We start from the raw sequence: 144,179 nt of genomic DNA, 5'->3' as shown, positions 1-144,179 counted from the left end.
ATACTCTATAGAGACATTGACTCAACAGCCATCTGCTGACATTGAACTACCTACATTTACTATACACTTTAAAGTCATGGATGAAAAGGATGATAAAATTTGAACATAAGTAGATGTTGGATGCATTAAGATCCAGAAGCATAAACAGAAGGTGCATAAACAAGGCACATGCTTAAGGTAGACAAAATTAGGTAACAGCAGGTAAGTCTTCCTTGCCTGCTCACTTGTTCTCAAAATGCAGGTTAATGAGGCTATGATAAAGCTGGAAAAACCCCAACCTTAAGGTTGCTAATAAAGACAGATACTTTAGGGATGTTCAGTTCCTCAAACAGACCCAGACTTGTTGCTCTGATTCATCTCAATTTCAAATTCCTGCTTTTTAACTATTTATTTTTCTCATCTATGGCACTCATTTTTAGATATTTTTTACACTCATTTATGGACATCATTTTTAGAGCTGATATATCATTTTAAGCATACCTCAACACCTATATACAGTAGATATATTCTATAATGTGTATATGTCGTGGTTTCACCCGGCTGAGGGCCAAGATCCACGCAGCTGCCTGCTCCTTAAAGGAAAAGAGCAGGTTAAAGGGAAGAGGGGGGGAATGAGAAGTAAGGGAAGGGAAAAGGAAGAGAAAGGGGCAAATAGTATAATAAATACTACAACATATCTAAGAGGAATATGATAATGTACATTTATGCAGAATATATGATATGCTTCCCTTTTTAAGCTATTAATTTCCATGTTTTAATATAGTGTACATAACACATGTTCAGTGTTAGATCCAGTGTAGACTTGAGCATGGCGGGCTGCACAGCTAGCCCTGTGTCACATTTGCTAGACTAATCTTATATCTTCAGTCCCTCAACAGAGAGAATAGCCCTGACACCAACAAACAGCAACAATGCTTCTGTTAAATAAAAACCACCAAAAAACCCCAATCCCAGAAAGCACCAAGCATTTCCTCACAGGAAGTCAGAAGCGCGTAGCAGTGTTATCTCAAAAGCTAGGCATGAAATTAAACATCCTCTACATAGGGACACAGAACGAAGAAAAGGGCCATAAAGGGTGAGGTCAAAGTTCTACCAAAGCGAGTGCTTTCTCCCCAGCACTGACAAAATCTGTTCCCTGGCAGAGAGTGTTAGAAAAGAACAGGGTAAGTAAATATGAAACTTCCTTTAGATATTCACCTAATCTTTGAACATTTGTAGCTCAGAGACTTCCTGAGCTAGGGAGTCTCTGTTGAGCAATCTCAATTGATTGCTCTCCCTTGACTTCTTTGTGTAAACTTTTAGCACTCCCAGAGTCTTGTAACAAGAAGTTCTGTGGGCGGAATTGCAAAAGAAAACCCCCTTTTTGTTTGAAATGTTAGGTCTAACTTAAAAATTAAAAATCTGTTCCTCTGACAACTAGTTTTACAAGTTCACACTTCAACAGCAACCATAAATAATGTAATATTGCTCTTGGCTTCCGATAAAATGGGATGTTCCTATCATCCCTATCGTTCTTTTTAACATGCATTCAAAGAGCAATTGCTTGATTTTATTTAGCTTTTCAACAGCCCATAGAGTGATTCGCAAATTACTGCCAGTGAAAAAATACATCCTGTTTTTACTGTCAAGGAATATAAATCCCACAAAACCCGAGATATCAATGTCATTACATTTTAAAAGGTTATTGTATATATTCCTTGCTATAAAGCTATATAAGACCAATGCTAGAGCATTTGCTTAAATTAGCATCTTGTCTGTTAATAACACAGTTACAGAATTAAAAGTAATTTACTGAAAAATGCACATTTTATCACATATTTGCTACCATAATTTTTATATTTTTAGGACAGAACCTTAAATGTGTTTTGTTCATTAGAGTAAAAAAAAGTCTCTCAGACGTCTGCTCTACAGAAAGCAGATGATGATAATAGATATGATATTCTTTCTATATATAGCTTTCACGCTGCCTTACTTGTTATTTATTGCTGGAGTGCAATAATGGAAAATCAATCTACTTTATCCTTGCCATTACTGGATTCAGTGCAACCAATTTTGGTTTGTTTTGGAATTATAAATCAAGGATGTGAGTTCATTTTCCTGTTCCACAAACACTTCAAAATTTTACACACAACCTCAGCGAGTAACACAGATAATTACATCAAAGTCACCTTCTTTCAGATGCCTGAATAGCTTACGCAGTCAGCACTGAACTGCACGACTTGGATCAACCCTTTGCAAGAATACTTTATTCACTCACTTCCAGCCCAGTTTGAAAACCAAACCAAAATAAAACCAAAACCAAAACCCCCCAATCTCTCACTCTGTTTCAAATTCTGTTTCCTTAGATATTTTTCTGAGGATATTCAGAATGTGCATGCAAAATACACCTACCCACAATACACCCAGCTTTCAGCCTTTTAAAAAAATGTTTAATTCAGCTCTACACACGTACCTTTGCCTAAAGCCTTGACCTCCAGATTCTTCTCCCCTCAAGCCTTTCCAATAGCAATAAAACTTAAGGCAAACCCTTAGTTAGACTCCTTAAACTCATATCTGGATGTGCAGCCTGAACACTCGACCTGTGAACATCCAGACCACGTGTTAGCTGACTTCCCAGCAGACTTGGCCTGTGTCAACTAGCACACTTCAGGGATACTGCACACCAAGCACTGTTTCCAGTGGGCTCTATGGACAACGCTGCTCCAGGTCTGGTCTCCTACCTACACACTCCCTCAGTGCAATCTCAGCAGGTGTTGCACCCTCAAACACTGTATTTATGCATTCAGTGATGTGCCTTAATTTTACTTTTCTTGAAAAACTGTGGGGAAGAAAACTGCAGAGTAAAAACCTGTATACAAAAGGCAATAAACAGTCACTTTCAAACACAATGAAGTGGAAATAAATGTCATAGATGTGAATAAGCATTATGTCTGAAAGGCCACAGGATGTTGAACAGCGCAGACGAGCTCCATGGCCAAGAGCTGTTGTGTCATTTGGTCAGTCTGATCTTAAGGGAAGCACAGCCCTAAATAACACAGCATGTGAGCCAGGCTACGCCTCTAGGCTTCAGGCCCAGAGGCTGCATCTTGGCCATCTACTAATTAGTAGAGGTGCAGCCAAATATGTCTCCTATTGCTGTGTGAATGAGAACCTGAATCAGCTGTACATAAGTTTGCAAGGACAATGCTTTAAAGCTCCTTAGAAAGTGCCTAATTTCTTCTCAAATGCATTCCAGGACAATTCAAGTCCAAGTCTGCATTGAACAATTAGATCCTAGATGAAGTCCCACCTTCTCACATAAAGCTATTTTAGAAGCTCGCTGAAATCACTGAGACTGCAGCAGCACAATGCTTTATTTTGAAATACTGAGGAACCTCCACCCTTCTGGGAATTGCCAGTTCCCAGAATGCTGCACGTGTATTGCTACTTCATTTACTGCTCTAAAATTTAAATGAAGGGAAATGGACAATATAAAATCTTGCATCACATTATAACCAAACATCTGACTTGCTGAAACCTTTGTTTGGCAGAATGAGCACACTTACCCAGATCACATATTATAGATCGCTAATTATAGCAAGAAAGGCAACAAAATGACAATAGTTAGACTAAATCCTACCAGCAGGAAATGGTTATCAAGCTGTGATAAAATGTTTATCAGGAAATGCTGTTACACTATCCAAAACATTTCCTGTCTGTACCCTTTTTTTGTGGGAAAGGGAATGTTTGTGGTGCTAGAAATAGAATCTTTGCAAGGAATTAAATAACAGTACTTATAGAAAATGGTAATAGTCACAGCTCTAGTTTGTGTCCTGTCTTCTTCTTTGTACGTACTATGAAGTAACTTTAAAGGAAAGCTGGTTTCAGAATTTAAATGGGCATTCATTAAAGTTCGAAATTCAAACATTACAAAAAAAAAAATCAAGCAAATTTTTCATACATAGTATCAAAGCAATATAATCATGCAGGTGGTGATACCCTGCTCCTTCTCTTCCTGAGACTGATAGTAAAACATTATTTCTGGTAGTATATTTTGAAAAGATCAGAAAAGATGAATTAGACTGAAAAGCAGTACTATTTAAGACATCAAAAGAGCAATACTCAAAGGAAAGAGAAGCCATGGATAACATGTTGAAATGGTGAAATTATGAAGGATTATATTTCCATAGCTATGACTTTTCAAAGCCAGGAAAAAAAAAAAGACTTGCTGTAAATGTAACGACTAGTATCACAAAATCACAACAAAGCTGACATTTTGATATGAACAAAGAATTGCCAGGACCAACCCATTGCTGAATTACTCAGTACAGAAGGAAAATACGTGACTCGTTTGAGACGAACTTGTAGCCTGTTATTCTTAAAACATTCCATCCAAAAAAAGAATAGTGAACTTCAATTTATTTTTAAAGGGAATTCAGCCATTAAAACTGTTTGAGTCTTTTGAATAACTGGGTTTTTGTGAAGTAACCTTTTTATTAATGATCATTTATAGGAAAGACATTTTGCTTTGTTTAAAAGCAGCTATTTGTTCCTATTTTAACTACAGGTTGTATCACTTTTATTGCAAATATTTTGTAATTTCTTGCACAGCAAATGAAACTAATTGTAGAACCCTAAAAGTGGAAAGGACCTCAACAGGTCATCTGGTCGACTTCCACAACCTGAACTAGGACTGGCAAAAGGTATTTTACTTCTGAAATATATTCTCTACTGGAGGAAAGTACAACCTCACAGAGCAATCTACTCCCAACTGCAGCGCTCCCCACTGCCAAAGCTGAATCTCCTTCACTTTCAATTTTCCCTGAGGGAAAAATTCCCTTTCCTCTTTGCAATCACATTTTCCATTCTTCAAAATGTTCTTTTCCCTCAGTTCTTCTTCATGTAAGAAGCCCTATTCCTCAGTCCTTCCCTAGCGCTTACTAAGTTCACCTTTCCTTGAACTACTTAGTTGTTTTGCAACTTTCTTGGAACACAACACCACAACTTTTTGACAACTTTCTGGAGCTTCTATCCTTATAAGCTTCTATTATTTGAGAAAGAGCCACAGCTGTGAGTGTCTATAATGAAAGATGTTTTGTTGTGAAATGTCCTACATATTGTCAGAAGCTATGGAAATACCTCCTTTCCTCTGCATTTGACTAGTGTTGCCAGATAATCATATATAACTGTCAATGAGAAAGTCAGAAGCAAAACAACTGAAGAAAGGCTAGCACTACTAATTTTACACCATTGATTTTTGTTGTAATTTTAGTTTACAGTAGCAGGCTATTACTAGATCATAGATTAACATGGCAACTGGCAAGGAACAAAGCAGGCAACAGACAATAAGATAATGAAATTGGAATTTTAAGGATTGCTTGGACCTTGCCAACTTGAGAAGAAAAAACATGTTAAAAAGCAAAAGTCAAGACAAAGTTACTTAACCACAATAAACCATTTTGCTTCAGCAAAATGACTTGAAGTATTGATCCACAGTGACTACAAAGTACTTCATGCCCAGGTCTTCCCTTGAAATGAAGCAGGGATGTGGTCAGAAAACAAAAACAGACTTCAGGAGTTTGCAAATCCACCAGCATAACAGCGGATCCTTATCCCTTCTTTGCTAAGATGCTTTTTACTGTCAGGAATGTAAACAACCCCAAAGCACATTAACATGTTTAATCGCTTCTTTGAACCTTTGTCCCTCAGAAGAAGACAAGTCTTGTTAAGTATCTGCTTATGAGTTCTTACAAATCCTTATGCTTATCTGTCCTTTTGAGGACAGGCTGAGGGAGATGTGTCTCTTTAGACTGGAGAAGAGGAAACTGAGGGGTGACCTCATCCATGTCTGTAAGTATTTAAAGGGAGAGTATCAGGAAGATGGAGCCAGGCTCTTCTCAGTGATGGCCAATGACAGGACAAGGGGCAATGGGTACAAGCTGGAGCATAGGAGGTTCCATGTGGACGTAAGGAGGAACTTTCTCACTGTGAGGGTGACGAAGCACTGGCACAGGCTGCCCAGAGAGGTTGTGGAGTCTCCATCTCTGGAGACATTCAAAACCCACCTGGATGCATTCCTGTGTGATTTAGTCTGGGTGATCCTGCTCTGGCAGGGGTGTTGGACTAGATGATCTTTCAAGGTCCCTTCCAACCCCTAACGTTCTGTGATTCAGCAATTCTTGGCAACTTTCCCCTTCTTTAACTTGCTCTGTCTGTTTCAGTTCTAACAACCTTATACAAGCCCAGCCTTAAATCTCCTAAACATCCTCCCATTTTGCATCTGCTGACAGAACTTATCAGCCTGGAGTTGCCTTCTGCTTACATTATTCTGCTTCCACATAGGTTAAAATGGTCCTCCAAATGAAAGGAAGAAAATGAGGCAGGTGTAGAACAACTGGCACATTACAAAAGGTCCCAGACCCAGAAATACAGAATATACAGAAATAACAGAATCATTTTTTAACTTGATGGCATAAAAAATGGAGACCACTTTCCATTGTCACTGTCAGAAATGTGCGCTCCATTTCTGATTTGAATTCCTGTGGCTTTAATCTCTCTCCATTGCTTCTTGTTATGGATTTTTCTTTCAATTAAAATTCCACTCAGTATCTAATATTTTTTCGCTGTAAGGAACCTATAAACTGTAGCTACCTTTAACCCTTTTCTAATAAACTAAACAATCTCTTTAAGTATCTTTAATTTTCGAACCATTGATCATCTTCATGCAGTCTACCCCATTTTCAACTTCTCTTTCAAAATGCATAGTAGCATAATACGTGGTGTCCAACTAGTTGGCTTAAAATACTAATTACCAGAGGCAAATTACCTTTTAATCACTGTTGCTTCCTCTCTTTATACATTCAGGAATGACATAAGCTTTTTTCACTTCTACATCCTCTGGCATTACACTTCCAGTTGTTTTTCACCAACCTCAATCCTTTAGCTAAACGTTCTAGAACACAGTTCTCCTTGCAGATCTACATCTATGACTTCTAGACTTAAGGACTTTGCTGTATTAAACTGCACTTCATTTCAATGGGTCAAATACACCATCTGTCCCACTGACGGTAAGTGTGACTGACCTTCAGCCTAACACAGCACACAGCACTTCCTTGAGTTAAACAGAGCTTAACTTTCAGAAGAATATTCAATGTTTGTTGTTTTAAAATGTGCACTGAAGAATCAATAAACGGCTAACAGCCCAAGATGAAACTTGTTTTAGGGAACAATTACTTTTTGCTTTACTGCCAATCTGAAAATTAATGGCTTCAACTTCCACTGGGTCTTGTTACTACTGTCTGCTTGATTGAAATAAGGTGTATTGCCATATTTACACATGCAACTGAGATCCAGCAAGTTTTCCCCCTGAACTGTGTTCAAAAAAACAGTAAATTGAGAAAGGAACATGGTAACAGACAGCAAGATTTTTTTTTGTGTGTTGTAATAATTTTATTCTTCTAAAGAAAAAACAAAACTATCAGGCACTACATACAGTCCTTATCGCGCCCTGTGCCTGCAAATTCACTATCTTCCCACCCACACTCTACAGAAATGATTATGTATATCACTTTCAATTGAAGAAACCACTCCTAGAAAAAAATACTCTCAATTTTATCTTGGAAGGACTAAAGTGATGGAGCCAACAAAACAGAAAGCATATACACTTTTCAGATTAGAATGAATTAAGGACGCGTGAGTAAGAAGTCGAATGCATTCTGACGTGTAAAAAATAATTGACAAACTAGGAAGCTAGTGCCTCCACAGAACACTACAGTCAGTGGCAGAGGACATGCATGCAATTAGGGAAGTACATTAGGAAGGAGCACTGGTAGCAAAACAGGCACTTCATGCATTATATATGTGAGGAACAGGATGCAAGTCACGTGTCACTGATCACATGAGACTTGTCATACAACGCAGCAAGTATGAAGAACATAGTGTCTCTACTTCTTTGGTAACTACAAGGATAAGTTTTTACCACATTAGGTTCTTATAGAAACCTCCATTTTGGGCATCCAAAGTCTTGTATCCAAGTACCTTGATCTTTAAAATACCAAAACGTCCTTAGGAGGATGTGATTCCCACAAGAAAAATTCAGAGCTCCCCTAGGAGCTCTGGTTTTGATAGAAAGTTCATTCCTTAGCTCCAGAGCAAACTGGGATAAGGATTCCACAGCAATATCCTAACAATACCATGGAACACCACAAAGAAGGTCTGTGAACGTGTACCATAGCAAGATAGCAAGGCATTACCACACACAAGGTAAGAAACATAACCAGGAAAAATAGCCAAGCTGTTGCTTTTAGGAAAACTTGTCAAGTCTATCCTCTTTGCAGTGCTTGATTTTAAAAACGTATCTTAGAAGAAATAGAAAAATCCCTGTATCCTCTCACTTCCCTTGGGAAAACAATAAATGATTGCACATTGGAACAGCCTAGCAGTATGTGACATTCCTTTAACAGCTGTCTTTGACCATGGGCCTCTATGTGCTGTCATCACCTGTACTTAGGCCCAGACAACAGCTCTGGCCTCGGTGGAAGGCGGTGTTAGCACCCTCAGTGCCGTGCTCTTTCCCAGCATCTAAGGCTTTTCTCAAGGCTCAGGCACCGAAAAAGCCGGGCTTTGGCAGAGAGGACAGATAAGGGGTGCTCCTGGCCTCTCTCCGCCTCGGCTCAGCAGCAAAGGACTCTGGATCCAAAGAAAGCCCCGCGGCAGTCAAGGCCAACCCCCACGGGACAGCCTCTTCAGCAGCCCTCAGCTACGCTGGGCTCGGGGGACGCAGGCCGCCGCTTTCCAGGCGTCTGCTGCTGCTGCGGTAGGTGGATCCCTGGGAGGTGCTACCCCCTTTCTCTCCTCCCTCCACGGCTGAGGAGGCGCCTGAGCGCGGCGGCATCTTCCCTTGCCTCAGTGGCAGGAGGAGGAGCCGCCACCGCCGCTTGCGGGGAAGGTAAGCTACGGAGGAAGGGGGTCGCCGCCGCCTGCCCCCCCTTCCCCTTCCCCTTCCCTTCCGCGGGCAGATCCCCGCTGAGAAGAGCGGAGGCGACGCCGCTGCTCCCGGCCGAGCGCCGCCGTTACGCTCCCGCCCCGCCCCGCGCCAGCCGCCGGCGGGGGGAGGGGACGGCAGGGGCGGGCGGGCGGCGCGCCCCAGCGCTTCCCGCCCAGCGGCCGCCCCCGCCGGCAGGCCTCTCGGGTGTGCCGGGCCCGAGGCCTGCCCCAGGCGCAGCGCGAAGCTCTGCTCTGCGGGGACGAGGTGGCTCTCCTTGCCGGTGCTGCCGTACAGCCACCCCAGGTCGTGGGCGTCGGTGGGGATGGAGGGTCGGGGAAAGGTGCTGTCGCCTGTTGTGGGCACGCTGGGCCCCTGCAGTGTTGGGTTCCCTTGGGTTATGTTTCCCAGGCACCCGGTTTATAAATGGCTGATAACAAGGGGTTTGCAGCTTTTGGCAGGGGTTAGATTCATGTGGTGTCAGGGAGCTGTGTCTGCCAGAGCGCAGAGAAGGTGTGAAGCCCGAGGTACCTTCGGCAGGCTTAGCTCGATGGCCAGTTAACCAACGCAAAGAGTACTTGGGAACCCAAGGGCCGTTCCCTGTGTGGAAGACGAGCGGATTGCATCGTGTTTCTTTGTAGAGGTGAAATTCTTGCTATCAGTGGATGAAAAGAGAGGGTACGATTAGCAAAGAGATTTTACTCCAGCTTTTGAACTGAGTAAGGGCTGTAGGCGGTTTTGTTCGTGCACCGTCAGAAACTGTTTGAGCTGAACTCCTGTTGAAGGATATGAAAGCGGGCGTGGGCTAAGGGAACACAGAGAAATAATGATCCTGCTGAGTGTGGCTTAGCAGAGCGAGTACTGTCCAGGTATGGGAAATGAAAGTGACAGAATGACGTGGGATATGACAGCTGTAAAGTAACAGGAAGAGATTGTGTGGGTAAAAAAGAGCGAGCCAAGCATATCATTGCTTTGAGAAAAGAGAATTATAAGGCCTTCTGGTGGCGCCTGCCAACAAGAGTTGGATTTAGATAAGGATATTGCTTGCTGAGAGATACTCTCAGAAATTATGTCCAAGGTGGATTTCTTTCTTAGATACAGGTAACAGCATCATTTTGGAAGGGCATATGGTGACCTAGTTGTTCTTACATACAACTGCTGTAAGCTTACCAGATAAGTGCTGAATCGTTTTAGACTTGCTCACGGTAACTAGTGTGAAAAAATCCAAGAAGAGATGACTTATTACTCAGTTTGTGATCTTGGATCACATTTTTAATTAGATCAAATAAGTAGAAATAGAAGACTAAACAGAGACAGGTTTGAAATTCTCGGTTTTAGAAGGGCAAACTTTGAAAAATCAAGAGGATTAATTAGTGATGTTAGCTGTACTCAAGTCCTGAGGGCCCTAGAAGCAAAGAAGGTATGAAGCCATTATATGCCAAAGGTAGAATCTATTTGGAATTTATATCTAAAAAATGAGAAAAGGTCTGTTGAAAAGAGCTTTTACCCGTCTCAAAGGGGATTTTAGGAATAAAGACTAGAAAAAGGATGGTTAAGCAAAGAAAAATATAGGAGATAAAGTGCAGTTCAGAAGTGAGTGTTGACAAAAGTAATTCTGAGTTAGTTATAGCTAGTTGTTTTTTTAAAGCTTTGTCCTGATTTTCAGCTGTGATGGACTTAATTTTCACAAGAAGCTGGGCAGGGACACAGCCAGTACAGCTGACCCAAACTAGCCAAAGTGATATTCTGTATCATATGATGTCATGTTCAGTATATAACAGAGGGATCTGGCCAGGGAGGAGTTGCTGGTCATGGATGGGATGCTCATTGGGTTACAGGCAGTAGGCAATTGCATTATGCATCACACACTCTTGTTAGCATTGTTGTTATTTCCCTCTCCCTCTGCTGTCCCAGTAAACTGTCCTTACTCCAACTCACGAGTTTTACCTTTTTCTCCTCCCCATCCCACTGCGGGGAGAGGAGGGTGATGTGGGTGCCAGCTGTGGCTAAACCACAACAGTCCTTTTTGGTGCTCAGTCTGGGGCTCAGAGGGTTGAGATAATGACAGATCTGACCAGAACAAGTTAAAACAAGTCTGTTGTGTGTGCATTTATTACATTAGTTAAATGGTTGCTGGTCACAGTGGTGTTTTCTATGTTCACATGTTTCTGGTATATAAATCCTTACTTGCAGGATGTATTCCCCATTGGCAAGCATCTGGGATCCCTGTCTAGGGATGGAGGCATTGACAAGGCAATTGGGGAAAATGACACAAGCCCTCAGCCTCTGGAGGTGACTTCTGTCAGGCATGAGGGAAAGGTGTCCTTTCAGTGAAGGTAATGTAAGTCATCCAGGCAGGTGGACCACCTTGGAGAGAGGTATCCAGTACCTGAGGGAATTAGCTGTTCAGGAGGTGGTTTTTTAGAACCTGGACAATCTGCAGTTAGCCACAGATCATGATGAAGCCTCTTGCACAGAACCCACATGGCAGAAGCTTGTACAAGAATGTGTCAGCATCATTGTGGAATAATTACTGGAGGTGACTTAAAATGACAACTTACATTCACATTTTAAAGAAAGGTTCAGCATTCAAGAAACTTCCAAGGTGGAGAGCAGCTGATATGCTAAAAGTCCTTTTTGCAATAATTGGGAAACCTCTACGTGTTATGTCTAACACAATGTCATTTACTCATAAAGGAAGTAGGCTAACTTTCATTTACACATTCTATTTGTTATTGTGTCTCTCTTCTATAACATACAGTATCTTTTTATGCAGGCAGCTGTAACTATAAAAGTTTAAACTATCAAAATTTTCAGCTCCAGGTATGCAATGCTTGGTGTGTGTGTGTTTGTATTCTTATATGGGGTTTTGTTTGTTATTTTTTAAGATACACATCTGTATATATGTTTTATGTATATACCCAAGCAAATTCTGGCTTTGTGTCAGGGAAGGATTGCCCGTGAGGGTGTCACATTCTGGGTCATGGGAGGTGCTCTGGCAAGTGCCCTGTGTTACAGGAATGCATAGCTACAGCCAGACTCGTGCCGGAACTGTGCTAGGTACTGTTATGAAAAAGCATCTCTTGGTAACCCCAGCTGAGGCCATTTTAGATGTAGGCTGCAGCCCTCATCATGGAGCAAGGCTCTGATGTGCAGAAAGACTCTGCTAAAGCAAAGTAAGCAAAGGATGAAGAAAGTCAGGTGAGGTTTAGTATTGCTTATGGGCTTTTTGTTAAGGCTTAGCAGGTTTAAGAATATCTATTTTATAAATTAAAGCTTTTAGTGTAAATGAGGCTAGAATGACCTTCCTTGGGTGTGTGAGGAAGTGATTCAAGGTTAGAACTGCAAAAACTATTAGTATTTTGCCTGTAGCAGCCAGGAGCGGACCTTGAGGTCAAAGATCCAACAGCTAGATCTGACATAGCTTATCACTTGATGTTAGGCTGAATCACGTGCCTGGCAAAAATTTTGGCTAGGTCAGATCTGCTTAGAGGGAGCATAACAAAATGGGTGCATTTGCATCCTGGTTCTTTGCTAGTGCAGTATAGTATTTGTGATTACATCATAACAGAAGAGTTCTTCCCAGACATGCTGTTCCCGTGGCATTGAACTGATGTCAGACTCCCACATGTGTGTGCAATGCCACCTAACATATGAAGCTTGTACATGTTTATCCTAAACAACATGATAACCTGTTAAGTGTTTCTTAAAGCTTCAACGTCTTCTGTACTAAGATTCTTTCAGTTTATAAAAGTATAATAGCTGCTTCTTTCACATTTTATTGGTTTGATTTGATTTTGCTCCATATGGTTAACATTTTAAGTAAAGTACTTTTAAAAGCAAGTCTTTGTAATACATTTGTTTACCTAAAGAAGGTTCCTTGAACTCCCATGTCAGAAGGTCAAAAGAAAGAATCAGTATCTTTTGGTTCTACCAAACCAATTTTATGGTAACATATATTTTATGTAATGTTCAAAACAGACAAGAACTAACAGTTGGATCAGTTGTATTTTATTATGTTTGTATGTATGGTTTACAAGAACTGAAGTGTGTTTAGCGTTTGACTAACAATTCAGCAAGGAGAGAAGGAGCTTGTCAAGTTAATGTTCCTAAAATGTTGGATCAGCCACCTTAAAAAATGCAAACAAGTGATTTTATTCAGCATCTGTGGTTAGCTTTCGGTTGCATTAGACTACATTAAGTTAGACTTAGATACAGGAATTACAGCCTTTTCCCAAGATACTCTCTAACAAAATGTTTTATTATTTTAATACACTTCAAGGTCTGGAGATAATCCTCATCAGATTCTCTTTTTCTTTTACTGCAGAAGTAAGCCACTAATTATATGAAAATTACTCCAGCATCCATCTATAACGCCTTTCAGCACTGAAGTTAGTTCTTGCATTGTTTCCATAACCTGAAATACCTGATGGCCTTCAAAAGGTATTTTTTTTGCACTTGTAGAAAGAAATGTAAATATTCTAAGTGGAAATATTTTTGATTGATGCCTTCTTAAGTTTTTTTTTAACTATTGGCATTTCAGTAAGTCTTACTAAAAGCATAATTTTAGTATAAACTTCATTGCTGTTTTCTAATCTGTGTGTCTCTGGCTTTTATTAGTTTGTTGTGTAGTTTCTTATTAGTTGTTAGTTGCATTATTTGAATTTTCTTTATTTTTTTCTGTTCAGTAGATGATTAGCCAATTATTTTTTCAGACTGTAGGATTTGTAGAATGAGAAAAGAATTTGAGATGTTTGAGATTATTTTTCATCTTTCATTCCTCTGGTGGATGATGATGCATTTTTTTCAGTCATTTCCATTCTTGTTGCTTGCTGGCAAACAGTACTGCATTGTATATCAATGATGATAATAGACAGAAGTTCTAATGAGAAAAAATTAATTGGAATAGGAATGGGGGAAATAAAGAAACTGAATATGAGCTATGAGTCTTACCATCATATAGGGCTTTTAAAAATCCCAGATGGTTTTATAAGAATCAAATTAGTCAGATTGTCTTTGCTAGCCCAAAACTGCAAGGTGGTGGGTTTTGGAGGTGAAGGAAAATTGTCCTAGGAACCTACATATGATTTTTCAAAGCAATTTTGCCACTAAGGGCAGAAATTTCACACCAGACCTTAACACTTATTTTTAAACCATTGGAGAGTTGAAAAATCATGCCCTCTGTTTTCTTTCCTGTCTTGTCACGTCTTCTGAAGGACTTTTCCTTGATGTATTTACTCTTTGTCTTTACCATCTCTTTATCACAGCAGTATTGAACCTGTATTGAAGGATGGTGCTGAGCATGGGTAACAGTGTTCCCACTATCTCCCTTGCTTTTCTTGTACCTGTGTTTTCTCTGTGGTGTTTGCATCTTATCCTTTACTTTCATTCTTAGCAACCAGTCTCTTTTTTGGGGTTACTGAACAAAAGGTCTTTGTGAATAGCTTTTAAGTGCCTAGCTCCAATACAGCATACTACATGTAGATGTAACTGAATACTTCAGGGGGGTTGTGCTGGAGGTCCATCCCTGAAGCCAGCAGGTGGAACTATATGTCATGCCAAAAGACAGGTAGTGTCTGACAAGATGCTTTTGGCTGAAGTTTTTTCCTCTGCAGATTGAGACAATAAAGCTGTCTTAGATCATTTCAATTAGAAATTACCTTGCAAAGTCAAGGATGTCAGTCTTTCACACTAAGTACTCCAGTTTTTCAGAGTTTTTTGAATCTAGCCTTGAAACTGCATGTAGATTTGCTCTTGCAGAAAAAAAAGAGTAGGAAAAAAATAAGGCTGCAAATGGAGCTTGCATCAGGAACAGAGAAGTCACAGAATGGTGTCAAGAAGCAAGAAGGGAGAAGACTGCTTTCATTGGAGATATTTTTTTCAAACAATCACTTACTGTTTCTCAAGGTCTGCAAGTTCTTGGTAGTGGAAAACGCTGCATCAATTAAAGAATGAATGACAAGCTTGAGTTTTGTCAGTTTATTGTCAGCACTGGAGGGAGTAGTGACATTTTATTGCTTGTACATGAAGAAGGAAGACAGTTTTGAAATTAGACTCACATCTTAGAAAGGGCATGTAACCTATTCAGTAGGTATAACTGCCAGTATTACTCACCTGTCCTCTCCTGCAGGATCACTCGGACAAGGTAGCATCATTTCCTGACTACTCTGGTAGAAAACTGCTGAGAAATCATGAATGTCAGAGAACGTTGCATTCCCTTTCTAAAGGTGTCAGCAAGTCCCTTTTTTTTCTGTGGCTTTTTCCTCCTAATTTTTCCTAAGCCTGTGGTTAGAGTCCTTGGGGAAGAAGCTCCAGACAGACCTTTGATTCAGCAGTTGAGATTTATAAATGTTCAAGTTAAGTGGGAGGAAATACTAAGTGGAGTTCTGAAAATTTTTGTTTGCTTGCCAAGTTCCTAGAGAAAGAGTCTACAAGAATGTTTACATTCAACTGAGTCAGTGAACCTGTTTAAATATTTAGTGCTAAGTGGTCTTAGACTGCTCACAGAACTCAGCTATTAGAACTAGTATTTGTGTTCTTACATCAGTCTTACCTGTACAACTGAAGCATATGGACTGGAACCAGGGTCAGAACTTTGATGTTCCAAGACCTTAATTCAGACTGCCAGAGTTTGCTGTCCAAATTCTTAAATTTTAGTTGGACTCCAGATAAGAGATTTGTGGAAGTTTAATAGAAATATTTCTTTATATTAAGATTTGCTCTTAAAAAATGTCTGTTTACAGCAATGATTTTTTCTCCTTTAGATCTGCACTTTTTTTAAAACAAAGTGAAAATATATATAAAATTTTAATACATGAGAAATATTTCTTGCTTACCTTTTTACTTGTAAGTATAGACTTTTTTATATATGTATTGGATAGCTATGTTCAAGTTGGAGCACAGGAAGTTCCACACCAATCTGCGGAAGAACTTTTTCCCAGTGAGGGTGACAGAGCCCTGGGACAGGCTGCCCAGGGGGTTGTGGAGTCTCCTTCTCTGGAGATATTCAGGACCTGTCTGGATACCTACCCGTGTAATCTGGCCTGAGGAATCTGCTTTGGCTGGGGGGTTGGACTTGACGATCTCAAGGTCCCTTCCAACCTCTATGATTCTGTGATTTTAAGTAAGATTCCTTAGCAATTATGCTCGTAAGATTTATTAGATGAACAGCCCTAATAACTTGCCTGAAGTAGGTACAGTATATTTCTCTTTTCTATATGAAGTATTCAAATACACAGTATTTTATCTTGTAATTTTGATGAAAATACTGTTTTTTTTCTGTTTCAGTCTATATATGCAATGGTTGTTTTTCTGGAGGGAAAATCCCTATGAGTGGGCAAATATGAATCATCACTAGTATTTAAAGGTATACAGATAAGAATCATTCTTAGACAGGCTTAATAATTCTTAGACAAGTTTAATTTTTTTGGTGTGTCTTAATTTTCAGGATTCCAGGGTGAATATGTACTCTTAAATCAATTACAGGTTTTTAGAAAGAACACCTTTGCAGATGCAGATATGTCATAGTCAGTATGTTCTTTTATTAGAATGCATGAACGTGCATAAACTGCTGTAATTTAATCCCACGTACGGCTGTGGGGGTGCTCAAAAATGAGGTGTCTATGTCTGCAGAATAACTTGCAGAATCGAGTTAGAGGGTAATTTTATCTTAGCTATATAGAAAAGATACTGTAACTTTTGACTTGAGAGGACATGTAAGTGATCTTTGTCTTTGAAAGGTTAGTGCAAGACTATCAGCATGTTTCTGCAACTTTGAAAAGTCCCAATCATGGGAGGAGGAGAACCACCTCCTGCGACCAGCAGGTCAAGGGAGGTGATTCTGCCTCTCCATTGTGGTGAGACCCCACGTGGGGGTCTCCATCTCTGGGATCCCCAGTACAAAAAAGACATGGAATTGAGTTGAGGTTGATCAGCCTGGAGAAGTGAAGTCTCCAGGGAGACCTTATAGCGGCCTTCCAGTAACTGAAGGCCCTACAGGAAAGCTGGAGAGGGCCTGTTTACAAAGGCATGTAGGGATAGAACAAGGGGTAATGGCCTCAAAACTACAAGAGGGTGCACTACATTAGATAAGAGGAAGACATTCTTCCCTGTGAGGGTGGTGAGGCCCTGACACAGGTTGCAGCTGTGGCTGCCCTCTCCCTAGCAGTGTTCAAGGCCAGGTTGAATGAGGCTTTGGGCAGCTGTCCCTGCCTTTGATGGGAGGTTTGGAACTAGATGATCTTTAAGTCCCCTTCCAACCCAAACTATTCTATAATTCTGTGATCCTGTGAAAAATTAGTGGGATGGAGAACCTTCTGTTAGTAACTGAAATGTCCATCCTATTGTGTATTTCTTTATACTAACAAATACACTTCTTATAAAATCAACCTATGCTTTTGTCTAAACAGATTCAATCGAAATATTAGAATTGAAAGAACTGTAAATATTGATTTTGTATCAAAAGGCTCGAGGAAGGAAATACAGAATTCTGCATTTATTTCAATTAGAAAATTCGTAGTTAATAGTTATTCTGTTGGGGAACATATCAGCCCCATGGGCTGAGTGTAGGCTAAGGATGGCCAAGAAGTGAGTCAGATATATTAGCATTGTTAGGGAGTGCTGGGAGTTGATGCTGCAAAATATTGGATAGCCTTTATACTCAGTGTCACAGTAGGACTACTCACATACTGAAATCAAATGCTTCAGAGTTGCAGTTCAGTAATACAGTCCTGCTGAGGCTGTGGTCATGCCAAAGGCCTTAATTAGGCGAGTTGCTTCTAGTTTGAATAGAGATAATGTACACAAAATCAGGTGTTTGCGTTCTTCTTCTTTGAAGAAGTGTGTTGAAGGAAATAAGCAAATAAATCACCTAACAGCAAGAGCTTAGCAAATTACCCTGTATCCATTAAGCTGTAAAGCTTGGTAAATGACCACATGTGCTTCTCCAGGGCTCTGATCAGTTGTACCCACATAACTCTCTAGTTCTCCTCCGTTCTTCACTGCTGCCCCAGCGGGGCATGGATACCCTATAGGTCCTGAGTTATATCTGCAGCCCCATTCGGTGTCGGCATCCCCAAGGTCATCTCAGATAGCAGGAAGTGGTAAGGAGAGGGCTACTAACTCAGCCATTTAGTTTTTCCTAGTATAAAGGGAATATGACTTTGGTTCAAGTTACTTCAGTTTGGTTGTGCATTTGAACCTCAGGATTACAGTCAACATGGACAAGAAAGGAGCCAGATTTTCACACGAGCTGAATTTATCATTCAATATCTCAAATTAAATGTATAAAAAATACTGTGTGTATGTAGATTTGTGGGTTTTATTAAAGCATAAACTTCACAATGTGTATATTCACAGTAGTTGAGCTGCAGCAATTGTTCAGATTTTATTTGTTTTATGAAAGTATTTTTCTTCAGCAAACATTTCTAATATTTAAATCATACAAATTCTGTGTGTTCTGTGTCCTTGGCCTAGGTCTTAGGGCATCGAGGTTTATGTAAGAGGCATGTTTAGTAGTAAGGTAGTGTTGTGGTTTTGCCCCAGATGAGAGCTGGGCACCACGCAGCCACTTGTTCTTTAAGGTGTGGGGAGGTGGTGGTGGTGGGGAAATTGAGGGAGGGGGGAAGGGAGGGAGGAGAAAACCAAAGGAACCAAAACCTCAGGGTTGGGATAAGGATAGTTTACTGGGATAGCAGAAAAATGGATATAATAACGGAACTTTATAGCACAATATATGAACCTGGTGATACAGAATGCAGTTTCTCACCAAACCGCATAAACTCAGGCTGTACAGCTCAGACCTGTCCCGAAATGGACGGTCCCCAAAACCACTTGTCCTGGAGCTGCCTGCTCCTCGCCCACCAGCCCCCCGTTTTGTGCTGAGCATGATGTAATTGGCATGGAATACCCCCTTTGGCCAGTTCGGGTCACCTGTCCTGGCTGTGTCCCCTCCCTTCTCATTAGGGGGGAAATACAAACAATTCAAAAGTCCTTGACTGCTTGGCAACACCTAGAAACATCTGTGTGTTACCAGCACTGCTCCCAAACACGGCATTCCATCCCCTGCTAGAAAGAAATTAACTCTGTCTTAGCTGAAACCAAGACACTCAGGAAGTTTTATAAAGCTACATTTGATGTCTTTTAAAGTGTGGTGTGCTGCTGAAAAGTATCTAAGTAAAATTTTAACTTTTTGCATGTTGGATGTTATTCTGCCTGTAGTCAGAGTTTTGCAGGCATTGAATTTTCAGTGAAAAGTAAACGGATGTTTAGTGTTGGATGAGCCAGTGTACCTCAGAGAAAATGATGTGTTCTGCTTGCTCGGTTGTTCACTAGAAGATGCTTGCACAGCTTCAGAGCTGCTTACTCATTTTTGCAATTTTACTGAAAATTGAGTTGCATGGCTTTATGTTAGGGAATAATTTGAGGATAGTAGAGTTGTGCATGTTTATTTGGGAAGAAAGAGCTGATCTGAAAATCTGTTTCTATTGATAATACACGTCATAGAAATTAGACAAGTCATTTACAGGGCTGGCAGTATTTTCTGAAATGGTGAATATGTTAACCTTTCTCAGTAAACCTGAAACCCTTGGTTTTCAGAACGGAAATGGAATATATGAAGGTTTAAACCAGAAGTGAAAAGCATGGCTGAGTGTACTTTTTCTTTGCTGAAAGAAATGTCTTGGAAAATTACTTCTGCAAGGTCCTAATTTTATTTATACTGCAATAAAAAGATATTGGAGGATTGCATTCAACAGAAATTCTTCTTTTCGAATTGTAGTCTGATTGATTTTAATACTTGTTGACCAAAAAATGTTTTGTCTGAATTACTTGTTCAGGTAAGAATGCAGAAGAATAGAGTCTTGTCTAACCAATCACTTTACAGTTGAATGTAAAATCAAAAGGGAGCAAGATTCATGTTTATTGTTTTCTTTCCCCAAAAAAAGCAAATAGTTCTGGCTTAATATGAAGTGTGTGTTGTTCCATAAAGTATTGCTGCAGCATTATGATTCGGTGATTATAACCACAGTTCTCTCTCTGCAGGGGGACACAAGCACGATTCCATATGGAGCATGTATCTCGTCCTTCCCAAGGAGTTGGTGTCAAGGTCAGAGTGTGAATTTGTATTGAGAATTCTGTGCTGCTCTACTCAAAAGGAAGAATCTTGGTTCCATTTAGCAGTAGCTTAATACGTGCTAGCTTAATACATAGCTTTCAGGACAAACAGAAACCCAAAATTATGGGTAGGAAAAGTATGCCAGCTAAAGAAATGTTGCTTATGTGGTCCATAAACTATTAGAAGAACAACATATTTGTATTCAACCACATACTCAATTGGGTTGAATCGCTCCTTTGGCTTACAAGGCTGGTTTAATTTGGTATTGTCTAAAGTTGTATGCTCTAGCCTAATGTTTCAACAACATAAACTTGTTAGAGTTAACTTTTGTTGCATAATTTGATGTAAAAGCTTCCTGCCTTTTTTCTCTTTTCTTTTCTTTGAACACTCTGCATTTAAAACTTGGCGAAACATTCAGATTTTGTTCTTAATGATGATAACAAACAAAACTGAATAACCACCTTTCAGACCAATTGCTGAGGTCAAATGAAGTGTAGAAGTTTTAGGAGTTCCTGAGGTGTAACTGATAGAACTTTGGGATAGGTGGGCTGACCATATGAAATCTCCAGTTCCAGTCTAACTCTGTCTTTCATGACTTTGTACAGTGTAATGAGGGAACTGATCATTTATGGGGCGTAGATATTGACAGATTGATAGCACAAACTGTCTTTTGTATTTTTGGGACAAAATATAATGGAGAAGTGTGGGAGGGGAGAAAATCTTGAAAGGTGAGAGAATATCTCTTACTTAGTTGAATGCAATAATTCCAAAGACAGGTTTTAGGTTATGTATATTTTTAGTCTGATAGTGTTTGTTATTTCTTTTGTTTTTAAAAATATAAATATCATAAGTGTTTCCTTGCATACTTTTTATAATAGCAGATATTTTTTTCCCTTTTTTGTATTATTTAGTGTTAAGAAATGCTACAGTTTGGGTTTTTAACCTGTTAGTTATGAAGGTAGAATATGAGTGTTTTGGAAAGGAGGTTACAGAAAATAAATATTCTATTTAAGATGAATGCATTCTGACCCACTGTGCACTTGGAATTTAGAGCCCATGTTTTAAGGAAACCAAGATGTTGTTTCATTACAGAAATCTGTACAATTGAAGGACACCCTGAGTGTCCTTTTGAATCTCAGGCTTCATCAGTCTTGAGCAAGAGTAGGATGCAGATTTGTTTGTGCAGTTGGAAGACTTGTCTGCGATGCTTTCAGTATTCCTTACCATATTTTAGAAAGCACCTAAAATTCTCCATAGAGTTCATGCTAACTTCTTGACATATATCACATTGTTCCATGAATGAAGCCTGTTTCTGCATGGATTCATGTCCTTCATCTCTTATGATCCTGCTGTGTGTCAGGGAGGACAGCATTTGCTAGGACTAGCTTGGACCTACTTGCTAACATACACATCTGATTGTCCAGCTGCCTACTGCCAGATAGATTGTGTCAGCACAATCTCACTTCCCTTTCACTTGCCAATTTGGCTGAAATTGGTCATTTATTTTGTGGGAAGGGATAGGGGAAGAACTGGTGTGATCAAAACCACAGCTTGCTTTTAGGGAAGATGACCAACTCTCCCTTCCTCAGAAGTACGCTGTAAAGAAATGTGTAATTAATTGCTATTTTTTAAAAAGACTTGTGACAGGCAAAATCTTGCTTACCTTGTGATGTGGCAAGTAATGCTGCTTTTCTTTCGTGTCCAGAGCCTGTTTTAGTTTCAGTAAAGAAAATTTAATGCATGCTCCATGAAAAATTCCCTATTAAATTTTGATACTGCAACATTTTTCTGATTTATGCTATGCTAGTGCAGTAGAAATACTTGTGAGCTTCATACATGAGCTTGACTAGCGTTAATGTCTAAAGAGATTTTAGCTAGTCATTTGTCCTCAGTCAGCAAATTGTTGTTTTCTGTTCTGTTCTGTGTATCTACTTACATAAAATGCACATATTCTCAGAAAATTCCCAAAGATTCAGTAATTTTTGAACCACAGAAGAAAATAGAAAAGGAAAGAGTTTCTCAAGTTTTCTCAGGTTTCTGTTGTCGATGCATGAAAACAAATGTGTATATTTTTCAAAGATAAGTGTATTTTCTGTGGTTTCCTCTTTTAAAAGTAATTTTAGCACCAGAGGGAAAAACACAAATTATATCAAGTTTTGAATGTAAACTTTACACTTTAATTTGGAATTCTCTACATGGAATTCAATAAGCTAGCAGTTATATTATATGAATATAGTGGAAATATGGCCTCACCATTTAACCTCTTGTATGATATTTTTCTCCATGCCTATATATTCTTTCTTTCTGGATCACAATATAGATTTTTAATTTATTTTCATTGTTTCCTTTCACATGTTGTTATAGAATTAAAATACTGGTTTGTGGTTGAGAAAGGAGATTGTAGTGTTTCTATAAATTTATCCTTTTTACTGCACAAAGGTCAACATTGCTCTCTGTCTAGGTATTTGATATATTTTTTTTATAATATCAGGTCTTGGAGGCAACGTTATTGTCAGCTCTGAAGATGCTGGATGTTGGGAAATGGCCAATTTTTTCTCTCTGTTCCCAAGAAGAGCTCAAGTTAATTCGTCAAGCATGTGTATTTGGCAGTGCTGGTAATGAAGTGCTGTATGCAACTGAAAATGATGAGGTAATTGTCTAAGAGTGTCTGTGAACCTGACATATTTAGCCATTTATGTATCAGGTTATTCTGAAAGTCACTACTATGATTGTATACACAGAGCATGCACAAATGCCTGATCATTTTGATTGTTACTAAAACATTTTCAATTCTAATCAGTGGCTTCCTACCACAATCAAGGAAAAGATGGAATTTTAAGGAGAAGATTGAATTCTTGAAGGCGTGTAGTGACAGGCTGAGTGACAATGGACACAAGCTGGAAGATGGAAAATTCTGATTCAGTATTAGGAAAAAAAATTACTATGAGAGTGGTAACTCTTGGCATTGGTGAGACCACACCTCAAGTACTGTGTCCAGTTCTGGGCTCCTCAACATAAGAAGGATATTGAGGTCCTTAAATGAATCCAGAGAAGGGCGACCAGGCTGGTGAAAGGGCTGGAGGGCAAATGATGTGAGGAACGGCTGAGGGAGCTGGGGGTGTTTAGCCTTGAGAAGAGGAGGCTGAGGGGAGACCTTTTCACCACCTACAAATATGTGACAGGAGGTTGTAGAGAGGTGGGGATAGTCTCTTCAGCCAGGTGACAGGAGATAGAACAAGGGGAAATGGCACAAAGCTGCACCAGGGCAGGTTCAGATTAGATGTTAGGAAAAAACTTTTTACTGATAGAGTTGTCAGGGCCTGGAACAGGCTGCCCAGGGAGGGGGTTGAGTCACCTTCCCTGGATGCATTTAAAAAAGGGTTGATGATGTACTTAGGGATATGGTTTAGCTTAGGATGGGAATGGTTGGACTTGATGTTCTTAAAGGTCTTTTCAAGCCTTGTGATTCTGTGATTAAATCCTGGAGGGATTGTGAGATCTTTTCCTTGACAGTATTCAAGACTTGACCAACATGGCCTTGAGTCAACCATTTATACCTTTGTTGAGCAGGAGTCTGGACTAGTTGACCTTTGGAGGTACTCCATTCCAACCTAAATTGCAATTCTGTGATTCTCTCATAACAGGTTTTTGTGCTTGGCATGAACTGCAGTGGGTGTTTGGGAACAGGTGACATGCAAAGCACTATTGAACCAAGGAGGTTAGATTCTCTGTGTGGAAAAAAGATAGCCTGTCTGAGTTATGGAAGTGGCCCTCATGTTGTTCTTGCTACAGAAGGTAAAGTATGATCTGAATGTTGTCTTTTCAGATAGGTTCACTTTAATTCATCCAGCAGGTGTGAAAGGTCTGTGCTGGTAAAGTAAAAGAGGAGTTGGGATAGACATTCTGGGCCATCAAGTCCAACATATTTTCGTAGGTGAACATGACGTGTCTGCTGGCTCTGTCCATAGCTGTTTCTTTTCAGAAGTTTTTCAAGTTCTGCTTTGGTCTTGTTACTACTTTTAGAAGTTTAGGGAATTTTTTTTTTTTTTTTACTTTGCAGCTAACTTTGGAATTTCTGATTTGCTTTTGAAATGCTTTGCTTTTGAAATGCTTTGTTGGCTACATTATGCCCATATGTTTTTGTGCCAACATTGTCCTTTAGCTAAAATGCATTTTTCCCTGCTGTACCTACTTTTTGGTGTGTTTTAAGGCCAGCTATATTGCCTTTCAGCTTCTTTTTTTTTCTTCTTGTCTCTCTGACACTATTATCCATTTCATGCTAGTGGCCCTTCTGTTCTTAATCAATTCTCAAAGACAAATGACTGATACCATGTTCCCAGTGAGGTTCTGTCAGAGCCTGACTTAAATGTGTCTCTCTCCATTAATGAGAAGGCGTATGATCTCTTGAGGTCCCTTCCAACCCCTAAGATTCTCTGATTCTGTGATTTTTGAGTAGTCTAGATTACTACCCACTATTAAAGGTAGGTGAGGGGAATTATGTTGTAAATGTGGACTTCCTTATGTTCAGTTACATTCCACCATTTTCTCCAGTCTTCAGGGTAAGCCATTCTGGATGCTTTTTTAATGCATCTGTATTCTTCTGAGCTTTGCTGCTGGCAGATCTCACTCACGCAGTCATACTCCTTACCCAGATGATGAAGTATTGCAAAAGAATGTCCAGAACTGACCCTTGATGACTTTTACTCATCACTCTTCACATGAATAACTTTCATTCAGCACAGCCTCTTTTAACTGACCTTTCAGACATTTCGTATAAGCCTTATGTATTTCACAATTCATATGTTAATTACTGTCATTTCCAGTTTGTGTTGTATGTTTCTATGTGTCTGTTTCACCTGGTTTTGCTGAAATTTGCATTCTCTTGTTGGTGAAAGGAAAAGAGGGCTGTGTGCCTTTGGCAGGATAAGGTAATTGGATTTAACCTGTTACTGTAGGGAAGTGCTAGTTTAGTATGGCACATTTTGCCTTCTTAAGGATAAGGAGTTTGATGATCCCTGTGGAAATCCAGTGGAGTTGCATGTCAAACCTAGCTCTCCTGCAGAAGCAGCGTAATTTAGGTATTGAAAATTGTGATGATGATAGACAAGACAGCTGTTCTTCAAGGCCTGCACTGCTGTAACTGCAGAGCACTTGATTCAAAACAGATGAAGGAAAACCTGTGCAAAAAGGTGTTAGCTTTGTGGGTAACAGGCCAGTAGAGGTACATTAAAGAAAATCAGAAATACCTGGTGATGTCTGTATTCTAGTGATTGTGAATGCTTGGGAACTGCAAAAAGTGACCATCCCCACGTTTCCCTTAAACAGCAGCATTTTTCTATTGCCAGTGGGAGACAGAAATTTGCACTAGTTCGACCATCGATCTAACCCAGTCAGACATTTGTTGAATTCTTAATTTTACTGGCATGTTTCTCAAAATACAGACATGAATAGTGTGTTTAAGTAGTAATAATAGTAAGGGTTTTCTTACAAGCATCTTCATGTATATTATAAAGGAACAAAAGCTTGTTATTTGAATTTTCCAAAGTGGGAAATAGCTCCAGCACATAGACAAGAAATTTTGATTGTCAGTAACGAAGAAATAGAAATGGGGACTCCTAACTCTGATTTCATCATTTTGTCGTCTGTATTGCACCATCTCCTTTCTTTTAGCTATATGGTTTCCTTTACTAAGAATATGGTGGTACTATCCTTTCGGATTTGTGGTCAAACAGTGTTAATGTGGCATTGGTATGTCCAGGGGGTTTAAGAGCCACAAAGGCTGTTGTGTCTGTCTGTTCCCCAGCAAAATATGTATATAATTACTGAACCTGACTCTTCAGTTTATAATTTTGTGTTTTTAAACCAGCTTTTTACTTTTTTGTTATAGAAGGAGAAGTGTATACATGGGGCCATAATGCTTACAGTCAGTTGGGCAATGGTACGACAAACCATGGCTTCGTTCCCTGTCAAGTCTCTACTAACTTGGTGAACAAGAAAGTCATTGAAGTTGCCTGTGGCTCTCATCATTCTATGGTGTTAACATCTGATGGAGAGGTGAGAATAGCTGGGTTAAATCTCTGTTTTCTCTGAATGAAATGCACGTATATGAGAAACAGGAAAATATTCTGTACCTGGAGAATTAAGACATTACTTCTTGCTATCCCCAGTGCTGATGCACCACAAATATTTGATAAAAATGGAAATGTAAAACATTGATTTTTGTGCCACAACTGCTTGCAATAAGAAATTATAATTTCTTTGCAGAGGGCAGCAAGTTCCTTCCTCTGCTATACTCTACTGTAAATGCTTAATGGTGTTAAAGCTGACATTAATATAAATCATGTTTATGTAAGGAGTTCTACCCACACAAGTGAAAGGTTTTCTGGCATTTACTTTGAGGAGCCATTTGGGTCCAGTTAGCCATTTGACTTTGGGTTCTGAAAAACTCACAATGAATTCTTCCAGCATTAGTGCAGCTGTCATATTGTCTCTTACCTTTGATTGGAGAAGCATGAAAGAATGGATTTTAATAATGTTATGAGTGGCATATTTTTGATAGAAACAGTGAAATTATAGATCTACGTGTTTGCCTAGATCTTGAAAAAGATTACATCCACTTGAACTCAAAATACATGCATATGACATATTTTTCTTGGTTGACTATGTACTTTGAACTGTATGTTATGTAGCCTTCTTGTTTATAACCATTTTCTTACAATAGGTCTACACATGGGGTTATAATAACTCAGGCCAAGTTGGATCTGGTTCAACAGCTAATCAACCCATCCCTCGAAGAGTTACCAGTTGCCTACAAAATAAAGTAGTAGTTAATATTGCTTGTGGACAGATGTGCTCTATGGCTGTGGTGGAAAATGGAGAGGTAAGAAACTTTAAGTGAATTTTCTGACTGAAATTTATTTTTTGTAGTATCACAGAACGTAGATCATTTCAAACCTATCAGTGATGAGCTACTACTACTCAGAAAGCAAGTGTACCTTTCCACACTCCCTCAAAGCTACCTGCTTATACTGCTGATAAAACCCTTTGTCAGAAATTGTTCTGCACATTTTGACATACTTAGCATATCTTCCTATCCATGCTGATTATTTTTTTCATTAGAAAGGAGATAGGAAATTTTTCACTAACATTTGTTTTATGGCCTTTTGGTTTATGAGATTACTCATCAAATTTAGCAGCTATTACTTTTTATCAGCTATTGAAGTTGGATTTTAATCGAAGGAATTAAAGTACCAAATTTCAAATTTCAAATTTACCTGAAAATACAGTTCTGAAGTAAAAATAGCATTGTGAAGATCAGGAGATTTTTACAAATGTGGGGATTAAATCATATGGAATCCAGATATATATACTTTACATTTCATGCTAGCTTCATTTTCTCTATGTAAAATTAAGTTTCTATCACTGATGTACTGATTTTTAGAGCTGGTATTATATTCTAGCAAAAAAGAAAGTGCTGATTAATACATTACCCACAGCTGTTTTTAGCATTCAGAAAAAAATTAACTATTGTCTATACTATAGTCTTGAGCATCAAGAATGTGATATTAATAAGTGATGGCTGTTTTAATCATCACTATTCCTATATGCACGCTTCATCTCCAGAGAAAACAGAGGAAATAAAATTGCATTGCATATATTTCTTCTAATGCAGTGTATCTTGAATCCCTCTCATATTTTTTTTCATCCTCATTACAGAGGTACAAAGAGGCTGCAGTGTTCTTGTTGGTTTAGTTATGTGAGCTGAAGATTTTGGGCAGCCTACATCCTCCCTATCTCCATCATTCCAAGTATTTCAGTTTAGACCAAAGTAGCTATTGACTGAAGTAGAACATATGTCACTGAAATTATTAGAGCTTAGTATTTTCCCTTTTTCTGATGTTCAGCATAAAGCTGTTAACAGCCTACTCAAACTGTTGTGCATAGCTTCCACTTTATACTTGATTCAGTGTGTTTTCTTTTCTGTTAGAGGAGTTTTGAATAAGAAACTAGCTCTGTGGAAAAGGGAGCAATTCACGCTGAATTGGCTCTGTGCTGGGAAACGGTGAAATGAATCACTTATTTTCTACTCCTCATATTAAAATATCGTATCCTTACATCATCTCACTCTTAAGGAGAAGCATGAATATGGAGGCTTAGAATTTTAGATGAGCATGCAGTTGGGGTTTTAAACAGAAGCAGCATCCAAAGTTTCTGATGCAGAAAAACATTGTAATGTGTGTGCATGTATATATATATATTTATGTATCCTAAGGTGTGGGGTCAGGAAATACTGAAGAAAATTATTATTGTACCTCTTTCAAAAGAAGTAGATAGTAGCAAACAGTTAAAATCCCTGTCCCTGTTTTTAAGGTCTATGTCTGGGGTTACAATGGTAATGGCCAGCTCGGGCTGGGCAGCAGCGGCAACCAGCCGACACCATGCCGATTAGCAGCTTTGCAGGGCCTTCGTGTACAGCGGGTAAGTGTGGGATGCTCCATGTCAAACCCTTTATGAACCACTGAAAATATGTCAAGCAATATTCTACATTTATAAGAGATAATCCATTATATCTTTGTTTAAAGTGCCATTTATCAGAATAGAAACACGTATCTTAAAATGAACCTCTGTCAGTAGGGGAGAAAATGTGACCTTGTGGAGTTCAGAGGGAATTTTGCCATTGACTTAAGTGAGGTCAGGATTTTATGCAGAGGACTAGAAGTCTTTTCTTCTGTTTTGTTTTTCCCTGTGAATCTTAATTTTTAAAAACTCCTGTCATTTTAGTAATTAAGCAGGTCTTCTTAGGCAACCCCTTGCTTCATTAACCCCTGTCTTCTTTCCTGGGAAAATGCTGCTGTTTAGCATTTTGTCTTCCTGGCAGACTGAGTATTACTTTTAGGATTGCACTCCAGCCATAGTGACTGACTGGTGTTTGGAATCTGAACGAATTGTCACCAACTGCTTTTGGTCAACAGTCGGTATGATTCCGTGGTTGGTATTTGATCTTGGGTGGTTGTTATACCAAATAATTGGGCTGCCCTTAGTGTAGCTAGCAAACTTTTGACCGCTGAGAAATAGTAACTGTAGAACTGGTACTGAAAATTTTTAATTGATGAATCCAACATAGAGGACACTGTCAGGAAAATGAGGCATTCTGCTAGAAAACATTGGTTTTGTAAAGTAGCAAAATTTTACAAGAGTGTTTTGAACTTTGTAGCCCATTTATTTACCTTTACTTAAGGAAATTACAGATTTTTTAAAATATTTTAAAATAAACTAATTTAATTACATACTTTTACATTCAGTTCCTAGGATGTAGACAATAGCTTGACTGGTAGAAATTGCTGTTGGAGAATAATGTAATAAAGTTAATGTTATTTTTCCTTGTATTTATTCTCCTATTTCAACAATATGAGACTTAGATCCTATTTCCATCTACTTCAGTTGCTTGACGTCAGTTAATACCAAGTTGTAGGCCTCCAATCAGTAAGTAACTTAAGGTTTTAGTTCATTTAAAGCACACCACGTGCTTCATGGATGGCAATGGACTACCTGCACTTACGGCTTTGCAGATTATAGAAAGATACATGAGCTAGATTTGAATAATGTCAGTTGGTTACAAATAAGCCATCAAGCTGTAATAGCTTACTTTAACCTCACACAGAGCAAAACTATTGCTGGTAATTTTGCCACTGTGTAGGTGGGGCATGTACTGCATATGTAGATTGTAAAGTGTATATTCAAGCAACTTTATGCAGATTACCTGAGGAGACAGCTAAGCAGGACCAAGTGGGTTTCCACAAGATAGTATGAGCTGACACAGTTGTGCACTGCTATCAAGATAGAGAGTTTCATCTATTCCCTCTCTTTCCTGGCTGGCCACTCCTGTTGGCTACCTCGTGTGGGTAGTGGTGGTCCTCAGCCCCAGCTCTGGCGAGTTTCCTTCCAGTGATGTAAGTTACCGCAGCAGAGGGTCCAGTGAGCACTAGACCTGGTACAGAGAGGGGGCAATTTTATATGGCTGGCAGGCAGGGAGGAGAGGAGCAGATAAGGAGATCTCGCCTCTGGTAAGCTGTTCATGTTGGAGCAGTTGCCCACAGAGCAGGGCCACTAGATGATCTGCCTTTTTCTGCATCTTTTCTGCACACTGTTTGTATTTGTCATACAGCTTTCCTTCTTTCTCAATTACTAGCTATTCTTTCACTGTACACTTGAGATTATCCGGCAGGATTCCTCACTGATACATGTAGTTTTTTCCCCTCAAAGTCACCTGTTTGCTTCCCTTTTTAATAGGCTTATCTGTATTGGTATTTTTTGTAATTTTTAGACTGGTATAGAATCAATAATATTAATAGATAGCATAATATGTATTTATCTGTATTAACTGCCTATTACATTAAAATGAGATTTCTTTTTTAATTATTTTCTATAGGTTGCCTGTGGCTATGCACATACATTAGTGCTAACAGATGAAGGTCTGGTTTATGCCTGGGGGGCCAATTCATATGGCCAGCTAGGTAATGGGAATAAGAGCAACCTGTCTTACCCTACAACAGTTTGTCTGCATAAGGAAAGGTAATACTTACAGCCTTGCAGTCAGATGCTAGTTGGCATACGCTTGGAAGAGCTACAGAAAATTATGGCTTTTTTAATCTATTTTTTGAAGAAATAGCCTATATTTTTTTGCAGTGCTTCTTCTCCTAAATGTGACCAGAATTTTCTCTGAAAGTGCTTGAATCTGCCCCAAAAACCATTCTTGTGAAAGAGAAACTAAACATTCTGAGCCTGGATGTGCTATTTTCTGCTTCAGCTCACACTGTACTTTATAGGCCTTAATTGCAGTTTCTCTTAAGTGGCATACTTCCATTGTTTGAAGTCAACACTAAAAGCTTTTTATTGTCTCTGAATATAAATTGTATTTTAATATGCTACTTTTGACAAGAAGTACACTCAGAAAATGTGAGGAGTGTGGACATCTGCAATTTGTGTTATTTCAGCTATTAAATTTGGCTCATAACCCAGGAGAGAGAGAAAGGGAGGAGTATTACTATTGTTGCCTGAAAATTAAGCTTAGATTTTTACAAATTAAATATTTTCCCATAAGTCCTTGGTGGACAGTAGGGCAGTTTTTTCTTTTTCTCATGTAAAGCTATATGTTTATATAGATGTGTGTGTATATATCTATATATATGGCCAGAAATTTCAATCAGTTCCTTACTACTGCGGTCTTGATTTTGGCATCCTGTTGTGAATAATAAGAAAAGTGAGATGTCCCTCTTAAACTTGTTTTCTGTGTACAGTATTGGAAGAAAGGGGCAACTCCTCTTTGGTGATGAGACATGACCTGGTTTTGATTGTTGCTCTTTCCCTCTGTGTGCTTGTGCTTTTGCTTAGAATGCAACTGGGTGGGTTTTTTTTCTCCAGGCACTTTGGCTGCAGTTAAAGTGCTAGCACATTTCACTGCAAGTTTGAATGTTGTATGTAATCTTTCCCTTTTGTGGGACAGAATATGCATTCCTGGTGTCAGAGAGAATATTGCCTCACTAAAGTCTGCAAGATTTGTACATACAGCTTTAAAAAGTTGTTTCCCAGGAGTTTTCCCCAGGCAGCTGGGAAAGCAAGTAAACAAGCAGTAGCTCAGACTGCAGAACAGAGTTGTGTAATGTTGTACACAGTGGGAGTTTCGAAGTCCTAAATCAATGTTAGGATTACTGAGGTAGTGTAACCTAACTAAAATATACTTAGAAACAGCTTTTAGTGCTGTTTGCTTCTGATTTTTAAGTTTCAGAAGGAAAGTCCGTTAAACATAAATAATAATAATCATATGAGTAATGACACTTCAGTATTTTTAATTAAAGAAATATGTTTAAATTGTTGGTTTATAACTGTTACCAATGAGCAAACAGGCAGAAGTTTTTCATTAATTTTCAATTATAAGCCAAAATGGAAATTCCTTTTTTTTAAAAAAACTTTTTTTGAGACTCCTCATTTCCTCCTTCGTCTTCTCCAAGTGCCTGTTCTTCACAGCTTAATGCAGCCACTCACCTCACTGCCAAGCACTGCTGAGGACATTCAGAGACTTGAAACTCATGGTAGCTTTGTTTGAGGGAGCTGAGGGGATTGGTAATGTATGTGCTGCAGCAGTTGTACTGCTGCAGTGGTGTCTCCTTAATCCCAAGATGCTTATTCACTGAGAAGCTTTCTGAGTGCCTGCTCTTAGAAGAAACATTGACAGCCCTTCTAGTTTCACTCTAGATGATCAGAAAAACATTCTTGTAATTGGAAATGTGTGCATGCTTACAAGTGTGTTTTGTACCGGAGAGAGACAGGAGGCAGCGAGCTGCTTCACCGCGCTTTGATCTTGAGAGAGTGACTTGCTTTTATTTTCTTTGTTTGCTTGTGAATTCAGAGCTATAGAGATTGCAGCCTGCCACTCTGCTCACACCTCAGCTGCCAAGACCCAGAGCGGCCAGGTGTACATGTGGGGCCAGTGCCGGGGGCAGTCGGTGATCCTTCCCCACCTCACCCACTTTGCCTGCACCGATGACGTGTTTGCTTGCTTTGCCACACCCGCCGTCATGTGGCGCCTCCTCTCCGTCGGTGAGCGAAAACATTTGCTGCTTTGACATCTAAATCAAATCATGAGTACATAAACCAGCTGCATGTGTTTTAAGCCTAAACTTGGTTTCTTGCAAAAAATTATACTGGGAAGCATAATCGTAGTCGTATATTACATACATGTAAACGGTAATACGGAATTGTTAAGGTTGCTAAGGCTTGATGGTAGTGCAAAAGGATTGTTTTATTGATGTAATTTATTTCTCTGGAGACATGCCTTGGGTTTGGGTAGGGTTTCTGTTGTGTAACCACTGAATGTTACTGTACAAAGATCACGGGTAGAGAAGTTGAATTTGAATTTGGAGACCTGAGGGAGCCATACAGGATGTTCAGGAACTTTGAAACTTTCTTTGATGTCCTCAAGTAGACTACTAAGAATGGACAGAACCAAATCCCTGTGTTCAGAATTGGCCAGAGGCACTTTGAGTCTCATCACAAGTGATGATGACTTGGTCTTCTGAAGAGACAAATTGCTGGATCTCAGCTACTTGACTAACATAAGGTCTGTCTTGCTGGCCTTGACTAGAAAGAGTTAAGTATATAGCACTGCCTAACAGAGATCTCGTTCTTCAGCTACAAATTCAATTCAACGTTAGTTGCTGATAAAGTTACTGGCTTTGCTGACCTAATCAAAGATGAGACTCTTGGGGTTGTCTGTAGGTGTCATCTGGGAGTTTAAGCTAAAAGCTAGAGTGCAGCAACTTGTTAATTTGTAATTTGAACTGTACTGAGTCCATCATGTTTCCATTCCACTTCCATGCTGCCTTTGTAATTGCTTTTGTGTTGATGTATGCTTTTGTCTGACAATTGTGGAACACTTGCTTCTCCCTCAGAGCCTGCTGGATGCCAAAGTAAGGCAATCCTGTTAATAGTACTCATATTTCAGCTTTGAGAGCCTAGAACATTAAATGGAGAATCCTGTTCTCAGGAATCTGCTTTGCCAAAATTCATGTTTTAGGACACAGTCCAAGGACACCCATTTTCTCTCAGTTGAGGCAGTTGTGCTTTCTAGGAGTCATTTGTTCAGAACTGTAAGATATATGCTTTATTACTGTGGAAATTCGTAATATTCCTAATAATTGCCTACTCTTAATTAGATGCAAAATGTGCTACTGCTCAAAAATCCCAGGCAGTGGGGTGCTTTATTCCATGGAAATACGGGTTTGTCAATTCAAAGTTCTACATAGAACTGTCTGTAGTATGTCCAGGTTTTTCTTCCATAAGAATTAGTTATTTTATAGAGGAAATAGGGCATTATTAGTGTATATATAGCGTAATCATATATTCTGTTATATATATCGTCTTATGTACTTTAGCAGGGTTCTGGAGATCTTCAGCTTCCTTTTCTTCTTGCCCAGTTAAAATATTACTTCATACTATGAGAATTGCTCTTCTTTTTCTCTGGTCTTTTCTCCTCAGTTGAGTGCAGAGTATCGAGGAACTTTTCAAAGAAGAGTGGAAGAAGGTGGGAAGCAAAATCTGCCTCTTTCCTTCCTTCGTTCCCCACAGAAAAGACAACTGTTCAGACTGAGTCTCTCAGTTACAGTTTTCTCAGTGCCTCTCTCTGCAAATTCACCATTTCTTACCTTCTTTTACAGATGCTGTTTAGGTCAGAATTGCTGGTTTAGGTCAGTTAAAGGAGTCGCGAGTGGAATTATATGTGATAATTCCTGTAATTATCACCTTTGTGCTGAAGACTTCCAAGTAACCCATTTATTAATATGCATATTGCTCATTAATACTCATAGGTATTTATTCTCTTTAACACAGCACGGTTAAGACTATATTCATAACTATTTCCCAAATAGATCTTTTATCCCAACCTTTAATGTCACCATGAACAGTGATCCAGCCTCTTTGCAGAGCTTCTCACCTTGGGAATCATTTCTAAATATAGCAGCTCCTTTTATTTTTGTGTTTTGACCTTGACTTCTGGGTCCCTTTAGAAATAATGTTGCAACACTGTAGCAACATTGTACCAAAGCAGGAGGCAAAAACCTCAGGGGAGAAAAAGGTTATTTTATTTTTAAACAGAAACAATTTCAGATGCACTTTCAAACCCACATTCTTGTATGTGCCAAGTGGTCTGTCCAGCATCCTGGTGCTGTTTATTCAGGTGGTCTGAGCAGGGTTCTTTGTGATGACACTGGATAAAGGATGCTGGCTGTCAGGCCCTCGTGTCTTCTGGATTCCTTTAGTTAGGTGGCCCTGTGCTAGTTTTGGATGTGCTTTTTTGCACACTGCAGGAGCTGAGAGTGACCGGTCTTTTCATCCTGTCCCACCTTGGCGAGTGAGTCATCAGGACAGACTAGCTGTTGTTTGTCTTCTGATCTGCCTGTGGTGAGGATTGTCAGGCAGCTGTGTCCTAGGCTGTAAACATCTTCCGAGCTAGGTGCCATGGACATCTGCCGTGCCTACAGCCGCTCTCTGGCTGTTGTATTCTGATGCTTCCACACCCGGGTATCCCCATTCATTCCCTGTTTGTAGCAGTTGTAACATAGCTATGGCAATTCTAAGCAATGACTGCTAAGGAATTTTCTTGGGTTTGTGCCTTGTCAGTCTGAACTGCCTCTTCATTTCCTTCCTCTAGTTGCCCCTTCACTGCTTTAACAAAGACACCTATTTTCCCTCTAAGAATTTCATAACTGGACCCCAATATATTCAGTTTACATCTGCTGGCATTAGAAGTCAGCTGGACATGTGTATTGGTGGACATCTGAGCTACCAGTTAACTTTCAAGAAGAGCTTCAAACACATTGTACAAAATAAGAGCTAACAAAGTATTTAACAGTGTTATTTCAGAAGGATTTTTTATTATCAGTTGTGTTGGCCTCCCCAATCCCATTACCTGTAGTCGATCGTGCTTTGATAATTATTGCCTTGATTGAATATACCTGAATATAAGTGGCATCCTCTAAATTAAATGAAAAATTAATGTACTAACAAAAGGCTGTAGTGGTTTGGCCCTGGCTGGAGGCCAGATGACCACCAAAGCTGCTCTCTCACGGCCCTTTGCAGCTGGACAGGGGAGAGAATATGTATTGACAGGCTCAGGAGTCGAGATAAGGACAGGGAGAGACCATTCTGTAATGAGCATCACAGGCAAAACAGACTTAACATGGAATAAAGGAAAGAAACTCTCTGATTTATTACACTGCACTGCACACCCAGTGAGACCAGAGTTGGGCAATGAGAAGTGCAACCAGATCTTAGAGCACCTTCCCCCACCCCTCCCTTCTGAGCAGACTTCACTTTAGTTGTTATTTTGCTCCCTTCTTCCTCCCATTGTGGCATGAGGAGGGGCAGGGACTGGGGGAGTGGGGGTTTCGGTCAGTTCCTCACGAGTTGTTTCCCTTCCTAGCTGAGGGGGGCATTCCTCACACCCTTCCCCTGCTCCATCATGGGTTTCTCCACGGGCTGCAGGGGCATCTTTCTCTCCGGCACCTGGGGGACTCCCCTGCTTTCCCTGGCCTTGGTGCCTGCACAGTTGGTGCCTGCACAGTTTCTTAGATCTTCTCACTCCCTTCTCTGGTGGCAAAAAGCGGCGGCTTGTGGTTTCTTTTATCCTAAAAGTGATTCCCAGAGGTGCTGTGACCATCGTTGATGGGCTCGGCAATGACTCCGGCCTTGAGCCGGATGATGTTTCTCTGTTGGGCCTGCAGAGAGCTTCTGGCTGCTGCTTGCAGGAACCACCCCTGCAGCCCCCCTCCTCCACCAGAACCCAGCCACACAGAACTACAGAAAAGTTTAACAGTATCAAAGAGAGAGAGAGAGTACACAAACACACACACACACTCTCTCTCTCTCCCTCTCTCTCTCCCCCTCCCTCCCCCTGCTTCTTGTTCCTATCTTGGTAGGTTGCAGGACCTAGCATTTACCTCACTTTCTGTAGAGGACAGCTTATTACTGACTCTCAAAATTTCTATAAACCCATAATATGTATTTATATGGTAAGAAGACAAAATGTTTTCTGGGTTAAGAGTGGAGAGGGTTAATTTTTTAATAGTATGAAAGACGATAATTCTCTAAAGCTAGCAAGTATTAAGGAGACTTGGAACAGTTCAGGAAGCAAAAATTTGTATGCAGGCAATGGATGACTTATCAAGGCTGTCTGGTACCATTTATGTGTCATGTGCACAGTGGGATATTTGATTGGAGTAGGAATTAGGACTGAAGAAAGGACTGAAGAAAGCTGCCCTTTATTTGCTTTTCTGTGTGTTCATTGTTAAGACATAGTCTGTTGGGTTTTCTTAAAGAGATACTTTATTAGTAGTATTTATGAAGTGTTAATTGCTGACAGGTGCCCAGAATGCTATCATGAGAGATACTTGTATTGCTTTCTAGTTACTATTAAATCCCCCTATTATTCCAGAGCCAGATGACCATCTAACAGTAGCCCAATCACTGAAGAAGGAATTTGACAACCCTGAAACTGCAGACCTGAAGTTTCTAGTGGATGGAAAATACATTCATGTTCATAAAGTTCTTCTCAAAATTAGGTAAGGCACAAAACTAAACTGTATAGTGTACTGTAGTGAGTAATTACTGCTTAAAATTCTTTACTTAATTTTATAAATTCCATTTTCCCTCAGCCATGGGATTCACCAGCTATTCTTCAGTGTTAACTCTATTTCCTCATTTCCTCACTGCTTGGAATTACCAAACATGCTGCTTACTACCAACCTTCTCACCAGTTCCATCCTTCTAACCTGTATCCTCCTTCATGTTGCCTAAACACCCTTGATCCTGATTTCTAATAACCCTTTTCTGCTGAGGAAAAGGCTCACTTCTTTCCACTGGCTTCCCAGTAGTTTGAATCAGTTTTTCCTCCTTTACATGCTCGGCTTCCTCCACGGGGATGATTTGAGTGCTTTGTGTTTATTCTTGCTCTTTTCCCTTCCTCTTCCTCTTCCTTTTTCTTCTTGTTTCAGTAACTTCTGTGGTTGCTCTTCAGATAATCTTTTTTTATTCCTTTTCTGTCAGATTTCTTATTCTACTTGTTATAAACCTTCTAATTAGTGAATTTTAATTTCAAGCTGGCTTCTTTTTTTCTTTTTACAGCTTTTTGCAAGTTAACACCACTTTACAGTGAGATTTGACATACACAGATCTACAAAGTAATTGCATTGTTATTAACACCCAGAGATTAGTTTGTTACTGCTGGTGCAGTTACTCCCTGTATATTCTGGCTGCACTGTTTGTAGTGTAGCTAACTTGCTAACTTCTTCCTAACTGCTGCTTCTCCATCCTCCTCATTGTTACAATAGCTTTTCCTCCTTGTTATTTTCTTTCTCAAAGAGCTTGGCTGTCTCATCCTGCTTATCAACTTCTGTTGTCCTACTTTTGCTCCTCAGTCCTGTTAGTGATTTCTTGTACGTTACTGCATAAAATTAAAGTTCCTTCTTAGTCCTTACCTACTTTTTTTTTTCCTGGTCTTTCTGCTCTCCTACTTGTCCAATGACCTGTATTACTGTTTTCTTCCCTGTACTGGTTTCATTACTTTACATCACACACAGTTCTATAGCCCACTGTCATTGTTTGGAATGCCATGTGCCCTTCATCAGTTTCGTCTTCAAATCTTATGTATCTGCAACATGTTTCTGAGGTTCTTTTTCCTGATAATCAGATTGCATGTCATTTTTCCTTATTTAGTTTTTCTTCCTCTACTTCTCTCAGATTATCTGGCATATCTGGGAAGGAAATGTGTCTAATTCTAGAATGGATTTTAATGCATGGCATTACCAAAATAACATGCAGGATCAATGAAGCATCGGGCACGGCCTGTAGAATTAATATTTTCTTTAAGCCTCAGAGTCTCATGGTGTGACTGGGTCAGAGAATGATGTATTTAACATGCCATTTTGCAACATTCAGCCTGTTCCAGAATGTTGTCATGAATGTGGTGCTGGGAAAAGTTCCTTTTCATCATCCAGTCATCTCTTTACTACCTACGAGGACTCGTTTTCTTTGTTTCCTGTGCCTGCTGTTGAAGCAGCTGATACTCTTGGTGGTTATTGGCTTGTGATGGTGGTGAAATGGCAGGGTGATGCCCAGCTCAGGGAGAGGCTGCCCAGGCAACTTAGTGCCACCAGAAACAGATACATTGGAGTGTGCAGGTGGGATTCATCTGCTCTGCATGTAGCCAGCCAAAATGAGGTGTCTGGTCTGTCTCCACTGAGAGAGAGATGGGGAAAGGCACTCCAAAGGATAAGTTATTCCAAGGTATTTTGGAGCCTAAAGGCTTCAAAACCGATATTTAAAGGCACCAACTGATTTTTATTTACTTACTTAATTTAAAGGGCGCAACGTGCACCACTTTCTGCCTGACTTTTTACTTCTTTGTGGTGCCATTGGGGCAGCAGACCGTTCCCAAGGTCTGTTCCACAGCTGGATAGCATTTATTCCATTTAACAGGAGTTTGGTTATCCTCTTGCTTACAGGGGTGGTACAGGATGTGGCAGAAGCTGGGCAATGACTTTTTAATTCTGTGTATGGATTTTGCTTGAGGTTTGGTTATTTTATTTTGAAAAGAAAACACCAAGAAAAAAATACTTAAATAACCAGTAAAATAAAATCTGAAGTTAAATTAAGTGATAAAATAAACAATTATTTTTCACTTGTAGTTAAGTTATGCTGTCTTTATGATGTAGGCTTGCCCCAGAGACATTAAAAGGTAACCAACTTACCTTTGACATAAAGTTTCAGTAAAAGAAAAGCAAATTCTGATGTGCCAGAGTTAGAGAGTAAGTGTTGTCGTATAAAAGACTAATTAAATTGTGGCTGTTTTGGGAATAGTTACTTGAGGTGGTGATGTTCATTTACCTCTGCAAAAATTTTTGAGAACATTTGAAATGCTACAGGTTGTTTTTTAGGGAGCAGTAAGTTACCGTCAATTGTAAGTTACTCTGAACTGTAAGTGGCAGAGTGCAGCTTTCAAAGGTGGTGCTTTTCCTTTGTTTGGGTCTTGTCCATCGTAAAAATATTCAGACTTAGAAGAAAAAGGTGATGAAAGATCTGGGTGAGAGTGTCTTTACTTAATTCCTGGAGTATAATGGCTAAATCTAACGCTAAATTGTGTGTGGACTCTGACACTGAAATAAATGTTATCTAAAACATTCATAGTTTTCCTCCTCCCTACATCATGTTTGAGAAAGCAGGTCGAAATGTGACAATTGTCTAAATTAATTATAAAACTTATCTGTTACAAGCCAGATAATAAAATTCATAGTTACTGTTTAGCGTGTTCAAGACAGTGACATCGAAACCACATGGACCATCCTTAAATGTATCATATGTAGGAATGGAGCCTACCATAAAGTGTTAATTACAGAAGGAAAAGTCTAATTTTTCTATATACATAATATTAATATTTATATATTCTATTTCTATATTTTCTATATTTATATATAAATGAATAGAACAAATCATTAAATCAGCTAGCCAGAGTTTGTGGTTGTGTATTTAGTGTCTTATGATTGTTGAAGGTTTGGGGTTTGTTCCTAGCCTTTCTGCAGCTCATCTTTCAAGGTTAACTCTTTACAGTGTACAACTGTTGTTCCTGTTTTGTAGGTGTGAACATTTTCGTTCCATCCTGAATAATGATGATGAAATTATAGAAATGAGTGAATTTTCTTATCCTGTGTACCGAGCCTTCCTGGAATACCTCTATACAGACAACATCAGGCTCCCTCCTGAAGATGCAATAGGTATTTGCCATAAGTGGAAATAGCTCTGGGTTACTGCTCCTGAAAAATTTCATTTCTATGTCATAAAAGGATGAAGAAAGCAGGGCTTGTTCAGTTTGGTTTTATTAGCCCTTAAATCTTGAGTTTGGCATGTGCCAGGAAGAAGGGGTGCAGCAGGAGGAAACATGGCCAAGGAGAATGTGTGGTGGGGATGCAGTAAGGTCAAAGATGCAAAATGTTCCAAAAGATCCTGTGCCCCTGTACTCGGCACTGGTGAGGCCACACCTCAAGTACTGTGTCCAGTTCTGGGCTCCCCACCATAAAAAGGACATTGAGGTCCTGGAGCAAGTGCAGAGAAGGGCAACCAGGCTGGTGAAGGGGCTGGAGGGCAAATCATATGAGGAAAGGTTGAGGGAGCTGGGGCTGTTTAGCCTGGAGAAGAGGAGGCTGAGGGGAGACCTTATCAACACCTACAACTACCTGAAGGGAGGTTGTAGAGTGGTGGGCGATGGTCTCTTCAGCCAGGTGACAGGAGATAGGACAAGGGGAAATGGCATGGAGCTGTGCCAGGGCAGGGTTAGATTGGACATTAGAAAAAACTTTTTACTGATAGAGTTGTCAGGGCCTGAAACAGGCTGCCCAGGGAGGGGGTTGAGTCACCTTCCCTGGATGTGTTTAAAAAAGGGTAGATGAGGTACTTAGGGGTATGGTTTAGCTTAGGACGGGAATGGTTGGACTTGATGATCTTCAAATATTTCTCTTCCAACCTTGTGATTCTGTGATATCATGGCTACTCAACATTAAGGAATTTATTTTTTCCTTCAAAAGGTACTAATGCCATCCTAAAACTTGTCAGTTTGAGTAACTGTGGTGATTTGATCGTGAATGAAAAAGGATCTGTTCCCCACATAATTTTGGAGGATGCACTGATTGATGCCTTCAGTCAGATACAATACAGTGACCTGCATTGTAATAACAGGGTCCCTTCTTGATAGGTCCTTTGAGGACCTTTAACAATGCACATGTCACCTAGGAGAAAAAAAATAGCACACGTCTTTGATTAATTCAGCCTAAAACAGTAGAGTAATAAATTAATTTGAAAAGAAATGCATATATTTTGCACCAGGATAGTTAAAGCTGTGTGAATTTTCACAGGACTTCTAGATTTGGCCACACTGTATAGAGAAAACAGATTGAAAAAGCTTTGCCAGCAGACGATCAAACAAGGCATTTGTGAGGAGAATGCCATTGCTCTTCTTTCCGCCGCTGTCAAATACGAAGCTCAGGTAAGGAGAACTTCTCTTCTGGCAAGCAGATGTTGTCTGAGAAACCCAACTGTTTAATATAAACACAGTTACCTTTAACTGTTGAGTCACCATTACTGCAGTTGCCTTTTCTGGCCTCCCAGACGTTTGTTTTCCCCTCTTAAGCTATAAAAAAATGCAGCTACTGGTGTTTCCTTCCTGCCCTTGCACCTGTGAGTCGAGTCTTGATCTGCTGCCTGCCTTGTCATCTGGCATGCAAATGTCTCGCTGCCCTTTTACTTCTCCACCTTTGGATTTTGCACTGCCTGTTCACTTCCTGAGTTCTCCAGATGTCTGGTACCACCTTTCACCTGTAAAGTCCCTCCCTATTTACAGTTGGCCTTGTATATAAAAATAAATCCTGCTTTTGTCATGTTGTTTACCACGAATTGTGCTGGCATGCAACAAATTACCTATTGTTGTTCCTCTCCCCTGTCCTGTCACCTGGGCTGCCTTTTGCTCTGGAATGTTCTAGCGTTCAGCCTCTTACCAGCAGTACTGCAAGCCCTTTTCCCATAAACAAATACTTTCAAGGATGTTTTCCTTTTCTGGACTTCTTTGTGCTGTGCTGATTGTGGAAGTAACAGTGTGTGGTGGGTGGGTTTTATTACTCAAGAAGTCCATGTATGTATTTTACTTAGGAGCCGTTGTTGTAACTGAGTGTCGTAGTTGAGAAGTCCTCATCTTTCTGGCCAAGTTTTCTTTCTGCTTCCTGAGCATAAAATTAACACAGCAAAATAGATTGCCTATTCAAAGAGCCAAAATAAGTAGCCTGTAGCAGTGGTTTTTTTAAAAAATATTTGGGTTTTGGTTCTGCCTGGCTGTGAAAACTGGGATGAAGTTTTAAAGGAGGAGAGGCTAGATGTGTAATATGATGGATTGATGAACAGTTCCTGGCATAGGAAGCAAGTAGGAAGAAAGGATGAGCAAAAATTGAGTTTAAAATGTTGTAGTCGTCTGCACCATGTGGCAGCAGCATACTACATGAGATGAGTTCTTGTAGGAGTCACAAAGAAGCCAATGAGTTTTGTCAAGCAAAAGAGGGGATGACATCAGATGAGTAGAGAATGAGACGATCAGCTGCTGGTTACAGGACCTTTGTAACTGAAGCAGCAGCAATGGAAGGCATGAAGAGCTGAGGGAATTATACTTCCAGTGTGGTGGTGGTAGAACCCAGCAGCGTATCGGGGAAGACTGGACAGAAAGGGAGGACTCAGAGACTTGATGGTTCTCCTAACAGCAGAAGTTTTTATTAAAAAATTAGAGTTTCTCCTGTCAGAAGATTTTCATCAGTTTTGAACAACTCCAGAGCGTAAGTACCTTCAGCTGACTGCGTCAGGAGAAGTAGTTAAAGAGTAGTTAAACATATATTTGGGTGTATTGTGAAGTAGTAAAACTAGCCTGGACAAAGTACAAGTTTATAGTGGCTTAAATGCCATAAAAGGGATTGGCTGGGTGACTAAATATGTGTTACCCTCCTCTTCCTGCTGTTTTCTTCCATAGACTTGGTATTCTTTCAAATCATGTAGTATTTTAACATGACTGTGATATGATGAGTAGGCACATCTGTCCCAGGTGCAGCATGTGCTGCACTCAGGAGTGCATCGTTCCTCCTCCCTACATATCAGTGCAGAAAGGGATATAGTGGAGCTGCTTCAGAGCTCAGCAAAGAATTCTTCAGCAAAGACAGATAGTCTCTGTCTAAGTAATCCTGAAGTAAGCCAGGCTCTTGTAGTACGCTGCTTCAATATAGTAACAATTGTTTTGTGAACTGTTTATAAATATCTCATGTGTGGGAGACAGAGGGAAATGGCCAGTCTCTTTTCAGTGGTCTGTGGGGACAGGACAAGGGGCAGTGGCTGCAAGCTGGAGCATAGGAAGTTCCACACCAATATGCAGAAGAACTTCTTCATGGTGAGGGTGACAGAGCCCTGGAACAGGCTGCCCAGGGGAGTTGTGGAGTCTCCTTCTCTGGAGATATTCAAGACCCATCTGGACAACTACCTGTGTGACCTGTCCTAGGGAGCTGCTTTGGCAGGGGGGTTGGACCTGATGATCTCTGGAGGTCCCTTCCAACCCCTACGATTCTGTGATTCTATGTATGTCCTGTCAGCACTGTGGTAGAAGACTCCAAAGAAGCATTATGAAAGAGGTGTGGTATTTTGGAAGTTTGAAAAGGTAGAATCAATTCATTTTTTTTTTGTTTGTTTTTGTCATAAAGTGCAAACACTGAAAGAGAAAGGTTACAGTGCTGTGCAGAGACATAAGGAAGACATTTTTTACAATGAGGGTTGTAGAACACCTGGCACAGGTTGCTCAGAGAGGAGGTAGAGGCCCCGTCCCTGGAGGTGTTCAAGGCCAGGTTGGATGCGGCCCTGGGCAGCCTTGTGTAGATCCAGGCTGGAGGTTGGTGTCCCTGTCTGTGGCAGGGGATTTGGAGCTCTACGATCCTTGGGGTCCCTTCCAACCCAGACCATTCTATGATTCTAAATTTCTTTCACTGTTAAGCCCTGGCTGCAGTGTTTGCATAGTTAATGTAGAATAAGACTGACAGGGATTGAGAGACCTCTTTTTACTGGAACCCTGGAGGAGTTTATGGATCAGGGATCAGGCTACCAAGGTAGACTTGCTGCTGGCTCCAGCTCTGCTGGCTGCAGAAGGTAATTCAGTTTCCTTCAACAGCAAGTTGTTGTGTAGGAACCAGCTGAAGTGGATTAACCCAGTGCAGGGACAGAAGGATCTGTCCTGTAAGACCCTGTTACAGCAAGACCAGAACAAGACAGACTGGCTTTAGCTATCTAGGAATCCCAGTTCCTAGGTAGGGACGCACAATTCCACAGCTGACCACAAAACCCACGTGTATCTTACCATCCAGTTCGTGCTCAGTGAGCGTTATCACACGTTACATCATCATAGTGAGGTTTTATTTTAAGCCAGACTTGTTGTTCACAGGCCCACTGCCAAATTCAGTGCAGGGAGGTAAAGAAGGGCGTTACTGATGCTGTAGTAGCTGTATGTGGGGACAGTTGGTGGCTTTACTTATTGCTAACTCTTCTGAGAAGCTCAGTAAATGTGGAGGAGTTCTGGACACTGCTGCTTTTTTCTTCAGTGGGGTTTTTTGAATACTTTGTCTGAACAAATGGCAGCTGTTGTTCGTTATCTAATCAAACTGATCCCAAAAGGCATCGGTAATGGGAACAATATGGTGTATTCTCTGCTAATTAAGCGGTAGATTTGAAACATAGTAATTAATAGCTTCGTTGTCAGTCATTCATACCATTAATTGCCTCAATTTGTCCCTAGGACTTGGAGGAATTTTGCTTCAGATTTTGCATAAACCATCTGACTGTTGTTACACAAACTCAAGGCTTTGCAGAAATGGACCACGACCTCCTGAAGAACTTCATCAGCAAAGCCAGCAGAGTGGGGGCATTCCGAAATTGAGGTCTGACTGCCAACAAGCTGAAGAGCACGTCCTCTTCCCTCCTGAGAACACTTCTCCTTTGGAGAGCTAACCCAGAATGTGCAAAGGCTTGGAAAGAAAGACTCAGGGTCCCTCAGCTTAGGAGATGCGTGAAAGTCTGCTGACACAAAGGTTTTGTAGAGGTGGCTGCGGCGTAGGTGTACGGTGTTCACGGCCAACAGGCAGAACTGAACAACAAAAATTGAGTGCAGTAACTGCCCTTTCCTGCTCACAGTCAGTCAAATGAAGCTGTTGTTACCTTGTCTGTTGGTTTTGAGTTTGTTCTTTAATATTTTCTTTTACAAACAACCTGTGTTTGATTTTATGGGACAGTGACCTGTTTGCTGCTGAAACTTTCACAGTATACTTGTATCTCCAAACTAAGCTAATATGCCACAGTGGGATTCTTTTTGCCTGGTTTATCATCCAGTGTAGATACAAACTTATTTTTCTGAACATAGGATAAAAGTAATTAATTTTTTTTTAGGATGAGGGGCTTTCTGATTGCTGGGAGGATTGTGTTCCACTAGGTTAGGTGGGGTGTAAATACGTAAGCCGTGAAGAGCTTCAGATGGGTATTATAGTTTTGAGTTCCTGGTGTTTATGGCCATTGTCCTGGACAGAATGAAAAGTATTTTCCTTTCCATCCCACCAGGCACATTCCCTGACACCCCAGTGGGCCAGGAAGCGTCCACAGTGTTTGTCTGGACCTGAGTTACTGTGCTGTGTACTTTGGTACTCAGAAAACCATTGGTTGCTTGTTACCAAGAAAAAGAAACCCAGACACAATTTCAAGGAAAGGGAAGTTCCACTGAGTTTTGTTTGTTCCTGCCTTACTGTCTACCCCCAGACAAATCATCTCAAGAAAACTGGAGGAAAAGAGGGTTTGAAGTGACAAAAATGGGTCTTACAGTTAAATCATAAGAGCGAAACCCGCGTTATTTTCTAGGTGGCAGTAAGGACACCTTGTCCAAATACACTGCTTCAGGCTCTCCTTTGGGCAGTGCTGCCAGGTGCCCGTACCTGCCTGTGGTAGGTGAGAAGGGTTGCCCTCTGGACAGGACTAAGGTAGAGCTTAATTTCTAACCAACCACAGTGAGCTAAGAGGAAACCTCACCCAGTGTTGCACAGAGAGAGATGGTTTGCCCCATTACAGAAGATGCTGAGTTAGTCAAGTGGTTACTTAAATTTTCTGACAGGCAACTGCAAACTAACACCTCAAAAATTATTTCTCTTAAAATTCTGACTAGGTGAAGTGTCTCCATGTGCTGTACCATCTCTAAGGTTTTACTAACTGAGAGACAGAGAAGCTGGGTGACCTGGCTCAGGACACTATTGAGTCACGCAGCCTTTGTGCCCATCCTTGCTGTGCCACAGGCACCTTCCATGAGTTGTTCTAATCTTCAGATGTGGTTTCTAAGAACCTAATTCTCCTAAATGATCACAGCCTCATTTCCTCATCTCTGAAGTAGAACAGTAGAAATAACTGTTCTTTGTTTTATTGGAGGATCATTTCTCAAGCGATCCAGCACTTTGGGGAGGAGGAGGAGAAGGAGAAGCACTTCCTCGGGGAAGATGAGCAGTAGCGAGTAGTGCCTCTCTTCACATCAGTCCTTGTGGGTGTGAGTGGAAGGGTGAGACATGCAGAGTGTGGAGTTTATTTAGGAAGAGGGACATAAGCAAATGATTTGGGGAAATGTGATTAAAAAAATCACTTGTGTTTGAGGAATGTGCCTCACGCGCTCACTAGAAATCTGTTGGATCATCTGCTCACAGGCGTGTTCTGCCACCCCCTCAGTGAGTACTACAACTTCCTCTGGCAGCCTAAGTCCGTGCTTCAGCAGCTGTGTCAGTGTTTTGTGTTCAAACAGAACTGGTCAAAAACTTTCCTGTACCTAATGCAGTTTCATCAAAACCACAACTTCCCTGGGGAAAAAGACCAGTTTTGACGAGTTTGTGTTGAAAAATCACTTGACTCAGGCACACAAGACCTTAAAGCAGACAGTAAAACAAGAGCATTGGAGGGCAGAACTTTCCAGCAAACCTGCTGTGAGCCAGCCCAGCAGTGATCAGGCTGAAGCACAGACACAAGGCAATTCTGTGTAAGCCAAGGCTGGGTAATTCCAGGTGTTTTGGTTAAGCCGGGGTGACCCCTTTGAGTCCTGGGCTCAAGAACTATCACGTTCACGTGCCCAGCATGCGCTTACCTGTAGCAGCCCACAGGAGGAGCGTGTTCTGCCCCCAGCCCAACCTTTGGGTAGCAGCTTGCTCTGGATCTTGCCCCAGGGACCCCCAGCCAGCCTCACTAGGAAATGGAACCAGCTGGGCACTGGTGCCAAGCACGGAGGGCCCTTCGGTCACTATAAACCATCTTTCCCAATGTTTCTGTTGTTTTACTAAATAAACCAAACCTGTAAACGTGAAATGGGGGCTTTTAACTTGGGGTCTGATCAACACCCCTCTCTGCTCAGTGAGGAGCCCGTGTCCCTGGAGCCACCCGTCCTGTGGAGCGATAGCGCTGGAGCGGGCGGCCGCTCTCTTGAGCTGGCTGGAGTTCATCGCCCTGTACTTCAGCAGCACCTGCAGTCAAACCAGCCTGTTTGGCTTTATTTAACCAATAGTGACTCCCACGCCCACCCCTCAATCCCAATTTATTCCCTTCCTGCTCCTAATTCCCCACCAATTGCATGTATTAAATCCTAGCTGCAGTTGCAGAGCAATTGACAAAGCCTGGAATTTTGGGAACAAGCACCTCTGCCCTGAATGAGGGCAAGTCTAAAGATCCAGTGTGCCAGTGTTGGCTGTTAGTCATGCAGTACCTATCCTCTGACCTATATGTGCGAGCGTTACATACACAGAGGCGTTTGTTTATTTAAATTCATAAGCTTTCCTTTGCATGCACTTTCCTTGGCACTTAAAGGTTGATGTGTTAGGAAAACATCCTGGCTGGGGTGGTTAAATGTGGATGCCTCTATCTAAAGGTGTGCCTGAAACCCCCAGCACGGGACGGTTCGGAAGAAATTAGGAGTGTGTGTTAACACCATCTGCAACAGGCTTGATATTTGCAGTTCCAATACCATGTTGAGTGTTTATGTACATCAGAGTTGTCTTCTTTCATGATCCTATGGTCATTGAAGGTTTTTTTTGTTGAGAAGTGAAAATAAGGTCATGCAGAACTTGTACCTGGGGGTTAAATGAGCGGGTGTCAGGCAGGTGACTTTCTGAACCAACTGGGATTTGAACCCAACAGGGCTCGGGGCCCTTGAAATGTCCTCTCAAGTTACTGGAGGAAGGAGCCAGCATTGCACCCTCATCTAGTGCCCCCCTCTGAGTTGTCCCTGATTAGCTATACATAACCTGCTGGTTGTACAGGATGTGAATGGTCCCAGGGGCTTTCTTTGTGAAGCGAAGATTTAGTGACCCCGAAGAGCCAGGGATTGCTGGCTGTGCCCTAACGATGGAGAAGATTTGATTTGTTGTATCTCTGTAAACTTGCCTGGTTTCACTAGCCCATTAATAAAACCGCTGTAATAGTTAAAAAGTGTGAGTGGGATTTCTTTTTTTCCTGCTTTCTTTTCAGTGAAAGTGAAGAAAGTCTGATGCTTGTAAACTCAGCTGATGACATAGCTAGTAGCATGGGGGGGGGAATAAACCATAATATTTCAGAGAGCTATTTTAAAGACTATCTGTCCTTCAGGAAGTAACTGCCACCAGAGAAAGCATTGGTGAGTGGAAGGAAACTGGAGTGCAAAAAAAGGAGCTGGAGAATTTGCGTAAATTTATTTCCACCTTTTAGAGAATTGAATGTCCTAATCACTTAATGGTTAATAAAACTGTCCCCAGTACTTCAGTGCCCTGGAGTTAATGCTTCTTGTAGCCAGCACAGCACTGTGGTTTGGATTTAGGATGAGAACACTGTTGACAACACCCTGCTGCATTTAGCTGTTGGTAGGTAGCTGTAGTGACTACACCAAGCCAAGGACTGTCCAGCTTCCGGGGCAGCTGAGCGAGCACAGCCAGGACAGCTGACCCAGCCCAGCCAAAGGGATGTTCCTGCCATTGAACATCCTGCCCTGGGTGGAACTGGAGAAGCAGTAGGAGGCAGGCTCCCAGCTCAGAAACACTGGGCATCAGGGTATGGGTGGGGTACACAAGAACAGGAGGAAGAGGCCAAACCAGAGGTGATAACCCAATCTCTGTCCCTGAGGGAGCTGCATCATCATCATTACCTGGCTGCTCTGATGCTGGGATAATGGGGGTAATAGCTTGGCATGATGGAGGGTGGGGAGGGCAAGCATCTGGGATCCCTGTCCAGAGAAGGGAGCACTGACAAACAACTGGGAAAAAGTCACGCACCATCAGCCTCTGGAGGTGACTTCTGTTGGGCATGAGGGGAAAGGTGTCCCTTCAAAGATGTTTTTGAGGCAGGGAAGAGCACTGTCCAAACCTGCTGAAAGTCATTTTGTCAGTAAAAAAAAAAGGTCAAGGGACCAGCACAGGAAATCCGGTTTTTAGGAATGAAATGGCAAGATGGACATTGTCACAGCCCAGTAGATGTGACCAGCAAAACAGCAGCTCTGTCACACTGGCTAGCAAAAAGGAAACACAAGCTTTCTGAGGTGTTGTGGGACTCTGGAGGATGTGTGTTCCAAATTATAGTCTGATTACAAATTCTATCACATGACCCAGAAGAAGGAGGCCCAGAGCAATGACAAGACTTTGAACAAATGAAATGAGAAATAGTCTGTGCAGTATCCCTTGGGCCAGTCCGAGCAGGACCAGATGTAGATGTGCTCTGCACCATGGTTGGGAATCTCAGGCAGAAAAGCATCAGGGGAGACTTGAGGCCAAGCCCTGGGGTTTCGGGGTCGGGGCTACAGAGGGTCTGAGGCCCGTTACACTCCAGCTGAAAAGGAGATACTGGCAGTGTACAAAGGGGGCTGGGCTGCTTTGGAAGTGATTGGAACTGAAGCCCAGCTCCTCCTGGCACCCTGACTGCTCATGGTGCACTGGATGCCCTAAGGGAGGGTTCTCTCTACATGTTGTACAACTGATGCTACGTGGAGTAAGGGGGTCACACTGATCACACAGCAGGCTCGAATAGGACTTCCCGTGGTAGTTTCAGAAGCAGAGGCACATTACGAGCAGCTTGTGTGTTTCATTTTAAAAATGTTTTAACTTGTACTTTGTACAGGTATCACCCAGCTGTAATCTTCCTCAGCAGTTTCACATTTGACACAGGTACCTTCTGCAGCCACTCCTGTATTTGAAAACCTGTGGTACCTGCGAGGAGCTTGCCTGTTCCTACAGCCTCGGGACCAGCGCTGCACAGGCACAGAACTGGTCACTCGCAAGCCAGACACTGGAAAACAAGTCCCTGTGACATGCAAGACCAAACAGCTCTCAGGAACAGGGGACAGCAGGGAGAGATTAAGATCTAAAAATGCAAAGAAAGAGGCTGGGAGTCAGCTCATCCCTCTGGAGATGGCTACACAGTCCAGCCAATAGACCCTCAGCACCAATGGAGAGACAGGGGCCTTTGGAGACGCAATTTGCCCACCTCCCTGCACACAGAGGGCTCAGGGTGAGACACGTTTACTCCACATACGTGTGTTCCTCCACAGTGACCGGAGGAAAGTCTGATCAGTGGTACAACCCTCAGCACCAGGTGTCTAAACCACCTGCCACTTTGTCTTCTCACCTTTCTCTGAATCCTAATTTAACTTCTTCCTGTAACAGTTTCAGTAGTCTAAGCCATTCTGAATGCAACAAGGTCTGGCTGTGGGAAAGGTGCTCTCAAACAGTTCGGTTTCCACACCTGGTCAGAACCTGCTACTTTCAATACACGTTTGCATGTGGGTCTGCTTACAAGTAGGACTCTGAAAATCTGTTTCTGGAGGGGGCAGGGACTGGTAAGTCAGCAGTGCACTTTGTGCTCTCAGCGCTGTCATAACGAGTGGTGCAAGTTCAGCAGCGCGAGTCACAGGCACCGATGGACTCTGATAAACACAAGGACAGGGGAGCCTGTGGGGCTGATGGGCCTGCAGCTGGGTACCAGAAAGCCACAGTGGTTTCCTCTGGAATTTTGACATCTTGGGCTTCCGACCTTCCAGTAGCTGATGGGGGCTGGAGAGGAGCTGTTTGCAAAGGAATGGAGTGATAGGACAAGGGGTAACAGCTTTAAACTGAAAGAGGGGGAGATTTAGTCAGATAGGGGGAAGAAATCCTTCCCTGTGAGGGTGGTGAGGCACAGGTTCCCCAGAGAAGCTGTGGCTGCCCCCTCCCTGGCAGTGTTCAAGGCCAGGTTGGATGGGGTTCTGGGCAGCCTGGTCTAGTGGAGGGTGTCCCTGCCCACGGCAGGGGGCTGGAACTAAATGATCTTTGAGGTCCCTCCCAACCCAAACCAGATTGATGCTGACTCTAGCAGTTCTGAGAGTGAAAGAATTAGGAAAGTCAGGGCGGTGAAATGAAGGGAACTCTCTTCTGAACGTGGACACCAGCTTCTCTGAAGGACTGCCTCAGACACCTCTGCAAGGGCCGTGGCAATGACCCAGACCACGGTAGGGGACAGTGTCTGCTAGAAGCATTACCAGAGGTGACCCTGGAACAAAAGGTCTGAGAACACCAACATTTCCAGAATGTCCCATGGAAGACTCTGAAGCCCAACAGTGCAACTGTTTGGACCTCTGCACCTAGAGGGAATCACTGGAGATGGGGTGCCCTCTGCTTCTACCAGCTGTAGAATCACGGTGGAAGTGAGATACAAAAGGACATCATTACCACATGAAGCCACCTTCTCCTCTAACACAAGAAGATTACTGACTATAAATCTTTTAAAAGCTAGTTTATTTACCTTGAAAGGAGAGAAACTGATTAGTTGTATAAAATATTATTGTACATTTGATGTAAAGCCTTCAGACTGTTGAACAAAAAACCCCCCACGTTGTCACAGCAAAGAAATACTGACTCTGTTTAGGTACTGGGCTCTCAGGTCACCCCGCTAGCCAAAGGCTCACTGAGACCTGCAGCTATTTTATCAGAGATTAGGGTCAGCCTACCCCAGTGTTAACACACCTTCTGTCCGTAGAACTCTGCAAACAGCGAGGAAACAAACACTAAGGATCTTCTCTCAATGCTTCTGTCCGTTTTTCAGGAAGAAAGGTGAAGCCAAGTTGAGATGAAAAAAAAATCATTTGGTTTTATTTTAAAATGAAGTCGGTAGCTCAGTGTGCTGCTTGTGGAGTTCTTTTAGTAGCTGTAGGATCAGCTCCCGTTCAGCACAAGAACTGATCTGTCAAAGGTACCGCTGTAAGGATGCTGGGGTCACCTAAACAGCTTCTGAGCAAGCTACTTGGAGGAGATGATGCCTTAAAATGTTTGGGTGATGAACAGTATGCGTCTCCACTGTGACTTTTAAGTCAAGTAGCTGCAAAAGCTAGATTTAATAAAAAATGGATACTTTTAAATTAAGAATTCATTTATTTACTAGTATTTTAATCCCCTGGAAGTAAAACACGTGCTTCCCTCCACTGGCTGTTCTGCAAACACTTTTGTCATCATAAGAAAAACATCCAGAATCTGACTCAGTAACTTACAAAGCCCTCGGACAGAAAAAGGTTTTGGTCTGGTTTGGGGTTTTTTGGAGTGTTTCTTGGTTGGTTTTTTTCTTCCAGTTGTGACAGTTCATAAGTTGAGTATGAAAAAGAATAAGGCAGGCTGGTTGTCCCAGCATGGGCTCATTGAGCGTGGCTTTTGTGCAGACGCCGCAGCGAAGCGACGGGAGACGCCCTGTGCTTTTAGTCACCGGGCTACGCTGACCTGGGACCCCACTGGAGACACGCTGCTTTCAGCTATGGGAACGTACTGGTGCCTGTTTGGCAAGCTGTTTGGTTTGGCTACAGTTAAAATGTGGGGAGATCAAGAAAATTCTACATGGTGAGGATTTCAGAATCTTCTGTGTACCAGGTGGGATTGAGGTTTGGGGCTCTTTTTAATCACGGAGGTTTTCCAAGGTAGGAAATTCCACATCAAGTGCTCTGCAGGTGGGAAGAAGCTTCTGGTTCTGGGAGGATTCTCTGTGGGGATTCATAGTCCGTGAAATTCAAACCAACGGGGCTGCGTAGCCACCCCCTGGATTTACACCGCGGCGAGAGCTGGGGAAGGAAACACCACCCAGCACGAAGCTTTCAGTAGTACGGGTACCTAAGGAGGTCCCTCCGAATTCATGCTGCACCCCCAACGCCAGGTCCGCGGCCGCTGCGTGGTTTGAACGGGAACCTGATGTGCTGGTTGTACAGGGAGACAGAAAGCTGGCTCCTCGCTCTCAAAAGCTGGCAAGTTAGGAAAATCTAATAAAAAAAAAGGAATCTAAAAAACAAAATTAGTGCATTTCATATCGTTCTAGCTAAAATTTTTGTCTTCAGACAGAAAAAATTCAATCCAGGCAGATTGAATCGGCTTGAATCAGTGATGCTGCAATAGGAAACGAAGGCGCCTTCCAAGTCGGCTTTTAAGATGCTCAAAAAAATATATATAAATTAAATTCAGTGGCTTGCATTGTGTACACACTACATCGTAAGGCAAAGCATCGGGAAAGCCATTTGTAAAAAAAGGTAAAAAGTCCAAAAGCTTTAAACTAGCAGTTCAGAATAAAAAGCAACTAAAAAAAGCAACTCAATTAATGGAGGCTGTAAAACAAAAGCCGTGGAAGCGGGACCGCAGCGCGGCCCCCGGTCCTGAGTCTCACTTCTTCTCACTGGCTGAGGTATCATTTCCATCGTTCAGCTTCTGCTTTTGCATCCTTGTTCGAGTAGATGCTTTACAGGAAAGAAAACAAAAAAAGAACAGTGAAATTAAATACTGAATTCAGAATTACTTTGGACGTCATCTCTTGTAAAATTTAGTAATGACACAAGCAATTGAATTGCACTAAATAAAATCAATTACAGGGGTTGGAAAAGACCTCTGGAGATCATCTAGTCCAATCCCCCTCCCAGAACAGGATGCACAGGACAGCGTCCAGGCAGTTTTTGAGCATCTCCAAAGATGGAGACCCCACAACCTCCCTGTGCAGCCTGTTCCAGTGCTCCATCACCCTCACAGTAAAGAGGTTCATCCTCATGTTTAGGTGGAACTTCCTATATTCAGATTTGTTCCCATTGCCTCTTGTCCTGTCACTGGGCACCACTGAAAAAGACTGACCCCATCCTCCTGGCACCCACCCCTCATGTATTTATAAGCATTGATAAGATCTCCTGTCAGTCTTCTCTAGGCTACAAAGTCACAAGTCCCTCAGCCTCTCTTTGTAAGAGAGATGTTCTAGTCCCCTCATCATCTTCGTAGCCCATTTCTGTACCCTCTCCAGTAGTTCCTTGTCCTTACTGAATGGGGAGCCCAACACTGCACACAATATTCCAGGTCATGCCTCACCAGTGCAGAGCAGAGGGGAAAGAGAACCATCTTCTATCTGTTGGCCACACTGTTCTTGATACAGCCCAAGTTGCCATTGGCTTTCTTGGCCATGGGGGCACACTGCTGGCTCATGGTTATTCTGCTGCCCTCCAGGACCCCCAGGCCCTACATCCCACACTTCACTTCAAGAATTGCTGGTCCATCTTGCACATGTCAAATTCCTTCTGCCCCTTCACTGGAGCTCTCATTGCTTCTGCACCCTGGCCTTGTCTGCTTTCATCTTCAAGAGAAGCCGATGGACACCGGGATCTCAGCTCATTTCCAGGCAGACTCAACAGGCTGAGCAGCCTCGCATCCCACACTGGAAAGGCCTTTTCCTCCCAGTGAGACACAAAGTAGCACATCCCTTCTTAACCTCTGCCACAAGTAAATACTAAAACCTTTCCTTACCCTAAAATAAACCAGAGGGGCCTGGATCTGTAGTCAGACCTACCCTGACAACACACAAACTCCCTAGGTGAGAATTTGTAACAGGAAAATCTGCTGAGCTGCAGAGCTCAGATTCCACCAGAGAGGAAGAACAGCCCGGTCAGACCAAGCATGTTGGAGACATTCAAGTTCAGGATCCATGGGGCTCTGAGCAACCTGATCTAGTGAAGGTGTCCCTGCTTACTGCAGGGGGGTTGGACTAGATGGCCTCTAAAGGTCCCTTCCAGCCTAATGCATTCTATGTTCCTTCTCAGGAGGGGAAAAGATAAACATGGACGTGGGGACCAGGATGGTTTTCTTTTCATGAGCTAGGTCTCAAATTTGTTGGAAAAACAGGGAAGTGATCCCATAAAATCAGAATGAAATGCTGATCTGCAGTAGAAGCAACAGCAGTCTCTGGCATTTTAGTATAAAAGACGACAAAATCATGGGCAATTTTCCTGTGTATATAATTTTCCTTTACTATACTGTAATCACCCCAAAAAGTGTTCTGGTCAACTAAAAGCAGCTGCAATTACTGCTACGATTTCTACCTGCAAGCTCTCAGCTAAGGGTCGGTCTCTGGAACAAATGGGAAAGCCTTGGCAAGCATTTAATCCCATTTCAAGAATTCTAGCTTTTAGGGAGAATGTGTCAGGCTTGTTTTCAACATGTAATAGAGCAGCTTCTAAATGGCCATGCCATTTAACGTCAACGTCTTCAAAAAGGCTTTTGAGGGTTTCCATTTTATAACCAGCATTTTCAAGATCAAATGGAGCATGTACAACAATATTAAGCAAGCTGCCTAAATGATATCAGTATTGAGCAATGTTTTTATCCAATGTTTTTGTCTGAAAACAAACTGTTTTATCCAAGCACTCACTGCTGTGCAGTTAACAGGGGGAAAAAAAATAATACTCACTCATTTCTGCAAGCTTTTGTTGGAACTTGGACTCCTGGGGTAGGTGTTTGCTGTAGACAGAAAGCATTTGATTAAGCAGAAGTTAAAACACCCCCATGAAACCTAGCTTTTTATCCCCAAAAACCTAGCTATAAATCAAGGTTAGTTTGTTTTGGTGCTTAATGCCTCCATTTACAGAGATGCAAACACTTTCTTCCTCCTGCTGAAGAGTGGCTTGATTTCTCACACATCAAAAAAACCCACGGGGTTGGTTTTTGAAGAGACTGAGTAAAGACAACTACAGTCTTTATGGATGGTTTAGTGCTCAGCAGTAACCCTGGGATGCTGGGTGTGTAAGTCAATCCTTGCTTCTGACGTCAAAGCACCTATTTGACAAGTACGATGCCTCTCATTTAGCCTATTTACTAAAACTCCCACATTAACAGAGGTTAGAATGTCAGGAAGAAGGTAGCATGGGAAACCCCCAGAACCAAATGCACCTAAAGCTTACTGAAATTCAAGCACAATCTCTCACCTTCCATCGGCTTCGTCTGTCCCTTCTATATCAAAGCGCAGCCTCTTCAGGGGCTTCGGAGCGGCGCTTCCCTCCGCGCTGCGTTTTAGCTGGCACTCACTGTTGCACACCATCTGGTTTATTTTTTGAAACTTCTCAGAAGTCTGAAATTATAAGAAAATAGGGAAAGAATTGCCAAAACTACTCAAATTTTCCAGATTATCCACTAAAAAAAAAATTAAACTAGGAGGTCTAAACTGGCAGTTTAAGAACTCTTCTTAAAGCGCTTTAAAAGCAAGGTCTGGAGATGTGAAAGGAGTTAATGGGACTGTAATCTTTGTGCTCACAAATTCCATAAAATACTATGTTATTTTAGAGATGCTCCCTGGCCAGTTCTACAGGTGTTGGCCAGCTACCCCACTCCTCCACAAGTTACACGCATTTAAGACAAAATATTTAAAAAAAAATTTAAAACTCACCCCAAACGATTCACCAATTGAGACCAAAATTCTGCCAAAAGAAGAACAACAAAGATTAAGCTACATTTAACACTAATTACATGCACGAATTTGCCCAGTTTAGGGTAAGACATTAGCAAAGAGTACAAACCCAGACTCTCTGTCACCATGTTGAATCACAGAATCACAAGGATGGAAAAGACTCTTTAAGATCACCAAGTCCAACCATTCCCACCCTAAGCTAAACCATATTCCTAAGTACCTCATCTACCCTTTTTTTAAACACATCCAAGGAAGGTGACTCAACCACATCCCTGGGAGGGAATTCACACTGGGAGCATTCACATTTCCACTCGGGCCAGGGAATGCTGAATTCCCAAGTCAGCTGTGCCACACAGACAGAAAAGAAACTGTGGCTTGAAAGAACCCGAGGCCCTGCAGCCCGCCCCTTCTCAGCAGGAAGGCACTTTAGTGCCAGGCACCCAGACAACCATCCTTTCCTCAGTACTTTTAGACATTTGCTAATCAAAACCATGCAGGATATCAACCTAAAATATGCAATAATAATTTAGGTTTTGGCACAGAGGGCCAGGTGCAAGGGCCTAGTTGATCCTACTTTGGAAAGTCCAGTGGAAACTGGCACATTTGCCATCATCCTCATCCGCTAAAGAGTGACCACGTTTGAAATGTTCTGCTCAGGCAAATATTCTGAACCGTTTTGCTTCAAAAGCAAAGTATTTTCTCTCTAAACAAGTGTACAAAGCTCATCTGTGTTTTTCAGCAGTGTGATCCAGAGTCAAAGCCAACAATGTTTCAGCAACTCTGTCAGAAACCTCCTCTTGGATGTGCCTAGTCTGGAAAAAAAATTTTTTAGAAGAAAAAAAACCCCACAAAGCTCCTTGAATACACTGGCTAAACTGAAAAGGAGTCCTTAAAGGTGAATAAGGATTCCAAATGCAGGTCACTAACTTTTAACCAATAAAGATACAATAACCACAGGCTATTGACAAACTGGACTATGCGGTTTTCTAGTTTGATACCATTAAAATTCCCCCAAATACCTTGAATTTAGTCAAAGAAATGCTCCTCAATACCTTACCTAGACCTTGGAGTCATTTTTGTGGGTGACTGAAACCCGTCAGAGAATTTGTAAGGGCTCTTCAAGGGCGAGATGTAGATGTTGTTGCCAGCAGGGACACGCCGAGGAGAGTTGGAAAACTGGTAAGGGCTGCGGGGCATGTGTGGGATAGGTGACAGGGTGGGAGGCTATAAAAAAGTTAAATAATCATAAGGTTTTATTGTCTATAGATTCCTGTTCGATTAAACACTGAATAGTGAACACAACTAACAGCTCACCCTGTTGGAGGCATACTGCAAAATGTTGGTTTTCAGCTTCTGCATAAACACCAAGTTGTAGAAGACTATGATGGAGTCGTACTGCTCTTCCCTGATAAGAACACGTTTGAAAGTCTACACAGAGTGAGAAAATCACACACAGATTAAAAAAAAAAGGGGAGGGGTAGCAGAGGGGGCATATGAAAACCTGACATTTGAGAAACCATTTGTAAAGTCTGTGTTAGGTAAGAGCTAAGATGGCACGTGTACGGTACGCAAGCTACTGCTATGTAGTAGTTACTTGCATAGTAACTACAACATAGTAGTTACTTGCATAGTAACTACTATTTATGAACATCAGTAGAAGCATCTGCCTCATTCGCTGGTGCAGCCCCTTAGCAAGGAAGTTCATCAGTGCTTCCACAACATTTTCCAAATTTAAGCTCCCTTTAACTTTCACACATGCAACTGTCAACAAAAGGCTTTGCTACTGTGTGTGCCTTGGAAGGCTGAAATTAACCTGCTACTAACCCATGGGGATAAAAGAGTTCTTTAGGCTTGGAGACAAAAGTCTGTAGTTCAGCCAAGATGCAGGAATACACTATAAGAAATTCTGCTACAAAAAGGATGCCTACAGTTAATTAACTGTTTGATTTTCTCTTGAATTAATTATCCTTTTGTGCAGATTCAAGTGCTGTAAGGCCCTTGCAAAGAAAGAAACTGCTCAGTTGTCAGAATTAAGCCCACAACTTTAATACAGTGTGACACAGAACCATACATATCTGTCCCATATCTTACTTCTTTGAAAGCTTCTACAGAACGTTATCTGCTAATATCCCCCTTAACAAACACTGCTAGGGGGCTCTTTGAAAATCCTTTTAGCAACCTGAATGTTTCATCCCATCTCAAAATAGAATCATAAAACATTATTTAGTGTCTTTAAGTAAAAGTAAGTTTGCTTTCAGAGAAGTTACCAGCTACTTGTGAGAGATGTTTAAAGAGACATTTAGTACTGGAGCCGGTTTCCTCCTCCACAAAGCAGTTTTCTGTTGTATGTTGCAGATCGGGCATTTTTGTTCTAGACAGTGAGAAACAATTAATTTGTAACATTTTTATGAAATTAATGAATTTCCATACCTCTTGATTTGTGTTGGGCAGCTCCTTGTATGCTGAAACTATTATTTTAAATCTGAGATCTATGTTCTTTACTTTGCATATGCCATACATGGAACACATCATGATCTAGTAAAGAAACAAAGCAGGACAACCAGAAATGCAGAAAATTAATGCAGCTCCTTCATTTCAAGTTATGAAATCAATTGATGAGCTTTCTAGTACTGACTGTCCTCTCTAAACCAGCATGCAACTCCACTTCCTAAGAACTTCTAAAATGTAAGTCAATTACTGTTCCCTCCATTTCTGTGTGACAATCAACTAATTAGAGCTGATAGTATCTTCTCAAACTCGTTTTCCACACTGTAATTTTAGGGTAGAAGAGCAAAACATTTATCACCACACATGGTATCTTCCCAATGAAAACCAGTATTTTCTTATGCAAATTGTTAGGAAATTCGGTGTGTCTTCATTACTTTGAAAATAGCTATAAATGGTATTTGAAGATCCCATAGCAAGGAAGTGCCAGTACTTAAAAACCCATGAGATGATAGGCTTCACTCTAATTAATTTCTCATTTGAGTGATCAGTAGAGAAATAAAAACTCAAATTACCATTTCCAATGGCTAAAGACACATCTAATGATGGCAATAAGGAACATTTCATCCAGGAGAGTCCTTCTCAACTTTTACAAAACTTTTTTGTAATGTTACCTGGTCCAAGTGCCTGTCCCTCATGAGTTCATACTCATTTTGCAGCGTATGCTGGAAGAGGGTCCAGATCAAGGGTTCCAGGTCGGGGTGTTCAGAGAGAAGCCGGAAGAACAAGGTATGTAGTCGAAGGTAGGCCAGTAGATACACTTGAAAAAGAGAAAAGAAAAATAAACAGAAATGGTAATAACAGGGGTACAGAAAATACAAGGAGTGTGATGGAGGATGGACCAGTGAAGGTTCACATGAACTACAAGTCAGCAAATGAAGGTGGCAGAAGCCAGGTTCAAAATAAACATAAAAGACTCTTCATACAACAGGTAGTGGACACAGGGAAGCCCACACCAAACAATGCTGCCCATGTGTGTCTGCGTTGATTCAAGAAGAGTCTGAACAAGCATTTGGAACACAAATCTACTGGGACGAAGCTGCCACATCGCAAAGGGCTCAGGAAAACCTTCCAGGCTGGGGCAAGTCAAATCTTAGGAAAGCATTCAGGGGAAGCAGCACAGATGCTTGCTCAGTTCTCAAGCCTCCCCATGACATCTGTTTATGGTCACTGCTGAAGGAAAAAAAAAAACTTGGCTAGAAGTACCCTCCCTCTGAGCCCATAAGGCCATTCTTACAACCAGTAGGTTTCACTTCAAACTTGCAGCGTGCAGACCGCACACATTAATCTGCTGGCATCGTTTTACCATTCCTTCCAGCTGAGGGCTTTGTGAGGTGTGTACTGCAGATTCTACTGCAGATAATTTTTTTTAATGAAATGTTTTGCTCCAAAACCCAATAAGGACAAATGACAAGAGATAACTTTGCAACTTCAGCATGTACAGAAGCAACAAACCTTTTTTGTAGAAGAGCGAGAGGGAGGTAGATTTCTGTGCTTTCTGTGTTTGGGGGGTCACAGCTGGCTGAGCGTCTGGAGTGGAAGCAGCACTTGGAGGAGGTCCAGATGCTTTCTTCTTTGGAGATCTCACAGGAGAAAGGTAGCTGCAGATTCAACATTTATTAAGCACTTCAACATCACAGGATAAAGGAACAATTTTTATATATACCTATATGTAATATCATATCATATAATGTAATATAATATAATACTTGCAGGAAATTCTCCCTCTTCCCCCTCTAAAAGAAATTAGTTGCTACTGTAACCAGCTATTCCCATATCAGGGATTAAAAATTCAAGTTAATGATTAAATACCTAATAAAGGGACCCATTCATTTCTAGACAAGTAAGAAAACACTTTGCAGTCCTAAGTTTGAAAGGGCTTGTAGCAAAATCATGCAGCAAATTTGCTGCATGATAAGCAGCAGCAAATACAACAGCTCAACATAACCTAAGTATCAAGCCTAACAAGCAGGAAAACAGAATACCACTGGAATTAGGTATTAAGGGCAATATTAACTTCTCATTTGACTAGACCACTAGCAGGCATGTCACTTACAGGTCTGCTGCAGTGTGATTATGTTGGAGAGGCATATTGAGAGTAGAAGTGGGCTCTGGCTGATCGGTCTGGCCTTCTCGTTCTTTCGACTGCTTGATAAGATCGAACAGAGGTGACCCCTGGAAAAAGGAGTTACAGTATGTTATACTAAGAACAGACAACCACATTGGATGGATTCTGTTCCTTCTCTAAAACCAACCCCTAAAACATGGCCCTAAACAGCAGATTAATGCCTTGAAATACTTCAGAACACTTGAATTTTGCCAGACAAATTTTAAATAGTTAACTGACAAATTTGAACTATTAAATACAACAAATGCTTTTTCTGTTTCAGGCATCAGTCCATCCAATATAGGCTAACTACAGAATTGTGACACAGTTGTGTTCTAGAGTCTCTTATTATCTCCTATTAAACAGCTACTCCTGAAGAGACGACCAAACAATGCAAGAAATTGCATAAAAAGTCACATTTCCTGGGGGGGGAACCCCAGAAATGCACTGGTGACTAAAAGTTACTGCTCTATCTAGTGTCAATCCGTTTCTGTTCCATCAGCTATTCAATATTTTGCACATAGTATTACATAAAACACGGTTGTATCTCATCTAACTGCACTAGATCTCTATGGTATCATGTTGCAGAGTTACAGTCACTCACATGAAGTCTCTGCCCTCATGCCCAAAAACCATTTCAACTTTAGGTCAATCATCAATACTTTCGGCAAGGCAGCTGGAATACATCTGAACCTACTCAGAGCTTTAGGTAGGAGGTGATGCAGAGAGGACGTAAGTGGAACAGAGAAGATTTGGGATGAAGCAACAACAGTCCAAGTGCTGATGTCAGTAACAAACATCAGTCTCACAGAAACACAATCTCAGGCTTTGCTGCTTGTGTGTCACGCACAGAGCAGAATTACGCCGAAACAGCATGACTGCACATGAAAGTATGTTTGGTACCGTATTTATAACCAATTTTGGAAACACAGGGCTGCTGCCTTCTGGGTTTGGGGTTTTTTTTTAAATTTCCTTGAAACAGGAGACTCAATTTGAGCACAATGTTGACTTCCAACAGTGCAGCATCAGAACCCCAAAGCCACAGAACATCTGATTAGCAAATATCCACCTTCCTGGGAAAAAATGGTGTCTGTAGGACTTGGAGCAGAGAGAGCAAAACCAGGCACTCAGCATTTCCCTCCAAATGAACCCCCAAAAGACAGCAGTAAAATCAGTCAGCTCAATGCTCCGTACATAATGCTTCATCTGATTGTCCAAGGTCTATTTGATCCTACAAATGCAGCCCATTAATATTAAAACACGATGGCACAGATGACAAAATTGTAGCTACAATAACAAACAGGAGCACAGCATGCAGGTAAAGCAGGCTGCATCACCTGGCTAAGGCAGCAAGAAGCAGCCCAGTAAAACTAGACTAGATTTACTAGAACTAAAACTGACATAACCTTTCCTCACACATATTTCTAACAACAGCCACAAAGAAGAATGCTTTGAAGTGCATCAACTGAAAATTGAGAGGAACAAGACAAGAGTGACTAGAGAGTTACAATTTTTCATACCATGTCATTTTTATATTATGATTTTTGGCCATACTGGAGCTGTTCCATCCACAACAGAGAAACAACGGTTACTGACTCATAACCATGTAGTTATTTCTCCATCACTTCTCAACCAGATCAGCTCTTTCAGGCCGGTTTGCATCATCTTTCCCTGTGCTTTGGAACACATGCACTTCTCAGGTGTTTCTGTCAGCCTCAGCCCTTGCTGGAAATGCAGAGACACAACCTCCTCCATTTCTCATTCTTGTGCCCACCTGGTCTTTTCCTTTTTATTATTCCCATCAGTGTTCCACTATGCTCTGAAGAGTCCCACCTTCCTTCCCAGAGCAAGCAATCATTCATTGCTGAATTAAGTTATGGTGCCTTAACTACGTGCAAATCCCACTTGGCTCATTTCACGTTTTAGCTATCAATGACTGGGGAAGTGCTGCTTTTAATGAAGCATCAGTAGGAGGAAAAGGCATTGAATAAATGGGAACTAGGGGCCAAGAAACAAAAGCAAAAGTTACTATTTACGAAAGTAGCACCCGAGACCAGCAATTCCAGTTCCCTCTCAACCCTGCTCCAAATTTTCACTACGCAGAGTAGGACTTCATTTGTAAGGTGTGGGGACGCCACCCCTTGCCACCCATGGAAGGGACCCGTCTCCTTCACAGCACTGTCACTCCTCCTCTTCTTCTCGCCAGCCCTGACAATCAGTCAACCCCCACATAAGATGCACTAAACCAGCAGAAAGTTAACAGAAAAAACAACAGATTTAAGCCAGTCTCGTGGTTTTACCCCAGTCTATTTTGGCGCCCAACGTGGGGCTCGAGGAATTTGAGATAAGGACTAAGTGGTTGAGGGAGTGGGCAGGACAGCCAGCTCTGCAGAGCACCACAAGCAGAGCCAGAGCAAGTGTTAAGACTGGGCAACAGCATCATCAAGGCTGGGAGCAAAGCGGGAAAGGGGAGAAAATGGGGAGTACAAGATGTCCTGCATTTACTGACAACAACCTGTTCAATCAGCTGACTGGCACACAAAACTTCACCCTGTAAGAAACTGTGGAAGCTACTGCTGCTTCCCAGGAGTTAGATAAACTACAGTTAGCAAGAGGACAGTCTCTGTATAGCAGCATTACTTATAGAGGCTGAGTGGCAAGCCACAGGAAATCTAATCTGTCTTTTTTTGGTCCCACGCAAACTAATTGACACCGTGGTTAAAAACATGTCAAGATAAACAAGGTGTTATCACCTGGACAGCCCCCAGCAATGGTAGGATGTGAGAAAGCACTGAATCAACCCGTGCCCTTGAAAGCGTGGTCAAGTTGCCTACCCTGACTGCAGAAACTCTTAGTGCTGCAGCTGCACAAGGGAGGAAAAGGTGAAAATTCCTGGTAAAATTTAAGGTGGGCATTCTGCAAAACACAATTGCTACCTTACAGCAGAGAGGGCTTCAGATGAAGCCCTCTGTGCTCTTTTCCCCAGGAGCCCTACCCACTCTTGCTGGTAGCTTTCTATATGCACAGCCACGTAGTTGGAGAAGTAGGTACTACACTGAAGCTGGTGCCTTAAACATAAAAAAGACTCCCATTTAGGGAATGTGAAGTGTGATCTGCAGCTGGCTGGGAGTTTTCAAGCTTATCAGGGCAAATTCTGTTCAGTTTTAGTCCTGATATTCTGTATTCAACAATCCACCTCCAGCTCAAAGGGGGTGAAGTACCGTCTCATTAACCAGACAATCACCAATCCTTTAAGTAAGTCACCAAAGAACTTTAACCCCTGGGTCCAGCTTTATCAAACAGGAGTGTTTATCAGTAACCTGTTTCTAAAGCAACATTATTCACACTATCTTTTACAAATTTTATATCGCTTTTTAAAGCTTTTAAGCAGCACTTCAGGTCAACAGGTCACCTCCAATGCACTCCCCTTTCACATGAAAGGAGTTTTGCCATGTTTAATTAATGCTCAGTAACCGATTAATGTTACTAGATGCAGCCACAGAATAAATTTTACTAATTAAGTGAAGTTCTGCATTTCATCTGAAACTTCTTCTGCGATTGCTGGAGAGGCCCCATTTGATTAGCACAAAAAGGAAGAAAAGTGATTACAGCCTGAAGTCTGTCAGGGTCAAATGGCTACTGGGACTGGAATGAAGAGTTAAGACTTAGATTTGACTCAGTCCCCTCTCACACTACCCAGTGCAAATTCTGTGAACTGAGCGGGGCTTTGCAGGGTGTTTCACCCATCTGGAAGCTCCTTTTATAGACAAATCAGGCACAATTCCTTGTTAGCTGGTCTTTATTTGGGTATGGTGAAACTACAGAACACACAGGTGCTTCCCAGCTTCCTGATCTTTCCATCAACTCTGTCCCAACAACATGTTTAACCAGACTTTGGTTTCCATTAGAAGATTAAATGAAAGACCTAAATCCTTAAATGAGGGGAAGAACTTATCCAGGGGGTTTGGGTGTACTCCACTGACAACAGAGGGAGTCCCTGAGAAGCAGCTTTACTCTCAGCAGTTCACAATATTTTTAAGACTTTTTATTTTATTTTTTACTTGTTTATATCTCTATACTTCACAATTATTTCCTAATCAATTTTCAGGTTTTAGTTATTTGTCTCCAGTAAGTTTTAATGCAAAGTTTATCACTGAACTATGTATTGTCAGTGCCTAACTACCTCATCAGTGTGCTTCATGTTCATTTTGGGTTTTTTAGTGGGTTTTTTTTTTCCAATATATAATCAACTCTACCCCAAATTATTGAATCAGCCAATACAATAGATGACATTAAGAAATGTTCTTCAATAACATCCTAGAAGGTGGCTGTGATTTGACAAGGCAAAACAAAGCTGATTGAGAACTGACAGCTTTGGAATGGAAGTTGACAGCTTTGGAATGCAAATGCAAGGTCTGGATCCCCATGAGCTACTTCCACTCCTCTTTCCCATGAAGGAACTGCATGCCCAGACAGTAGACACTCGCTTTCAATTTTCTTTTCAGAAGCTTCATGTGAAAATTAGTATTCATTTCTGAAACAATTCAGGTCTGCCAAAACAAAATATATTTCACAGTCTAAATTTAAATAGTATTTACCATGAAAAACCAGTCAGATTAAGGACTGTGTTTTAATTTCATATATATCAGTCACATTATTTAAATTACAATCTTATTAGGGCTTGTTTTTAGGAAATTTATAAAGAAAAACATTCATAACTGCAGTGTTAATCGTTTCATTCATATAGGAATACTGTCAGATCTGCTTTTGAGTCCTTAGAGGAAATATACATTTAATACAACTGTATCCAATACTGTACCCATCTCCAGTGTATTGCCATCAAGCTTTGTGAGGATCTCCCTTTATCTAAACATATAGTACGCAGAGGCAGGGGAAATCTAGTGATTATAGATACTACAGATACTTAATAATCTGAAATCAAGCATCTCTAATGGGAGAAACTGGTTTCCTATCAAGAGCTATCTGAAGTTCTAGCAAAAGAGGAGTTCAGATCTCTTCAGTCAGAGAAGGAAAGCCAAGCCACCACAGCCTGGGTATGCATCTTAAACTTGTGTTGCTTTAAGTGATGCTGCAAGTCCATTCTCTTTGCAGCTCTGCAATAATCTGTTCTTCTTGCAAAGCCTCTGGAGAGGCGAGGCAAACTCAGACATTATTTCAGGAAAATCAAGACTCTGATTTTCAACCCCTCCACTCCCAAACCTGCTCTTCACCAGATGGTTTTACATTAACAGGGTTTCTCAGCAAAGGTCCAAGGAGCTACTTCACTACAAGATAAAAAACCCATCACGATATCCTTCCTAGCAATTGACACAGAGGCACGTGAAGAGACATCAAACTTCTGAGAGGCCCACCACATGTCTTCCCCAGAAATTACAGGAAGGTGTGGGGAGAGATGAAAAATCATGCTCAAGAAGCACATTACAGCAAGAAAAACAGTTGACAGGCATGATAAGCCACTTGTGGTGGTAACTTCTTTTCAAAATAGCAGCAGAGTCAAGCTAAATTAAAAAGTGAAACAAATGTAAAGACAACCCAGGGATTCCAGCAATGTCCATTTTCTTTTTTCCACTTCTTAAATTTTAACCATAAAGGTGAAAGACCTTCTACACTGAGATAGTGACTAATGCTAATGGTATGTTCAAAAATACTACACAGACACTACAGGTAACACTCTGCAAATAGGGAAACTACTGACACAGTTATTGCTTAGTAGCTCTCAAACCAATCACCAGTTGAATACTGAAGAGAGAAAATGAACCATGGTCAGCAGAACTGTTCCTATTTGCCAAGCCTGTCAGATTACTGTTTTTAAATGGCCCCTTTTTTCTTTTTTGTTTTTTTTTTTAATGAATTTTGAAACAGTCTACAAGCAGAACTACATTTTTATTTAGCCATTTTGTTTAAACTACTCAGGATGACCCCATGGAGACTGCTGCTACACAGCTTGCAGTAGGCTCTTGCACCACTTTCTTCAGCAGTTTCTCTGCGCAGGACTCATACATAACAACTTGCAATTCTTTTTGTAATGAAAATGAAAAGCTCTGAGTAACTAAGGAGGTAATACTCAGTACATTAAAGCCTTGACCACACAAATACTCTATGTCACTACAAGCCAGCATTCTACCAAAAGACACTATCCCAAACTTCTTGTTCAACCAGTTCCATCCTCCCTACCGTCCCTAAGTCCTCTTGTGTCAGCAAAGCTGCAGAACTGGTGCAGGAAACTGTGGTCATCTTGTTGTTTAGTTGGGTGGTTTTTTGGTTGTTAAACCCTTTTGGCAGGGGATGCCTTAGTTCTACATTCAGAGCAGCTCCCCTATCTCGTTCACCTTATGGCAATGGAATTGGTTTTGGTTCATCAAATCAAGGACAGAAACGAGCAGCTGGAGGATGACAAGAGACACCATCTTCCAGCAGTGGTTAAATGAAGTCATGCTTCACCTGTTCCCAGGTTTCTCCTCTAAAGTGGTCAACACACTTTTGAATAGGGTGATATTGCAGAAGATCTTCAAGACAGGCCCCTTCAAGTAAGGCTGCCATAGGGCAGATGGGGATGTAGCTACTGGCTGAACAACAGATACTGGAAGTATAAATAAACAGTCCATCTTCACAGCAGGAGAGGTTATCAGTGAAGTCTCATGCTCTCTGCTGGGCCTGCTGCTGTTTAACATTCACAAGTGACAGGGAAATGTGGCAGGCACTGGGAGAAGGAGGCTGCTAGAAGCATAAAATTAGGCAGTTTTAGGAAAAGTAGACTCACTACAAAAAGATCTCATGACTCTCAATGACTGGATGATAAGATAGCTGTAACAGTCAATGGAGATAAAAGGACAAATTACGAACAGGGGAAAAGGATCTTAACATTACGTTTTAAAAAGGGGCTCTAACATTACCATTATTTAAATGTAAGTTATTTAAATTCAAATATATTTTTAGAGTTAGTGTGAGCAATTCTGGAAATATCCACTCAGGTTCAAGAGTGAAAGCTTAAAGAATCATTAGCAAAATAATAAAACAGAGTTGTTATGCCAGTAAAGTAGCCCATGGATTATCAGTCACCAAATGAAATTATCAGACAGCAGGACTGAAAGCCAAAACCTACAATTATTGTTTTCCCTACAGCCTGAGTGTTCAGCTGTGGAATCAACCACTACAAAATGTGAATGTGGAAAATACCCTTTGCTTCAAAAACCATCTGCACGTGCAGGTCCACAAAGCACTACACAATACAATAATCCTTGCATTTTTTTTCTGAAGATTATCCAAGAAAATGGCATTGTAGGCTCGCCTTCCACATGTATTTTTCCCCAAGGCAATTGCTCTGAGCATCTTCCAGATGGATCTGTGGTTGGCACTGGCAGAGGTGCTAGCAAAACAATCTCTATCTGAAGCGATTCGCACGTGTATTGCCCAGCTCCCCTGTGTAACCCTCCTTCAATGCCACAAACCTCCAAGATTTTCAGGTGAAAGCCAAAGGTCTCAAAGACAAACTGAACTGGTACTAGTTACCCTCCCTTCCCCCCCCAGCACACAACAAACTGCATACCACACACAAATAACAACCCACCTGACGTGAACAATTTGACTGTCGGAAATGAGGATATTATCAGTCAACAACAAAATGTCCTGCCAAAAACCTTGAGGTTGAGAATGATATCAGCAACCTTAAAAACACTACAGAGTGTGAAGACTTTTTCAATAAAGGAAGTACAGATGCATTAAAGGACCATTACATTAACAGACATCACACAGTATTAACACCACCACTTCTACAGTTATTTCCATACATTAAAAAATTGTCACACTCAGGAGCAAAATACCCCACAAGCACTTTCTTCAGAAGCAGTTTTGGGTCACAAAATGCCTCTCACAGTAAAGAGAATTGATATAATTACTAATGTAACAATGAGATTATCACAACACCACATCACACGTTGTAGCAGTTTCATTTCTAATTGATTTACACAGTCCCAGTTCTCAGAACAATTAAGAGCTGTTCCAGGAATTATGCTTCCAAGTACAAGCAGAGACACGATGATGAAGCACCTCTGATATTTTCAGTTAAAGCCAGTAAACTTGGTTTCAAGTCTTGTGTGTTTTTCCAGTCTCTCATTGGAAGTTGGAGAAATTTAGGTACAACGTACCACCACCAATTCTCTTAATCCAGCTAAGAGTGGTAAGTGTGCTGGGAAGCTTTGTAGGCAGCAATTTTTACAAACCAAATACAGTATCAGTATAACAAAGGAATCAACAAATTATGAACTGAACAGGAGAAAAAAAGGTTACAGCAGATAATCTGCAGAAGGTATGGGTGGGTAGCATGTACAGAAAGACCAGTTCTCCAGGAAAAAAAAAAGTAACATTACCTAGAAGATGATACATGTCCTGAAAGCATTAAGAGCAAACTGCTGTATGATATTTTAAACTAAAAAGGACTCCAAATATCTCACAATGTGCTTTGCATAATCTAAAAGAGAAATACAGGGCAAAGAAATTGGAGTTCCAAAAAACCGTGTGCCATGTTTCGTAACAAAATACTGCAACATAAGCATAAAAACTGTTTGATGTGACATTTATCAGCCACCTTTAGAAAATACTGAAATGTGACTAGCACATGACAGAAGAAAGAAAAAAACCCTGAAGTTGTAAAAAACTGACCTGTGTAACAACATTTTGGGCAGAAACCCACCCCTTAAGGAGAGTTTTGATCTTAATTTGAGCCAGTACTTTAGTGCTACTATAATTGAACACCTCATGCTCAGTTACCTCATTCTACACCTAGTATTTGCTCCAGGCAGACAAAACCTGGCTGTCCCGGTGCTGTGCTCAGCTTTCAGAGCAGAAGCTTCTGAGCATTCAGCTGACAGAATTTAACAAGGTGCCTCCCAGGAAACACTTCTGCCTTACAAGCAGTTATTTAGCAATCAGAATACAGTGTAACAGAGGTAGGGAGTAGTCCACTGGAAATCAGATTAACAAGAAAAGATTAAAATATTGGGCTATCGGTTAGCCTTCATTAAAATATATTCCTCCCAGTCTGAAAATAATTGAATTTTGATAGTATCACACAGAACAAGATTAAAAAAAGCCCCACTCAAAACACCTCAAACTTTTCAATAACTGATCTGAAACAGAAAATTGGAAGATTGGATTTTTTTAATCTAACACCCATTTCTTACTTACATTTTAGCAATTTTACAGATCTAGTATTTCAAGATTTCCTAAGTGTATTCCTACTGTTTTCTCTCACCATTTTGCAGCTACCTCTGAGGCAGACCTTACAGTGCTTTCTACTAAAAGGAGTTCTCACCTCCTTACAGCCCCAACTTTTTTCTGCTTGTCACCTCTTCTCCTGAGGGCAGTTTCACCGATTTAGAGCATCAGCTGGCTTCCTTCACTACAAACTCTGTATTTGCATAACCACACCAGAAACAAATATTAGCATGTTGGCATTGCCTTTTCACAGACCTGAGATGGAAAAAATGTAACTACCTGTCAAACACAAGAGTATCCCTCAGTAAATGATGGAGTCGGAAATGCCTTGCAGTAAAACATGTGGCTTGTCCATGGAGTTACTCTAGGATCCTCAAAAAGACTAAAGGAATGTTAATACAATGCAACTTACCTGCTTTAACTTTTCTCTAACACCAAAGGATGTAGCTGAGCTAGCAAAGAAGGGCAAAAACACTAAAAATGGGCAAAAAAAATCAAAACTATGTAAGATCTAAGTGAGTGTGGTAAACTCTAGCTACAGGCACTTGGACCTGACCTGCATCTGCAAGAAGCCTGAGCTAACATTTCCCCTACATTAGGCCTGTATTAGTTTTTGGAAAATAACGTATTCAGTGCCTTTCCTCACAGCCCCAAAAATCATTTGAAGACCGATCAACAAAGGCTAACTCAGGCTCCAGAAAAACAGGCAGAACATTTTCCTCTTAGATATTTAGAGCAAAATGATGTGGAAAATTACTGATTTATAGTGCTTTAAAACACTTTGTTTCCAGTTCACACCATAAAGTCAAGCATAGATGCTTTTCCATGTAAAACCAATGGCCTAATACACAATGTCTAATTATTAGATGTCACAGAAAACAACTGCTGCTTAAATTCACCTCATCCATTCAGGGAACAGCAGAAAGAACAGATGGAAATACTAGCACACTGTCACTGTGAATTATTTGACTAACAAATACAAGATACATGAAGAGCTGCAGTACAGCCAGGTGACAGCACCATCAAGTTTTTGTTGCCAACTCAACCCTCTCATTTTTACCTTCTTTCAATCTTGTTAAAAATTGGGACAGAGCTTGCTTTTTCTTTTTTTCCTTACCTGTCTGAGTCACATAAGCTAACAGAGTAGAGTAACAGAGAGGTCAGTGAATTTAGACAAAATGTGTTTGTGGACAAAAATGCCCGAGTGCTGAAGCACAAAAGCAAGTTAGATCCTGCTCAAGCCCATGGAAATGACTCAAATTGATGTTTAAAACTCAGTGGACTTCTATCTGGATGACTTCCCTGGGATCTAGGTGAGCAAAATTAAACTTTCAGTTTTGAAATCAACAAAACCAGAAAGACCATGGTTGGTTTTTTTTACTGAAATACCACACACCAGAATACCCACTTCACATTTGAGTAGCACTGCTGTAAAAGCTTCCCCCACTATGGGAATCCCTTGTGCTACGCATCTGTGCAGTGAAGGATCCATACTCAGCATCCAATCTTCCCATCTGCAGCGCCTTTGCCCACTCATTCAGGAACCTGAAGCCAAAACTAGGTTTAGAAGCTCCTTGCAAGACCCGTGAGGGCAACCAGCTTCCTCAAAAGAAGGGCTGTACAGAAACCGAGCTGGCAGAGAAGCATGCACTCAACTAAGGACTTCAAAGCAAAGTTGCCCAGCTGAGACATGTGAGTCTTGGGTCTTTATAAAGACAACGGAGACCAAATCCTCCTTTTAAAGTGACAAAATTTAAAGAGTAACGTAGCCTAAAAGAATGTCAAAATTTTGAGGACACTTTTGATACATTTTTTCCCTTTTTTTTGTGCTCAGATACTCCTGAGCATAGGGAGTAGATTTCTTTATGAAAATCCAGACATTTGCATGGCCTCTGCTGCCTCCTCCCTCTGTGCAACACTTGTTCCTTGACCACTTACCTTTTGGTTGTATTTCTACTGGCATATAATGATAAACTGCAACATGTACAGAGAAGAATGTACATGACTATCCCTGAGGTAGTAAATCAGTGACATTACACAACACATGAAGAGCACCTATCAACAGAGCAGTAAAACTGACTTAGCTGACAAGGTGCATTGAATTACCAAACGATCAAAACCTATGTTTTTCCCTTGAAGTCATTCATTATCCTGCTGCTTCCACAAGAAGAATGCGAAATCCATCAGTAACAAACCGCTTTTCTATTCAAGCTCTCTGAATTTTTGTTGTGAGAAACTCTTGGTCATTTGTATACAGCAAAACCAAAATTTCAATGTTTCTGGTGAAAATACTGTGTTTTACATCTTATTTTGAGAAAAAAAAAAAAAAGCCACAAAAAAACTACCCACTTCTGCTCCTAGTTTTACTTCCTGACATTTAAGGGAAATTAATATAGCTTCTACAGGTTTGTTTGGTTTTTGAGTGAGTTGGCCTTTTTGGAAGAAATTTCACTGAAACACATTCCTACAGAATCTTTACATTTTGCTTTCCAACCAAAAAGCATTTCAAACCTTTTCTTCAAATCCTACAATGAAATTGTGTTATCTCTTTTAGCAATTCCAAAATAGAAGCTCATCGATCAATGATTTTAAAAGGCATCATACTAGTTTTAGAACTTGATCATGTTGTGAACATAGCATAGGATTTAACTGAAGTATTTCAACACTGATTTACCGAAGATCCATGCAACTGTGTTGAACTCTGTACTGTTTATTTTCTATGGCTTGAGCAAATGCAGTAAGGTTGGGACGACTTCGGAAGCTTTCCTCTCCCTCCAAGGAATTTTAAACTGCCAGGCTTACAGAAGGCCCCCCAAAACTTATTTTTTTTGGAGCTCTTGAACTCCATAGTGTTAAAAGGTCACACATTACATGAAAAAGTTGAGTCAAAGAATCACAAGGATGGAAAAGACCTTTAAGATCATCAAGTCCAACTGCTCCTGTCCTATGCTAAACCGTATCCCTAAGTACCTCATCTACCCTTTTTTTAAACACATCCAGGGATGGTGACTCAACCCCCTCCCTGAGCAGCCTGTTCCAGGCCCTGACAACTCTTTCAGTGAAAAATATTTTCCTAATATCTAAGCTGAACCTGCCCTGGTGCAGCTTTGTGCCATTTCCCTTTGTCCTATCTCCTGTCACCCAGCTGAAGAGACCATCGCCTACTTCTCTACAACCTTCTGTCAGGTAGTTGTAGGCAGTGATAAGGTCTCCCCTCAGCCTCCTCTTCTCATTTTACAGCTTCTCCTATTATTTGCACTAGAAAAACAAACCTGAACTCCAGCTCAGCCGACTCTGGTAACACTACCTTTCTTGTACTTTCTACTTTGATCATTTCCCACCATCAGCTCGGGGCGCAGTACCGAAGCTTAGTACACTCTGTGTAGAGGTGGAGTACAACCTGCCTCTCGCAGGCACGAAGACCTCAGCTATACCTACGTGCATGGCCTTGAGCACAGTTATAGCAAAACCAACCAGAAGTGTGTTTTGATTGACAGGTTTGTGCAGGAAGGACAGTGCAGATGCACAGCACAGTCAGACAGATTAAACAAACTGCTTCCAACTCTAGTTTTACAGAACCTGCAAGACCTTTCTCCCTCCCACCTGAATCCGAAAATCCTTTTTAAGAAAGGCTGAGGGACTGAAACAAAGGGTTCACTTTAAGAAAAAAAAACCAAAAAGCTCTAAAAGGATTATCTTAAAAGTAGTGAAATTTCCATGCCAATAAAATCATGGCTACCACAAATTTCTGGTTTACTTTAATAAGGAAAACTTGTCTGCTTCAGGAAATTTAGAGAATACAAAGACAACTTAAAACCAAGCTGACCTTGATATTTAATCACATTGCTTCTGGGAAGGAAAAGTACTATTTTCACACCAATTCACTCTGAGGTATATACATTTAAGTTGTTCTGTGCATCTATACACTCCTTTTCTTTGTTGCTATTTCAGAGGAAGCCACACAAAGAATGCATGGAAGTAGCTGTCACATTTAAAGGAGTTACTTGGTTTTGGATGTAATATTTCACTGCTGTCTGTGCTTCCACTGCAGAGAAAACACTGCATTTCTGCTTGTGGTTAGTGTGATACCTGTTACAGGCAGCTCCACTGACTTCACTACAAATATACAGACACAAAACTTGCATAGAAACCAAGGTAAATACATTAAGTTTTACTGCCCAACATGTGCTCACAAGTACAGCAAAGCAGCAGACGGAAGCCTTGCATACAATCTTCCCTGTTTAAGAATAGCTCACACAAGGCACCTCAGCCCAGATGCAACAATCCATCAGCAGGAGTTCTGCTATGTAAACTTATTTTCTTGAAATTAAGTATCTAACAAGTTCCTAATCTGTTGGTCAGTGGGCATCTTCTACAGCTATTCTGAAACACACACACTGATGATTAAGCCACAGCAAAACCAAGACAGGTTTTACCATGTACTTCCACTGAAATAAGAGGTGGCAGATTAAGGCACTTCTGAAGGTAGACCTATAAAAAACAATCTCAAAGAAACTGAACTTATCTCTCCAGTACCCAGTTCTCTATTCTTTCTGTTTTAACTGCGGGCGACATGAGGTATCTGCAGCATATTTGTCTGTGATTTTCTAACTCTCTCGATTGCTTGACATGAATCTTTAGGCTGTAACATGACGAGAAAAAAGGAAACCAATACCAATAATGAAGACAGTCAGCCCAAAGTCAATAAGAAAACTCAGGGCATCTTCAATGGAGTCCAGATTGGATACTTGCCTTAAAAAGCTGTCATCCTGCATCACCCCTACTCACCTCGCAGTGAACCCAGACTATACACAGTATGTCTGTACTACTGCTCACTTTAATCCTACTTTGTGGAATAAATGATCAGGTTTACATGGCTCTTTATTATGTTATAAATCTCACTTTTTCAAATTGTTTACGTGAATTACAGTGCAGTGGACCAGAAGCACAGATCTCACTCTTCAGCTTTGCCAAGGCTTTTAAACTTCATGATGTTTAACCAACACGAAGTTAGTAACTGGCCAAGAACTGGAACAATAAAGGTTTGAAAGCCTCGAAGTTGAACACTCTGCCACAACACTTAGGGCACAGTTTCACAACTGGCTTCAATTACTTTAAGTGCCTCAGTTACACATCTGTGTTTCCTGTTCCATCCCTTGCTTCAGCATTAGCACAGCTAGGAGCATGGAAATAACTTATTTGTTGGGATTATTTTAAAACCACAAAGTTCTCCTTGTTCAGCTGAGTGCATACATACACACAGCACAAGGGAAGAAGCAGACAGAGGCCTGAAGGAGCAGCAGTAGGATTACTCTGAGTATCAGCCCACATTTAAACTGTTTAAGTCCCTCACAGAAACTATCAGAATCAAAGAATCATAGAATCAAAGACTGTTTTAGTTTGGAAGGGACATTAAAGTTCCAACCCCCCTGCCATGGGCAGGGACACCTCTCACTAGACCAGGATGCTCAAGGCCCCATCCAACTCAGCCTCAAAAACCTCCAGGGAGGGGTTATTCACTACCTCCCTCAGCAACCTGTTCCAGTGCCTCACCATCCTTGCAGTGAAGAATTTTTTTCCTAATATCCAATCTAAATCTACCCACTTCCAATTTAAAACCACTGCCCCTCATCCTATCACTACAAACAGTCCTTACAGTCCTTCTCCAGCTTTCCTGTAAGATGGTACTGGAAGGCGACTTTAAGATGTCCCTGGAGCCTTCTCTTCTTCCAGGCTGAACAACTCCAACTCTCTCAGTCTGTCTTCATAGGAGAGGTGCTCCAGCCCTCTGATCATCTTTGTGACCCTCCTCTGGAGTCATTCCAACAGTTCCATGTCCTTCTTATGTTTGGTACTCCAGAACTGAACACAGTACTTCGGGTGGGGTCTCATGAGAGTGGACTTTGCACTTGTCCCTGTTAAACTTCAAAAGATTTGCCTGGGCCGACCCCTCTAGCTTGTCCAGGTCCCTCTGGATGACATCCCGTCCCACTGGTGTGTCAACTGTGCCACTCTGGTGACATCTGCAAACCCTCTGAGGGTGCACTCGAACCCACTATGCCCTTGATGAAGCTATTAAACAACACTGGTCCCAGGATGGATCCTTGAGGGACACCACTCGTCACCCCTCTCCATCTGGACATCGAGCCATTGACCACTACCCTCTGGATGCAACCATACAGCCAATTTCTTATCCACTGAACAATCCACCCATGAAATCCATATTCCTTCAACTTAGAGAAAAGGATATTGGGGGGGACAGTGTCAAAGGCCTTGCAGAAATCCAGATAGAGGACATCCATAGCTCTTCCCGTTTCTACTGTCACTCCATTGTAGAAAGCCACTAGGCTGGTCAGGTGGGACCCAACCTTGGTGAAGCCATGCTGGCTGTCTCAAATCACCTCCCTATCTTATATGTGTCAACATTTTTCTTTTTTTCATAAACCAACATTTTTTCTTTTTTTCTTTCAAAGATGATGTAATTGCTAACTACCAAAACTTAGAGATAATGACTGTCAGTCCTACAGTTTCTTCCTCAGATTTGAAGGTCTGTCAAGACAAAAAAGGTAACACACCACTGAACCACTAACCAACCACAGAGAGGAGCTGAGAAAGTCTGCTAAAACCTACGTACTGTAAGGGGTGTGCCTGACAGCATGTGCTGCACACTAGTAGTAGCTGGATCTCAAGCTACCACCACCACTGGCAATACTTACAGGAGCTAAACTCCACTGCACTGACAGCTCACTGAGAAATTCAGGGAAAAGCTTCTCTTCTCAAGGTACTGCTTTTTTCTGAGGCTAAACACCTTTTTTTTTTGAGAAATCCCTCATAATGAAAGCACTTGCTCAAAGCGTGAGACATGGGTTCCAGCCTCCCATCTACTACCAGGGTCAAACCAGCGTTTCCCAAATGCCTTGCCTCTTCCAGGAAGATTATTAACGCAGGTTCAAGTGAAAACAGTTCATTTGTGGCAACTGTTCTTTCCACCAACCTTCAGAAGCTTAGCAGATGGAAAAATGGCTTGTCTTTTTAACATACACATACACATTTTTTGCACTTGAGAGCCTCACTCCACTCCTCCTGAGATTTCAGCAGAAAATTTTAAAATACCATGTGAGAAGCTTGTTCCTTGTCTCTTCTCCAAAGCTTTGACATTTCCTTTCTTATACTGTACACATTAGCTGACTGTCACACCAAATATACAACTGCTAAATGTGGTCAACAGTGTCATTAAAAGGTTTGTAACACTCCAGGATGTGGGCTGGAGCAGTTGGGGGGTAGCGAGGTCAGCTGAAGTACTTGTAATAGCTGTTTACCACTGATGCTATGATATGCTAAAAAGTCATTTAAGTGATCTTACCAAGCAGAATGTAAAGACCTTATTTGCTGACTTACAAATTTTAAAAGTAGTAGTTCTTCAGATTAATCAAGTCAAAGTTCTGCTTTCTGGCAGCAGTTCTCCCCTGACAAGCATTTTCATGTCAGTATTTATCTATACTAATTAGCTAATCAACTCTTAACAACTCTTACAAAACTTTCATTGCCCCTAACTTCTTACACTTGAAAGAAATCAAATTAATACCAGAATGTTAAAATCCTCTTGTACAAAGTCAGAGGCCTCTGTTTGACCTAAAATGCAAGAGGCTTCAAGCACCTGACATGGCAGCTGCAAATTACTTGGCATGTAAGTGAAATACATCCCCATGAATTAGGGGGGTGAACGCCAGTAACCCTGACATGGGACCAGCCTACCTCAATCCTGGCCAGAGAAGACACAGTGGGTGGGTGAAAAATTAAACTAAAAATCTGAAAAATAAAAAGCAACTGTCTTAAACCTAAACACATTAGAAAAGTCTTTCTACAAGTTCTGTTCCCCTGACCCATTTCATCCTGTATGTTTGGAATAGGTTCCAAAATAATTCATGAAGCATCATCTATTTCCTTCCTACCATTCCCAGTATTTGCTTACTATAGCAGTTTTGGTTTTGGGTTTTTTTTTTTCCCATAAAACAGTCATATTTTGTACTTGCAAACAGATTTTTAGTCATGGCACACTTGGCAAATCTCTGCCAACTCCAATTAAACTTTGAATTTCTAATCCTATGATTTAGAAAGTATAAGTTCAAGTACAGCCAGAATTTGCCAAAGTTGTTAGGGAAACCCATATAACTTATTTCCTGCATAAAAGATGGAGTGAAATTTCAAATACTGACATGTCAATCATGTCTGCAGAGTGACTGAATAAATGCATATTCTTTAAAAGGTCAGGTATTTTGTAGTACGGCATCCCTCTTCCTGTCTGACATTTTAGAAGTTCATTAGAAATTCATCCTACCCATTTAAAATGACGTGGTTAAGATGGTTCACTAATCTCTTTTTTTTTTTCATTTTCCTTCCCTCTGAATAATCTCAATGTCCATTTTTCAAGATTTTCATCTTGATGAACCTTTAAGTTGTTTTTGCAGCCCATCCCTTTTAAAAGCCTCAATCTGTAGATTAAAGCTGGAAAAATTCTGTGCTATCTCATCTCCCATTTGTCTATTCTAAGATCAGATACACTTAATGTTGTAATCACACACTTCTAATGCACGACGCCATGCCGCCTCTTCTCCAGGGAACATGCTACAATATACATAAAGAAGTTTAATTAATCTATAAAGTATGACTCTAAACATCACCTCAGGATGCATCTGGATATGTGTTACAAACTGTCACCTCTCCATATCACTGTTCCTAAAAGATAACTGTACAATACCTATCACATATTCCATAGGATCTCTGAGAAATACTGTACTACAAAGCAGCAGAAAAGTTTTCAATCATCTTTCCATAATTTCATAAAATCACAGACTAGTTTGAAAGGATCTCAAAGATCATCTCGTTCCAACCACTCTGCTGTGGACAAGGACACCCTCGACTAGACCAGGCTGCTGAAAGCTCCATCCAACCTGGCCTTGAACACTGCCAGGGAGGGGGCAGCCACAGCTTCTCTGGGCAGCCTGTGCCATGGGCCTCACCATCCTCACAGGGAAGAATGTCTTCCTAATATCTAATCTGAATCTACCTTCTTTCAGATTAAGGCCGTTACCCCTTGTCCTATTGCTCCATGCACTTGCAAATGGCCCCTCTCCACCTTTCCTGTAGGCCCTTCAAGCTATAAGGTCTCCCTGGAGCCTTCTCCAGGCTGAACAAGCCCAAGTCTCTCAGCTTGTCTTCACAGAAGAGATGCTGCAGTCCTCTGATCATCTTTGTGGCCCTTCTCTGGACTTCCTCCAACAACTCCATATCTTTCTTGTACTGGGGACCCCAAAGCTGGATGCAGTACGCCAGGTGGGGTCTCAAGAGGAGAACAGAGGGGCAGAATCACCTCCCTTGACTTGCAGATCACACTGCTTTTGATGCAGCCCAGGATATGGTTGGCTTTCTGGACTACAATTGCGTGTTGCTACCTTGCCAAAGAGCTCATCAAACTACTCCAAAGATGAAACATAAATGGTGATTTTGTTCTTTGTGCAAAGTAATTTCTCCCTTAAAGTGAGGCCATTCAGAGGTGTAGACACTTAAAGCAGCAGTGCCTAACACATCCATACACTCTGTTTGTAACTACAGAAAGCAAAGAATTTAAAAGTCAGGCTGCAGGGAGGGATAATAAGTGTGGCATTTCTTACCTGCCACTTCTGAATATATCAGAGGAAGCTGGGGCCGCTATTTTAAATGTATTGGAGAAGGTATTATTAACGTGTCCATTTGTTATCTGATTGCTGCTTGTTCATCTGGATATCTTTATAATTATGTTATCAGAAAAAGTTACTGTGTACAAGAAAACATTTGAGAATGTAAGCAAAAACTGCTGCTGGGACTTTCCATGACTTACACAAAAAATGTAACTCAAGAACCTCCATGCAAATATTTATCAGTCATCTGTTAGTGACCTAACACACTGCTCTAACCACTCATGTGTATTTACAATGCAAATAACCAATCTGCATATTCCATTATACCATTTACATAATGCCAGGTGAGATTTAGATGTTCTTTACCATTAACTGGACCTCTGAGACAACAAAGCTTCTACTACTGTTAGACACTGCATATTCCCATTAGGGTTATCACAACAATTGCTTTCAAACTTGCAGTATTGTGCCCTAGAAAAGTTAATCCCGTATTTCCCATCTTTGTCTCAAATTCTGTGGTAAACAAACCAAATAATGCCACGAACAAGCCCTACAATGTAAACAGAGGGTACATCTAGTATTTGCTGAAATAAAATACTCCAAAAATGTCTTTAGAACTTGCATGATGAAGCCCAGGACACAGTTCTGCACTCTTCTTCATCTCTGTACACGGGAAGCTTTTCCCAAAACCCTGCTCCAAAAAAACTTTTACATAAGATCAACAGGGAGCAAGAAAATGAAAGATAATTTTTCTTGTTCTCTCAAGAGGGTCCTGCATTAAATTGAGTTATTTAGAAAACCTCAAGTAGACTTGTAAGTATTTTGCAAGATTATATTATGCTAAAGGACACTGCGACTGCGCAGTCTTAACAACAGCACTTTAGATCCAAAATTCCACTGTGAAGGAGAGGGTTCCAGCCAAGAAAGCAACTTAATGTACTTCTTTGCCTCTCGGTTGCTTAAAAATTATCAATCAATATATGTTGTTTTGCCTTTCTGCTTATATCAGCTTTTACATACTATTCCTTAAATAAAAACAAGTTCTCTGTGGTCCATGTCTCTTTGCAATGTTAGATATATAAAGGACAACACAGGAAGCCGCAAGGAAGAGGATTCCTATAACTCACCAAGTGGTTCAAAGAAACAGCTTACACAGGCACATATGACAGAAGTGTTTCAGAACCAGAATTCAACTACAAGTGGCATTTCTTAAAGTACAGTATATTCATTGCATGATTTTTTAAGGACAAGAAACCAATGTTGAGCTCCAGTTATTTAAACAGACTGCAACAACAAAACACCTTTGCTATACTTGTATTTGGGTACATGAAAAACAGAATTCTAGCAGCATGAATTTATACAAAAGGAGAGAAATTGTTTCTTCTTTCTGCAAGCAGGAAAGGAGCAGTTGTGTTTCCTATGTAGGAAATCAAAACAACACTAAAGAGAAGCAAGGGAATGAAGAACCCTCATTTTATTCTGAGCTTCCGTTTCCCTTTGTGAGCAATTACAGACAGAGAAATTATTTTAACTTAGAGAACCTAACAGACTCATAGCCCAAATACTGTAGCTTTTATATATATATATTTGAAAGATTTTTAGCAGGTATGTATTGGAACAGAGGTAATAAAAACTAACCAGAAAAACTGGGTCTAAAAGGTCAAACTTTCAGTGGAAAATTTTCACTGTTTTCTTTTAACTTTTAATTTGTGTGTGTAGTTTCATTTGCATTAAGCTATCACCCTTCCTGATATGGAGAAATTTTTAAATGGCTACGAAGGATTAGCCTGGTTAGGTAAAAATGGACTGTTACCCTAATGCTCTTTTAAAGACTTGCCCATTATGCTGGGAAATTTTTAAGGGGGGAAAATAAAAGGGTATTTTCAGTGTGCTAACTACTTCACCCTGTCTCTGTAGCAGGACAGTATCATTGCATTTTAAAGTGGCAGTAAGCACTTCCCAGAAGCAGGCTTACAGGATGGGAGGAATGTCTGAGCAGGCAGCTCCTAAAAGGCAGCTGAGAAGGTCGAAGTTCCCAGCCCTGATTTCTCTGGACCTGCTTCCCCATAGACTTACAGAGTTCTATCAAGTGAAGTCTTTTAATAGATCCCTTACTTGTTACCTACATTTTTACTGCATTCAGTAGTTGCTGTAATTACCCTGCTATCATGCTCAGGAAAGGGTTCTACATGCAAGGACTTCAAACTGTCTTTAACAATTAAGATGAGGAAGCAAAGGAACTCTTACACAGAGGAAAGCTAAAGCACAAAGTCATATAAAACTTTGCCAAGGCTGGAAGAGAAAATCTGTGGCACAGCCAGAACCAGACTTCCTGGCTTCCAGCCCTACCCCTCAATAATAAATTCCTTCCTGGACATGCACACACTCAAAGAGAAACTCTAGTACATATATTAAAATGATTCAGAAGTCATTACTAACCTGAAAACGATTGGATAAATAATAAATAACACTTAGGGCAAAGAAAATACTGTCCTGCCAGGGTTTGTCTTCACTGCAACAGGTAGCACAAGTCCTTTTGCATACGCATGCTTAACTGAAGTGAGAACAAATGACAGAGTCATGCCTCTGCAAGTAGTAACACTGGTTTAGCTGCGCATGGTGCCACATGCATCTCTGAGAACCTTCACTTAACAATCCATACTCCGGCTTTGGAAGTACCATAACAATTTATTACCACGTCGGCAATGCTGATTTCTTCCTCTGAAGTAAGACCTTTTAGTAGCAGCATCAGTGCCAGACTCAATGTGCTATGCACAACAAGTTCAAAATTTGTTTCATGTTTGACTACAACTTCTGTTTGATTCCAGCACTGAAGACAAGGATTTTACACCAGAGTAAGCAAAAGAACTCCAAAGGCTGGAAAAGCCTTCCAACGCTTGTTTTATTTCAGTGAAATACTTTTTCAACTTTGAACTTGAATTTAACTCTACTTAAGAGTGCCTGGCCCTGTGTCCTGAGTGACAGCAAGTCTTCACCTCTATGATGCATGGGGGCAAGAGGAAGCAGCAGTTGTTGGTGGCAGTGTCAAACAGCATGCTGGTAGGGTTTTAAGGACTTTTCATCCTGACCCCCTGTTCAATGCTGGAATAGATGTGCCACCCAAGTCTAAGATCACTCAAAGTTGTAAAGAGTCCTAGATATCTAAAGTCAGCTATCTAAACTCACAGAAGGAGAGCTAAGAGATAACCAGCTGAAGGAGCATATGAAATCTATTCACTGCTGAAGTGAGAGATGATTTCAATCACCTCATCAGCTCTTCGCTTTAAGGAGCCCACGCTAACTCTGCCTTCAATGCCTCTTCAAGAGCCACAGGAAGCCTGTTGACAGAAATACAAGTCTTTGCTCATGTACCACTACCAACAAATGACATTCCCGTCTCTGATGCAGAAAGGCAGACAGACTTGCTACACGTGCATCTCCCTAAAGTGGCAGCATCGCTTCCTTTGGAGGAAACAAAAGTCCCCTCAGTGTACAGGACCCTCCCTGCAGCTGCTTCCTCCTGCCTACTGCTCCTCCCCATCCCAAAGGAAAATTTGCCCCCAGTGAAGGAACATAAGCAAAGTCATTACCATGTCAACTCTTCCTCCACAATAACTGATAATTATTTATTTTCCTTACATTTTTGAAGCTTTGGGACTTCCTGAAGGCTTTTCCAAATCCCATGCACACAGCCCAACATCTTGAAACATGATCCAATGAAAGAAAAACGTGATGAAGTTCCCTCCCTGCTTGTGCTGAGCCTGCCCTTGTTTCCAGCAGCTTGCAGTGCACTAACTCAGGTTCTTCAGCTCAGTAAAGCCCACACAAATCAAAATGCTGATTGGTAACTATCAGCCACATTAACTTAAAAAAAATATATGCAATTCACCTTCACCATTCACACTGAGTCAGACTGCCCACTCACTGAAAAATGATCTGGAGTAAAAATGTGTTCAAATTTTCTTCTGCACAACTTAGTGCTATTTCTCAAAGTGTGCAAATATCACTTCACTCTTGAATTAGCCTCAGTTACGCATATTGCTTGTTCTACATTAAAAAGGTTCAAAGGCAAGCCTCAAAGATAACACAAGGCCCTGAAATACAGCTATGAGTAATAGTGTCCATGGATGAACTGAAGGCTGAGGAAGTACCTTCATGATTGCTCCAAAACACATTTATCATGGGCAAAACAGGCAGGGCCTCTGGACAGACTTGCAACCTTTCTCTGTGCACCCACACCTTCACCCAAATGGAAAACCAAGTACTGACAGATGCACGACCTACTCATTTCATTTCTCTCTCTAAGCATGAAATATTGCTTGAGGTTTTGACATGCGACATCTAATTTCAGTACTTCAGTGATTTTCATTCCAGTAAGTGAGCTTGCCCCAGACAGTTTTCCTGTGCAAACAAAGCCAGAGCAGGAAAACAGCTCAGAGCTCCCGAGACCTGATGCAGAGCTCAGGGACTTGCAGGAAAAGTCCCCTTTCACCATGCAAGGCTGCCAAGAATCGAAACAAAATTCAAGCACGTGTGACGACTGCTTTCGTGAAGAAAGTCAGGTAAGGCAACTTAATGCTAAAGTAGAAGTTAAATCAGACTCCCACAAGACTCAGCCAAGTTCACATTTTCCATTCTTGCTGATTTAGAAGGGGGAAATTTGCTACGCTTAACAGTTAAGTATGAATTTCAAACATAGTCAACAAGGTTTCTTGTGGTTATATCCTATCAAAGTGAAACTGCTTGATTTCACCTCTAAAATCAAGGTAACAGAAGACACCCATCAAGAAAACTTGAAATAAAAGACGACCCATTTTTGCATGTTTCTGAATTTTGTCTGATATACCTTACATTAAGAAACTATGCCAAAAGTCTGTGAAGTCCTATTATTTATTCTCCTTTACAGCAGACTAGAAAGGTTTTGCCCAGAGCCTTGTGCAGGTACAACTGATTAAAATCTAGTATCAAAAGAACCATGCCACCCAGCCAGATATGAAGAGATTTGTTATTCTAAGGATTAGAAATAGACTGGTTTTGATGCCAGAAGTGAGTCTATCCAAGCTGTTGTTAAAAAAATGAGTGTCTAAACTGAGATTTATCTCATATATGCCCCTAAAGGCAATACGAGCTGCTTTTCTATATTTACTTAACGATTTAATTAGCTACAACATGTTTTCATTTCATTAACCAGTGACTAATGGGAATATTTTGTGCATGTGTGATAACCGTCCCCCTTTAAGACATCAGAAACAATTGCATAGTGCAGTGTTTATTTTGGTATATCACTTCTGTGCCGACATACTGAACACAGTGCTTTTTGGACCAAACATTTTTTTTAAATAAATTGAAGCTTACTTTATTTAAAAAACAAACAAACAAAAAAGAAACTTCTGATTAGAAATCGGGCTCAGGGTACATTTTCTAGTACGGAACATACTATAAGTCTCTCACGCCACCGCAACACAAGCTACAGTCCCAGCAGAAGCATTATCTCAGTCCTGGGAACAGCCAAAAACAACTCACGTGTTTGCAATCTTTATGCCTCTCTCTTATCAGTAATTATTTGGTGAAATTGTTTAGAGCCTATCTGTTTTATTTTGTCCATGCTGAGGTTTGTCGTGGTGTACTGAGGGAATCAGACCTACTCAGCTGATCTCTGGCGCCTAGCATGTTACCACAAGCAAACGTATCTGTCAAAAAAAGTGTAACTAATGCAACCCTACACAAAATCTAAAATCACACAATTACTCCCATCTCCACAGAAAACCAGGAATTTTATGGCGCAAGAATTCTTCAGACACTGAAAAGTTGGCTCAGAACTGAAGGATTTAGCAATGAAGCTTTTGGACTCGGAAAGCCTTGAGAAAGAACTTTCCAGGAAGCAGGGAAAGAGTTAACAGGAGGCTGCAGCTGCAGCAGCTGGGCTGGTGACCATTTCCATGCCAGTAAACTATAGTCCCAGCAGAAGCATTATCAGATTAAGGGCAAGGCAAACAAACTGAATTGAAACCTTTCTTCATCTAGTCCGACCTCCTGTGATGTCATGCTACAAATCGCCCGAGTTCTTTTCTCTCGCCTGCAGAAGGAGCCGGGCGGGCGAGAGGAGGGCTGCGCTCTGCAGGAACAAACACGCTCTGGAATTTTGTTTCTGCCCTCACAAGCAGTTTGCTTCCCGCGCCGTGGGGCGGGCGGGCGAGCGATCGAGCAAGCCCTCTGAGGAGCCAGAGCCGGGGCTCATTTTACAGAAAGCAAGCTAAGGGAGAAATGCCAGTGCTGACACTTCATGGCATGGAGGAAATCGTTTTCAAAAGCCTATGCCTGCAGTAGATTTGGACGGATGAGACACTGCCATCGTGATCCGTGGCTGAGAGTAAGGCAGAAAGTTCTACGACGGCTTCATTGAACGGCTTCATTGAATCAAGGGAGAAAATGGAACTTAACAAGCTCTGGGATGACCTCATCTGCCACAAATGATATGTTTTTCGACTTCTGAGGACTGGCGATGTGATTACAAATAGCACTTGAAAGAGAAGAGCGGTCTCCTGGTGATTACTGCTGGAGATGTGCTCCCCTGCTACAGAGCTTGTGGTTCTTCCCTGAAGCTTTACAGTGCAACTAACTTCCCAAAGCACACAGTTCAAATACATCTGCAAGTTCTTTCTTCTGGGATTTTAAGAAAGTTCCAATAAAAATACCAGAGAAACCTCCAAATCACAGGAATTTTAAGTATACCATTATAATGGTAAGCTCTAATTGCTCCACCGAGGACTCCTTTAAATATACTTTGTACGGGTGTATCTTTAGTCTGGTGTTTGTTCTTGGCCTCATAGCAAACTGTGTCGCTATCTACATTTTTACTTGTACCTTAAAAGTGCGAAACGAGACGACAACTTACATGCTTAATTTAGCAATATCGGACCTGCTTTTTGTGTTTACCTTACCCTTCAGGATTTATTACTTTGTGTCCAGAAACTGGCCGTTTGGAGACATTCTCTGCAAGATTTCTGTCACCCTCTTTTACACGAATATGTACGGGAGCATCTTCTTTCTGACTTGCATCAGCATAGATCGCTTTTTAGCTATAGTGCACCCCTTTCGATCCAAGACCCTCCGAACCAAAAGGAACGCCAAAGTCGTCTGCGCTGCAGTCTGGATAACCGTGTTAGCGGGCAGCACACCAGCCAGCTTTTTCCGGTCTACCAACCGTCGTAACAACACAGAACAAAGAACCTGCTTTGAAAACTTTTCGGAGGACACGTGGAAAACCTACCTATCCCGGATTGTTATCTTCATAGAAATCGTGGGGTTTTTTATTCCCCTCATCTTGAACGTCACCTGCTCCACTATGGTCTTACGGACTTTGAATAAGCCACTTACATTAAGTCGGAATAAATTGAGCAAGGAAAAGGTACTCAAAATGATCTTTGTTCATCTGCTGATATTCTGCTTCTGCTTTGTGCCTTATAACATTACCTTAATACTTTACTCCCTAATGAGAACACAGACCTGGGTTAATTGCTCGGTGGTAACTGCAGTCAGGACTATGTACCCCATCACTCTGTGCATCGCAGTTTCCAACTGCTGCTTTGACCCTATAGTCTATTACTTTACATCGGACACAATTCAAAATTCCATAAAAAAGAGCCGGTCCACTAGACTACGGGACAGCAGGTTCTCTGAAAGGCCAGTTTCAGAAAACTTCATTCAACACAGCCTTCAGACCATAAAAATGAAAATATTTGACAGTGACTCTACAATATAACCTGTATTAAAAGACTACTGGGACTAAACTAGACTGCGAAGCCTGCACATTTCTTCAGCTGTGGAAATATATTCTGATATGTAAATGTTACGCTTATTTCACATCAGTAAAGTTTATAATAGGACTGTAAAAGTCTTAAGTGTAATAGTACACAGAAAAATTATTTACGTCAACTGTTCTGACAGGTTGCATATTAGAAATTGTCTTTTCGTTTCAGATTAGGTAAACCAAAGTCCAAAGTGTCAAGTCAAAACCAAATGAAAACATAGGTGGGGTTTTTTCCTGAAGTTAAAGCAACCCTCGTGTTTTTTTACAATGAATGATACTGGTTTCCAAGTTACTGAGGATGGGGGTGAAACTACCTGGTTTACACTGCAGGAACCAGTTGCTGAGGAAAACAGCACTATATCAATCACATCACTTCAGCTACTGTGCCTGCTCTGGAGTTTCCTCTATCTTCTGCCTTTCTCCTGCACGTTTCTCCTTAGGGACCATGACTTTCATAGGAGGCTTTGATCAATGGGCTGCAAGAACTTTGCTTCTCCCAGGTTTACTGGATAAAAGAGACGCCCTCTCCACAAGCCTGGTCCCCATAAAGAAATTAAATCTTCTGGTAGTTTAGGGCATCTGGAAACAGCTCAGACAAACTGGTTTTTCTTCTCACCTCTGTCTCAGATGTCTGTGTAATTATAACAAATTAACCTCTGATGACTGAAGTTAGTGCTTTAGGTACAGTACCACTTTATTAAACTCTTTTGTGAGAAGTTCTTCAACTCAACAGGATTTTTCAGCAAAATAACATCCTCCGAATAAGGTAATTCAATATTCAACCTCAAAGCAGTAGTAGTCATGCTTTTCTAGCATGACTTTTGCTGACTGTAAACCAACATGTGCACCAACGCAAGTGTTTCTTCTAGGAAAATATTTGGTGTCACATAAAAAGAATTCAAGACAGTCATTTTAGAGTAAAACTTGCTCTCAATCTTTGTGTCCTAGAAATACTTTTAAACATGAGCATTTAGCGTTTCAAATGCTATAAAGTTTGCAAGAAAATAAAGTATAAAACTAAATTACTTGGAGCTACGTGCTGACAAAATTGAGACAATTTTAAAAGTCAGAGCCATGTAAAAAGAAGTCTACATATATTACTACTACAAACAGGAATATATAGACAAGAGTGCTTTAAAGCATCCTGCTATGTGTGTTTCCCAGCTACTACAACATTGTGTACATTTTCCTCAAAATTAACTTAACATCGCTGTAAAATTAAATAAATATTTTAAAGGTGAAAATAAGTACTAAGTGTTGGTTTTTCCTCCCCAAAAACAACGGAGTCAAGAACAGGAATGGAGCTGAAAAGACTTCACAGATTGTGGGCAGTCACTTTCAACACAGATACAGTACTGAGGCTTTTTTACTTCAGGGCAGTACATGAAGGTGTGAAATCAATGTTGGAGAAAATGCATATTGAGCTGCCAGAGTATATGGTATGTTATTTGACTGAGTTTAGTCTTATTTGTGAAGTTTTTGCTTACTTGGTATAAATCAACTGTACCTTGGCTATTACTACTGGAAAACTGAGTTACTAGAGTACTAGACAGGAACACTGACTGAATTTTTAATTGATCAGCATTTTAAATCTTAATCCACACAACTTACAAAAGGAAAATTCTAATAATATGAGGTTAATTGACTAAGATACCATAGATATAAATGTCTGCACAGTGTCTGAAAAGAGGCAGTTATCCTAGTTGGGAACCTAAACTCTTCTGATTCATATTTAACTTCAGGAAACCCCCAGAATTTCTATACATTTCCCTTGCATCACTGACAAATCCAAAGCTCAAAAGACAGATACGCACCTCTACTGTCCCAACGGATCTCTCTCTAAAGAGCCTGTTTAATATTAGACTTCCTCCAAAGACCTTAAAACAAAAGCCCTTAATGTCACTGCCAGACCATGTTTCTAGGCTACGGCTCTCCTCCAGCTTGACAAAGATGTCACTCTGTTGAGTGATAACTTGCTCAGCAACACTTCTGCATCACAGCTGTGAGCACACCCAAGCCTTGTCCTGGTGAAAGCAGCTGTTCTTTCTGAGATTACGAAACTGCAGGAAAAAATGAATTAAAAAAACCCCCAAAATCACTGACTTAAAAGCAGAGCAAGCAGATAAAGCCACATGTATGACCATTAAACCAGACTTTCCTGGTTTTATCAGCTCAAAAAGCCTGGGAAAGCACAAAGAGTAGCCTTACGCTCAAGTTCCAAGGCAGCAGCTTCTGCTTTTTGCAACAGCCAAGGCAGTACAATAGCTTTCCAACCAGTTAACAGCTTGTTATCTCAAAACCACTTAAGGAAGCTTCCTATTTTTTACTTTTAAACATACTTCACTCCACAGGGGAAACAACAAAAAAGGGAACAGAGACAAAACCCAACATCTGTAAGAGTCTGCCCATTACTTGAGAGATTCCTGATCTGCCCAATTCAGAAGAGGGGGAGTGAACCTGCACCTCCCACAAGCAGCTGACACAAAGCCAAGCTACCAGCTATTCAGGACTGGACAAGGTTTTTCTCCACCTTTTCCGGTTCTGCAACAAGATTATCCTGGAGAGCTGTGGATGGAGCAATGTTTTCACTGGCACATTCCTGAACAGCCACACTCCTTCCCTTTGCTCCTGCTTTTGATACCAACTATTCTGTCTCTCTGGTAAAGGCTTATGCCAAAATTTAAATCTGGATGAGGAATTACACTCAGTCATACCTGGGCACCTCAAATGAAAAAAGGATTATACTGTCAGAGTTCCCAAGCATCTGAATGTGTTGCATATCCACTACTTTTTAGGAAGTACTTTATTTTTTACTCATATACCTATGCAGGGGGTAGAAGTTCACTTCTGGGATTAAAACCTACAAATTTGTTCTCTGTAGTCTGGTATTTTCATCTACAGAGTGCAGTGAAAATTTAGTTGATTAGGAGCTACTTTTTTTTTTTTTTAATCTAAACTAAAGTAGGCAGCCATTAATATCCAGAGAATTAACCAGCAGTTTCAAAAGACAAGGAAAAGGAAACAAACTTTATGTCAACACCTCTGATATACCTCAACATACCATTGCTTTAAGAGCAAAAGATTTCCCATTTTATACTTTATATTCAGCTTGAAATTTTAATTTTTTGCTTTCTCGGGAACAGAACACAAGTCAAAATTTGTTTCATTCAGTATACACATATCTGACATTTAAAGAAATAACAAGTCAAAGAAATCTTTATATTTTCACCTAAAAGTGCTTGAAAAAGCAAAACAAATATAAATGATACTTCAAATGGGTAAGAAATCCTTAACTGGAATCAACCTCCAAACTTCTATTTCTTAAGAAAGTAACCTCAGTCACAGCAATGTAAAGATTGAAAAGGAGTGGGGGAGATCAGGTCGAAGGTATGAATGGCTGTAACTGGGTTCAGACCTCAAACGTTCGGCTAATCTACAGTCTTGCCTCCAGCAGGGGCCGAGGCTGGATGCCTGGGCAAGAAGATAACAGCAGCAGAGGTGTATGAGGCTTTCCCAAGTGCTGTCCCACTTCATCAGTTGCTGCTCAAGACAACGAAAAGTCGTTGGTGAGCTTCTCCTGTCTCCCTTTGAATTTGTGTAATCTCACTGGCACAGGCTGCCCACAGAAGCTGTGGTTGCCCCTTCCCTGGCAGTGTCCAAGGCCAGGTTGGATGGGGCTTTGGGCAACCTGGTCTAGTGGAGGGTGTCCCTGCCCATGGCAGGGGGTTGGAATTGGATGATCTCTGAGGTCCCTTCCAATCCAAACCGTACTATGAACTTTTGAGCATCCACAGCATTCTGCAGTAAAAAGTTTATATTGTGTGTGTGGAAGAGGAACAAAACTAAAAAACCCCACCAAACTTCCTTTTGTTTCAAATCCACTAGTTCCACTCCTGCCTCCTCATTTCTTTTGGAAGATGCAAGAATCACTTGATTGACATTCAGCCTTTGCCTATCATTCCTGATTATAGTCTTCCAACATCTCTTGCAAATGATAAAGTGATTTTCATTTGTTATTTCAACCAACATCATTGACAAAGAGGAGTTTTTTCACAGTTACATAAAAAACTCTGCTAAAACTACAGTGAATCCAGCAAGATTCACTTTGAGACTAATAATTTTGAAAACCCCACTTCAGTATAGTATCCTCTGGCATTTATTCTTCCAAGTTATTTCCTAAGAGTTTTATCAATGAAAAAAAGAACTTGTTCATACTTCTCCAGCAGTGAATACAATATTACAAGATTCTTGCACCTGGGCAGACCTGTAAATCGTGAAAAGTTGTCTTTTTTGCTAGACTATTATAACCTCAGGGTTACTGGCATTTAAGCATGACTGATAAAATGAAAGCAGATACATTTCCAAAGCTAAGGCAAAACATAAATCAGGATGATTCTAAGTCTAGGAGTTGTAAATGCTTGGACTACGTCAGCCAATTATCAGAGTGCTAAAAGAAATTGTACAAATTTAACCATCACTGAATTAGTACTTTTTCCAAATGCACTCAGTAGAACTTATGTAAGATGAATGCAAATTCAAAAAGCCACGCCTGCACAGTCCAGTATTTCTGTGTGAAGTTGGATGAATAAATCTGTTCTAGCCCTCTAATTCTAGTTTGACACTGAAGCAATCAGTAGTCCTTCACATTCATCACCACTCCCATCCAGTTCCTGTTACACAACTGCTTATAAAGCAAGCCTAGAAAAGAAAACTAAACTTATCACAACATTAAAACAAACAAAAAGAACCCTGCACACATGATCTGGTCTTCTACAAAACCTACCATTTTGTTGGAAAACTCAAAATTCCAGAACTGAGAATTTAATTTTTTTTTTCTATTTAACAAGCAGTCTGTCTGTTCTAGTTACAGCCAAACTAAATGCTGCCCCTGCACTAATGAAGCAATTTCCTATAGATTAAACGTGAGAATCAAACCACAAGCAGCAAAGGAAGTTTAATAAGCAGTTCTGATCTTTTCATGAAGAGATAAATGAACACTTTTTCCCAGACACACAGCTTTAAGATCTTCTTTCACTTTTTTAAAACAGTGAGTTGCTGCCTTCAAGAAAAAAATTCTCACGTAACAATGCTAGTAACAGGAGGCACCCCCCCAAAAAAAGGCCATTACCTTGGGGATAATATTAATTTGAACTCGTAGGAAAACAACTGTGGTTACGTTAGCTGTTCTGCTTTTCAGATGGATTCTGCTAAAATTGCTACTTTCAATAAAGGAAGTCACTTGTGCACATTAGTCTTCACCCTTCCGTAAGATTATGCAACATTACATCTACATTTTGGGGCGTTTGTCCTGGTAAGCACTTTCTAAAAGCAGCCATTAATGTAATAAAAACCAAAGATACTTCAGTGTGAAGTCATTAAGGGAATGATACTGGATTACAAAAAAAAAAATTACCATTCATCACAGCATCAGGAACTGCACTTGACCACAGTTAGAAGCACCTAGTATAAAAGCATCAAAGTTTTATTAAGCAATGAAAAAAAGTATCCATGGCATTGCAGATGGATCTTAATGAAGAATTTTTTTAAGTATAAAGCAAAACATGGCAAAACCGAGAATACAGATGGTGAAAGTACCAACACAATAGTCTGCCTTTTCAGTCCTAACAAAAATATGTTTCATTCATTAAACCAAATCAAAAAACCTCTTGATCTAATGATTTACTTCAGTTACTTAACACCTTTTACGTGTGAAAAACTGTGCCAGATACACTGCATGTTCACATCGTGTTTCACATGCTCCTGTGGGCGGGTAAGTGGGGCGAAAAAAAGAAAACCCAAATCAGCAGCTATTTCTGTCCAGATAAGCTCCCCCTCCATGGCGGGTGGGGGTGGGGGTGGAGGTAGATGACCTTTAAGGTCTCTTCAAACCCAAACCAGCCTGTTACTCTGTGATAAGATCTGTGAGCTCCTCTGAGCTGCTGGAAGGTGTAACAAGCGCAGATGGAACATGCCAAGCACAGGCTCTGTTCTGCACAGGCTAACTCCTGAACAGGAAGGACAGGGTGATGACAGTTCGGATCCATACCCAGGCCTAGGCACAGTCTAAGGGGGTAAGCTCCAGTCTGGGCTCAGGGGTTTAGGGGAAGCCCACACATGCAGGCTTAGACACTAGTGGCACTGCACTGAGCTGGCCCATAGGCGCTTGCCAGCCTGAGCCTATCCCACTCTGACAAGCAAACCCAGCCCCAGTGAAGAGCTACAACAAACCCTACAGGGAGATTCTTTCTGGAGGACTGTGAACACTACACCTCCTCAACAGATGCAAACGGGGATCCTCATCCCTGAGGACTTACTACTAGAAAGGAAGTTACTGCAAAAGACATGCTCAGTGACACAAATATATAACTGAAATACCATGTACTTACATGTCAAAAACAGGCACAAACACACTTGCTCGGCCTACAAAAAATACAAACCCCATGCATTTATGTATGCAATAACTTAAAATGCAGCAATCAGAGACAAAATCCACTTCCAGTGACACACAATTTGGCAGTTTGACTTTGAAAAGATACTGCTGTCCCCAACAGAGCTTGAAAATTGTGCATAGAGCTGGGAAGCGTATCAATGTTAGTCAAGCCTTATTTCTGTGGTTAGCTCAGTACTTGGGGCCAGCATAGACACGTGCAAGGTATCTTTACACTGCACCAACATTGCCACAAGCTACAGGCTTTAACCCAGCTCCCTGTTGCAGCTGTAAATCTATAGGCAGTGAGATCACAATACATCCTATACTTCTGTAGCCATGCTGGTAACAGTACACAACCTCCACATGTGAAAAGAAACCACAACAGTTCCTATAGGTGAGATATATAGGTCAAGTAGCCACCTAAAGCAAAAGTAGCCATAATTAACTACCTCCTTCTTGCTAATGGCCCTTACTGCTGAAAGGAAGGTGCAAACAGTTACAAAAAGTAATATTAAGCATATGATTCATTTCTACTAACTTTAGCAGATAAACATTTTACATCTAGTTCAGGTATTTCATGGAGGCAGATGCTTTATACAGTCATCAGAGAGAGGGACCTTTGGAAAGTGAATAATCCCATTGTAAAATATCCAGTTAAGATAAATAGAATTAATTGCTTTCTTGAAGTCCAGCTCTGTCTCAACTATCAAGGGAGCCTAAAACCCCAAAACAACACAGAACTCTTATCTCCCTAATGAAAGAAATTCTATATATTGAAGTAGTAGGTGAAGTAGAGAAAAACTTAAATCCTTAATCAAGAATGACATCCAAATTTCACCAAATGAAAACTCTGCATAGCTGCTGTGTCTCAGGTAATCCCTTTGGTCATGTTTGCACTTGCATCAAAATAGCATCTTAAGGGTTGGGCTGCCTTGCTGTATCTGCAGCAGATAAATCCATTAACACTGTGCTAATGTGACCAATATCTTACAACCCTACTGAGTGTTTTGTACACTTAGTAAGTCCCTACCAAGAAGTGAACACACTGGCAACACAGACAAAAGCAGGAAACACAGGACCTCAGCTTTAAGCATTCTGGTTTCTCTTCCAGTAGCCTAGAGAATTTGCTCAGATGGTAACACCCAAGCATGAATAACAGCTTGAGTCATCTTCACGATAAATAGGAGTGGCAGAGAAGATTTTCAAAGTGATGGTGCAGACAGTGAAGACTATAATTCAGTATTCTTCCTGGTTTTTCAATTTGCCTTCAGCTGTTAAGGCAGATAAAAGTTTCAAGTCTCAAAGAGCACAGCACGGTTTCTATAAAAGGAAACTCTTCAGGTGTACTATAAAGGCATGGGAGAAACCCTCTTGCATATTTTATTTATGCATTTATTAAAAAGTGGGTGTGTATATATGCTTAAATGAAAAAAGCATAATAGCATATATATGATACTATATGGTATATTCACAAATACTCAGACTTCCAGGAACGTGTATTGTATAAAGGCAAAATCAGCCATGACAACTGAAGTGTCAGAGCTAATTCATGACCTTAAAAAAACCCAAAAATAAAGGAAGCACATGCAGCAGGACCCTTTAGTACTATCACGCCAAGAAGCAGTGGAGGCCGTGGGCTCTCTCTCACCACGCATGCTTCTGAAACACACTCATGATGCAAGCAGAAATATATTTAGCATGTACAGACAGAAAACCTCAAATTAATTCTCAGTTCCTTCTTTAAGGTTAAAGCTGGACCCTCCTAACATCAGTTTTTTGAAAGGAGCATGGTGAGCACATGAAATGGCATAGTTGGTGACCCTTTTCCCCCTGTAAGAAATACCCTAAAAACGCCACGTCAGAAATCATTGTCCACAGCAGCCTCCATGCTGAGGCAGGATACCAGGTGCCTAAAATCCAGATCATCATGTCTATAAAAGCAATCCAATGCCTGCAATTCCTGAGGTGCCTGTCTTTACACCAGTGGTTCCCTAGATGGTTTGCACCCTGCCAGTCAGCACGCTTGCAAATATTGTCCTTCTGGGTAAGCTGAGGATCTTTCTTGTTGTTAAGGCTGTTCCTTGCTCACAAAATAGGTATCCCTGTATCTAAGGAAAGGCAAAATTTAGTAGGCTCAAAAGAATACGTCTGACATACACTAGCTTTTCTAAGTGAAACTGACTGCTGTGCAGAAACAGGTAGGACTCCTGGATCCCAGAGGACAGACAGCGAGGGACCGCGTGACTCATTTGACAGCATTCAAGTCACTCATGCTTAAACCCACAACTGTGTAGTTGGTACCACAACAAGCCACGGCCTGTCCTAAGGCCTTGAGGGCAAGTGGCAAAGCACAGCTTGCACCCACACAGCTGAACTTCCTCTCCACTTCTAATCCATACCAGCAGCTGAACACATCCCCGAGCTGTATCATGCTCCAAATCTTGCTTAGGCATTGCCCGGAGGGGAGCTCACAAATGTCAAAATATCCCAGCAAAGATGTTAGTGATGAAACACTGCTGCTGGCTGTGGGGCAATACTCAATCCCAAACTTTAGACCTTTTAAGGCCAGTAGTACAGATGCAGCCGCAATATCTGTCCTTGCTTCCTGGCCATACTTGGCTACCTATCTAATACAACAGTAAATGATTAATCCAGTAACCCATTCTATAATGTGCTGATGGTATAACCGTTCCTATTTCTTCCAGTTTTAAAAGGAATGACTTAGAGATTTTGAAAAATCAAAGAAAAGTCTTCAAGCTACATGCAGACACCTACCTCCAGAAGTGGTGTAGGACTTCAGCTGTAAACCTTACAAAAAACACTAGTGAGAAGGATACACGTCACAAGAAAATACAAGCTACTCCCATTCTCAGATGCTCAATTCCTCCTTACAAGGAACACAGAAAACTAATTTGAAATTGTATACTGCACCCAAGGAAACAAGTACTAAGCTCCTTGCTAACTGTGTCCTTGTACAATCAAGGACTAGGAGGCTGCATAGTTAAGCTTGTACTGTACTAAAGTAAGGAGGACTGCTTGGCCTACCTACCATTTTTTACGGCTCTACCCCAACTTGAATTTGTCTAATACTTTTTAAGCAAGTCTTAAACATACCTATTTAATATTTTTCTTCCTACTACACAAGCAAAGTAGGTCTGCTGTTATTCCAGCTGAGTGAGTCTGTCCTATTAATGCAATAAAATATATTCTTTGGGAATAAGATTGTTTTCCTCGGGAAGGAGTTTCTGCCCCAACGGATGCATAATTTAAAACTAACAGAAGTCTTTGTGTGGGAGGAGGTATCCCAGTATAACCATTAACTGTATTGTTAGTTGACAGATACTATTCCAAACACTGATTGTTGTTAAATCAACAATATGTGATAAAACAGTATTGTAGATTTCATTGCAAATGTTTAATTGACAATAGGAACCACAGCAAGGGAGCCAATAGAGGAGAAGCATTATGGAGCACAATTCAGGCAACGCTATATGGGAGAAGTTATAAATAAAACAGAACACACTTGTCTACTTCTGATTGTATTTTAACCATTAAGTAACTTTGTAGAGCCATCTTTGTCTTGCATCAGTCCTAAAAACGCCAAATGGTGTTACAACTCTGAATTGCAACACATATCAACACTGATGTTTTTTTCTCCCTTTGAAAGTACAAAACACAGATTAGGAGAGCTAATGTTAGGAAGCAGTACAGCAGCTAACAGTGTCAACAGCTCCAGTGCAGGGCACTGCTTTGGTTCAACATACGTTTGTCCCCTCACAGTTGAAGGGGGGCAAATCAGACTGTGAATGAAGTCCCTTTAGCCGGCCATAGTGCGCCTTCCCACTCTGTTCTGGGCTGTTGTGGGGTTGTAGAAGGCAACGTAACTTTTTTAAAACTTCAGTCCTACAAGTAGCGTCCCTTGGACTCCTAACACTCACGTGGATGAATTAATAAGTTCACAACAGAGCATTTTACCTTCTATAGAGCTAACCAGGAAAGCACAGCCACGCTTCTTTCTGTAACCAGCAGGAATTACTGTGAATCTTTGGACAAGGCTGCGGTTGGACTGCAGCTGCAGTGCAGAAGAACAAGACCCATTCACTACCCCAGTACTGGGCAGCTGAGGATTGACAGAGCAGAAGGGCTTCACACATCTTATCTCTGGCCCACCAGAGGCTGGCTTGTACAGAAAGCATTTTGAAGCACGCCTCAAACTATTTTAAGTATGCCAAACGCGATGATTTAGAACATGTGCGCACTCCACACTCTTCAGCTACTACACATGCGAAAAGGCATTTGCAGGAAGCACATTCTCTAAGCAGCAGTATGGAAGAAACCCAGTACCTCACTTGATCATCCTCATTCACAGCTTACAAGCTGAGTGCAAGCTGAAAGGCAGGGAAACACAACCAGATTGCTTCGGGGGTATGGATAGCAAAGATGGTACTTTCTTGAATGACAAAGGAATAAACAGAAACACCCCTCAAACTCAGGTCATGCTGTTCCCAGAAACAAATGCATTTCAGATATTATGGGGACTTTGCTCTTAAAACTCATCATGAAAATTGATAGACTTTGTATCCTATTTACTTGCACTGTAAACCTGCTCTCCCTTGCTGCTTCCTAACACACTGGGGCAAGCAGTGACACTTGAGTCAGATGCGTGCCATGGCAGCTGACAGGGCTTTCTCTAAGGGAAATTCAGAGATTCGAGAATTTGTTCACACAGCTTGAATCCAAGATATTCAAAACAGTAACTTTGAGTGCTCACAAGAGAGATCAATTTGACAGAATTATGAAAAAGGCTGAGCATGAACTCCCAGGCTGGCAGGTAACAAGCTGTCCCCATTTCTGAGGGAACAGATTTTAACTGTGCCAGGGTTTAAATCGTATTTATATAAACATAATAAAAATTAATCAGAAGCTATAGGTACCTTATTTTTTAGCCTGAAGTAATTTCAGTTCCTTTTAAAGTCACAAAATTCAAATGGTGCCCAAAATACTGCAGTGAAATGGAAGCACAAATGTTCTACAGTAAATAAAGAACATTGTACTGTGTATTTCTGGTTTGTCATTAAAAGTTATGCAGCATTATTACCGTATTCTAAACCGTCCTCCACATGGATGGATTGTAATCTTACTGGCAGATCACACGTGAGTGGATAAAAGGGACTTCTTCCTTCAGGGTTCAATACAGATTTAAGGAAAAGGAAGTATTTTCCGTATGATTTAGTCAGTATTGATACTTGTCCCTTTTCAAAATTGCAAATGCTTGAGAAGAAACCAACTTTTTTCTACCCTTTATTTTGTCTGGCTATGCTGATTCTTTGTTAAAAGGATAACCTAGAAAAGTTTCATCTCCTGAAAGCACAGATGACTAAATCAGCTTGCTATGCAAAAGCAATAACCACATTCACAATGACTAGCAAAGGAGTGATATATAATCTTCAAATACCAGTAAGAAACAGAATCACATTCATTCGATGCAGCTTCCAAAGTCAGACAAAGGTCAGATGCACTTAAGATTTTTATCCTTCAGAGAAATTATGCGAGGTGTTTTCCTTCACAAAAGCTCTGTGACAAGTAAAACTACAATAAATTCAAGCTATTCTGTATTCAATTGCTTTAAATCTCATACTGAGGTCCTGCTTCCTAAAGCAGTCAGGAGAACGAGGAAGGATTAGATAAATACAGACTTGATTTTCCAAAGAGCAGACAAGCCTTGTAATGAAATGGACTACCTGAGGGGGAAGGGAAGAACAAAGCAAAAACATATGGTAAATAACTGGGGGAATCAGGGCTGGATTACAGAAATATCTGTAAATAAATGTATTACAAGTGTTTCTATCCTTAATTACTGCGCTAGAATTTTTTGCCTAAGCTTTACTCATTCCATGCTTTTCTTCATTTGAACATTAAACAAATCCCAACAACAGCAACAGAAAATCCTCCCAACATTTTCTTACCACATTAGGAAACTTGACTCAAGTTCTTGAGATTCCATCTTGGGGGGGATTATCTGACAGTTTGTATAAAATTAACTCAAACCAAACACGGCAAAATATTCTTTGTACCTGAGCAATAGTCCCCTGGCTTTTCTCTTCTCCCTCATAGAGTATTTGGAGGTAAGAGACATTTATTGGCATGAACTACACTTCTCCAATTACCAACGGTTTCTTGAGGGAATTGCTGATTAAGCAGACCCTTTGTAAATCTTGTACACCGTTACATGCTTTGCTTTCTGGGACACCTGATCTCCACAGCTTTGCCAGGCAGCCACAGAAGCATTTTCTCCTGTTCACACATTAAAATTTTCAGATTAAACCAGCCAGTATTTAGGTGTGAGACCCAGATGGATTTTTCTGCACTAGAGAGAGAACTCATAGCTTTACATTTCTTCATGCAGCCTTAGAACTTACGGGCCTCAGGCCCACTGCAGGGACCCGGTGTCTCCACAAGACATTCTAGTACATGGAATGTTTCGTCACCACTACACAGTCTGCTCCTTACAGCTCACAGCTTCTCCGTTATGGGCAACTGGAAGAGGCAGTGGAGGCCAGTGGGGAATCACAGGGCACCTGTATGCGATCTCCAACCACCTGTAGCTGGCTACCACTGCTTCCCTCAGCTTTTGAGGGAACTTTGCTGTGCCCTTTAGTGGCAAACCTCCAACTGCACATTGTGCAGGTGAGAAATGACACACAGGTCAATGAAGCACACGGGCCCTTGGATACATGCATGTTTCTTTTTATTCCCTCCACTGTGCTCCACTCCACATATCCTACCTGGCACTCGATGATCATTGTGGGTCCCTTCCAACTGGAATACTCTATTAACGCTCAAATCAGCTACATGTCACCCCATAACAATGCCAGACACGTACCTCTGGAAACTCAAGACAGAGATTCAGTACATTAAAATGCATTCAGAGCACTGAAAACTTAGAGAGTGATGAACATGGAGCTGAATGCACATATATCAATACTAATGTTCCTTCTTCCCCCAGTGGAAATGTCACCTTCGTAGGACAGCACAGTCAAGCAGCTGCCTGACAAGTGCCCACTGACTGTCTTGACAAGGGAAATAAGCAGCAAAGGTTGGTTAACACTAGGAGGTCCACCAGATTCATGGCAATTGCTTCCATACACCCCTGAGGCCAGCACATTTCTCCCAAGCTAGAAACTCAAACCCAGAAGGGGGTCTCACTGCGCAGGTACAACAGTGTTCCTCAAATCCAGGAGTATAACCACACTGTCCCATAAAGTATCACCAGTACTGTTAACTTCTCACTCTGAAGTCACACACAAACTGAACACAGATTACCCTGAAAAGAAAACTTGCTTTATAATTAAACTATCCCATTATCAGTGGCATACTGTGTTCCTTAAACTTCCCAGAACTGTTAAGATATGGATGGGTATTTAAATGGTCACGCTCTGTCTCCAACCAAAACTGGCAGTCTTCATAGTCTCCAGCTTTGTGTCATTAATGGTGCAATTTTTTGTTTATAAGCAACACACAATATAAAGAAACAAAGTTTGATTTACAAAACAACCTAACCTCCCAGCATTTTATTTTAACAGCATCCAAAAACACCACAGTGGTTGAAGTGCAAAGGACAATGCAAGCCAATATTTTAAGTACTATTAACAGACATGAGATGCACAGAACAAAGGCTCTATTGCTAAGTAGGAATAGCAACTGGATAAAAATTAACTTACAAATAAAAGCACAGAATTTATTGCTTCATCTTTAGCAACAAGATACCATGTAAAGGTATTACCCTTAAGATTGATGCCAGACTAGTTAAGATGATGTTGGCTTACAAACACATAAATCAGTGGACCCATGTCAACATCTTCCTCTGATATACTCCTTTTTTCCCAAACCTGACGACATGCCAAAACTAATCTTGTTTTGCTCTTGTAATTTAGTTTGATAGAAACAAATCTCAGGAAGACTGCATCTTGTTTTAGAGGGCTGAATGTGATTTCCTTTTCTAGATACACACGTTATACGTGGACAAATACTACTTTGAAACATTACTTACAGATTGCCAAGCAAGAGACTCCATAATTCGATGTTCACACCGTTCCAGATGCTTTATCATTTCCCTTGTTAGGCTTGGCTCCACTTTAATAAAACTTTCAATCACCTTGTAGAAGTCAAAAGCTTTTAAATCAAATACATTGAGAATCCACGGGAAAGACAAGTCTGTTTCAGTACTGGGACCATCACTTTGTGAAGCATTTCCTGCAGGGAAGATGGACTAATATTATCAAGAGTACTACATCCTCTCACTTCTGAGATTTTTCCTTTTCATATGTACTGAATCATTCCTAGTTTGCAAATTGCTGTGAACATTTTTTCTTTGGTTTTGCTATTTACTGTATTTTATGCATTAGAAGAAATGGCAATAATTATCAATGTATAATAATGGTATTTAGAACTTCAGAGTCAACTTACTGCCATATGTAGCCATGACAACCTCAAAAGCACATGCCAGAAGAGATGTGTGGAAGGTGTTATCATTCAGAAGTTTGCTATGGAAAAAGAGAGTAATTAATACTTGCCCTAGCACTAAAATAGCAGACTTTGACAAGAAGTTAGGGACACGTACCTAAAATTTTGCACTGAGAGGCGCTCTTCCTCCTGAAATACATGAATCAAACCAAAACTTGTGTGTATTCTTAGTCTTTGCAAATGTAATGCCAGCACTAGTCTACCAGTACTAAACTTACCGACTTCAGCATAGACTCCATAACCCTGTAGTACAGACGTACTCCAAGCTTGTATCTCTGTTAGAAAAGAAGAAATTCAGGAACATTAAAAGACTACAACAGGCAGACTCTCACATTCTAACAGTTCAGAACAGGTTCCTTTTTTGGAAGAACTGGTCTAAAGAGATCTGCAGCTCCAGTTGTAAGTAGCACTCCAAAGGCTACTAAAGTTTGTGACTGTCCCAATCACATGGAGACTGATAGTCAAGTGTTTCAGTTGATTCACAGCTATCAGGATAAAAAAACCAAAACATTGCAGACAGACATAAGGCTGATGAGTACAAACTTGGTTGGATTTGTTTTCCAAAATCCTTGTTAAAAGAACAGCTTGCCAATTGATTTTGAGGAAGTGAGTCACCTTTAGGCTACGTGAACTTACTGAATGCAAATGCACTTCATTAAATATATTTTGCCCAGCAATTTTCCCATTATTCACTAAAGTATCACCAACTTACTTCCACCCGGTTCCTTTTATATCAAGAATATGTTGAATATTATCTTTACAGAGCTTTAGGAAAAAAATGTATGTCCATTCTCAAGTCAAAACCAATATTGCTACTTTTTACACTGAAGGAGGATAGTCAGTAAGTCATCTCTCACACCAGATAGTTCCAACAGAGTTCAAATGAGTAATGCTTAAGCAAAACACTAGTTACCTGTGAGCCAATTTCAGCACAGCCCTGTCCAACTGCTTCAGCAAATTTCTTTTTGAAGATGTGTTCAAGACTTTCCACTCTTTTCAGGATACTGTCCTTAGGGTTCACTGTGCAATTCTAATAAAGTACAGGAAGAAGAACAAGGGAAAGAAAGGCAAGGAAAGGACATTTTACTTCAAAATCATACTAACAGTTTAATCACATTATTCCTGTTTCACTCAAACATCTCTTAATCAGCTCATCAGCATAAATAAAAGGGGTGTATTTAAAAAGATAGAATCATTGCATATCAACATTTCAACGATTTCCAGTAACTATTTCATCTCTCATATGCAAATAGCTGCAACTAACATGCAAGTGAGTTAATGTATTTAGTTAGAAATATGGTTAAAACATAATAGATCCTCCTTCTCTTTGTCTCCCTTTTATATTCCCTTCTTTTTCCATCTGATACATACATAGGAATTTTTAATGAAGTAACAAAGTGCTTTAAGAACTTACAAGTTTTCAGTAGTCATTAGATAGAAGTGCTTTCTAAAGTCATTATGTTTAAACAAGCCCAATTAAAAAAGTACTACTTCAAAAATGGTTGCTAATAAAGGAGTTCCCAACACACATGCATCAGTTCTGTATGTGTACATCATACTTGAGTGAAAATTCTAACAATCTTTCTCAAATCTTCCTGCTGGGCACTTACATTGAAATATTTGATGAGGGTATCTGATGGTTTATCAGTTGCTGAGTTTAAAATCATGATCAATTGCTGAATATTATTCATGGCAGCTCTGGAAAAATAATAATAAGCAGTAAGGTTAGTTGACAGTTTACAGAAACCAAAGAGCAATTCTACAAAATGAAAAAACCTTCCCTATTTTTTTTAGTTCTCAACTGAGTTATCAAACAACTTCCTGGGAAAAACTGTGTCAATCACGGGGAATTCTCGTAATCTAATTCACCGAAACACCTAATTATCAGAATGATTACAATCCATAAGTAAACAACCAAAAGGACATAAATTAAGTAATAAACACTAACAAGCAGTTTTAAAAGCAATAAAATGATGGAATTGAAATCTCTGTATGTAAAAATATTGTTAAATCAAGCAGCTCCCTAACAGAAAAACTGTTTGACTTTTACGCAAGACTAATACAAAAAACCAGAGAGTGAAGACAGCTCTTTGTACTGTTCATAAGTGCAATAATTAAGATGTACTAAAACATGGGAGTCACAAGAAAATACAGCCTTTTTAACAAGGATGGTCTGAAAAAAACCACATTTTTCAGTGTCAGAGCTGTCAACGTTCCTGCTAACAACAGCAAGAGAATACGGTGTCTTCTCCCTCTCCGGATCTCAACTCAAAAGTCACAAACAAAAGTTAAACTTATTTTAACTCAAATTCCTTCTATTTCCAAGAGAAGGGCTACAATTCGATGTAATCTTTATTCTATCTGCTGTATCTATCATTAAGTTAGAAGGATCTTAAAACATAAAATCTTCCTAACTTTTTTTAAAGCAGAAAATAATGTGGACATTTGAGAATTTTCTTCTGTGTTTTCTTCTTAAGGATTAGAGCAAAATATTTTTATTATGTAGATGAAAACTAGATTAAAAAAAAGAATTTTTATTTCCTGAAGTATGCTTCCATGTGTGATCTCATTGGCATTACTTTACAGGTACAGAGCAGAAAAAAACCCAAACAAATCCAACACCACTGATATCAAAACACTTTGAGTCTCTAACTAATGCCTAGAATTTTCTTGCTAAAAACAGATCCAAAGCCACAGGTAGTATGTATCGATTCGTATCCAACATCTTAGTGTAGTAAACAGCAGTTATTTCAGAAAAGCTGTAATAATTTAAAGAATTAAGAATGCTTTGAAGGCAATTGCATCCTGTTGTGCATTAGAATCATAGAAGCACAGACTGGTTTGGGTTGGAAGGGATCTCTCAAACATCATCTAGTTCCAAACCCCCACCACATGGGCAGGGTCACCCTCCACTTAGACCAGGCTGCCCAAAAACCCATCCAACCTGGCCTTGAACACTGCCAGGGCAGAGGCAACTGTACTACTCCAAAGATGCATTTTTCTTTCATTTACTTTTTAAAAGACTTCAGTAAAAATGGCTTCTATCAAAAACTCTGCTAGTGATAAGGAAAAGCATGAGGACAGTGGAAAAACGCTAAAATGAAAACACACTATCAATTCTTATTATTCTCCAAACTAGTACTTACACCCATTATCTACTACTATGTAAATGACCAGATACAAATCCACTGATGGAAATTACTAGATTATCACCAATTTCAGAGGGCTTTAGAGCAGAATCTAAGTGTTGAGGCCCAGAAAGAAGACATTTTAAGATGATTCAAAGTAGTATGGCACTTTCAACATAACCTGCAAGGGGTTCTACTTAATGCAGGGAGAGTTAATAATGATGCACTTGGCAGTCTGCGCTGGTGATCAAATGTTTACTGCCATCTACTGACACTTTGTGGGTTTGCGAACAACAGTCCTTGCAGCCCAAACCACTGCCCGTGAATAAGCCTTCACTTGACAGCATCAGTTTTGTAAAACTCAAGAGAAAAGCCCAGCTGTGGATGGGGAGAATCTAAGTATCTCACTAGACCTCTTCTCAAGATCAAAGCTGGTTTAGCACACTTCAAATTTTTAGCAATGCAGAACACCTTGACGCTCCTGGACTTTCTTAACAAGACTTCCACGCCAAGAGCTTTAACACAGCATCTTTCTCAGTGTTGAGGACTTTAATTCTAGTGTAATTTAAAAGCATCAATAGCTATCTATATTTTTCCAAAATTGCACTTTTTGGCAGTGACCTTCTTGTCATTTCCTGACATCACACATTCAGTTTGGGAACCAAAATGCAAACTGATGCCGTTATGGCTAAAGAAAGCAAGACTAGCAATTAAGAGTTAATGCATAAGACTAAAAGGGACCACAACGGCAATCAAATAAAGCCTTCTGCAGTCACAGGAAATTAAAAGTTCTCTCAAACTGGTCAATATTTATCTCAGCAGCAGGTCTCCTTGTTATTATTTTGATGAAGCTTTTCAGAACCTTGCTGCTTTGTTGGAGAGAAAACAATTAAGTTTCTGCAGGTGGCATTTAATAGGTTTATAGTGGATGCACAAGCCCAGAGTCTAATTCATTCTTCCACAAACTTATAAATACTGTGGAAGTTGGGGGTTTTTTTTATGAAAACCAAAATAATTTTACACATTTGAGAAAACTGAGGTAATCATTAAGGGTATAACACTTTCAATTCTCTCATCTCCACAGCAGGCTGAAAAGAAAGGCATTTATACAGCAAGTATAGAACAAGAACTTCACTGTCTGATTTTACTAAACCTGATATTTAAGAATGACTGCCTATGCAAACACTTTTCTGTCTGTCCACAGAGCACATGGAGTTGCAGTGACACAGCTGGTTGGTGCCCAAGTGTCCAGGAATTTCTAAACACCATCAGGCAAAAATGTACTGATTTTGTCAAAAAAACCAACCAAACAAAAAACCCAAACCAAACAAAAAACCCTTGTGGCACAAGGGGAAAGTGGGAAAGTGGTCCATGCAAATCTTTTCTTTGGTTAACTGAATTCAAGCTTCAGTTTTTCTGCATTTGATGATTAAAGAATCTCCAATTAATACCACATTTCTACCATATCTGTGTGCAACCGACCAAAGTGTGCTGGCACTCTGAAATATTCATCTTCCAAATAAAGGGAAAAAAAAGCGTTGCTAGTCTGAAAAGTTGATCTTCCCATACAGAAAAAACAATACTAAGAAAAAAAAAGATGATGTGAGAAGAAACGTGTGGCAGATACAATTTGGTATCAGGAAAGGAAAACCGAGGATTGAGAGCCAGAGTAAAGATGGGAAAGGAAGAGTATAGCAGACAGAAGTACTACCATGGAAGTATAAAGTTGCACTCTCACAAGAACACACAGAGTAATCTATTTTACAGGCATCTTGCACTTCTTAGACACCTCAGTAAAACATTTTTCTCTGTTTTCCAACAAATTTGCCAGGAACTGAGGGCACTCAGCAGCCCTCCATACATGCTCACTGCTCATTAGTGATCAGAACCACAGCCTGGTTTATGAAAAAAGCAAATTAAAAACCTCAACCCAAACAAAACCAGCAACAATAACTTTAAAATGAAAACAACTACTCCACAGGTTAATATTTCTAGTTTGGACATTAAACAAAACCCAGCTTAAATGAAAAACTCATACCGAACAGGAGTCTGTGGAAGTATGAGACTGGGTTCCTCATCTGGATTGTTTTTTGGTGGTGTCCTCTCCAGCTGTGAGCTACAGAAACGGAAAACAAACTTTAAAATAATGGAAGTAAAAAAAGAATGTTTCCTATAACGACTTACAGATCTGAAAAGCAAACATTTTAGAAGATCTAGCTGTCCAACCACTCCAGCTGTTAGAACACTGTAATTTTAAATTCCCAAGTAGATCTGCTTTGGGCAGGATGTTGAACAAGATGACTTCCCAAGTTCCCTTCTAACTTCTGGGTTGTGGGGGGTTTTTTCCCTAGAATTCTATTTATACATGGTATTAACTCCATTTAAATCCAATTTAAACCAGTGTATTTTTCTAGCATAGATAAAGTCAGACATCATGAGTTCACAACAAGTTATGGAAATGCTAAATTGTCAGAAACCACTGGTATTTAAAAGTATGACCAAAAAAGCCAAATAGAAACACAGAATAGTTTGGGTTGGAAGGGACCTTTAAAGACCATCTAGTCCAACCCTTCTGCCATGAGCAGGGTCATGTTCAACTAGATCATGTTACTTGGAGCCCCATCCAACCTGAGCTTGAATGTCTCCAAGGATGGGGCATCTACCACCTCTCTGGGCAACCTGTGATAGTGCTTCACCACCGTCAGAGAATTCCTTCCTTATGTCAAATCTTAATCTACCTCCTTCAGCTTGAAGCCATTATTCCTTGTCCTGTCATTCCATGTCCTTGCAAACTGTCCCTCTCCAGCTTTCCTGTAGGCCCCTTCAGGTACTGGAAGGCTGCAATAAGGTCTCCCCCTAGAGCCTTCTCCAGGCTCAACAACCCCAAGTCTCTCAGCCTGTCTTCACAGAAGAGGTGCTCCAGCCCTTTGATCATATTTGTCCTTTTCTGGACCTGCTGCAACAGGTCCACAACATCTGCATTACTGAAGAGCCACAGGGAATGTGCCTGAGCAGTGGTACTTGACTGCTTATTCTGCTAAACCATTTGTGGTACATTTCTGTCCCATCTAAACTACCATTCCTCAAACAATTTCTTTGTGCAGATCAAAAGTCAGAATGGGCTGAGGACCACTTCCAGTAGGCAGCTTGCAAATGACACCATCTGATGTTAGGGGAGAATAGCTGGACAGTAAGGACCCAAGCTATTTCACTTCAGCTTGTCCCAGAGTCCTTAAAGCCACTGCAGGCATCTCTAATGAATTGGCATGACATGGCCTCAGCCTCCTCCCCACTATTCCTCATCTTCCTGTGGATGACAGGTGATTGCAAAGAGTAGAGTAGAATTAGAGTAAAGCTGACTCGGCCTAAAAGGATTTGAATAAGTCATACATCTAAGGATACTGGGGTGATAATGTAAAGCAGGACTGGTGATGCCAGAAAAGCCTAAGACGTCAACAGGATACCAAAATGGCCATTTATAACATAAGGAGATGGAAAACAATACAACTTCACATTTTTCATTATAAAATGAAAGCAGTAAATGGAAATATTACCATCCTATGACATCAGGCTGTAGAGTTTCATCATGATCCAGAAACAATCTTGCATCTATATCTTTGTTTTTGAGATAGAGCTCTTCATACTGTTTTGAGAGAACCTCAACCTCAAAAAACATTGAAAAAAACACACTTTTATTTTATAAGAATGAGTTTGACAATTTACTGAATAATATGGACTAGTCCTACCTCATGAATACAATGCTGAACTGCTACAAAAATTACCTCAGAACTCACAAAGTCACTTTTTACACAACAGCTGAAGCAGACCCAGTAGAAAATTATCTGTCATGTAAGCTAAGATAATCTTTAATAGAAAAAAAATCCAAGATCATAAGACTTTAAAAAAAAAAGCAGGTCTTGACACTATAAAAGAGCTAAAAATAGCTAGAGTGGGAGACCGACCTGCAAACCAAACTAACACTTCCAGGCTTTTAATTATCTCCTTAAAGAAGAAAGAAGTGTCTCCAGGAGCAGGAAATGTAAAGTGATTGTCCTTAGATCAGCTGTTAACCAGTGTAGTCCCTGTTTCTGCTGGAAATGAAGGCCAAGACCAAAGTCAAACCTTCTTGTTCTGAGTGTAAGAGACGTGCCTATTTCTACAAAACCACAGACCATTATTTCAGATCCACGTCATTGTTTTTAAATTAAAATTTACCCAGTTGACTAAATCCCATATTGATATGACATCACTTTGGATGGAAAAGATTGGCTTGTGTTTTTGTTGGGGTTTTTTGGGGGTTTGTTTGTTGTTGTTTTGTTTATTACTTTTGAGTGACTTACATTAACTGTAAGACTGGAGTAAGTTTTTTAATTTTACTTTTTTTAATCAGGTCCAGATAGTTGACTCCACTTCAGATTTGCTGCTATGCTCCTGCAGAAGTAGGCAGTCACTTCAATTATCTGTTCCTGGAACCCTTAAGCATACTAAACAATGCTGTGCTCTGGAAATTCCTGCTAGAAAAACAGGCAACAGTGCATATGAACCCAATTTAACCCTCCCACCAATCCCAAGAAAATGCTGCAAATATTTCCTCCACAGCTTTGCTCCTCATCCTCTCCTTTTATCTTTGCCAAATGATCCCATGGTTAAAATTTTGAGAATGGGACTATAAAATCAAAGATCTCTCAATTTCTATTACCACTTTTTTATTATTTAAAAAGTTCATTATATTATTTTTTTATTATCTTCCTAATGGCTTATGCATTCTTTTTGTTTAAAACACTTCAGTTTTTCACAAACTTCTAGCAAATTCAAATTCTCACTGCAAAAAAAAAAAAAGCAGCTCTTAAACAAAATGGCTGTACTGGGCTAACTGGGAGGAAACCTTCAGCCAAAAATAAGAGTTATGAATCAGTCTAGTCATCAGTTCATAAAGCCTGACCAAACACACAATGAAGACAAATGGAATACCAAAATTAAACCTCAAAAGCTTTTCTTGTTTTGGAAACAACATTCAAATTTATCTAAAGCTCATGGGGTTTTTTTACCAAAGCGAAAGTCATTTTAAATGCTCAGTGTTACTAGGTGTTGCACTGATGATCTCAGCCATGACTGATAATTAGTTGGCTTACATGTATGAACTGCTACCACTGAAATACAGCTGTAACTTTCTGCTTCATTTTAGAACATCCCCTCACGCACTCAAGCTTCAGAAGCAAGGATTGTGTGACTGACTTTTTCTTCAAATGGATCATTTTATACAGTTTTCACCCGGAGAATCTTCAATTAGTAATTTTGACACTATGCTTAGGCCAAGCAGCCTTGCATGGGACTCCTCATTCATTTGAGAATAATCTGTATAATGACCTTTGCCTACAAGTTCATACAGGCCTTCCCAACTACACATACCAATAAAGTCTGAACAGACTGCTGATACCCTGAAATTCATTTTGAAAGAGATTAAGATCTTTAGTGGGAGTTGTATTTTGTTCCCCACCCAACACACTATGAACATACACTTGGCTGAATCTTGCAGACTGATAACCTGATAATCTCGCAGTCTGATAAACTTTGGAGTTGCTTACTTTCAGGTTACCACATCTGCTGGTGACACACAGCAAAATCTACTTGCTTAAGAATCTAAATACATTGCAAGAAGTTACCTACTAAGGTGCACTCCTGCGTATGATTGTGTTGAGGTTGCCTGTTGCATCAAACCACAACTCAGTAAGATGGAAAGCAATCCAACTCCGCTAGTTGTGAAAGTGAGCCTAATATTTTGGCTACCTCACCAACATGAATACAGTACCATGGCTCAATTATATTTAAATTAAGGTGTATAATTTAATACCGTATGCATTGATAGACTGACTTCAGAGACTTGATATTGTAATAGTTGTTTTTTAGATTAATGGACTGAGATCATGGGTATGGTACTGTTATGCCATGTTTCACTTTGTGCAAAAGTGCTGGTTCAGCCTCAGGAAAATAACTTATTAGCAAAAGCTAAAAATACTCCATGAACACTGGAATCCCTGCTAAGCTGCATTCCTGCATTGTTTTATGCGTTTTGCTTAATGATTTTAGAAGAACCTGTTAGGACCTCATCAATATGTAAAGAGAGTCATAAGCAATTTGGCATGAAGTAGAGCACTGTTGTTGAACTGTTCTGAATTACCTCTGGTAGTCCATTTGAACCTACGATACCAACAGAATTCAAGAACGGAATAAAGCTTGTGAAATAGACATTTTTGACCTAAAGAAAGGGAAAAAAACATAACATTAGCAATCTACAGAGCCAGCCATGCATAAACTGCTTTCACATCTTTAACAAACAACTAAGTAAGAAACTTCAATAAGGCACTGTGGTTTGTTCTCAATAAAGCAAAAATGAAATTCCCTACATATGCAAAATTTAGTGAAACGTAAGCATGCAGCACTTAATCCATTGCTGGGGCATTAAATGACAAAAGTAAGAAAGAACTACAATCTTCCCAGCTCTCTTGTATTTCTACTTCCACCATCTGCCTGGATATAGGAAAAAAAAAACAATAACAGAACAAAAAACCCCAGTGCTTTAAATACAGGAAAGGAAAGATTTATCAGCAAAGGAAAAGAGGTCTTTAAGAGCCCATACAGAAACAACATGCATGTTGTGTACTTTTCTCATTGTGGGATGCAGCTGTGAAACCCCATCAGAACAGCCCTGCGTCCACATGCTTCACGCTTTGATCAGTGTCTAACTTTGGACTGCATCTTCACAGTTCAGTTTCCCTGGTCAAGTTATCACCTGTACCAATGGACTTGGCTTTTCTTGTTTGTTACTTTTTTTAACTACCTACTAGAGAAACTACAGAATGGCAGAATGCCTTCATTGCTGAACTTCAGGGAGTGGTTAAGCAAGCACAACTGTTGAGATTTAAAAAGACCATTTTAAGAAATGGATAGTCCAGTGGGATTTAGCAGCAAGATCTAAGAGACTTTAAAACACAGGCATTACCTCATCTAAATTACAATCATGCTCTTTACAAAGGACTTCAATAACTTTTGTATCGGTATCAAGTTGCTTTGAAGTACGTGTATTCCTGTTCTGACCTCTTCTTGGAGTTCGAGCTGGACCATTAACAGCCACTGCAGTCACGGCAGACTCTGGAAAGATAGGCAGAACCACCACAAGGTTAAAGTCTTCTTAAGAAAGGAGAGATTTAAATTATTAAACTTTAAATTATTTAATTTTTTTATTATTTTCCAGGTCATCATCTTCAGTATTTCCCTTTTCACCTAGCTGAACAGCCATAATTACAGGAAACATACACAAAACCCCCTAATTTTAAAATTCCTCTGTCAGTATTTGGACATTTCGCTTTTAAAAAGTTATTCAATGCAGAATGCAATAGCACTTCCTGTAAGTAGTTTTGAATAAGCATCTGTTTTGCTAAGCCTTTTCACTGAGGAGTAATGATTTTTTGTATTTTTACAAAAGTACAAAGCAAGAAGCTGAAAGAGTAACTTCATTCTACAGTTCTGAAGGTTAACCAAGTCACATAAGGCTCAAGTGCTGGTGGGAGCCTGGAATATGGTTCTGCAGGGAATTCCTCCTTTCCCCAAATACTTCCAGGCAAACGAGTATGAAAAATGCTAGTTCACCCTGAAGAATCACAGCATCACTAGGTTGGAAAAGACCTTTAAGATCATCGAGACCAATCATTTAAGTGAAATAAAAGTGTTTCATTTCATTAAGCTCAAAGTAGATGGCTTCAATACTGACAGTCTGAAATAACATACATGAGTATGATTAAATATTCTTGGTTTTGAGATCCTAATCAGCATGCTGTTCAAATTTGTAACTTCATTTGTATTTGATAACTGTTCTGAGAAAATCTGACAAACCATGTGGGCTCATGTCGTTGCATCTCAATCCCCTCAGCCTTAGTCAGACCTTAAAGCCTGACGTTATTCAGCACAACATGAAGCCTCTTGTTCATGAGACTCTGAACAATACATTGTGTTATTTGCTAAAAGATTGAAGCTCTGTGTAACAGTTTACACAGCACCTGCCCGTGTCACATGGTTCAAGTTAGAAATCTAACGCTTCGCACTTAGAACAGTGATACCCACATCTGCAACGCAGACTTAAATGGAAGCATTTATTTTCAATATACAATGCACAGAACCAAACTCTCTCTAATAAAGATTTCCTAGTATCCACAGTTTTACTAAAAAACCCAAAACAAACCATCAGGGTGAGCAGAGTTCAAAACCAGGTTGTTTCAATCCAGTGTTCTTTGAAAAAGACATCCATTTACTCCAACCATGGCTTTGTAACATCTATAGTCAGCAGCAGCTCATGCCTATTATACTATCACCAACAAATTTAAAAGCAAAATGGCACCCCCATCCTTTCCAATCCTTAATTTGCAATGGCATTAGAGTATGTTTTGATACAAAAAATACAGGTTATTTGTTCTTACCTGCAACAAATAATTACTAGATTTACATACATTATCTTCTAAAACATGGAATTTAAAGAATATCATAGGGAATACATCATCTACTCTATCACACTGTAAGCCAAGTGGGTATTTAGTTGTGATGCAAAGAAATAAAGCAAGTAGATTTAGGTGATAAATGCTAGTGTCACATTGAAACTCAGCAGAGAATAAACTTAATTAGTATCCAAAAATCGTTTTATATACACCATGGCTCCAAATATTTTGGTATATCAATTACAGAGGAAAATATTCAACAAAAACAGAATTCTACCTCTGAAGGTTACCATGTATGCTTACTTTATCTGGGTTCTTTTTAAGTGAGTTTTTCCAGGTTTGAGGTATAAAACCTGAATGTGCAAGATGTTTCTATAGTTTGGGGTTTTTTTTACTTAGAGACACTTGCTAACAATGACAGAGATGTGCTAAAAGTAATTTTTTAAAAAGTTTACATTTTACCTCTACCATTTTATTTTGAGCTACCACTGCAATTAGGCTGTCTATCCACCAGATCTTTATTTTAAATGCCTGTATAGTCCAGTATCTTGGTACATCTCTGGTGTCATCACACTGTTATGTCACTAAGAGAGCCATAGCACTGACTCTTCCTTCTGTAACTCAAAGCAAACCTAAATTACAGCTCTCAGTCATCTACCCAGAAGTGGAATCCTTCTACCAACGTAAAACTGCTGTTGTAACAAGCATCTGAACAGTCCATATGTGCAGAGGACACAGTAAATAGATGGTAGGAATAGGAAAATAAGTGAATTTTATTAAACACACTGCCAGATTCAAATAATTTAGTTAGAGTTCACTATCAACTAAATTGAACTAAAACATCAAAAAATCCATTTTAATAAGCTTGAGAAGTTTTATTATGCTAATTATGAATGTTAGCATGACTCTAATAGAAATTTAATCAATTTACTTTCTACTTTAGTAAACAAAAAAACCTAAAATCCTTACTGTATGGTTCCTTGAGCATAGCAGGAGGTGACAGTTTGATAAAATAATCTAAGACACACAGCAACAACTGGAAAGAAATCACCAGGTCATCTTCCACTTGCAACACTTTACCTGCAAACATTTAAAAAGGTAAGAAAAATTTTGTGAGATGTTTGACTTATTTTTTTCTTCCAAAATTACTTTTAAAAAGTATTTGAAAGTTCACCTAATAAAACACTACAATTAGAATTCAGAAAGCATCATACAGGATGCCAGTGCCCTTTCAAGGCTACTAATTTTAAAAGTAACGTTTAAGAGGTTTGTTGCTTTCAACATAGCTTAATAAATTTACTGTGCACAAAATTTCTACCTCTCAATGCTCCTTCCTTCACTTTCATTTTAGTATAGTAGTTAGCTGAGTAGATTTTTACCTACATGTATCACTTCTCTGAAATTCTTCCTCACTTTCTTTTTGTGGTCTTATGCAAGCTTTGTGAAAGCTGCTTAATGTTCAGAAAGGAGTTTCTAGTACATAATGAAGAGAAATTCATAACATGCTCAGCCTGTCACATTTATATGAAATCACTGAACAGTCAGACAAATATTTGCATGAAGAGCAGTTTTAACACAACATAATTCCAGCTGTTCCCAAATTATGATTAGTATGCCAGAGAAGATCCATGAGGCCACAAAAAATTTGGAAAGATGATAGAGATTCAGAACAGGGCTGTTCTGAACTACTTGTGCTCTATTTAAATGTGCAATTTATGTATTTATTTTCTACCAGAATTAGCAAGCATCACTTAGACTCTCCTGTGACTTCAAGTATTTGCTGGTAAATTTTAGCTCTCCTTATTCTCAACGAAAAGGCTGGCTAGAAGAACTTTGTGGGCTTTGCTTTACATTTGGAGAATTCTATTGAAAAAGCTCCACAAAACTCAGCTGACCCAAGACTGATTTCAATGTCAGAGGTGTGCAGACTTTGCTGATAACACAGACCTGGATCAAGCAGCAATTCCCTTACAAACTTGATTCCTTTTTGTAGGAATAGTACAGAAACAAAAAACTCCATGGACTACTACAACTGCTTCATCACTTGGCTTTAACTGGAACTTCAGCCTTTTCCAGCAAGAACTGTATACAGAATTTCAGGGATTTATCTTGCAGTAATGTTATTATTAAATTATTTATATATTTTAAATATATTTATAATAAACATGTCATCTTAAAAAAATTCTGCCAGTCTTTTCGCATAAACATCCATTACTAAAATACTGGCAGATTACAAAGCTCCTTAGAATAGACTCAAACACAGAACACCAACCTTCAAAGCTAAAAAAATCCTAAACCCTTAGAAAGCTCTAAAAATGTATATACAGAAGTAGTAATAGAAGTTAAAAGAGTAGCCAAATTGTACAGACAGAAATATTACTCAGTAGTTACAAAAGCAACACAATCAAACCATTCTGGGTCTGTACTATGGACATTTGTAACAAGGATACCAGTCTCATACTAGACATGTAAACTCAAACTCACTCCAATACTACTCATTAAAATAATTGTCTTTTAATCAAAACTTACCTTTTGCCAGCAAAAAAGTAATCCAGTAATTTTTTAGGACTAATACAGAACTGAGGTCAGCAGAAATCCTGTAGAGACAAAAAAACCAAAGTCTCTGCATTACTCTGTAATAATTTAAACTACAATTTCTGAAAATGTGCTTCTGCCTAAGGAACAACTTAAAACACCATGCAACATTTCACATATAGTTAAGTTTATTAATAATCTCATCACATTCCCTATGCAATTAGGACTACACATTTGAAAAAAAAATAATTACGTGTCTGTAAAGTGATTCAAAAATCACAAATTATCTGTATCATCCTGGGAAAAGAAAGTGAATGTGGATAATTCACTTCACTGTTACAGGCTGTTTTCTCTCTTGGCCTCTGACTAATGCCCTAGTCTCCAGTCATAGCATGAACTCAAGCTCATTTGGGAGTTGCTAGGGCATCTTTTCATCCACTCATTGGTTGCTACGATTAGGAAGCTTATTCTCCAAACGTTCGTTTCCACCATGCCGAGACACCTGCCATTGGGTGGCGATGCTTCCCAGAGGAAGTGATCAGATATATTTCTGCAGCCCTCACCCTCCCACAGAAATTCAAAGTCCCCACTAAACCTAAACTAAACACATGGCACACTATGACTTAGGTCAATCTTAATGGGTTAAACGATAAAACGCTGGCACCTTATCTTGACAAAGACAATTTAGGAAAGACAAACTTACTCACTACTATGTTGTTCCAGATAAATAAGGCCACAAGTCCTAGAAAATAAAAACAAATTCTTAAATACGTTTCTGAAAGCAAACTATGCAGTATCTTTGATTTCACCAGCAGTTCACAACACATTATTGTAACTAAATGCTGACTCTTGGAGAACAGATTAACTACAGCCCTGCTGGAGCTGAGTTAATGCTGTTGCTTGAGCATCAAAGCTTAAACAGCAAAGAAATTTTAATTTGGTATAATAAAATGTTATCGTCTTCTTCCAGAAAAAACAAAATTTGCATGTGCATTGTTGCTCAGTGGCTTGTAAAACACAGCAAAGTATGTGCTACAGCTGTGCAGAGCACCCTATAAAAGGGCATTTTAAAGCCGTTACTGTTTCTGCAGTGTCACTGCAAGCCCTGTAGTATAACATTGCTTCCCAATTATTGTAGGTGCATGTCACTTCAAGGATTACATTCAGTTTATTCAAAAGCAAAACAGAAAAAAAAGATATTTCAAATACCATTTGGGAAAAAAAATGTTATTGCAATTAGAAAGTAAGCAAGTGAAGAAGAGTTAGAGGAGGGACAGAAACCAAAACCTGCCTGCGTAAATCTACCACGACACTTTTACAGCCCAGAAAAGACTTGCAATTAGTAAAAACAAATTACTTACAACTGTCTTAGAGCTTCACAGCTTTATGGTGACTATAAACTTTACAAAAATATTGTGATATACAAATTACCAAGGATTACAGTTAAGTGTGATAGATTAGGCTTTGGAAAGACAAAACTTAAATGCTTCGATTCCGTAGAATACCAAGGGGTGACCTGCTATCCCTTTCAAGGGCCATTTAAGGGACATTTGAGAGCCTTCTGTAGTTTGGGAGGCAGAGTGTTAAAATTGACTTAAAGTCCTGTAGGTAAAACTACCACAGTGTTCTGAAGGAACACTAACAAAAAATGCAAGCATGATGCTTTGATGTTTAACAACATGAAAGAGGTTTCTGCTTGGTATACGCTACAGAAAATTCATGGACAGACTAAAGATTGCCTTGGAGGATACCAGGTCTTGCCAATATGCATCTCTTCTAGCATATATTAGCCTGTAAAAAGATCTAAAGCCCGTATTGACTCTGTCTTGTTAAAGCTCAGAGTGTAGCAACTTAGAAACTTGGAGCAACAGGAGCTCAAAAAAAAATCCATTTGAGAATCTCCTGAAAGCTCTTAGCACTGACATAAGCACATTCAATTTATGCTGTACAAAAAGAATGCCCCTCGATTTTAATTGTTTGGTCAGCCAAACCACTTGGGAAAGTTTATATTGATTGAAAATGAGAACTGCAACTGAAAATGAGAAGGCTCTGCAACTACCCTACATGCTGGAACAGCCTTCAGTTCCAGATCTGGAAGAGAGAAACTACCTTATTTATGCTTTAATTTTTTTTCTTTCCAGAGTTCCTTAGAAAGAAACACTTTGATCAGGATTTGGGGAAGTGTGGGCAGGTAGAAATGGAAAGTGCATTAAATAAAATAACATTGGATAGCAAACCAATCCTCTTTCTTTCTGTAAAAAGTATAACTAAGGGACTAGCAACCACTTGTCATGCTACTCTGTTATTTGTACTGCAACAAAGGGATTGTTTAACAAAGCACTGTAATAGTTATGTAGCATAAAATGTATGATATGTTTATTCAATGCATGTAAACAGTTCCACTTCACTGTTGTGTAAACATTAGCACATAGAGTTTAAACTGGCTCTTCTAATTACAGTTTGAAAAATCTAAGTACTTAAATGTTGACAGCCATAAAGAATTAATAATTTCAAAATTAAAAATGTGTATTACCTTTCAAACTTGTGGTATAGTGCAAGTAATACATCATATTTCTTTTTCAGCCTTGATACAGTGCTATCAACTTCAGTGCTTACAGTATCCATGTTAACATCCACCTCTTTCAGAAACTGAAAAAATGTGCAGACACTGAAAAACAGGAAGATGACAGATTATTGTAACTCTAAGAATGAGTATTCTGAAATAGCTTTTTTATAAAAATAAAAACAAACAACAAAGCATCCCAGAAAAATCCATTGCCTTACTTCACTAGACTCCAACATATTCTTAATATAAGTAGTAGTGACTGAGAACTTTGCCTTGGGACACACCTTGGGTCTCACCTTTACATTTTTCAGACACAGAAATACTATTTGACTAGGTAGAGGCATCTCGTGATATGGGCTCTACAACAAAGAGAATTTTCTTGGCTAGCAGAGATACTAACTTTGGAAGTCAGAGGTTTCTAACTAGACACAACTTTCTTCTTTGTTCTGCCAGTAAAATCACATATATCCAACACAGACATCTTGATTTTTCTGTTCTACCTAGAAGTTCTACTTTAGAAATTTTCTTTTACTTGTCCTGGTTCTGTCCAGGACAAGAGCTAACTACCCCAAGCAGCCAGCCCAGGTGAGCTGAGTCAGCCCAGGCTGTTCCCACACCACCTGACATCACTCACCCATAAAAGGGGCTGGTCAGGGAGGGGTGCTCCTGGGTGCCTCCAGTACAGTCTGAGTATGGCCAGGGTATCTGGTCAGTCCTCTCATATGTGCAGTACTGTGTGTTATTATCACTGGGTGTAAGTGAAGTTTGCCATGGGATGTTACTGCTCCCCTTTCATGGTGATTTTGTCAGCAAACTGTCCTTATCCCAACCCACACAGACTCTGTCTGGTTCTCCTCGGGGAGTGAGTGGCATGTGGTGCTCAGCCACTGTTTGGGGCAGAACCACCCCACTACTCTAAGAACATGAGCCTTGTCTTCACCTGTGCTAAAGGGAGACCTAGGAGTGAAAACTACAATTAATGCATTGGAATATATGGATTTTCAAGTCTTGCAACAGGTACTGGGGGCAAGGGCATCCCCGCCCTTTGGAAATACTATTACAAAGGGGACCACAGTTTTCCCTACTCATCCATGTAATATTACAACCATCAAGAAAGCATCTCATTGTTATGTTCATAACAGAAATGAGCAAGTTGGTAAAAATTAAATAGTTGAATATATTTGATAGCTAAACAAATACATTTAACCCATTATCAGAATATCTATTCTGAGAGAGACTTTTTTCATCTTTGTCAGATTAAAAAAAATAAAATATAAAACCAGTCAGAACCTAATTTAGGAATTCTTTTATTGTGAAATGAAAAATCTTTCCAATGGATCTGTGTGGCTCTAGGTAAGATGATTGATAGAAATCTCTGCCAGTTTGACCTTATAGCTGAGAAAAAGCCCGAGGCAAACAAGCAATCAAGTACTGCTAAAATCAAAATCACCAGAGTAACAGCTTATTCTTTTAAACCCTGAGGGGACAAGTCTCCGTTTGCAGCCCAAGTTGGTCTGTACTTGGGTGGAACGCACTGAACATTACTGCACAAATGCAATTAGATTTCATCCATGTGGTTTCAAGTCAGTCAAGACTGAAAAGATTACATTGAAATGTAGGACCTGACTGTTGCTCTGGGCAATGACACAAGAAGCACGGAAAAGTCTAATTACAACAGATGACTTCCAAGAAAAAGACATTTTGCTCCAAGCCTGGGGCTATGGCCATGACACAGCCAGTGTTCTGCCTTACTCTCCTGCCCTCAAGCATCTGAAAGCCTCTGGTACTGTATGTGCTGTCAACACACAGCACAGTTATTTGGCAAACTGCACTGGAATTCTTTCCTTAGATTCATCTAACACAAGGTATGCTTATTGTTGCTACCTAAATTTAATTATTGTCCTATAATCTTACTTTCTGTATTATGAACTTGGTGAATATACAACAGAACAGTAACAATGCCCTAGCAAAAAGCATGCAGAGAAGTACAAAATTTAGACTGACATTAAAATGCTTGAAAAAAAAGAGCAAGCTGCCAACTATTTGAAGAGTATCATTTTCACCACTTCTTGATTTAGCCTAAGCCTGATGTTAGAAGAGAACAGTTTTACAGAAAATCTTGATGGAGGGAAAGAAAAATATTTCAAGTGTAATTTACACCAAGTTAAATTGATGAAGTCAGGTTGAACGTGAATCAGCTGTGTGATATAATCAAAGCCAATCACAAATTCAATCAAACAAGTATCATTGCTCCCTCAACTAAAATGACAAGACTCCTAGCTTACCAAAACATTCAGAATTCACATAAGCAACCTTCACTTTAAAAACCAGCCTGATACACGCAAAGATTCACAATGCTTTAAAAACTAGTGCATTGTTGAAATTTAAATTCACACTTACATTTACTTACCTTATGCTTAGACTTTTTAGAAGCTCTGTGAAAGTGAATGTCATTTCATCCAGATCAATTGCTGCAATAAAGATGCAGACTCCCCATGTTTCCTTTTTCTTTTTGTTATAAGCCTTTCAGGAAAAAAAGAGAAAGCAGGTTTTATTTTTATTATGCAACAAAAGCAGGTAATATATAGAAAACATTAATTTGTCCAAACTAGATTAGAAATGGTAAAACAAAACACCGTTAAGCAAACATCTGACTATGATAGCCAATTCTTTGACAAGTGAAAGCCATTACAAGTTTCACATCACCGATGAATGACTAAGGACTTCAACTCTTAGAGCACAAGATCAGTTTTACCCATACAATTCAACAAAGCTTTGAAATAGAAGCCTTGGTTCCACAAAACATTTACGCAAACTAGAAACTGTGATTATTTTTTCTTTTTGGTCTTGTTTGACCAAAAGACAACACTGAAAAGTAAGCAGGCAGGAGAGAGGCCGTAAGAAAGCAATACAAAATCATTACAAGCACAGGGAATAAACACTCATGAGCTCTATTCTCCAGTTAGGTCTCAACCACTTATCACAGCTGAACCACAAACCCATCTCTTTTTTACTAAAGTGCAATAACAACAAGCACCTTCAGGCAATTTTCTACCACAGAACTACACTTATGGTCTATCTTCTGCTGCTTAGAAGATACAAGCTGTAACCAATCATCATGGGACCGAGTCTAGATGGAGGCGTCTATCTAGTGGAGTCCCTCAGGGGTTAGTACTGGGACCTGTACTATTTAATATATTTATTGATGACCTGGATGTGGAAATAGAGGGTACAGCCAGCAAGTTTGCTGACGACACAAAACTGGGAGGAGTGGCTGACACACCAGCAAGGCTGAGACAGGCTGGAGAGCTGGGCGGGGAGAAGTTTAATGAGATTTAACAAGGCAAGTAAGTATAGGGTCTTGCATCTAGGGAAGAACCACCTCAGATACCAGTATAGGTTGGGGACTGGCCTTTTGGAGAGCAGCATAGCTGAGAGGGACCTGGGGGTCCTGGTGGACAACAGGATGACCACGAGCCAACAATGTACCTTCCTGGCCAAGAAGGCCAATGGCATCCTGGGCGTGGTTAGTAAGTCAAGACAGGTCCTTCTCCCCCTCTACTTTGTCCTGCTGAGACTGCACCTGAAATACTGTGTCCAGTTCTGGGCCCCTCAGTTCAAGAAGGACATAGAACTCTGTGAAAGAGACCAGCACAGGGCCAACAAGATGATTAAGGGAGTGGAACACCTTCCTTATGAGGAAAGGCTGAGGGGATCTGGGCCTTTTTAGCTTGGAGGAGACTGAAGGGATGACCTAATTAATGTTTATAAATATGTAAAGGGCAAGAGTCAGGAGGACAAAGCCAGGCTCTTCTCACCGATAGGACAAAGGGCAACAGGTGCAAGCTGGAGCACAGGAGATTCCATGTGAATATGAGGAGAAACTTTTTCATTGTAAGGGTAACGGAGCACTGGAACAGACTGCCTAGAGAGGTTGTGGAGTCTCCTTCTCTGGAGACATTCAAAACCCACCTGAACATGTTCCTGTGTGATTTAATCTAGGTGCTCCTGCTCTGGCAGGGGGGCTTGGACTAGATGATCTTTCGAGGTCCCTTCCAACTCCTAACATTCTGTGAATCACCCGTCATTGAAGAAAAGCCATCCGGCAGTAACAGACATGTCATCTACTCCTGATAGTTCACAAGCCAGTCACTTGGAGACAGCCAGGAATCAGTTACAATTCCAGTATCTTTCCACCAAAACAGCACCTTAACAGAAAACGCCTGAAGACTGATGTTCTGTAGAAGCATGAAAAAATAACCTAAGGTATACCCCAGGCTTTGGAAACAAAGCTATTGTGAAGACAGAAGTAGGTGTGGGTGCAGCCCTACAAGACTCCTGAAACTGCAACGTCATAAAATGTTCTTTGAACATTGGGCATGCTTGTAAATAAATTTCTAATGCCACCCAGGCACAGTTGCTTCAGCAGAAGAGCAGCATTTGAGCTTGCCTCTCAGCAGCTCTAGGTGGGATGTGTCACAGGACAGAGGCAAAATACACCGCCAGGAGTGACTGAGCTGAAATACTGAACCCCTGCTCTTCTACACTGCTTAGCTGTAGCTCGCTCCCTGGCCTACTTCTTTATTCTTTCCCCTATCACTCCACCTACCTGCCTCCCATACAACACCAACATGAGACACAGGGATCAGTTCACTCTGGAAAACACTCCCAAAAGGCAACAGGAATATGACTGCGGCAGACCTGCCTCCCTCTATCTTACATAGTCTTCCAGAACTACCCTGAAAACTCTTACATCCTCAGCACCTACTCATGTCCTCACTTACTCAGCAGTGTAACCGTGACAAAGAGCTTTGCCATGACCACAAATGATACAATTTCACTAACACTGACACACTGGGGAGGGAAGCAGGGACAGATGACAACCACTGTTTATACATACATGAAGACTGACCAGGGTGTCCTCCAAAGAATGAGAAACTGCATTTGTTTGTGCAGCTGATAGGAGTTATAGTACAAACTGGAATGCAAAAGTAACCAGTCACGTTCAACAGCGTGGTAATTGTCCATCATTCAAGTTACTATGTTCTTCCTACATTCCTATTTGAGAGTTTCTATGGATTGTGACACCTTGTTGTCACAGTTTTGTGTAGCTATGCTGCCAAGATAGATTTTGTAAGCAGCAGCTAGAAGCTTTCTGTGAGCCTCAGAAAATAAACATCGGCCAATTCAAGGTCAAAGTTGCTACTGACCAGAGCTGAACCAGTCAGTGATGGTCACAGCACCTCTGTGAATCACATTTAGGAGGAAAAAAAACTGCAGGCAGGTACAGGGAGAAGGGAGTGAGAAGATGTAACAAGCTGCATGGACACCAAGGCCAGGCCTGAAGGAGATGGCGGGGAGAATGAGGCTTTCCAGGTGCCGGGAAGAGAGATTTCCCCTGCAGCTCGTGGAGAAGACCATGGTGGAGCAGGTGTCCCCTCGCAGCCCGTGGATCAGGATGGGGAGCAGAGACATCTACAGCCTGTGAAGAGATTGATCCACGACTCAGCAGGTTTGCTGGGGGACTTGTGACTTTGTTAGGGACCAGGCCAGGGGAGTCTGGGCCCAAATGTCAGCACCCATGGAAGGGAGCCCTGCTGAGAAGCCTGTGGTGAGGAGATGACTCCCTGGTTGAGAGGACTCACGCTGGAGAAGTTCGTGGATATGACTGTCTCGCATGGGTGGAACCGCACGGTGCCGCAGGGAAAGTGTGTGTGTGTGTGTGTGTGTGTGTGTGTGTGTGTGTGTGTGTGTAATGCCCCCCCCCCCAGCTAAGACAGAAGATAACTCAGGAGGAACGAACTGAAAACCCCCATTCCCCACACCGCGATGGGGGGGAAGGAGAGAGCAAATTTATGATTAAAGTGAAGTCTGCAAAGAAGGGAGGGGCAGGGGGAAGGTGCTTTAAGACCTGTCCACGCTTCTCAGTACACAATTCTGGTTCACTGGGTGTGTAGTTGTAGTAGCAATAAATCACTTTCTTTTATTCTGGGTTGAGTCTGTTTTGCCCATTGCTCTAATTGGAGAGTGATCCCTCTGTCCTTATCTCAAGTCCTAAGCCTCCCGAGATATATATATATATATATGTATATATATATATATGTATTTTCTCCTCTTTTTGGCTGAACAAGGGAGTGAACGAGTGGCTTGGTGGACATTTGGCCTCTAGCCAGGGCCAAACCACCACACTTGTAAAACAGAAAATTGTTTTGAAAGCAGCTATTAACAAACGGAGATGAATGTGATGATACATAAAGGAAGAGATATTAATATAAAATAGTCACTGTCTCTTCGTTTATGGGAAATCTCACTTTTCAGATACCATTGTATGCCACCAGCAACCTAAAGATGAAGCAAAAAAAAAATTGCTCTCAGGTGGTTTGCACAGAAAAAAGGCTCTGCTAGGAGACACACTCCCACCACCTCAGCCAGTCTCAACAATCCTTTGCTGATAGGTACCAGCAACTACCAGGCATGTAAGAACAAAAAATGTCCCGTAGGATGGGAACATCTATTTTCCTGCATTAGTAGATCTGTGATGCATTGTACAAAATGTTGAAGGTTAGGCTAGAGACCTATTAAGAAGGAGGATGACAGCTCCCCTACTGCAGGCACCACTGCCACTGGAGTCAGCTGACCTTTTTTAATATACAAGTTCCCTTCACTTCATGTTCCTGAAAACTCAGACCATGACACTGTCCTGTAAACACAACATCTCATAGGGTAGGAGGACTGAGTACTAGAAAGTAGAGAAATTTTGCTGCTGGTTTGCTGCCAGCAGCTTAATGCTACTCTGGGAGAATATATGCTTGAAGGCTTTAGCAATAATTTATTTGGTAAGAGCAAGGTCTGGTTTTGCAAGGATAATCTTTAAACTCCTTATCCAGTATGGTCTGGGGTAACAACTTATTCATTTCTACCATTAAACAAGACAGCAGCCTTAGATGCAGCCTGTCAATCCACTAGATTCAAACCACTACAGGGAGTCATCTCTACTATCAGGTCTACCCCCATCCATATCCACCTTCTCCTCAACCAGAGGACGCTAGATGACTGCTGGCTTAATACACAGAACCCAGTATAAACAAATCAATCACCTATTTTTTCTAGTAGCAAAGAAAGGTGAGCAGCACCTGAGCACGCCCACCTCAACACCAGCTGAGAGGGAGGAAAGGAAAACAACAGAATACTAGACTAGGACTATCCCACCCAAAGACAAGCAGGTAAACCACTTTTCTTCTCAGAAAATAAGACTATCTGTCTATACATGAAGATTTTAGTGATTTTTAATAGATAAAATATATAGATCATGGGGTGGGCGAAGAGATAAGGAGATATCTTCCTGGCAAGTCAGACTTCTGAGATTTCTCCTCTTCATACTCCTTCCCTCCCAAAACTCACAGACATTTTTCAAGTTCTTTCCTATACAAATGAGTTAAAGCTGACAGCAGCAACATCGCTCCATTTAACTACTTTTCTGGTGTCATAACCCCAGTGGAGCCAATCCTATGACACAAATTAACAGTTTCTTTACAACCAAAGCCAGACAATTCAGCCCAAATAGACTTGAGGGCATGGGAACAGACACAAGACAAATTCACAGCCAGAAATTAATTTCTGAGTTTTCCTCTTGACCACAATCTGACTCAAGATCTTTGTTGATACAGCACCACAACAGAAAACAGGCAGGACTTCCAGTGACCTTATTTCAACTCATCATGGATCAAAGCCCACCAAGCACTAACTCAGAGATTATTTAGAGCCTAGTAGTCTACAAAGATTGATTATTTTTTTTTAATGAATTTCAGGTTCTGGGGAAACAACAGTGTAACTTTGGACAATGCAGGTCAGTTTTGTTGACTCAATAGAGTTTTCTGTAGGAAGAGATCAAAAACTCTTACAAACTCTTTCAAAACACTTATTTCTCATTCTGGACTTAATATTGCTACTATTTCATCTATTTTTATCAGATCATTAGTTTGTCTTAATCTAGTGAAAACAACCTGGAAGAGTCATAGGCTTAAAACACTTGAACTGAACTACTGTGAAGCAGGATTCTTGCCTCTCTTCCTTTCCAGATGTTGTCGCAAGGTGTTAAAGACCCTGACAGAAATAGCTTCTGTTCTCTGCCTCAAGAGGTTCTCCAGTGCTGAACCAGTCACAAGGAGGAGATGGTTACAGGAAGGCTCAACTCTGGTTTACAGTTAAGAGATGATTATTATTTTGCCAACATAAATAACAGTTTTGATGACAGCCTACAGAAATGATCCAGAATAGAAGCTTCAAATAACGTCCTGTAAAAGAAGGTCAAGAGAAATGTACATGAGAAATATGCAAACACAGATGGCTATCTGAATCAAATGGGATATAGGATGTCACACTGTAAATAATAAAACCCTAATTTTTTCAAGGGGAAGATGTGGAACTTTTTGGCTTACTAAAACTTCAGCTACCACAACCTAATCTGTATAGAAAACTAGCTAAATGCAATGAGAAACATTCACAGATGTGTTTGTGGCACGGTACTGAGGAAGACAGCAGGAGGAAAAAAAAGAAATCAAGATGCATTCACAATAGAAATATGCTCAGAGTTAAAACTTGTAGGACATATTTCCTAGAAAGATAATTCTAAAAGTTAATACTGTACCCATTGTCTACACAGTTCTTCTATTTTTCAGCAATAACGGTTCTAAATTTACTACTGAACATTTACTACTGAACATTGTCTGGAGAATTACTATTAGTTCTTTCTCATCAGACAAAACCAAATTCACATATAATACTGCCTAAAAGTAAAGGAAGTCAATGAAGAGTATTGAACTGATGGGATATGAATAATTCCCATTACAGTTTTCTTGCATGTAACAGGACTGGAAGGGACATCAGTCTTTGCCCAGGATGGGCAGAAGAGTAGTAAAAAGAAAATAAAAACCAAAAACTGAAAGTATGGCAAAAAAGTGCAAGGGCACAACACACATAGCCAATACATCTACTACCAAGATAATGAATGTCACCAGCAATAGCCAATGGTGACAATTTTTGTTTGCTTTGGGACTTCCAGTAGCAGTTCAATTTTTTTTCAACAGAGGATCCTAAAATATCTGTAATATTTCTCATCCATCCAAGCTTCAACGGATGCAGGTTCCACTTCGCTGCACTTCTGTAAATAACAGACAAAGCTCTAGACAGAAAACATTTTTAGTTCATGTGTGGCATGCTTTTGCCAAAAGCAAGAAGCCTCTGCATGTCTTTTAACAAGAGGATGAGATGGCTTACCAACAACATTTTTCATATGAAACTACAACCAAAAGGAGCTGGTTTAACTTAAATGTGAAATTTTATGGATTAGGAACACTTGACCTGCTGCTGATCAACATTTTAGTCTATACAGAGCAACTCTGCTGTATTTAAGAACTATTTTATTCCTCCACTTATCCAGAGTTCACCTTTTAAGTTTTCTTCACAAAGAACATTAAACTCCGGTGCAAATCAAGTGTTCTACAGCATCTGTGTACCAGTGTAAGTCAGCAGTTCCAGAGAGTTTCAAAAGATGAGCAATTTTAAAAAAATTTTTAAAAATTTAAAAACATCTTCAGATGCTGGAGACTATGGAGAAAAAAATGTAACACAGGGCAGCAATAATGCATTCTCACATCCATGGGGTAGCAGATACTTATTTTACAGAGCACAGGACCGGCTTTTTATGATTAGCTATACTGTATTTATCTCAGTCTTTTTCCTACATGGAAAGGACCAGTATTCAAATACGTAGCTAAGGAAGACTGGATGAAAAAATTTGTCATCCGTTTTGTTTGTAACCATGTATCACAGCATAGGTATTCTGGACCACAAAATACACTCCATTTTGAAGTCACAAAGAAATTTGCTACTGTATTTTATGGTACAAAGTTTTTCATCCTTGAGATGTTGTTTTAGATTTAGATTTTTAGAAGTCTTTATTGTTGCCCCAGTTAGCCAGGTATTATCAGTGGGACTGTGGGCACAAGCAGTTCAGAGTTTTAATACTGCAGGGCAAATAACCTAGTAACTTTCCTTTGCTGTAGGTTCTGCTTCAATGATAGTTGGTAATAAAATAGGTTTTCTTTAAAGTATTCAACAACAATTGAAGAAACTTTTTTTAATTGCTTTCTATCATTCCATTCCAGTCTATTTAAACTTTGCTAAAGTAAATTAAAAAAAATAATTTCACTGCATCAGTGCATTTCAGAAGAGGAATGGAATTTGAGCCACAATGCAGACATTGCTCAAGTGCTATACACTGTATATACATACACATCAATTATAAGCAGAAAAATTTAACTCAAGTTCATATTTTCAAAATGTAAGGTCTGTTTTCAAACAGTTCTCCAGCCATTAATCAAACAGGCCAACATACATTTACTTGTAAAAGGACTCGATCATCCTTATAGGTCCCTTCCAACCCAGTATATCCTATGATTCTATGATAATCAGCTTTAGTTGTAACACAGACACAGATTATATTATAGTGCTCGGGGAAAAACTCATGGGCAAAGAATATTAAACTAGGAAGAACTAACTATGTAAACTGCAGATCTTTCACCATCAGTTTTTAATAGCAACTTAGAGTGACACGATAAAAATGACTCAGGAATTCATGAGTCTGAACCCCTGAGGAGCAGCAAGAGAACTGTGGGCCACACTTCCCTAACAGCAAACAAAACCCAAAGCCCCTACCCACACACCACATACTATGGCGAGTTGGGCTCTAGAGGTTGAAGCACACCAGACCCTATGCAACATGGTCCTCAGCAGACTCCAACTTTTATCAATCTCCTAAATTACCTGCTGTGGGTTTGCACAATAGGGTTCAGTGGCAGGGGCTGCAGGGATGGCTTCTGCAAGAAGCTGACGGAAGCTTCCCCCAGGTCTGACAGAGCCAATACCAGCCAGCTCAGTCACAGCACCTCTGTGACAACATATTTAAGAAGAAAAAAAGCCGCAAGCAGCCGCTTTTTGCCACTGAGAAGGGAGTGAGAAGATGTAAGAAACTGGGCAGGCACCAAGGTTAGTCAGTGAAGAAGTGAGGGGAGGAGGCACTGCAGAAAAAGATTCCTCTGCAATCCATGGAGAAGATCATGGTGGAACATGTTGTCCCCCTGCAGCCCATGAAAGAGGATGGAGAGCAGAGACCCCACACTGGAGTGGGGGGAGATACATGAAGGATGCTGTGACCCAGTGCAAAGCCCATGTTGGAGCAAGCTCCTGGCAGGACCTGCAGCCTATGGAGAGAGGGACCCACATCAGAGCAGGTTTGCTGGGGGATCTTGTTACTCTGTGGGGAGCCAGGCTGGAGCAGTCTGGGCCTGAGAGATATTCTATGATTTATGACTGCACCCCACAGAAGTGACCCACGCTGGGGCAGCTGGTGAAGAGCTGAAGCCCTGTGGGTAAGGTCTCACATTAGAGAAGTTTGTGGAGGACTGTCTCCTGTGGGTGAGACCTCACACTGGAGCAGGGGAAAGGTGTGAGGAATGTCTCCACCCATTCCCCCTCCCTCCAAGAAGGAAAACAATTTGGGAGGAACTGACCAAAACCCCCATTCCCTCTATCCTCCATGACATTTGAGTGGGGAAGGAAGGAAGAGAAATCATGAATAACATTGAGCATGGGAAGAAGGGAGCAATGAGAAGTTTTTTAAGATTTGGTTTTACTGTTTTCATGGGGTACTTTCGGGGGGAGGAAGCACAGTAATAAATTAGATGCATTTATTAATTCTGTGTGGAGTCTGTTTTGCCTGTGACATTAACTGCAGAATTATCTTTCCCTGTCCTTATCTCAACCCATAAGTCTTTCACTATGTATTTTCACTCCTGCCCAGATGAAGAGGGGAGTGACAGAGGAACTTTGGTGGGCATCTGGCCTTCAGCCAGGGTTAAACCACCTCATCACTTTTTCTTCACATCAGTTTGTTTCCAATTTAGTCACCATGTCATCTGTTTCTCACATTGGTTCTTTTTAATATATTAAGCAACAATTCATTCAAATTTTTTCCTGCTTACATCACCCAATGTTGTACTTCAGATTCCTATTTTGTTGTTCTTTACCAAAACAAACAGTAGCAGAACACAACAAAACCCCTGAACCTTTTCCTAGCAGTACTACTATGGCTCCCAGGACCTCTCCTCGTCTTTCTTACTCCAACAATCACATGCTGTTTAAAGTACATTAGTAATTCCACTAAGTCTATTTACTCTATCTAGAGTTTACAGGCACTGTTGATTCATAAAACAGATTGCAGGACATTTAAAAAATACAAATCAAAGAGTACAAGAGAAGAAAAGCATCAGAGAATTTTCTAAGTCAACAACTGTTGGTATATACGAGTTTTTGAAATTAAGATGGTAAAAACTACAACTCTAAAACAGATGTATTTTTTGACCTGGGTAGCTTGCTTTGGTAAACAAGAAAAACAATACAACAAAAGTCTTTGTACAACAGTAATGCAAGACATCTTATTTGCATATACATTTCCATGTTTACAACAAACTTGTCCAGGAGTTCACCTGATATAAAAATAATTTTAAAATAAAACATCTTTCTGATTGTGCATCAGATACCTTTCTTCACATCATATACCAACAGGGCTGATTCAGTAAAACATTTCTGGAACCAGCATTTGGGGCTCTGTCTCAGTCTTGAAGTCATGATTTGCTGTAGAAGTGTAATTAAATTCTGGCTGACAGAGGAAAAATTTACCATTACATTTAACAGACAATTGCAGTACTTGGAGCAGTATCTCTCTGTAGCTCTAATTTTTCCAACTATAAGTTAGCCTCAATTTTCCAGAAAGATCCCATACCTATGATATGTTACCTTCCTGCTCCACACCTCACAGGGTTTCAGCTGTTTCAAAGATTAAAGGCCCAGCTATGATATCCCTGACTTGGTGAAACAGGCAAGTTGAGAGCACTGTACAAAAGGTACAGTAGAGCTACACAAGATAAGAACAGTAAAATTTGAGAAGTAGCTCAAAGATTTGAAAAAAACCCCATGAACATGGAAAGGGGTGACATACTGAAGGAGAAAAGGAGCAAGTCAGCCAGCTTCGGTGGTGCCAGCAGCTTGAGCAAGCATTGGTACAAAGGATTCCTTCCAGGGAGCAGCAGATACTAACCTTCCTCCTCCTGACCAATGCCTGCCTGGCCAACAAAGACACTTCAGTTGTCTCACTGGAGTGCAGGCACACTTAGGCAGTTAGGTCACTACATCCTAGCAATCTTTTGTGTGCATGTGCCAAAAACAATTGCTTTACACTTTTAAGCTGATGTGTCTTGTTTGCAGAGTCTCTTTGCATGTGAGCACACATACTCTATCACAAACAGGACAGTACTAACAGATGATTACACTCTAAGCAACTAAACATTCATTGAGCAAGGGGGTATGGCAGGTGCCCACATTTGCACCCTGAATCTCTGCCAGTTACCACAGTACCTCGTGCATGGGCCACGCTGCTTCCTAGTTAGCACTAGAAGTCCCCTCCACATCCTCAGAGACCTGGGAGGCACGATTCTGAGATCAAACACAAAAACAAAGCCTGTGTGCCAGGGAAAGTAATTCAGGTGTTTATGTCCTGTAAACAGTTTGAGAGTGGGATCATTAGATGCTACTCCTATTTCCATCAGTGGTCTTACTATTTAACCCAAGTCAAACCAACTACAGGGTTAAACAGAAGTGTTCTGGTAGGTACCTATCTCAAGCTGGCATCCTGCTATTTCCCATTTTGCTCAAGAATAGAACACTGCTACATAAGCAGCTTCTGTTTCAGTTCAGAACTGAACAGATTAGCACTGAGCCATTTATAAAAACATATAGAGCTGATGCTTGCAGGACAAACCCTGGGCCAGCCCCTCCAGCACCTTACCTTTTCCACATGGCAAAAAGAAGCGGGCAGCCTCTTCCTGAGTCCCTGCAACTTCAACCAGAGGGTTAGCCTGAGAAGGCCTGCTCCCCACGGTAACAGCTTGACTTGGAAAGGGAAGCAGCAATTAGCCAGGCTGCTAATTTGCTTGACTTCACACTCAAACAAAGCCTGTGCTGGTCTCAGCTAGAAGCAGCAACTTCAGTGCCAGCCAGGTCCCCATAGAGGTACACAGTGGCCAGCTTCCTCATTTCAACACCTTGCTGACAGACCAGAAAGTCTGAGGTCCTGGATTGAACCACAATATAAATTAGACCTTTTCCTATGCATTGAAAGGCTCTTAGGACAGAGCTCAATTGCAAGACAATAACCATTAGCTGTATATCACAAATGAAGATCTAGTCATTAACCTGTCCTGAAGAGGTGAAGGAGGTCATCTTCAGATGCTGAAAGGAGATGCATCTTACCTGGCCACTGCCAGGTAATGGTGAGTGAAAAGACACTTTCACCCACAAGTGAAGCTTGCAGAATTATGCTGAAACCTGCTTTGTTTTTTGTCACTCACTGGAGCTGACCCCTCCTGTTTCAGTTAATACAAACAAGCTCAACTGTGCTTTTAAGCAAGTGTTCCCTGAAAACATCCACAGCCAGAAAGTGCATCTGATCCTGAAGCAGCGACACACAGACTCTCCCACACTGTTACTGCACAGTGTTGCGAAACTCAAGCGCCATCAAGAGCAGTTGGACCCATGCTGCAGTTTAAAAACCACAGACAATCATGTATTACTAGTAACAGCAGAGCTGCAGCAGGTCAGCTCCAGTTCCAGGAGAACAAGCAGAAGTCAAAACAAAACCAGAGATGCTAACTCACATGGGGCAAATGAAACACTGCAGCCAGGTATCTTAATCTAATTCAGGTCTGTGTTACAAAGCTTTGCTCGTGATTTAATTGTATTGCAGCCCTTCTCCAAGTCGGCTTGTTGAGACAGCAGTAATACACTGAGGAGAAGAGAGAATCATGAAAGGGCACAGCATTTTAATCTGTTTACACATGCCCAATGACTAACTTTGAACGGAAATACCTCAACGATAAGTACATACAGATCAACAGCGTTCAGTGAAGAAAGTTTAACCTGCAAACACCCCTTTCTCTGCAACAGTTTCCTGCAGCCTCGTAAAAAAGGCCAGGGTAGGAAGAAATGCACAGAAAGGGATGGTGACTCGAGGTGTGTACAGCTGACTCAGATCTGAAGTAACTCTCAGTTTGTAGAATTAGCTGATCACGTGGCTGTGTTTTCTACTGTCACTTACTAGTGATTTAAAAGGGCTCCTGAGTCCGTACCTTCATCGGACACCACGAACAAGGCAGAGAGATGCAGAGCAGGGCGTTTACACAACACAGGTACACGGCAACGCCCACCTTCCGCCCTGCTGCTCTTGGGAAGAAGACCCCCAGGAGTCACACGGCACCAGCCTGGGTTGCCAGACACTTGGCCCCGCGTCCCGGAAAGTTACAGTTTAACGTTCCGACCCAGGCGCAGGACAGGCACCGCAACACAGCGCCGCAAGCCGCTGCGACTCACCAGAGCTCCGTCCGCAGCCGACAGGCTCTCGTACGTCTTCCACGCTTTCTCCCGCACGCCGCCCGGCACCTTCAGCGCATCGCAGAGCCCGACGAAGTCAGCCTCGCCGATCTCCAGCCTGGGGAAGGCAAAAGCCCTCGCTAGCGGGGTCTCCCTGCCGCGCACCGCGCCGCGGAGCTACGAGGCGGCACCGGCTGCCGAAGGGCGCCCCGGGGTGACACGGCCCCATCCCGCACAACAGCCCAGCCCGCACCCACCCTCCCCGAGCGCGGAGAGCCCCGGGGCCGTCCCGTAGCCGCGGGCTCCCGGCCCGGGCGGCGCTTACCGGGGGGCGGCGGGCGGCGCGGAGCCGCTGTCGGGGCTGGCGCGTTGGTTCCTGGCGGCGCCCGCCCTGCGGGGAGGTTTGGGCGGCATGGCGGCCGGCGCGCAGGCGGCCGTTGGGCTCCGCCGTTCGAGAGCCCGCCGCGGGCGACGATAACGGGCGACCACCGGCTGCCGCTCCCCCCTCCCCGCTGCCCAAACCGCGGGAAAACTGCGTCACCCCCAGCCGCTCTGCCGTCACTTCCGGGCCGGCTGCCACTCCCCCAGCCCCACCCGCCGGCGAGGAGCCGCGGCCGCACACCCAAAGCACAGACCGGCTCGGCGCGCTTCCGAACCCGGAAAGAGAAGGTGGCCGCGCCAGCCTCTCAGCCAATAAACGCGCTTCTTTCTCCCCTCTAGCCAATAGGAGCCGGCTCCGCTTCGTGCGCCCCCGGCAACTGGAGCGAGGGTGGTGGCTGGCGGGCAGAGCGGGCTCCGTGAGGCAGCGGCGGGTCGGCTGCCGGGCCTCGCCCTCGGCAGATACCGGCGGCGCCGCGCGGCCGGCGGCCCCTCTCGCCCTCCCAGATTCGGTTTCACAGCGGAAGGGACTCAGAGCTGGGAAGGAGCGAGGGCGGCCGCCTCGGCCGTAGCTGGCAGGTGGCTGAAGGAGAAAGGGCGTCTCGGCGAGGTGGCCAGCGCTGCTGCCTCACGGAACGCCCCGGCTCCCCGATCTGCAGGCTCCCCGCGGTGTCTGTCTGCGGGCCTGTGCCCGCGTTCAGAAGGCCGGTCGCCGCTGCAGATTGGCACGTTTCAGATTTTCATGGTGCCAACTTGACAGAAAGACTGAAATCGCTGTACACAAGGACAGCTGGTCACAGAACCACAGAATCACAGAGCATGCAGGGCTGGACGGGACCTCGAAGGATCATCTAGTCCAATGCCCCTGCCAGAGCAGGATCACCCAGGCTAAATCACACAGGAACGCATCCAGGTGGTTTTGAATGTCTCCAGAGAAGGAGACTCCACAGCCTCTCTGGGCAGCCTGTGTCAGGGCTCTGTCACCCTCACAGAGAAAATGTTCCTCCTTATATATATATAAGTATATTATAAATAAAAGTACCTCCTGACACGTCGACGTACGTGTCATTCTTTTGCAAAGCAACTAGTTTTAGTGAGGTTGCTGTCAAACTGGTGGATTTAAAGAAAAATCCATGGGTACAAGTACAGTATACAATAAATTCACAGAATCACAAATTCACAGAATTGTAGGGGTTGGAAGGGACCTGCAGAGATCAAGTCCAACCCCCCTGCCAAAGCAGGTTCCCTAGGACATATTGCACAGGCAGGCATCCAGAGAAGGAGACTCCACAACCCTCTGAGCAGCCTGTTCCAGTGCTCCAGTATTTTTAAGATCCACAGACTTTATTCATTTGTTCAAGCTTTTCCCTTATAGTCATTAACTTACTTAAAACCAGAACAGTCTTTTTTTCTGGTTCATAATTAGAATTAAACCAATTAAAGTGAACAAATGGGATCTCTAAAGCAAAGCAAGGTACATAAAGGCCAAATGAAACATTTGAGTTGTCGACTGGAGTGGCATTTTGATATTCCTTATGAAGAACCTAGTAAAGAACTCTTGACAGTAACTTAACCCTGCCTCTAAGCACATTGAAAGTACTACTTCTGATCAGATGACACCAGATGCTGTGGAGGTTCAGTCTAGGGCTGCACGCAGTGTGCAAATGAACCACAAACTACCAGGCACATCTGCCAGCTTGGAAATGTAAACTAAAACCCTAAACCACAGATGAGTCTGCTGCTTTTCCCTCACAGCTGGCTTTAAGAACACTGAAGAATTTAACATGGGAGCAAAGCATCTCAGAAAACTTGGTCACAGGCAGTGGACACCTTCCCAGCTGTCAGCAAGAAGGAAACACACCCTCCTGGGTAGCTGCCCTCACAGCTGCTTTAACATGCTTTTAGAGCCAGGCCCTAGATCATCCAAATGGTAGCCAAAGAATTTGTGTTGTTCTCATAACTCCCTGTGCATTAGCGCTTAGGAAACATCATATTCCTTTAAAGAGCTGACAACCAGCCTTTTAAAGTGTATGTCATAGATGTGAACTGTGAAATGCTGCCCAGTCAAGCAGTCCTGACTCATGGTTTCCAGCTGCTAAATGATCTTAAGTACAATTTAAATTAGACACGATGAAAAATACTCTTCCCTGTGAGAGTGGTGAGGCCCTGGCACAGGCTGCCCAGAGAAGCTGTGGCTGCCCCCTCCCTGGCAGTGTTCAAGGCCAGGTTGGATGGGGCTTTGGGCAACCTGGTCTAGTGGATGGTGTCCCTGTCCATGGCAGGGTTTCAAAACTAGATGATCTTTAAAAGTCTCCCCCAACCCAAACCATTCTGTGATTTTATGATTACCTTCTATTTTTTTTCACTTAAAACTGCTGCTATAGTTTCATGGTAATTGCCAGTGAGAATAGAAGTGCTGGTTTCATTGCAAATGAAACGAAGCCTTTTTATTTTGACTCTTACTGCTCAGATCTGAAAGCAGCTGGCTACTTTTTTTTTAGTTTTCATAAAAATGAAATACTTGCAATGGAGAAACTTGATTTTAGTGTGCCTCACTGTCTACCAAGACAAGTTGCTCCTTTCTACGTTAGCACAGACCTCTACCATTGAAGCTACAGTTCTAATAGAACCAGTTCTCTGGAGGTGCATGACAGAAAGGCATGTGCTAAAACTACTAGACTGGGAGCTTCTGGCTATTAGTCCAAGTACCAAGTATTGGCAGATTTTTATTTTTTTAATAAAGCCCATAGTCTGTAAAATTCACAGGTTATAAAAATGTCTGCCTGAATCCCCCCACTGCCTCTAACAGGCAGAATTTTACCAGGGTGAGTGACAGGAGGGCATAAGCTGCCTTGGCCAGGCTTTGCTTGGCACAGACATCCCTTGCACTGCACAGGAGCCACCAGTGCCACCTGGAGCCCAGCTGCTCCACTCAGAGACCCACCACAGGTGCTGCAGGGAGCGAGGAGGTGAGGGACCTGCCCCAGCTCCCTACCGGCCAGCTCTTCTCCAGCTGCTGCCTGACAGGCCCCAGGCCTTAAGAAGGAATTCTCTGGAGCACCACCTGGAGCAATGAAGGACTTAAGTGACAGTTGTGCTTCCGGAGTGCCTCAGGGACACTGAGGGATTGGTTTGAATCGTTTCCACTCCCTGGCATGACCTCCTCTGGTAGCCCTGCCTTGCAATTGTACTGGCATCAGATCTGCCTTTGAAGCCAGGAACGGTTTATGGGTGTGATGGGGTGAAACTGATTGTACCCCTTGTTGGTGAGCCAGGCCCTTACTAACACACCATCCTACACAGAGACCCAGCTCAAAATACGAAGGGTAAAAACAATTTCTAAAAGTCAGTATTTCTGCAGTGATGTAAAATCCACAGGGACCATGACAAACCTCAGCCCATTTGTCTCTAAACAGAGAGGCATTTGTTACATGTTGCCTCCCCTAGCAGTTCCAAACCTTTCCCTACACACACGTTATAAATAAAAAGAATGTTTTCATTCCCCATCCACGACTTGCTTTTCTCAGACCGTTATGTAGCACGCTGCTGGAGTCTTAGATATCGCAGTGATGAGTCCAAGGCAGGAATCTTTACCAATAAGTTGTTACCAGAACTTGAGAGGACGCTGTGACTGTTGTTGCTGGATGGAGAAACGTCTGCACATATATGATGCCTATATGCAATCCCCCAAATTTGTGCTAGCATTGAGGAACAGGGTACTAAAACATAAAATCCCCAAGTGATGCAATTTATCAAATGAAGCCCTCATGCAAGCGTAATTACATCAGAAAAAACCTGATCATTCCCGGTGCAGCTTTCATTGCTGGTGGAAGGTTTCCAGCCATTAGTATAAAACATGCCTTTGCATGCAGAGCTCCATCACCCCTTGTGTGCTTGTCATGCAGGTACCATCCTGTGTTGCCCCAGTAGGAAAAGCACTTCCAACCCCAGTCACATTCTGCCCCTGGGGTGTACAGGACATCCTGCCCTGTACATCTGCCCCTCTGCAGGGCAGTTCATTGTGGCTGGTACTGTCAACTTGTAATGAGATAAAGGTCATCAAATGAACAAGCTAACCACAAACTTCTTGTCACCTCCAATTACATGGTCACATTAATGACCCCAATGCAATCCCCCCCTTCCCGTCCTGCTTGGTCCCAGGTTCTGCTTCCTCTTGCCACATGAGAAAGCATGCTCCAGCATGGGCAACACCCTGTCCTGCTGCTGGCACTCTCCCCAGTGAGGATGTTTCCCATGCTACCTCTTCCAGGATTTCCTCAGCCCACAAGAAGCAGAATGTGCTCTACTGGAATTAGTTCTCAGGAATCAAATGAACCAACATCTTAACCAACAACCTGAAAACCAATTGAAAGTTGACCACCATAGCCTAGAGTGAACAGACACTGGCATTTCTCTGAACGAAAACAGCCAACCCATGATCTTGGGTTTTCTTTCTGTTAAGATTGTGCCCAAGATGATGGCATTCTTTACCAAGCCATGGCAGCAACACACCCTAATTAGGCAAAACCACTTCTGCATAGTGTTCCAGCAAAACTCATAGCATGACAACAGCGCTTGGGGCTCTTCTGTATTGCTTCCTCCATAATAGGAAAATATCCTTCTACGTCTAGAACAGGCTCTGCTAATATTTCTAAACCACAAGCTTCTGCTAACACAGCCCAGTCAGATTTCCATCCTCCCACCCAGCTTACATGAACAAAAGGCTGTACCCCTGTTTTCAGAGGACAGCATTGTGCCAGACTTGTGCAACCAAGCTGGTGAAGGGGCTGGAGCACCAGCTCTTATGAGGAGCGGCTGAGGGAACTGGGATTGTTCAGTCTGGAGAAGAGGAGGCTCAGGGGAGACCTTATTGCTCCCCACAACTACCTGAAAGGAGGTTGTGGTGATCTGTAGGTCAGCCTCTTCTCACAGATAACGAGTGATAGGATGAGAGGGAATGGCTGCAAGTGGCACCAGGGTGGGTTCAGGTTAGAAATTAGGAGAAATTTCTTCTCAGAAAGAGTGGGTAGGCATTGGAACGGGTTGCCCAGGGAGGTGGTGGAGTCACCATCCCTTGGGGTGTTCAAGGTTGGATGAGGTACTTGGGGACATGGTTTAGTAAGTAATAGAGGTGGTAGGGGGATGGTTGGAACTAGATGACCTTGGAGGTCTTTTCCAAACAGAATGATTCTGTGATAACCACACTCCTGCATTTTCTGCCTTGCAAGCCTATGGTATTTTCTTCATGCCAGAACTTGCCCCAGAGCTCTTTACTAAAGCTACAAGACTTCAACTAGAGAAGGAAGGGAAGACTCAGAGCTTTTATCACACTTCAGAAGCCCAGATCATATGCCTGGAGTGGTGACAATAGCCTTCTACATGCAAAGACCTCTGAGGCTGTTTAGGACCCATGGGAGAGCAACACAGCACCCTCCACCAAATAAACCCAGTAGCATAGGATAGTGGCACTTCTTTGATTCTGCTACTTTGCTGACAAGGCGTGTCCCAGCATTAGGATTCATTTTCTTTCTTAAGAAGGAGTTTGAAAAATATTTGTAAAGATAATTGTCCGATGAGGTCATTTTTATACTAACCCTTGTCTGGAATTCATTGGGCTAGAAATGTGGTTTTCTTCAGTGTTGCTCAGCTATGTTTGTTTATTATACTTTAAAAATAATAATTTGGAAAAAAAAAAAAAAACCAAAACAAACCCAAGCAGCTCTTAGAGCCAGTTTTTTTTTCCATGGAATTGTGTCCCACCATCCAGCAGTCTGAAAAGTTATCAGGGACACGGGGTGCAGCAGGAGCATATATAAATGCCATCTGTAGGAAGCAATGTCTCTCTCCCTGCCTCTACAGCCTCAATCACTGGCATCTCCATTAAAGGACACACCACGGAGCACAAGGTTTCTTACCCAGTTTTGTTTTGAAAACAAGTTAAAGGCAGTGGGAGGCTGACTGCAGAACAACAGCTTCCATGTTTAGCTTACGGGAAAGAGGAAGAGTGCGCTCATGGAAAAGGTAGGAACCACGCTTGCGAGTCCTTCAGCGTGAATCTCGTGTCATACGATGCACTGGCAACCCTGTCCTGACACGAATTTGACCTTTATTGCAACATCCAGAAGGTCTGTAGCTGAAGCTCTCCCAGCAAGTTTCCCAGCTCGCCTGCGGAACTGTAGCTACAGAAATGCAATGTATACATGAGCATGTAACCCATAGGTAGGTGAGGCTTTGATCTGACAGCCACGACTGCCACGCGCCAGCGAGAATGGGCTTTGAAAGTCTGGCTTTCCAAAAGTAGCAACTACACTTTTCATTTTACATATGATGCATCTACACTGAGACTAAACTGTAAATTAAGCCAAATGCAGAAGTAAAAAAAAGGAAAATGTATTGTGCATTTAAAAAACTTCCTTTAAAGCAAATTGTTTTATCTCCAGCCAAACATTCACAATAGCAGGAAGCTGGATGATAGCGTGTTTACCATTGTGTAATAGCGTCACAACCAGGAAAGCATCCTCCCACTATATTAAGAAAAGATCCTTTTAAAGATGAAAAAAAAGATTAGTCCAAAGCCCAGAGCCTCTTGACTGAACTAACCAAAAAGATTTGGGCACCAATGGTGCATATTAGTTAAAGACTTGGAGGGTTTTTTGCAAGCAAATATGCAAACATTCTATTAAACATTCCTATTTTCCTGATAAATCAATGCTCAAAATTTGGTCAGAAAGACCAGGCAGTTCCTGTATTCTGGAAGCTTGGAAGTGGATTGCGGAGATTTTCCAGCCTTGTTTTTGAGCGTTACTCCTTTCTTCTCTTTTCCACCATTTTTCTTGTAACCAGCTTTGCAGCAGCAGGTACGATGACACATCTCGTCCTGCGCTGTCCCCCACAAAAGCCACTGTTACAAAGACCCCAATGATATAAAAGAATTCTAACTTGCTTTAAAAACAGCAGGTTTAAGTGCAGATGGCACCACACGGAATGCTAGTGAGCTAGCTCTGGATTAACTGCAAAGCTGGACGGCACAGGCTGACAGGAATGCCATGAAGCTGAACTCAGGAAGTGTGAAGTCCTGCCCCCGGGAAGGCAGAACCCCATTCACCAGTCCATGCTGGGGCAAACTGGCTGGAAGGCAGCTCCACAGAAAAGGACCGTGGGCTCCTGATGGGCAACAAACCGGCCAGGAGCCTGCACAGGGCCCTTCTGGTGAAGACAGCCAAGAGCTCCCTGGGATGCATTAGGAAAAGCACTGCCAGCAGGTGCAGGGAGGTGATCCTTAACCCGTTGCTCAGCACTGGAGAAGCACATCTGGAGTGCTGGGTGTGGTGCTGGGCTCTCCAGTATAAGAGGGCCATGGACATGGGCAGCCCAGGTGGCCAACCACATCCTGGGCTACATCAAAGGAAGTGTGGCCAGCAGATCCAGACACTGATTCTGACCCTCTACTCTGCTCTGGGGAGACCTCACCTGGAGCCTTCAGCACAAAGAGAACATGGACCTATTGGAGTGTGTCCAGAGGAGGGCAACAAAGAGGATCAGAAGGCTGGTGCACCTCTCCTGTGAAGACAGGCTGAGAGAGTTGGGCTTGTTTGGCCTGGAGAAGAGAAGGGGACCTTACAGGGGCCTTCCAGTACCTGAAGGGGCCTGCAGGAAAGCTGGGGTAGAACTGTTCACGAGGGCATGTAACAATAGGATGAGGGATAATGGTTTTTAAATTCGAAAAAGGGACATTCAAGTTGGATATTAGGAAAAAATTCTTCACTATGAGAGTGGTGGATGACTGGAACAGGTTGCCCAGAGAGGTAGTGGAGGCCCCATCCCTGGAGACATTCAAGGTCAGGCTTGATGGGGTTCTGAGCAACCTGATCTAGTTAAAGGTGTCCCTGCTTACTGCAGGTGGGTTGGACTAGATGGCCTTTAAAGGTCCCTTCCAACCTAATGCATTCTGTGATTCTGATGCGAACTTCTGACACACAATGAAAGGCTGAGAGAGCAGGGACTGTTCAGCCCAGAGCAGAGAAGGATCAGGGGGTCTTACCCATATGCATACACTCAGCTAGATGATATCCACAGGTTCCTTTCAAGTTCAGCAATTCTACAGTTTTATGAGAGCACGTACAAACTTTGTAACTGAAGGCTGTCCTTTGTGTAGGATGGAAGAGTCATGAACTGGCCGCTCTAGTCAGGGACATTCACGGTATCTTAGCAGTAGGCAAGTCAAGAGCTTAACGTGCTCGTGGTGCAGTGAAGACTCCTGGCTTTCAGCTGGGTCAGCCTGACTCCCAGCGTGCTCTGGGTAATGTACATGGTTTGAAAAGTACTCAGCCAGGGATTTAAGCTGGTAACAAGATCTAAGTCAGCTTTAGATCTTCACTCTG

At 41.1% G+C, this 144,179-nt stretch overlaps 3 protein-coding genes across 3 annotated transcripts; 2 read left to right on the top strand and 1 right to left on the bottom strand.

Moving 5' to 3' along the window:
- The first annotated feature begins 22,584 nt into the window (after nucleotides 1-22,584).
- RCBTB2 (RCC1 and BTB domain containing protein 2) lies at nucleotides 22,585-45,464 on the top strand. Its single transcript, XM_084268195.1, has 11 exons — nucleotides 22,585-22,725; nucleotides 23,720-23,870; nucleotides 25,963-26,129; nucleotides 26,797-26,955; nucleotides 28,446-28,553; nucleotides 30,505-30,647; nucleotides 32,482-32,672; nucleotides 37,063-37,189; nucleotides 40,260-40,396; nucleotides 41,531-41,661; nucleotides 44,983-45,464. The coding sequence occupies exons 1-11, from the start codon at nucleotides 22,600-22,602 to the stop codon at nucleotides 45,121-45,123; spliced, it is 1,581 nt and encodes a 526-aa protein (XP_084124321.1). The 5' UTR covers nucleotides 22,585-22,599; the 3' UTR covers nucleotides 45,124-45,464.
- An 8,366-nt stretch (nucleotides 45,465-53,830) lies between these two features.
- On the bottom strand, nucleotides 53,831-135,910 carry RB1 (RB transcriptional corepressor 1). Its single transcript, XM_084274797.1, has 27 exons — nucleotides 135,746-135,910; nucleotides 135,421-135,538; nucleotides 122,348-122,460; nucleotides 119,905-120,039; nucleotides 118,075-118,113; nucleotides 117,366-117,433; nucleotides 115,806-115,916; nucleotides 113,351-113,499; nucleotides 112,529-112,606; nucleotides 109,905-110,014; nucleotides 108,389-108,466; nucleotides 104,833-104,920; nucleotides 104,136-104,252; nucleotides 103,441-103,497; nucleotides 103,320-103,351; nucleotides 103,166-103,242; nucleotides 102,750-102,952; nucleotides 61,498-61,616; nucleotides 60,897-61,042; nucleotides 60,056-60,201; nucleotides 59,367-59,471; nucleotides 58,251-58,364; nucleotides 57,994-58,160; nucleotides 56,916-56,946; nucleotides 56,458-56,600; nucleotides 55,944-55,993; nucleotides 53,831-53,958 (listed from the first exon to the last, which is right to left on the bottom strand). The coding sequence occupies exons 1-27, from the start codon at nucleotides 135,832-135,834 to the stop codon at nucleotides 53,885-53,887; spliced, it is 2,757 nt and encodes a 918-aa protein (XP_084130923.1). The 5' UTR covers nucleotides 135,835-135,910; the 3' UTR covers nucleotides 53,831-53,884.
- Nucleotides 87,032-88,353, top strand: LPAR6 (lysophosphatidic acid receptor 6). The gene has a single exon (XM_084274805.1). The coding sequence runs from the start codon at nucleotides 87,199-87,201 to the stop codon at nucleotides 88,219-88,221; it is 1,023 nt and encodes a 340-aa protein (XP_084130931.1). The 5' UTR covers nucleotides 87,032-87,198; the 3' UTR covers nucleotides 88,222-88,353.
- Nucleotides 135,911-144,179: the final 8,269 nt, after the last annotated feature.

The sequence above is a fragment of the Gallinula chloropus genome, assembly GCF_964237585.1.
Source record: "Gallinula chloropus genome assembly, chromosome: 1".
Taxonomy (NCBI): domain Eukaryota; kingdom Metazoa; phylum Chordata; class Aves; order Gruiformes; family Rallidae; genus Gallinula; species Gallinula chloropus.
Note: the sequence above shows the minus strand (reverse complement) of the source record. Positions and strands in the feature narration are given on the sequence as shown.

What these genes read in the sequence shown, in the direction of transcription:
- LPAR6 (XM_084274805.1), top strand. Translation starts at nt 87,199, where the DNA reads ATGGTAAGCTCTAATTGCTCCACCGAGGACTCCTTTAAATATACTTTG.
- RCBTB2 (XM_084268195.1), top strand. Translation starts at nt 22,600, where the DNA reads ATGCTGGATGTTGGGAAATGGCCAATTTTTTCTCTCTGTTCCCAAGAA. An exon ending in TGTTGTTCTTGCTACAGAAG is followed by an intron (nt 23,871 to 25,962) that starts GTAAAGTATGAT and finishes TTTTTGTTATAG; the next exon opens with AAGGAGAAGTGTATACATGG. An exon ending in CCCTCCTGAAGATGCAATAG is followed by an intron (nt 40,397 to 41,530) that starts GTATTTGCCATA and finishes GAATTTTCACAG; the next exon opens with GACTTCTAGATTTGGCCACA.
- RB1 (XM_084274797.1), bottom strand. Translation starts at nt 135,834, where the DNA reads ATGCCGCCCAAACCTCCCCGCAGGGCGGGCGCCGCCAGGAACCAACGC. An exon ending in AGTCTCTTGCTTGGCAATCT is followed by an intron (nt 61,617 to 102,749) that starts GTAAGTAATGTT and finishes TCCTTTTTCCAG; the next exon opens with GGGTCACCTCTGTTCGATCT. An exon ending in CAATTGGTGAATCGTTTGGG is followed by an intron (nt 56,601 to 56,915) that starts GTGAGTTTTAAA and finishes TTATAATTTCAG; the next exon opens with ACTTCTGAGAAGTTTCAAAA.